The sequence below is a fragment of the Gavia stellata genome, chromosome 10, assembly GCF_030936135.1.
Source record: "Gavia stellata isolate bGavSte3 chromosome 10, bGavSte3.hap2, whole genome shotgun sequence".
NCBI lineage: Eukaryota > Metazoa > Chordata > Aves > Gaviiformes > Gaviidae > Gavia > Gavia stellata.
In genome coordinates, this window is record NC_082603.1 from 11,843,405 (window position 1) to 11,987,583 (window position 144,179).

The following is a 144,179-nucleotide window of genomic DNA, read 5'->3' on the forward strand; positions in this document are numbered from 1 at the left end:
CAAATGGGAAACTCATGACTAGAATAGGGCAGGAGAGGAGTACTCAAGCAGAACTACATGAGGCTTGGTGCCTACTTCCCACATTACACACTAAAGACACTGCACTGACCTTCCATGAGCACGGCTCGAAGACAGGTACCACAGCCAGCAACTTGAGGAATAAAGTCATGAGTAGCCCCGGACCAGGGAAACCTGACCAGAGCCTGCCAACATAATCTGCCAATTGACCAGGGTCCTCAGTGTCCACATGTACCCATCACACTAAGAGCATTTAATTTCTTATCTTCACCCTCAAAATATTAAGTCTTGCAGTGTTGACTATTATGTTTGTGGGGGTTATGTATTTTATAGGAATACAGGAATGGCCAGGAAGCAAGCCAGTGGATGGCCAAGACCAGGAGTTTTGGACCAAGTATACCAGCTGTGACAAAAATCCCACCATCTTGCAAGAATCTTATTTAAAAGGCAAAGAAAGAGCTGAGCTACAAAACAGCATGCCATTTGTTATGAAAATAGTCATTTTCTGAACAAAAAGTTCTCTTGGAGTCTCACATCCGTGGTGGTCTTCCAGATGAAGACATCAGATTGTAATCAAAAGAACTAAGTCAGCTTTCCATCTCATTCGGGCTTGGTAAAGTACTTAATCACTTTGTACCTAGCCTCATCCAAAAACTAAAGCAATATAACACTTGCTTTTACCTTCATGTCCTCAGATCATAAAAATCTGAGCTAATACTAATATTCACCATACATACTAATAGCTAGCAGAACAGGGACACAGATTGGTTTGGACATCTGGATGCTAGTTCTACACAACCAAAACCAACCAATAGGACAGTAGAGGCAGGCACACATCTCTTTCATGATGCAGCTTGCAAATAAATGGGTTGTTCTTTTAGGAACCTCTTCATGAATCTGCTACCAAGAACAGTTTAATTATATTTCTCAGAGGTTTGCAACATTTCGTCATATAAGATTCATCGTCTGCTTTCAGCAGCCCTTTAATGTGGTGCTGATAAAGATGATTGCTTTTAAAGAAAAGTGCTAAAACATTCTTCAAATATCAACAGTTATGGAAGTGTTCAAATCATTCCAAAACACATAATTTGGCACAGCTGAAGTTCTATAGTGCTGCAACTGAGCTCCAGCCCTAGAATCCTCACACAGGCAAAACTCCCACAGAGTCCAAGGTGTTTTCCCACAAAAAGATAAGGGAAGACAGTCTGCACAGGGTACCTTTTATAGTCTGAAAACTCCTGAGGCTGATCTATCCAAAATTCTCATTTTACAGAGTTCCAAATCCTGATTAGTTCAGTTTTTTAGCACATAACAATGTACTTTTTGCTGAGCTATTTTCCTTATACTGCGTGATGTTTGTAATATTATGCCATTAAACACACACACTGTAAACATATACTGCTGGTTAATGCATAATTTAATAGAACAACTTTTGATAACCCGTGTGTAGTACCATAGAGTTCATAAGGTAAAAGATACAAGCACAAGGAAACAAATGAAGCAGAACTATTTCGTTTAGAAACTAGTACATCCTTTAGAATAACTGCCAAATAAGATCACTGGAGTGAATAGCATAGCTGAAACTTACGTAAAAAGAGACTCTGCAGAAGCAAGTGATAAGAGGGGGAAAGCAAGCTTTGAGAAGTCCAGAGATAAAGTAATTAAGTGAGGCTGAGAAAAAAAAGCTTCTGTGTGTCAATTCTAATGCTATTAGAAGTCCAAATATACTGAGTGGGAGAAAGTCCTGATTTTCAGTGAATAATTGACATTATAACTCAGTCTTTTGGGTACAAATAGAGACAGTCTGGTCCTATACAGTTTTTTCTATCTCTCTGTGCTTGACATGCACATGGGGATCCCAAGGTGCCTCACAAGATCTGGGTATAATGCTCACTTTGTCCTACTACTTATTTAAAACGTAGTTGTTTGCAAACATGATCCTTTTCTTGCCATTTCACAACAGATTTCCATGCTCCTGAGCTTTACCTTCCACATAGTTTGCAGTAAATACAAGCACATTCTAGTTGCTTTTCAGGAATTTAGATTGCCCTCCCAGCTGCAATCTTGTACATACATATGGCTGCCTCCAGCTGGCAACCCTCCATTTCAAAAGAGCCGCATAATGAAAACAAGTTGTTTTCATTTCTCCCTGATGGTTCTAATGAGTTTGTCTTCTCTGAGATGTCTTCAATAAAAAAATAAAATCACACAATCCTAAAACATGCAAGACTTCCACTAGCTTCCATAGGAGGTCTGCATAAGAAGATCATGGGCTTGAGATACAAATGCTCAGAAACAGATCTACCCGTCAAGCTAGCTACACACACCATGCTCACACTCTTTACATGAGAATACAGATGATAAGTAGCCTTAAAAAGGCTACTTATCTTTACTGATATGTAATGAAGACTATTTTCTCTAAGATGCTTTTTGTATTGTTTAAAGAAATTACTACCTTTCCAAACCTATCCCCTGAAAGAAAAGAACATAAAGTTGGTGATCATTAGCCAGCTTTATTCTATTTACTGAGATAAGGTTTATAACTCTGATATGAGACAAAATTCTCTCAAGACAGCTCACGCTAACCTTTTAGCACAGAAAGTATCAAGATATTAAAGATGCTGTTCTGTCATGACAGCTGCTGCAGGATGGAGAGACTGACTTAATGCGGGATAGACAGACTGACTAAGTGAGCAAAAAGTAGCTGAACTGTGCTCTGTTGTGTCAGTTTATTGTCACTGGCCCACAGAATTCTCCTTTTGGCAGACAACTGTTTTGCAAGCAATAACAAGACATGAAGTTAAATCTGCTGCTTTACTTTAACCTGTCTTGCCCATATTTGTACAGGTCACATTCTGTGACTAAGTTTTTTTCATTTCTCACATACCTGAAAAATGGCAAAAAAAGGTCAGTTTATTAAACTTCAGATTTTTCCTTTCCTTCCCATCAGGCTAACATGTGAACACCTAAACAAGGTACTTTAAACTAGTAGATAAACAAGCCTTCCCACCTAGAGTCACCAGGAGAAAAATCTAATGACTTGCAAGCCAGTTTGAACACACAAAACTGTAGAGAGCTGCTCACCAGAGTTGTGAGCAAGGATCTCAAAAGCTCATCTGCCAGGCCATCTCATGATTACAAGCCGGAACGTGCCCATTAGGCTCAGAGCAAAATAAAAAATCATACTGTTGTACCAATACAGTGGGAAATGCTAAATTTCCTTGCATGGGTGCCAGCCAGCACAGCTGCTAGAACAAAAGTTAATGTTCAGAACAAAATCACCATGCTGTGACCTCATTCTGAACATAGCTGTTTCCGAGTTGAAGGGATAGACAGACAAGAAAAGAGAAAAGTAGCCATGAGGGCCTGCCCTGCTCCCACCTTTGCTCTGTGTGAAGCAAAACTGTGCCTGATAATCCAGGTTATAAAAATTAATGCCGCTACATGTATGAGCAAACTTTAAAACATATTTCCCTCAGCTAAACTTGCTTCCATAGAATTTCAGGAATAACAAACAAATGTCAGCAGAAATAACCCTTAGGAATCACCTATACACAGGCTTTTACCAGTTTAACTTGCTTAAATGGAAACCTTGGGAATTACTGGCATCAGAGGAGAGAAAAGTGCAACTACAAAAGCCTAGAGGCAAGAACAATTCTATTGGCACAGTTGCATTTTTGTTTGCTCCCAATAAGCCTTCCCCAATGTTTCTGTTTTTTCCTGTTGACTAATTGACATCACTTCCTCATAAGGGTGAATTTGTGCCTCTTTTTCTTTAGGAATCCAAGAAAGACAAGGAAGTCACTGGTTAGAGAAGTCTAGCAGACAGAATCACAGGCCTCCCCTCCCTGACTTAGCTTATACATAACTAAATTGTTGATAGCCTTGCTCACTGCTTCCCTTCCTATTACAAAGCTTTATGTGGTTTAATTAAATGTTTACCAAGCTGTTTGCAATCTTCAAATCAAGGCTCAAAGAGTATTACTCAGTGAACAACTCGAGATTGGGCATGACAAAGATTTGTCTCGGTTTACCGGTTTCAACCAAAAATCTGTTAGTGACAAGACAGATAAAGTTTTATTCACCTTCGTTTAATTACATTGGAATAAGGACCAACACATAAATACCACACATTTCTAAAGCATGGTTTCTAACTGCATGTTTTGCTGCACTTAAAGTAAAATAGACAATTCTGTGTTTCTGCAACAGCCCTTGCAACAGACTCTTAAATGTGAGGGATTTTCACTCAGATTCTCAGTTTTGATTATGTGCACAGGACTACCTAATGCTTAGTTCACAGCTGTGATGGTGCCTGAGAACAGCTCAGCTGCAGAGAATGAACCATAGACAATCACACCTATGAATAGCAGCTGCTACTTTTAACTAAAGCACACATTTCTGGCACTGTCAGTCACCAGGACCCAGCAGGACACACGCTATTCGATTGCACAAGACACCTACATATGCCCTCTGGAGCCAGAGTGGTGAAATCCCAGCAGAGAGAGAGATAACCACCATATGAAAACAGTAGCAGATTTAAATACCTGCATGCATAAGATGAGGCAGCTTTATCAGGGAAGATAGAGGTTTTGGCAGGACATCCCAGAGCGTACCACTCCCCCCCCCATTTAACTTTTGAATGCCCACCCTTTAAGGGCCTCAGTCAAAAATCACTGATGTCAATAAACATAGAGACACAGAATCACTTTTCCATGAAGGATCAAATCACACCAGATATTGAACCATCACGCATTTGCTGTTGGTTTTGTGCACACGAGGCAGTTACCATGGATTGTCACAGTTGCTTATTCCTGAGATGTAGTCATCAGAAATGAGAGTTTTGGCTTTTATTAAATGGTCTAGGATTCAAGATCTGTGCACAGAACTTAAGTTCCTGAGATGCAGCCCAACTAAATCAAGCTAAATCAGACTGCTCTTTCTATACTTAAAGCACTAGTCTGACACTGGCTCCTTTCACTGGGGCTCTTTCTAGCTTTCACTGTCTCCTCACAAGTTACTGAGAGCAAGTCTCCCTTTTCCCAGGCAGCAGCAGGCAATATTTACCCCCTGCAGCATAACCCTCTCAGCCTGTTCTTGCTACAGAGTGTGTGTGGATATAGATAATACAGCAAGCAAGCCTCATTGGAATAACAAAACAGATAAAATGCACAAGTTATTAACCAACAAAACATCTAAGATAGCTCTTTTCCATACCTTGGAATGGCACTAGTTGTTCAGACCATAGTAATATGATGTTAGGTTTTATTTTGGGGTCTTTCAACTTCTTCCCACCCTCCACATCAGATCAGTAAGCACTGAAAAACTTCATATTGGGTAGCCCTCTTTTCAATTTTTACCTCCTTAAATCTTCAGTTCTCATCTCTCGGCAAAATCCATTTAAACAGGACTCACAAGTTAATGGTTAAACTTGTTGTTTGTAGTACCATTAATATAGGTCAAGCAGCACAATAGTTACAACTGCTGAGAGGGAAGGTACATAAAGACACAGTAAGCAGTTCAGGACCTTGTTACAACACGTCTATCAAATGCAGGGGTACAAACAATGTGCCTGATTCATCAAAAAGATAACTTCTGCTGACAGTACACACTGTTCCCTGGAGTCTCTTAACACATGGCTCAAAAATTAAAATTGGAAATGTAGACTACACAGACGCATTCTTGCAAATGTGACTATGTTTCAGCACAGTGAGCATTTCTATGCAAAATACCAGATATAGGCGGTGGGATGAATTCAGCTCTCATTTGCATCACTGAACACTGAAGAAATCAGCAACAGCTATGACTTTACTCTGCATTCTCTCATGTAACCAAGTGAAGAATTTGTCCCACCAGGCCCAAGGACACACATTTTTCACTGTGTGATGCACATGCATAATGCCTACAAGAGGGATTACTTTATGCTTTCTTCAAGAATATTCAAAAGGACAGACCTTTATGCCTCAAAAAGTTAGTATTTCAGGAATACTGACAGTAAGTACTTTTTCAAAGCTAATGGCACCTTAAAGCTTCACAACATGGATTACTTATACTCAGTGCCAGTCATTCACTGTCTGCCAGTTCAAATAGACATCATTCCTGATTTGGCTCCCAAGCTCCCTGGCCAAGGTTCCCAAACTAAAGTAAATTCCCAGATACTCTGCTAGAGAGAAAGCAGAAAGAATAGCCAGGCCTCAAGACTGACAGAGCCTACCATGTGTGTCACTGAGACACCTTCCTCTTTGCAATTATTTGTATCACGACAGAATGTAGAAGCATCAATCAAGTTTGCCATGTGAAATGCATCCCCCACCTCCCCTCCCCACCCCCACCCGAACCAAACATGATAAAGCTGGCTTTTTTGACCAAGCATTTTGAAAGTATGAGTAGCATTTCAAACAGTTTCTCCCTTTTAAACTGAAATACTTCTAAAATCCTTTTCCCTCAGTCTATTCATTAGAAAACTCTATTCATGCCCAAGGTCTAGCAACCGTAATTCTGAGAGGACCAGTTTGACTATTGTTAATCTGGGGTGGAGGGATGAAGTTGAATTAAGCAGGATATTTTACTATGTATAACAAAATACAGAACCCATACCAGAAAAATGGAAGTCATTGCAGATTAAAATTATAATATGCCCAAGACTGTCTTTCAGAGTTCTGTGGTTTATCATTGGTAAAAATTGAAGACAGTTTTCTTCCCTTTATCTCACTGATATAATATTTTTACATTTCTTTCGTACCTGTTATCTCTTATTTCAATGCGCTTTATGAACCTTGGACCAGATCTTCAGCAAGTGTGAATGAGCATAGCTCAGTATTGACTTGAACAAAACTCTTTTGAATCACACTACCTGAAGAGTAACTAACTGATGTTGCACAGCCCAGTAGACAGAGAAGGGACATGTAACAATAACATGACATTAAAACACAGGTGTAATGCTACTAATATTTTATGAGATAAAAACATCCTGTGGAATCATGATTTTAAACACTGCTTAAAGCTCACTAAAAGCATTCTAACCACCTTGTGAACGTTATACATTGTTATGCATGCCTCATCTGGGGTGTTTTCCAGTAAAACAAATCATGTCACACAATTAAAAATGCGCTTTTGACACTTTTCAAATTAACTACAGTGCATGTTATATATACTACATAATAAAGACAGATCAACAGACTAATCTGCCTTCTCATTGTACTCATCCTGGTAGGGCAGCCCCTCATGACAGCTTGGATTATAAAATAGTTTGTTTCAACACAAATACTAACACGATAAAGGGATTTTTATGCATTCGTCTGGACATTTTTTCTACTCCATATTACAGGTCATCTCTAATAGCTTCATATATTGCACTTCCCTCACTAGCGTGAGATGCGCTCCACTTTTGCACAGATGTACAGGAAACATCACTACAGAATAGTTCCTCCCTATGAACAGACCTGAATCCTTTTTGCACAGAAACTTCTTATATTAATGAAAACAGCATTGCCTCACACTATTGTTTTTCCTGAACATCAGTAAAGATTTAATTTATTTGATAACTACAATGAAGAAGGAGAAATAAAGTAACACAAAGTTTAAAAAAAACTGTCCACAGAAAATTATGAATAAGAAATATAAGAGTCCATAGTACATGATGTAATTGCCTGTAAAAACACATGTGACATGGTGGGAGTAAGGCTGCTTCCTTAGGTACTGGAGGGACATCTCTGCCCAGTCATCCAGGAAGCACAAGGTGGAGTTGTGCCCTGCTGATGTTCAGATTTCTAAGGGAAAAATGAAAGGGCTTTGTCTTCTCCCACCCGCCACAACCGTTTCACCCTAAGAAGATACCTGTGCATTTCAGCTAATAACGCTTCAACACATTTAAAATGGGGAAATAACAACATACTTATAAACCCAGAAGAAACTGTAAGTCAGCCAAACCAGTTCTATTAGCCTCTCTAAAAACATTGTTCTTATTCTGAAGATGTGTGTTATATTTCAGTGCATTTCCCCTTCTGTTATTGTGACTGTCCTGTCTAAACACAGTTTTAGGATGGATACAACTAAAGCTGTGAAGTTGCTAAAGCACTTGTTAAACATTGGTAAAACAGTACAATTCCTCATTCAGATGTACTTCCATTGGGTTAGCCAGGATGGCAACAGTTCACCTGGTTTCTACTAAAATGTCAGTAGAAACACATCTGCCAACAATGCAGCCCTAATTTAACACCACACCTTTGTAAAACTGGTGCAAACTTCTGTGAAGACCATTAGGTCATAATACCATCATTAATGAAACCTAGTTCCTTTTACTAGGGAATCTATGTACCTACATATGAAGCAGGTGCGTGGTCCTGGAAATATGACACTTGCTGTGAAGAGATGTAGACTGTCTTAATGGTGCCTTTCCTAAAGGCATGTTCACGCTGTGTGGGAAGGGTACCAAGTAGGCTTCATCTCCAAGTTATGTACTTTATTAAGGATTCCCCTCCTGTGTGGCGTGCTTGAAACATGATAAACCATTCAGAAAACAAGTAGCAAACTCTCCTTTACAACACTTCAGTAACCTGGTAGGACAATAGGACCTTTGTGTTTTGGAGTGACTCTAGGACTGAATCATATCATCACAGTGATTCAAAATTGTCTAAATGACTTCTCAGAACAATGGTATAAAAGCAATTGAGGCTTAAGGAGAAGTACGAAGTACCATACATTGCAGACAGCTTTCAACATTGTGGGTAATGAAATCAAATAAGATAAAGTGAGTATCACCTCATTTGCTATCCGGTCACTTCAGTCTGTCTGCTTTAAAGATCATTCTTTTTATCTTCCATAAGCAGAAAGCTGCAGGCTTACAGGTCCAACCTGTGAAACTCTGCCAGGTCTCAGAGTTCCCCTGTGCACATAGAGGTCTTGCATGGAAGGCTTAGGTTTCTTGGAGGTTTCATTTTAGCATGTTTAATTTGTATTTTCTAGTCAGCTCATCTCGAAGATGGTTAGGCAGAATCAAAAACATAGCTGTGGAAATTCTGGGATGCTTATATTTTGGGCAGGTTGGTCAAACTGTAATATACTGAAGTGGGATCATAGTTGTTTTTATAGCAATCAAGACATAGAAGATTCTTCACAGATAAGATGTGATACCTTCTCTTAAAGATTGTATAGAATGTAGCTCAACAGACCCCTTCCAGATATGATAAATGTCTACTCACTTTTGATGTTATCAACACAGTTACCTCCCATGTATGAGGCAGTTAGACATATTGACACGGCTGTCTGAGCTGAAGCCTTTCTCAGCAAACAGCCTTTTGCAATAGGATGAGGATTAGCTTCAAATCCCATAAGAATATATTATAAAGCCCCAGAGCTAAAGCTTTTTAGCATTTGCTGTGGCATTTGGGGTTTCTTGTTTGGTTTTTAAAACAAGAACAGGGCCTTTTTATGTGGCAGAACCACTGAGGCTATAGCTTCACACTGTTCTGCTCAAAGAAAGCTCCCTGCAAGACAGGTTTTCCCTGTGCAGCTGCTTTCAGTATAGACCAGATCAGGAATGGGGTCCCAACAGCATCCAGTGTAGTCAGAAAGACTTGGGAACTGAAACAGCATTGTGGATTGCAGCTTTCCAGCAGAACAAAACCATGGGGATCCAAATGCCATGCTGCAATTGAGGCAAACACTGTCAAAAGAGGTGAAGAAATATAGTACAAGCTCAAAGGTTAAAAGCAATCCTTATTCTTCCAAAAACTACAGGGAAAGAGCACAGCCTTAGGCTACTAGTGTTGCCTGCTATTTTAATGTTGCATATATAGAATATTTAGTGTACCCCTTTTTATATGAAGGAATAATTTCTAGTAACAGCAGCAGTGCTGTTACTGCAAGCAGTGCAAAAGCCTAACTTGGGAACATCCTCAACATCTATATTTCAGAATGGTCTCAGTGCAGGTGCCAAGATAAGATTTCAGACATGTATAGAAAGCAGCAGCCAGAGGAAAGCTGTCCGCAACAGAAGACAGTAAAGGACCAAACAAAGAGAGAAAAATGAGATCTAAAGTCAAAGGGAGGGGGAATAAGATCAGACAGCAACAGAACAAAGCAGCAAGAGATAAAAATGTTTGTGTTTGAAGTAACAAAATGTGCTTTTATTCATGTTGTGGAAACATTTTAAGCTACAACAATTTCACTTGAATTCTGCTAGTTTCTTAAGTCCACTGATACTATAGGAGAAATGATACAGAAATGCTTGACTTCCTGCCAAAATCCTAGAGTCCGTTGCAAAATTACAGAACATTTTTCAAACTTGTGAAACTTCAAAACAATAAAGTCTCAGCTCTTGTCCCTTCCCAACATTTTATACAACTACAATATCCATGACTTGACTAAAACAGCTCTCACCAGCATAAGTTAGGAGAGGATCCTAGTTCATTATTTCTTTTTACAAAGAAAATGATAGAGCTGGTTGCAATCTCCACCAACTGAAGTCAGTGTCTCTCTACATTTGCCTGAACACTGATCTTGAGTTAGAAAGAACTTCCACCCCATTCCATCCCTCTTCTGTCATTCACCGTTTGTCATTTGTCTCAGTGTGCTTTGGGTAAATAATTGATCCAGTACATTTATTTATTTTAAGCTTAATGGATGTTTGTCCAAGACTGAAAATCATCACAAATTTGTGTATATTTTATAGTTTGTGAAACTCTGATGCCTTAATGAGAGAATTCTACACAGCTTCTTGAAATACAAGGTAAGGATCAAGGGAAGGCAAGACGACACTTCGTTTACAGATGAATAGGAATGTCTACACTGGCATCCTACCCTCACTATCAGATTCAGAACTTGCCATGCGTTAATATGAAATGAAAAATCAATAGTTATTGTTCAGTCATTATCTCCCATCTACTGATGCATGAGTGTCAAACATGGCAGCGAGTTAATGGTAATACAAGGCACAGGGGTTATTTTACAAAAACAGGTTCAAGTCGCATATTACACACATCCTAGCCCTAACTTCTCACCTAGATGAGCACTCTGACCCCTCTCGAGGCACTAGTGAGCAGCTGAGAAGGGCTGTGTGCCCACACAGCAATCACCTGGTTTAGAGCTGGTGCAAGCTTTTCACAAGCGAGATCTTGTGAAGGTCAGCGGTGCCCTGTCCAGACACCACCAAAGGGAAGGAGCATGTTCTTAGCTGCCCTTTGTTGTGAACTATATGAGCAAAATTGCTTCCCCTTTTATAAAAGAAAAAAATCCAAAATTATATATCTGCAGGGAGAATCCCAAGACAATCAGATTTCTATTTGAAAAGCCTCCACATTCTAACTGAAATGCCCCCATAAAGTCCCCAGCAAGTCCCTATGCTTCATTATAGAAGTAGTTATTGCCCATTCTTAGGAAGGGATGAGGAGAGCACCTACAAAAGCTGTCAGGGAACAGCAAGGGCCAGCCGCACCCTAAAAGAAGGCAGACCGGGAGCTAAGGTCAGCAACAACATAGACTGGGTGGGGAACTCACCGACAGAGTGCAGTCCCACAGCACAGGAGCTGGTCAAGGAGAGTAGTGGCAAGTCCTACCAATGCTCCAGTGGTCATTGGGTGAAAGCAATAAAATCAGGCAGGTCTGAGGTCAAGCCAAGAAATCCAAAGAATAATTCAGGAACAGACACCCTTCCAGCACAGCTCAGGGAAAGGGGTTGACTTTCCAGCTGGATCTTAAATGAACCCATGGCCCTGTGGGTGGGGTGGGTGTGAGTGGGGGGCCCAGGTGAAGCTGATCAGGGCCATTAAGGTCTATTAGTGACCTCGGGGCCTTGACAAAAGCTGCTTTTTTTATCATCTTACTATTGCTCTATTAAATATCTCTTACTGTGTATATATATGTATGTATTTGTAATACAGTATTTTCCAGAGGTCATGATCAGGTCTCCATGTTAATTGTACACACTCTTGTCTGGACCACTGAAAAGCATTTCAGTCTAATAGGAGGGCAGGCAGTGATGACCAGAGGAAAACAAGAGTAACAGTTTTAGTATGAGAATAATGAGAGTTTACAGTTAATAAGGGTACCTGAATATCTGTTCATATTTCCTGGTGTGGTAGAAGTACCCAGAAGCCCTAGCCTGAGACAAAGAACTTGGTCTAGGCACTACACAAACAGAATGGCTGAACAGGAGCTAAAGATTTGCATGCCACTGCAGATGCATTAACAGTCTGATTTAAAGTGGCTCCCTGAAAGCCAGGGCTCCTCAGAAATCCCAGGTGCTACTGCTCTCCCCAGAAATATAGGCACCCTAATTCCAGGGTCATCTGCATTTTTTACGGTGGTATAAGCACATAAAATAAAATACGTATCCCATCTAACAAACTGTGGGCACATTGTGTAAAAGGATACAAAAATGTTAATTAATATGTTATACTAATCTATTATTCATGTAACTGCACTAGGGAGACTATGTTCTTGAAGGAATGGAGTACTTCTCAGATCTTAAGTCTACTTGTTCTGTTTTTTAAGAACTGCAATATTTACCAAGAGTGGTGCCTAGATGACTTGGAAGACAATGAAAAAACTGTGTTTCTTCAGTGCTATATGTGCTTATGAAGTACATCCATTGGACAGAATATGTATTTTTTTTATTATGAAGCTTACATCTAAAATAGTTACTGTTGTTCAGATTTCAGCATATGCCTCCAGAAAACAACCACCTTAAATTTTAAATTGCCAAGAGAAAGACTAGTGTTCTGTTTAATTATTAGTGCCATAAACCAGAGCAATATTTACCTGCCTATAACAGAGCTTAGGAAAATCCACTTATCTTTCCTGCCAGGTGCTACATTTCTCACAGTTATTAATAAAATGATCAGAAATCCTTATTTCTGAATGGCCTTTACCCCACTTTTCTCTCCTGTCCAGTGTCCTTCCCAATGAAAGTCAGCTTCGAAATTGAAATAAATTCTGCATTTGCTCACTGGGAAGATAGCTAGAAGTGGAAGCACTCCTCTGCACCAGATCTGGCCCATTGCTTGAGCACTAAACCTTCAATCCTCCTCACTCCAGCTGTAAGGTTGTCCACTGATCATCGGTTACATGTGGTTCTGCAGTTCAACCGCCTCCAGACATCCTTATATTCCTGGTTCAATAAATGAGTTTCAGTAAGGAGACTCCCTCTGCTCAGACATGAAATGCCACTCTGAACTGCTTTCTTTTGCCAGTCTTTCACCTTCCATTATCATTCAGCTCAGGCTTACCCCATGGTCTGAAGCAAAGCTGGTCAGTGTGCAACATAGCACACATGCAGATTCCTTCAAGGGTAGAAATTAGTCAGAAACTCATCAGAGCACTCAGGGTCTTTCAGGATTTAGTTTCCTGAGGTAAGACTTGGTATTTCCATCCTGCCTCAAGCTAAGGTGTTGGGGATTTTTTGGGTTGGGGGTGCAGGGGTGGTAGCAGTGTCATCCCTGCACATATATATGTCTCTTGAAAAAACAGAGAAATTCAAAAGGTTTTAAGTTCCACTTATGATCCACTTCAAGACTCTTGCTCCTCTCTTTCTCCTCTCCTGCTTCCAAAGTGATATATTCCTGATATTTTATTAATAGTGCTCTAAGAAGAAACTGTTTTCTGCTCCTGAGTGCTATGCAAGGTGATGGATGAGTTCACAACACCTGTTGCTGCTACGTACGTGGAAGTAATTTCCCCCTACCTGTTTCACAGAAATCTGTTCTTTTCTCACAAAGTCAAACACTGTGCTCCTATTTCTAGTAAATATCTCCTAGATAAGCTTTGAAAAGGTTCCGTGAGTAACTAATTAATATAATTTCTCTTTGTACGCCAGTAAGTTAGAATATTGAAGAAAAGGAGGTGTGCAAGAAATTAAAATTGAAGCTTCTTACATAGATAGAGAGACAGGCAGATAAAACTTGCCTAGATAGCTCTTCTCACGCCAAGAAAAAGTTTTATTTCTCCAGTGCAGAGAGCTAGCACTAAATCTGTGTCCCTCCAAAGCTCATGCTACTCCTTCAGTTAAGGCCAAAAGAGGACATCTGTGATCCACAACTGTATGCTTCCTTCTGCACAGAACTGAGTTTTCCTCCTAAGCAGTGCTGAAGGTTTTCTGATCGCTCATTTAACCTAAGAAAGTACTTGGAAAAGTCTGCATTTACTTCCTCTTCTAGATATTAATTTATTAGCAGAAATATTTACTGAAATAATTTTTTGTAAGTAATTATTAGGGAAAAGTCACAGGAAGCAATTTGATAATTCCTACAATTCATTATTCATCTCCAAATACGGTTTCTATTAAATTGTATTCATACAAACAGAGAACAGAAACATATGAGAGACTAAAATATTCTGATTAATGTAATCAGGGAAAACAGTTCGCATTTTGAACACCCACAAAGAACTTACCATGCTTCTGCTCACCAGAGTTGCATTTGAAAATGCTGAAAATCACAAGTAAGGAGTAGCCTATGCTGAAATGTATTTCAATGCCATTACATTCTATTATTGGGGTGATAAACATAACATGTAAAATATATACACGTAAGAAAACAAAACTAACAAGACATTTAATAGTGCAGTCATACTGTAAGACCAAACAGGAATTGAGAATCAATTGATGGAAATAACTTAATAAATTAGATCTTTACATTTCAGTACTGTAACTACTTCACTGAAAAACCGAAAAGGTGAAGACCACCAGATATATCAGATTCTCTTAATTTCTTTTACAGAATACTGGGGAAAAGGCATAAAACTGTATTTTTAATGCCTTGGTTTTGCACATGTAAAATAATATAAAATTCATGAAGGTGGAGAAAATACACTGAAGCATCCAAAAGAATTTTAAATGTCTGTGATAGATCAGGAGGGATATTGGAATGACTGAAATGAAGAAAAGTTTTAAAAGAGAGATTTCTAGATCAAAGAACAGAGTTTGTAAATCTCTTTCCACCTAAGCAAACCTCCAGCTGAAACCAACTGGACTACTCTCAGGAACAGGCAGCTCATGCCTGCTAGGCGCCATGCCAGGGTCAATGCCACGTTTGCCCTGGACTTTCAGTAGAACGAGGATCATGTCCCTCATTTGATGTGTGCTGTGCTGAACACTTACTTTTTCTGAGATGTATTGATAATAAAGGCGACAATACCTTGAGACTGCATAGAAAGACCACAAGGAACGTCATGGATTCAGAAGAGCAACATCAAAAATGTTACAGAAAAATCACAAAATCCTGACTGGCCTCACTAAATATACACCACCATATACAAGTCAGGGATTAAAACTCTTTGAAAAGGTCGCTGTTCATTCACCAATCCATTTCCAGAGCTTGTTTCATAACATCCTTACGCAGCCAAATAAAATGCCACTTGTGAAAATGTCCATGAGAGGAGAAACTCCTTCTGACTCCATTTTCGTGGTTGCAAAATAATTTGATGTGCAAAAGTCAAAAGAGGGATTGTTGCCAAGCTTTTGAAATCAGGTACACTTCCTTTGAGTGACATTTGTCTGAGGGACAAACAAGGGACAATTTCATCATACAAGAACTGGCAAAAAAACCCACACACTAATTTTTTTTCAATTAATTATCTTCCTGAAAGACCTGAGACAGAAAAGCATGTGTGAAATAATAAAATTACCTTTCAAAAGCCTTGTCTCACCCTCTCAGGATGAAAAGAGGGGGAAAAAAAAGGGGGGGGGGGGGGGGGGGCGGGCCTGAAAAACTCCAAGATACAAAATGAGTTTGTTCTGTTTGAACCACAGTTAGGAACAGCTGCTCCCAGTAAGGTCAGTGGCTGCTTTACTGGTGACTTCCATGTGAAAAGCTACAGTTCAAAATTCCTGATCAAGCAAAGTATTCAGCCATAAACTCAGGCATTTAGCTTCAGTGGTACAACTTGTATGCCTCATTATGCACACCCCTATGTACTTTTTTCAGCTGGGGCCCAAAACATATCACTGCTAAACATATAGAGCTGCTGGATCACAGGCTCATCTAGATTGTCCTGGACTTTCCCTACGAGTTTCTTTTCCCCCACTGGACTAGGTATACAGAAAGTCAAAGAAAGTCTGTCTGGTTATGCACCTGGCATACATTCCTCTATCCATGGAGACAAAGTATCAGAAAGGAAAAAAAGAACATTTTTCAGTGACCCTGACATTTGATACTGATGCAAAAAAGGAAAGGAATGACAGCGTTTGAAGCCAAAAGCATGAAGTTTCTTTATATTTCCTACGATTTAGTATCTCTCTCCCCCACATAAGGCAGATTCCTTTATAGGGACTCTTGCATATGGGCCAACAGTGCTGCAGCAATGTCTCTGATGACACAGTGGGAAGTTTCTAACCGCAGTATCGTTTGCAGCATTTCTCGTTTATCAATCTCCAGTCCCCAAGACATGTTTTTTTCTGATGGAATAAATGATTGTTTTCATTTTTATGAATAGAATTGAAAATCTATTTGGTGACCAAATGAATTAGAATAGGCAGAGAATCAAATTCTTTAGGTTTGTATGAAATCTGTTGTAAAAGTTGGCTTCCAGCTTTCACTCAGTTAAACAGATAAAAAATACCAGTGACTCTGAAAACACCCTCATTGTACCTGTTTAACCAGACTTGTAAATTAACTTTTTTCCTGAAATAAATAGAAAGATACACTCACATAGCATGTTTTGCTTTTAAAGCATTTCATGCACATTGCAAGCCAATAATATTCATAGCATTGCTGTGAGGTAGCTTGGTGCAGTTTGCTCACTTTACCAGTATAATTACAAGTATAAAAAAGAGGAAGAGAAACTTGATTTCTGGAAGTTTTTGATGGTGCTTAAATCTATATGATTTCGCTTGCTGCATGTACCATAGACGAAATGAGTATTTACGATTGTGACTTACTAATTGGGTGAACAAATGTCTGATTTATACACTCCAGCATGGTAAATAAAGCATACAAAACACATATGCACTTGTTTAGTAAGAATTTGCAAAACCAGGCCTTCCCTCTACAGCCTGACATCCTCCCTATGAGGGGCTCTAGAGGGGGGCAGTACTGCACAGACCAAGTGATAATTCAGGGTTGCTGGCTGAAAGGCGCAATCACTGCACCGTTTGCCACATCAACCCCATTTTCAGACCTGCTTGCTAGCTCTCGTCCTGGCTGGGAGAAGCCTGAAAAGCAGTTCAGCTTGAGCGTGAACTAACCTGTCTGCCACTTTATCATCAAAGTCTAAGTGTCATGACAAAGTATATTAAAGACCATATGCTGCTTTTCAGCCCTCTGCAAATTTAAAGAGAAAAAACTCCCGCTGACTTCAAGAGACTTCAGATCTAGCCCACAGTGGAATAACTTCTCTCTGTTTTTCAAGAGACTTGAAATATCAAATATCATCTGATTATTCAGGCTTGAGTCTGATCTCACAAAGTGTATGCAGACTTAATCTATTGGGCTACAGCTGCAAAGGCTGCTGGTGGCACTGCAGTGTGAGGAGAAGCCACAATGCACTCAGGCTGATGTAAATGCAGCACGGTGTCACCCAGGGAGCCAGTGTGCCACTGCATTTCCTCTGGTGGGTGTGAAAGCAGAACCTGACTTACTCAGGTGAGCTGAGCTGAAAAATCACCCAGTCGTCTACACAGGTGCCCACCTTTATAATTTACAGCAAAACACTCGACAGCCATTTGACATGCTGTGCATAGTTATTGCACCTTGCAGCCTTAGAGGTGAGCGCAATACTGTCTATGCATCATAATCCTGGGATATCAATGTTTAACCATGCTGTAAAGCTCTTTACTGAGAAAATAGTGTATGCTTTCAACTAAACAGCTACAACCCGGAGCTAGTCTCCAGCCCAAAGACTGGGGCAATAAAATGGTTTTGTCTGACAAACCACCACCAGAGATTTGCTGGTGCTGTTACTCGGGGTGTAGAGTCCCAGGCGCATTCAGAAACCTCCTTTAAGGAATTAATGCTTGCTTGTTTTGCCATCCAAAGGGTGTTTACAGAAGCCAAAACAACCATGCTTGCTGTCCACTAAACAAAAAGATGATGACGTCAAGAACACCAGTTACAAGTCTGAGTTTATAGTCATTACACTTACGTTGGTATGGCTTTTCATCCACTCAGTATGATCTTATGACCCCACAACTTTACAACCTTCCACTCTCTGGGCTTCATAGCACCTCTCCACTCTAGGTTAATCATTTCTCTGCCATTATCTGCCAAGAGTTCTTATCTCTTTTGCTGTCACTTTATAACAGGGTCCTCTTATCAAGCTGTACAAAATCACGTGACGGTGCCAAACCTATCACAGGTTCCAATTCCTCTGATTAGAAACTATCATGAAATGGGATACATGGTTTACAGCAGGTCACTAATGCTGGAAAAAGTACAGAGTCCACTCAAAGACATGCTTGTTACTTTCTGAATTCTTGGATAATTTTTTTTGTTGTTGTTCATCACGCTGACTTTCACTGAAGGTTATTATAGCCTGGATCTCAAGGCCAGAAAAGTTTACAGGCTGCACCTCTTCTGTACTCAATGCCATATACCTTGCACCCAAGGGTACTGTATATTTACACCTAATAATGTCTTCTGGTTCCCACACAGCCATCATACAGGAATCTATAAAGCATGGACTTACATCAGTTGGTAAGTAACAGTTTTCTAACTGTTTTGAAGACTCCAAATAAATATATTAGACTCGGGGCTGTCCAAACTGAAAAAATCATTACAATTGGGCAAGCCAACAAAACTGATTAATTTGCATGTGTATTTAGGCAAAAAAAAACTTTACAATATAATATAAAAATGTAAGAAAAAAGTTGATGATTCAGTGAATAACACTTTTCTCCGGAGATAATGTGACTATCAAATATATAATCAGATAAATAATGGTGTCTTTATCCATTACAGTTGCTAATAACTGTGAAATTGTGTGTGTGTGCATGTATAAACACTTGCAAAAATTAGATTTAAATTGCTTCTGGCCTGACTATTCTTGTTGAAGAAAACCTCAGGAATGTTTTCAGGTCTTTTCTGTAATACATATGTCAAATGCAGATTCCTTTTTATAGCTAAAAATGCAGATATATCGTCATTCAGTGGGGGTGGGCTGGATGATAGAAGTCAGTTAAGACTTTGGAGCGACAAAGAAGTGAATACTTTCAGTTGCATATGGAAACAGTACCTGCTCCCCATCAGAAAGCCAGCAGGCACGGATTGCTCTGGCTTGCAGGCACGAGGGGCGTTGCATGCCCTGCTGCCCCGGGCTGCCAGGGCTGCGGTGGCTGTGGCCAAGCCCCAGTGGGTGCCTCTCCCCACCACCTCCCTGCCCTCCTCTTCACACTTTCTATTACTGGGTCATTCTGCCTCTCACCAGACCGGGAGCGAGGTCCCTTTCCTTTGGCGGAGCGATAGCATCCCCTGCCCCATCAGCCTGTGCCCAGGTCAGGGTCAGGGCCAGGGCCGAGCGGGGCTGGAGAAGGCTTGCTGAGGGAAACATCTCCTTGGCAGAGCGGAAAGCTCCTTGCAAGCCAGCCAAGCAGTGCTGCAGGTTCCACAGACCGGGGTTTTGCAAGGCTGTGCCTGAGTGCAGCAGTTTATGGCAAGGATAAAAGAAGGGAGCTCTGGCCTGCATGTGGGAACCAGGGCTCGCTCTCCTCCTCTTGCCACCAAACTGCGTCATCACATGGCAGGCGAGGCACTCACCCTGATGCTGGGTGTGATATGGGCACCTCACTGTCAAGGGAGGCTCTGGGGCCGTGGGGATGTAGGGTGCAGCAACAGCTGCAGGAAATAGACTCAAACATAGCTGAAACCTGATCTTGATCTCCTGGGTGGAGCTGCGGCTTCTGCTGGGGAAGGGAAGGGTGGCCGCGGGAGGGGGTCCCACCTCGGACCTGGCTGTGTCCCAGGCAGCTGGCCCCCAGGGGCTCCCTTCTCACCCTTTTCACCCGCCCTACACATCCCGCACAAGAACCGCAGCAAGGTTTGCTGGGCTGCAAGTGGATGGCTGGAGGAGTAATGCCCCATGGATCACACCACCAGGCTTGCAACTGCCTGCCTTCTGGCTGGCTGTGCCTGGTGCCAGACCCACTCTGGGGTGGGCTCTTGATGCCTCTCCTTGGAGGGAGCCATGTGGACCCTCCAGCAGTGCCATCAGGGTATCCCAGCAGCAGCAGCCAGAGGGCACAGGGTGGTCCCAGGCTGTTGGACATGGCTCTGGCCAGGGTCAGGCCATACCTGGCCAGGAGGGCTCATCCCAGCAAAGCCACAGAGAAGTCAAAGCCAGAGTCCCTCTGGTGTTTCTCTACAAGTGTGGGGTGCTCCTCCACATAGCTCTGTGCCAAGAAAGACATGGAAAAGGGGTGTGAGTCCAGCCTCCCAGCTGGGCCTCCCTTTCTTGGGCCTTGCTCTGATTTTTGCTCTTTTTGACTGCCAGGGAGGGAAAGGTGCTGGAGGACCCTCTGGTCCTCTCTCCTCAGCCTTCATCATGAGATAGTAAAATAATAATACCTCTCATGTATCTGAAGAGTGGTCACTCGGATAAGGTTGCTCAGGGTGAAAGGATACAACCCAAGGAGAAGGGAAAATAAGACACTTCTATCTGTGTGCCAACTAAGTGCCATTTTCATGGCTTCCAAAAGACTGGAAGGTCTGGGTGCCCTGAATCATGTGGATATGAGAAACAGGTTGGTGGGAGACATAAGTTAGGAGAGCACTGTTGTAACCATACCTCCAAAATGCACTCATATGTGTGTTGTATCACAGACACACCAGGACAGATTTGCAAAGCATGGCCCAGAAAAGGTAGGTCTAAATCCTGTGAAACTCTCCGAAATCCTGTATGCTCTGGGTCAGGGGGAGAATTCTGCCCTTGCGTGGCACTGCACAGTCAGATCCCATGGTGGCATCCCTGAAAAGCACATCTAACTCAGCGTTGTAAACTGTTCATTGCATACCCGTAAGGGTTAAATGTAACCGGCACCACCCTGCCAGCCTCTGCTTGGAGGTGGGGGAACCAAATAGGAAGGAGCTGGATTCTGTTCTTATTTGCTCTTGGAGAGTAATTCTTTGGAAGAAAAAGCTGTCCTCCCAGGGTATAAGAACAACCCGCAACAGGGCCAAGTGCTCTTAAGAGTAAATTCCAACCCTGGACTTTCACTTTTTATCCAGTTCTTCCCTTCGCTTTTTCCTCTCCAACCAGAGGCAGAGCGGGTGGGCTTGTGAGGGCCTGCCACAGCCTCCGCAGCCCCCCACCCCACCAGACTCTCAGGCCAGGGGCACTTGCTGCTTCCCACCACAGGGGCTGAGAGGTGCCCTGCTCAGGAGCACCTGCTTTGCAAAGATGCACCCAGTCCGTTCGTTCCCCCATCTAGGGACAAGTTAGTTTTTGCTGTAAATCAATGATGTGCCACAGCAAGAATGACCTAGCTTTCTCCCAGCAAGGAGGGCCTTATCCAGCTCCCATGAATGCAAATCAGACTCCACTGATTTAAATGGGAGTGGATCCGCCCTTTGCAGAGCAAACCTTTGCAGAGCAAACACAACCAGCCTGGAGCTGCAGTGTGAGTGGGCACTACCGGTTGTTGACACCCGCTTTTAGGGTTACTGTCATATAGTCAAAGAGGCAGCTGGAATTCACAGAATCTTAATAGTACATCCTGTCTTCCAGAGGAATAACATCATATGCACCATATGGACTCATGAAAATTTTTATGGAAGTGCCATGATTTTTTTTCTTCTATCAGATTCCGGCGCAATACAAAGCTACTTGAGTAGTTTTATTTTTCCTCTAATCAGCCTCTTGTCTTAGTGTCCTCAGGGACACTGCAATTTTTATAAGCATTAGCTATGATTATTTAACAGAAATAACTGTTTCATTAATCTGAAAAAATGGTTATATAAGAGGAAAAATAATCTACTTGTAGTTTCTTACTGTGAAATTTTTCAGCTTGTATAATACTTACTGCCATCTTAATTTTAATGTATGTCCTCAGGCAGTTTACAGTATTATAATTAGTGCTCTTTAGTTTGGCGAGGTTTATTTTTCTGTATTATTATTATTATTATTATTATTATTATGCATATATAATGACATTTCATATGATTAACAAAGACAGCAAATATTATCTTTAAAAGTTTAGATTAGGATTTTGGCCAGCAATGATGCAGGGAACACTTCCACAGCAGTGAACAGTTTGGACTGTGTGAGGACTGCAAGGCATGAGCCATAGGTGATTTTTTTTATAACACTGAACTTTTGCTGTTATTCTTTACTTTTGTCAATTTTCTTCCCATTAAATACTTTTCCTGTCGTTATACTGCAAATGAGCTATCTACAAAAGCGGCAGTATTTACATTTACACCCAATTTTTTCCAGTTAGTCTGATTTTAAATATCTAAATACATGAGGCAAAGTAACAATTATGATGCCTGTGGTCTCCAGAGGGAAACCTCCAATGCCGACAAAATGCCTTCAGCCACTCGTCCGTGTGGGTAATTTAAAGGTCAGCTCTCAAAGTTGTCTTTACATAGGGTGAAAGGGAAGAATTATCTGTAGCAGGAGCTGTGTTTGGCTGCAATGTGGGGAAAACCGTTACAACTTCTCACGCCAGATTATTATTAATGTCTAGAGTTTACTCACATATTACACGAGTACATTACATATATTACATAGATATGCAACCTTATATATTAATATATATTAATACATTCTTATATACAATGAACAGACATGCATATGTACACAATCCTTATCAAGATTTCTCAGTATAAACTATGCCTAGTTTATCTTCTCATGGGGTTTTTTATGATTCTATGCTTATGTGTGGAGAAATCTTATATGAGATAGATAGATAGATAGATAGATATATGAGCTTAAACTTTTTTCATGATAAAGATCAGCTATTAAATTATTTTTTAAATAAAGTTTTCCAAGCTTCAAAACATAATTATTGGGGGAGGGGGGGGGAAGAAGCAGACCTACACCATCTTTTTTTTTTCCGCCAACAGATCAAGGTCAGTTGTCTCAGCAAAAGAAATTTCATTTTTAAGCCTGTCTGTGCAGGATGGAAATCAATTATCTCTTATGATACAGCGACCGGCGCTCAGCCCTGACAGGAGCCTTGCTTTATATACAAATATATTTGGAGTTCTATTTCCAGACCAAGCTCTAGCTTTTTTAGCTAGATGTTCCACGCTCGGCTCCAAAAGGGCAGCACAGGCAGAAACAAAAGAGCCTCGTCAGAAAAGTAAATAATTATCAGTGTCGGAAAGGGGCGGTGGGTTGGCGGCGAAGGGGGGAGTGCCGGGACCGTCCGCGGCGACGCTTCGGCCTGGCCCCGCGGCGGCTCCCGCCGGCAGCGCTGCCGCCCGCGCCGCACCGCGGAGCACCGCGCCGGGCAGCGGCTCCGCTTCTGGGCGGGCCGGCGCGGAGAGGGGCCCCTGCTTTTCGATTCACCGCCTCGCCTCCGTTAGGGCGGGGAAGCCGCCACCCCCGCAGCGGGCAGGAGCACGTTTTCCCGTCGCGCCGTCAGCGGCAACAGGTCCAAGCAGTGCGGGACCAGAAAGCGCTTTCCCCTAACGCAAGTCAGGTAATTTATATTAAAAAAAAAAAAAAGCGCAGAGGTCCTGCTTGCAAAACTGGATCTTTAGGGGTCCTAATGGATAAAGACTGCCGTCTTAAAAAGGCTGCGGTTCGCTGCTGATGCTATTGATCCAGGGAACCCCTCCCGCGAGCTCTGGGCAGGGCTCGCCGCCTCCCGAAGGGCGCCCGGGGTGCCTCAGCTTTCGCACCCCCAGCCCTCCCGGGGCCTCAGCCCTTCCACGCCTTCCAGTTTGTTCAGCAGAATCTTCGTCGGAAAGCCGCCTTGCAGCAAGAAACGAGCAACCGCCCCTGCCCACACGCGAGCCGCCTTCGGGCGGACGGCCCCGCGGGAGGCAGCGGGCCCCGATGCGCAGGGGGGCACCGCGGCGCTCGCAGCCCCGACCCGGGCGGCCGGAGCAGACAGCGGCAGGACGGGGTGAAGTGTTACGACACCTCACTGATGAGTCACTTAGCAATAAAAGAAAGGCAATCGCAGTGACGCTTGCCATCCGCTTGGCCCGGCTCACTCCTCACGCCGGAGTCTCCTGTAGTTTTGCATCACGCTGCTGCCAGGTGTTTGTAAGGCAGCAGTGCATTCCAGCTTGCAGCAGTCAGCTTGACCGGGCTTGAAAAATAGCTTCTCGGTCAATAATTGACTGTTTGGAAACAGTTCTGTATTTCGGACCAGAGAGGATCGACATCTCCGTAAGGCAACAGTGAATGATTCGCAGCACAAAAAAGGCAATAGGCTTTGGAAAGCGATCCTCTGTCATGGGCGTTTTGCTACAGAAATATTTCAGCCTGAAGCACCCACTCTGTTTCGCTGACAGTGGATCAAAAAAAAAAAAAAAAAAAAAACAGGAAAAAAAGTGTAATTTTGGGTTTGGTTTTTTTCCCCCCAGTTCTCTAGAGGGAACAGTTTACTTTCTAAAGCCTGAGTTGGAGACACTAACAGCCTCCGCTCAAATGAATCCCTAGGAATTAAAAGCAGTATTTCCTCGGCAAAGTGATGAGAGGAGCCCGTTGGCTACGGGATTTGGAAGGTTTCGAGGTACTCTACCCTTCGTACTGTAGGGGTGATCTGTTTATGACAAGGAGCAGAGGGGAGAAGACATGAGATGAAAGGGAGAAGAAAGAGAAGAGAAGAGAGAGAGAAAAAGAAGAGAAGAGAAGAGAAGAGAAGAGAAGAGAAGAGAAAGAGAGAAGAGAAGAGAAGAGAAGAGAAGAGAAGAGAAGAGAAGAGAAGAGAAGAGAAGAGAAGAGAAGAGAAGAGAAGAGAAGAGAAGAGAGAGAAGAGAAGAGAAGAGAAGAGAAGAGAGAGAAGAGAGAGAAGAGAGAGAAGAGAAGAAGGGGGGTGAGGGAAAGAAAGGAAATAAAAGGAAAGGGGGGGAAAAGAGTAGAGCAGAGCCTGTATTGAAAACACTTTTCCTAGTGTAAACAGTCTCGTAAAGCTGGGCGTGAGAGGTGCATGAGGTGAAGCAGCAAACTTGCGTTATAAACTTTCCCAGCTGCAGAGAGGTCCTGTGCCTGCCGCACTGCCACAGCCTGCCTTCTCCGGGGCATCTCCCGGGGCTGTGCCGCTCGGTGCCCGGGGCCGCCCGGTCTGTGCCCAGGGCCGTGCCAGCCTGTGCCCGGGGCTGTGTCGTTGCGCGCCCGCGCCTGGCTGAAGCCGCCGGTGTCAGTGACTGATCGCTCAGAGCAGCTCTGGGCTGGCGGTGAACGGGAATGCTCAGGGGGAAAGGAAGGGGGGACAGGATGGCGGATTTCTCTCCTTCTGAATACTTCCCCCAAGTCTTTTTGATTGGCTTTGGATTTAGACTTCCCAGCAGAAAAGTTTAGGTCCTGCATTTATTTATTTATTTGTTTCATTTACTTCTGCGAAGTTCGTCTTGAACATTTCCCCCAAAAAGTTCTCTTTCGCTACAGTTTGCTTGCTGGGAAGACAAATCAAACCTTCTCTGGGACACTTTCCGACACAAAGCTAGAAGGGAGCGTGATCTTTGTTGCTCATCGAGCAGACCCTCCAAGTTGGAAATGTCTCTGCTGAGGAAAAAAGGCTTTGAAATTTGCCCAGGTTCTGTGGCCTCTTTGAAGCTGTAAGAAATTGGAGCTTGCCTTGAAATATCATCACACAGAACCCTCTACCTTGAAAACAAAGAGGTGGAAGAAGCTTCAGATTATTTGAAATTAAACCGTGTTTTTTTAATGTAAATGTACATACATTTAAATAGGGAAGTATAAAATATTCCAGGTCTTGCTCCTCTTACTAATCAAGGCTGCTGAGGCTCCCCGAGCCATCATCTTTTATAATTATAATTACACGCGTCAATCAAGACCTTCAGGCAAAGTCAGAACAAGGCAGGCAAACTCAGGAGAGAAATCACATTAAAAAAAAGTTTGGAGAACTTTGTAAGGAATGGAGAAGAGATTAGAAGAAAGGGTAATTAAGGTTGCTCAAGGCAATCGTGAGAGCTAGAACTCCATGTTAAATTAAATATAGCCACAAGGGACCAGGTATCATTTGTAATATGTACTGCCCTAAACTGTTACTTCGGAGAAAGGTGGATGTGTAATAACCGCTCCAAAAGTATTTTCATCCATAGCGGTAGCTCGCGGAGTGGTTTTGCGATGTACAGCTTGAACTCGCTCCAAACCTTTCCCCGGCGGAATGACGTTAAGCCCACGGGTAGGAGCGAAGAGTCCGGGACTGCTGCTAGGATCGTGCCCGAGGGAGAGTGTTGGCCGGGGAGAGTCGGCCCGGCCCGGGACAGCAGCCGGCGGGGACAGGCGGCCGTCCCGGCCGGGCTGCCCGCGGGGGCCGCAGCCCGCCTGGCCCCGGCTGCGCTCGGCCCGGTTTCGCCTGCCCTGTCCGGACGCGGGATTTCCTTCCCCGAATTTCGTCTAAAACGCGGGTGCCTTTCCCGGAGCAGCAATAACGAGAGCGGCGGCACGGAGCGCCCCGGTGGGGCGTCGCCAAGCGGCGTGACCCACCCGGCGCCGAGCGGGAGGGAAGGGACCGGCTCTTTGCCCGACGGAGCCCAGAGGGCTGCAGGAGCCAGCTCCGGCGGTGTCCTGCCGATGTGTATTAAACTTCCCTCGGTCTGCTGTGAACGCAGCAGGACTGCGCTCTGACAACGCTTCTCCCGCGGGGAAGGGCTGAGAGGAGGTGAAACTCCTCTGCGAGCCGCCGCCGGGGTCCTCTGGCCGCCCGTCGGGCCAGCAGCAGCTGAAGCGGCCCCGCTTGCAGGCGTGCAGGGCGGAGGGCCGCGGCCCCGCCGCGCTGCGGAGACCCCCGGCCCGCAGCCCCGACCCCCCTCCCGGCGGGCGCCCGGGGGAGCGGAGCGGAGCCGCCGCTGCGCTGTGGACGACGCCAGTGCTGAGCCGCCCGGGCTCAGCGCAGGGCGATGCTACACGGCCACGCCTGCGAGAGGGGTTGTTTGTAATTAATGTATCTGGGAACAACTTCCCAAGGGCCGGCACGGGGTCTGAGCCCGAGCTACTTCTGCTAGGACGGAGGGCATCCCCTCGGGATGGTTTTCGGCCATCCCGCCTTAGCCATCGAGCTGCCGCTCCCGCAGCTCGCCATGTTGCTGTGCTAAAACTTAGTCGCAGGCGAACTGCTAAACTGTGGAATTATAACTTGAAAAATAATGTGTTGATATAGATCAAGAGTTTGCCTTGCTCGCCCTCCCGCCCGAAGGGGAACGGAAAAAGGTGCGAATGGAAGGAGCCCGAGATGTCGAGCCTCTCTGCGCGTTGGGTCCACCCCAAAATGTCAAACCCTGCACAGAGAAGGAAAGAGCCATTTTCTGCTCCAGTGTGTGCTGGTGTTGGGTTGGCCCGCGATCTGCGCTGAATTAAGCAAAGGTCTCTTCTTCCAGTTACTGGATGCGAAAAGTTTAAACGGTCTAGGGAAGAGCACAGCCGAGTCCGCTCTCTGCACCTGGAGGGCTTGTCCCACCGCTGATCACCTTGCGATCATCACAAGTATTTAATAAGTTACAACACGGGTCAGTTTTCACAAACTCTCTCCCAGCCGATGGGAATGCTATTCACTGCGCTGGAGACAGTTCCGCGCCTCACTTTCAATCGGAAGCAATTTTCACCGCCAAATATTTTCAGCTCTTGATATACACAACCGAGACTGAAGTGTCAGAGGAGTACGGGCAGCCGAGCGCTTGGGCGGGGGGCTCGGATGCTTTCAAAGGTGCAAATATCGCTCATCCCACACCGCCAAACCTACGCGCCGCAGTGGGAGAGGCGCGGACCCCCCCGGACCCTCCCGGCGTGGGAGGGGCGGGAAGGGCATCAGGGGCGGGCAGACCCCCAGCCCCGGCCCGGCTCGCCGGGCGGCTCGGCACCCCGCCGCCCCCGGGCCCCCTTCTCGCCGCTAAGTCACCCGCTTGCTAGATACTAGTTCTTTGGGACAACTTGGAAACGAGTGCCGCTTGCTGCACCGTGAGCCGGGGAAGGGAGGCTCTTGCTCAAGCGATGGCTGTGTCAGGGCATTGGCTTTTGTGCAAACGATGCAACTGGCAACGACAGATTTCGCAAGAAGTTTAGGGGAGGGAGACCCAAAAAGCCAGAATAGGTACAGCGAGCTCAAGCGCCGCTCCCGCCCGCTTTTCTCAGGCGCCAGGGCTGCGCGGCGGCAACGTGGCCGCAAGGGTTGGGGTTCTCCAAGCGCAGGGTTCACCGCTGCCTACCCCCGCCCGCCCGGAGGGAAGGCGAGGGCCGGGGGTCCCGCAGCCGCAGCTGGCTGAGCGGGGGGATTGCCCCGCCAGCGCCCAAGGGAGCTGGAGCGGGGCTGCCCGCCGGCAAGAAGGCACACCGCGGGAGAGAGGGCAGGCGCAGCCCGGCTCGGCGGGGCTGGTGGCCCGTCGGGCTCCGCTAGGGCGGGGAGGGGTGGCTGCAGCCCAGGCCCCCGCCCCGCAGCCCGGTTTAATAACCGGGCAGGGGGTGAACGCGCTGGGCAAGTGTGTGTGCTCCTGTGCGTGTGTGTGCGGTGTGTGTGTGCGCGGGGGGTGTTGCTCATCCCGCCTCTGCCTCATTGGCTGCAAGGGCGGTGTCGGGGCCCCCCCTTCGCCGGAGCCCCCCGCGCCCTGCAGTCCCTGGGCTCCAGGAGCGCCTCCCCGCGGGCCCGGGGCTAGAGGTCCCGACTCCGCACCTCCGCACTTGTGGCGGGGGGAAGAGGGGGAGGAGAAGGAGGGAGGAAGGGAGGAGGGGGGCGGGGGTGGGAACCCTGTCCAGCAGCACCGGCGGTGGCAGAGCGCTCCTGTGCACTGTGCCGCTCCGCATGGATCGGGGCGCCGGGCTGCCGCCGCGCTAAGCCCCGGGCGGAGCTGCTGCGGGCTCCTGGGGTTTCCCCCTTCCTCCCCAGCACTCCCCGGTCTTCCTCCTCCTCCTCTCTTCTCCTCCCCCGCCGCCTGCAGCCCGACTACCGCTCCGCGGCTCCCCCAGCCGCAGGCACCCGGCGGCGCTTCCCAGCGGCCGGGGCCGCTCGGTGCTCCCGCTGCAGCAGGGCAAGGGCTGGCGTGGAGCAAAGGGAGGGAAGAGGAGGAGGAGGAGGAAGAGGCAACGGCCGCCGAGCGCCCCTTGCTCCAGCTAAATCTGTGCTGCCGTGCCCAGGTGCTGGTGTCGCGGACGGACACGGACCCCACAGCCCGGCCCGCAGCCGCCTTGTCATGCTGCCCAAAGTGGAGACGGAGGTCCTGGGACTTGCCCGGTCGAATGGGGAACAGGGGCAGATGCCGGAAAACATGCAAGGTAAGGGGGGAAAGACACGGCGCTCCCCCTCCGCGCGCGCTCGGGCCCCCCTCGGCAAACCGCCCCTTCGTCCTGCCAAAGAAGTTTACGGCTGCTGCCTGCGAGCTCCCCCGCCGCCGCCCGCTCCGCGCCCCGCCGAGCCCCTGCCTTCGCGGGCCAACTTGCAGCCTGGCTCGGGCGGGCACCGGGGCACCAGCGCCGAGGCGACGGTGAGCCGACGGCGAGGCCCCGGCCAGGAGGTGCAACCGCGGCCGGGGAACCGTCAATCTGGCCGGCGGGAGCCTTCCCTGGAGTGCAGGCGCCCCGCCGGTCACTGCCCGGGGCCACCGGCCCCGCTGCAGTTCCGGGGGGGGGGGGGGGGGGCGGTCTCGTTCCCGGTCCGCGCAAAACTGACTCTAAGTTTATGGCAGGGGGAGTTACGCGGGGAAGTCCTGCCGAGCACCCCGTGTGCCACACACCGTCCCGAAACGGCGCCCCGAGGGCTCTGCCCCGCCGGGGCGGCGCCCGCAGGCACAACGCAGGTGGCAGGGGCGGCGGTGCGAAACTTCGCCGCGGCGTCGGGGCTCTCTCCTGCGGATTTGCGCCCTTGCGGGGTACCCGCTAAGGCAGCGGGATGCCCGAGCTAGGATGGCGCTGGAAATGCCTCTGTGGGGCGGGACGGGGCCGTTCGCGGTGCCCTGCTCCTGGCCGGAGCGCTGCGCGGAGGGAGGCAGCGGAGACCCCGCCCGACGGCCGCCGCGGGGGGGGTCGGCTCCCTGCCTCGGAGCCGGCAGCCCGGTACGCGGACACTGCCCGCCCCGCCCTGCCCTGCGCGCCTCTCCCGGGGCAGAAACTCCCATCCCGGCTACTCTTTCGAAATTATCCCCTCTCCTCCCGGGTGCCTGCTGGGAAGCAGGGGCGGGGTGGGCCGGGGGCCTCGGAGGTGCTGGGGCGGCCCGCCCGCCCCTTTCCTCGCCGGCTGAGGAGGCTCCGTGCCAGGGCATGGCGCTCGGAAAACCCCTGCTTTCCCACTTGGTTTTTCCTGCGAGGAGGGGGAACTTCGTCCCAGCGCCGGGCCCTGGAGCCACAGCCGCGGGAGCAGAGGGGAGGGCCGGGCCCTCCTCCTCCTCCGCCCGCGGCCGCCCCGTGTCCGCCCCACGCCCTGGCAGGCGGCGATCCCCGGCCACCCCGAGGTGGCTCTGGAAACGTTTCCCCGGCGGTGTGCTGGCAGGTTAATGCCCCCCGCGCTCCTCGGCAGCTCCTCCGAGCGCCGGGGCGCAGCCCCCTTGCCCTGGCGGAGGGGCGCGCAGCTCCCGCGCTCCGAGTCCGGGGGCTTCGGGCGGACTCCGGCCGCCCCGGTGCCCCCGAACTGTGGCAGCCGCGAGGTTACCGGCGAAGAGGCGACATCCAAAGCGGTGCCGCTGCGATGCCCGGCGCCTCTCGCCTTGCTTAGGAGCCCTCCGCTGCCGCTGTGCTTGCCGAGCAGATCGGAGGTTTAGCAGCAGGGAAGGGGAAGGAAACCGGCCCCGCGGTGAGCGGCGGAGTTTCTTTTTGGGAATAACCGGAGCGGCTGACTGGGCTTTTTGTGGGGGGAGCTCTTCGTGAGTGACGGCGCTCTGTGCCTTCATTCAGCTTGCTTTACCCCCCCGCCCCCCCGTCCCCTCCTGACGGCCGGCTCCTCCCCGCCTTTTCCCGAGCGGCAAAAACTTCAGGCGGCCCCGGCGCGCAGTTTTCCCGCCAGCCCCCGGTACCAGGAGCCGCCGGCTGGGCAGACCCCGACCGCATCCCCCGAGGACGGCAGTCCCGGCCCGCTATCCCTCTGCCGACCCGCGGGGAGCCGCGCCGACGGGGGCTGAAGGCGTCTCCCCCGTCGCCGCGGGACCGCTGGCTGCGGAACGCGGGAGCTCTGGGCATGCAGCGCCCACCCCACGGGCTGGGGCAGGGCCAGAGAGCGAGCTGGCTCGGAGGGGCGGCCGTCACCCCGAGACAACGAGTTTGGGGGGCGCGGAGGACGTTGTTTTAAGCTGGTTTTGCAAGTAAGTAACTTGCATTTAACGCGGCGCAAAAGTGCTGGGTCTGTAAGATGCAAGTTTAGGCTCAGTAAACATTTGCAGGCTGATGTTGAAAGAACACTTTAAAGGAAACGAACTGAGTTACTTTAAATGCGCAAGTGACAATCTTTTCATTCTGCTTTTTTAAAGCTTGCCCCTGATAATTTTCGGATTTAAAAGAATTAATTTAGTTTGCGGTTCCATAAACTAAGGACTAGGTGAAGGGCACTCTGTAAATATAAATATTTAGAACATAAAACTGAGGAGCTGATGGTTTCTGTTCCACTTGCTAAGTATCATGCGGATTTGCTGTTGATGGGAAGTTGCATGTCTCAATGCAAGCTGTATTTTTAAAAATAAAACTTTTTTCCCCCCAATTTGCAGTGGTGTGTGTGTTTAAGTGGGCTTTCTCTCTAGATGAGAACAGTTGCAGAAAATTTGAGTTGTTAATGTAAATTCTAATTGAATGTGCTATTCCCTCCTTTCCCCAGTGTCCCAGTTTAAAATGGTGAATTACTCTTATGATGAAGACCTTGAGGAACTGTGTCCAGTCTGTGGAGATAAAGTGTCTGGGTACCATTATGGACTTCTCACCTGTGAAAGCTGCAAGGTTCTGTACTAATTACTTCATACAAACACAAGTACAGCAAAAAAAAGTTTCATATATAAGCAGAAAAAATGATAATTAAAACAGATGTGTAATAATTTGGCTTATTTCTGATATGTTTCTTGTTACATTCACATAAAAAAAATAACCACCAAAAAGCTTTAGGATTTAGAAGTCTCTTGGAGAGATCTCATCTGCACAAATGGAAACAACTTGGACTGTTTTGCATTGTAGTTTTATAATTGCTTTTAAGTATTTTGTTGTTGTGATGTAGTTCTAGAACAACTTTCATTCCTAACTGTCCTAAATATTGATTTTAGTTGATTTATATACATTCAGAGTATTTCTGTTCCTGGAGAATGAAGCAGAAAAAGTATCCTCAATACAGATCAGATTTGCAAGATCTAATGCAGCTTCAAGATGTTTCATCCTTCAATATTACAATGTAAATTTCTGTGACTATAATGACCATGCACTTTTTTATACAAATTATAACTGTCAGAGCTCACTTGACACACACAAGTCAAGCAAATAATGTATGATTTGCTTTAGATCATTCATTAATTTTGAGAATAAAATATTTGCAAGTGCAACTTATCATATTGGAAGATAAATGTATCTGCATGGCTCTATTATACTAAAGAGCTTAAATAGTTATGAATTTATGACATGTCAAATTTATAATGTAAATTTTTTTAAAGTTCTTTAAGGTTATGTAAGTAATGCACTGTAAAGGAAACTCATTTGCCAAAACAATGCAATTTAAAATATTTAGTTGCATGGAAAAATTAACTTAGCACATTATATTTTCATTAAAAAATAATCAATGAGAAATGAACAACAAGCACTTATTATGCCTCTAGCATGCACCACAGGGATGTACAGCAGCCAGAGGTATTCTGCATTTGTTATCTCTGCAACAGTGTCTCTACTTATTTAATGTAAAACTACTTTAAAAGGAAGACTTTAATCATTTTGCAATGATTAAAGAATACAGAAAGAACTAGTCAGCCTCACTATTTCTGCTACCCCTGTTAGGGGCACAGGAGACTGTAGCCAGTCTTACCAAGCTTTGACATAAGTCTATAAAACATAGCACTAACACAAGAAAACCTCCTCTGGAGTCTGGCGGTTTTCTCCTGGGTACATATCACTGTAATTTAAAATAAACTATGTAACTTCGTAAGTGCTTGAGTGGTGTCTGAAAAATATGTCACAATGATTTCCATAAAATAAAATGCTGAAACACGCTATTCAAGCAAAACAGGCTAACTTCTGTATCTATCATACAGGGATTCTTTAAGCGAACAGTCCAGAATAACAAAAGGTACACATGTATAGAAAATCAGAATTGCCAGATTGACAAAACACAGAGAAAACGATGCCCTTACTGTCGATTTCAAAAATGTCTAAGTGTTGGAATGAAATTGGAAGGTAAGAGCTATAGTCTTGCTGATATTGTCAACTATACTATAGATTAATTTCTGAAAATAATAGGATTACATATGTTATTATATGAAACATACTATTTTATTTTAAAAAATGCTACATATTTATCATGTTTTTGAAATTATTGTAAAAAGTGACTGTGTGCTCAATGAAATCATTGCTTTATAAAAAAATCTAATGAGTAAATGGTAAATCACTAACAACTAGTCAAAGCCATCCTTTTTTCATATATGTCTATAATCTGATATTTCAGTATTTTAGAGTTTGTGAATGAATGGATCTAGATAGAATAGTTTTGCAGCTTTTTAAAAGGACTTAATTTAGATTAAACATGAAATATGTAAGAAGTGTCCAGATTAGAAAAAAATAATTAGTCATTGCTATGGAGAGTGATCTGATTTTATTTAGTTTTTATTTATGTTTTATCTAGGGTTTTTAATATATATATATTCTTCTGACAATAAGGCAGAAAACAGGGAAACAGATAAAATAAGGGGTTTTGTCACACTGACTTGCCTTTGGGATTAAGGAACCAAGTAATCTAAAGTTGTGTCCTGTACTTTTGTGATGCTATACCTGAGATGCTATTAGAAACGAAACGGTATAAGGCATTTTGAAGTATACTTTTGGACTTCATTTCACTCTCTAATGTACAGAGAACGATGAAAAGTGTACAATACCCTTCGAGATAATTGAATGCAAAATTATCATCGACTCAAATTTGAGAATCATACACAGTTCATTCTAACTTTGATACATAAAATACTAAAATTCAGATTTCACAGCAAATGAAATTTCTGCTTGACCAAGGACAAGGTCCTAAATTCCTTATTCTTACAATTGTACTGTAACAGCATTCACCCTAGACGCTTAACCAGGAAAAATCAGGCCAAGGAGGGAAACCATAACCCATTAAGGGAACCATAAAGGATAAGACCCAATCACCTGAGTATGGCAAAGGAAATCTGTTGATATAACTGAAGATAAACAGAAAAATCAGCTTCTTGCAGTTTGATAGATTCAATACTATTCTATTTGCCCACAAGACTGAGCTAGCACTGACACACTGGACTAAATATTCTGAATCACTGCATATTCTTCCAAATTCAAATAGTACAATAACACGACATTTGGAATCCTTTTCTCATTGTCGGTGTTAAGAATAAGGGTAAAATACATTTATCTACTCCTACTTTTAACTCCTTTCAGTTGCTGACAATGATACAGGACCAAATTTTGTCTTCTGTGATTACATGCAGTTCACCTTAATTTCTATAGGAGTTATACAAAAGCATTTGCTAATCCAGTTTGGCTCACAGTTTTTAACTGTCGAATACCTGAAAGGGTACTATGTATACAGATTTAAAGTTAATTACGTTTACCAGCATGGTGATTTAAATATTTTAATTTCCTGCATTTTGCTCAAAATCAACATTCAAGAGCAACGTTAGCAGCAGCATTTTTACTACAAATTTAAGCAGTGCCTGTAGTTTTAAAGATACTCTAGAAAATGTACTTTACCTTCCTTATCTGCACATCCATACAATTTCTTTTCCTTTGTTTAGAAAATTGGAAGAACACGTGCTTCCATAATTGTAAATACTTGTGACATTTATATGTGTATTTCCCTGATAGTGATATGTATAGCCTTAAAGTCTAGTTCATAAATTACCATGGACCAAAAAAATCATTAAACGTTAAAGTCCTTATGATAATGTACAGTATTATGCGTATCTAGCATTCATAATAAATTTTTAATGTTCTACTAATCCCCAAGATAAAAAGCTCAAGAACTTAACCTCCAGCAATCTCAGCAGTCTCAACATGTCACCAGGCTGTCAAAGGTTCCTCTTTCAATCTAACTGCCGTTGGGCAAGGTGGGCTTGGTGAGGGCTCCTCGCTAGTCCATTACATATATACCATGGTGACAGACACTGCTGTGACAGAGACCACTAGTATGACTCCCAAGGCAGCTGTTGAGGTGTATTTGTTTTAATTATTTCTAATTCCAGAGATATTACAAGCCAGAACAGTGTCAATAGTTTCTGTTTCACTTCTACCTTCTGTGTGGAAAGCAGCAAGCTGACAGCTTTCTCTCTGCACATTCCAACTGCAGCTAAACATTTCTGTAGAGCTGTTCAGCTAACTAGACATCTAAAAGTTTTACACCAACCTGAACAGAATCACCAAAAGGAAATATTTCCTTTTTGCCAAGAAAAACGCATTCCCTTTTGTGACTACTGAACATTTCGCAATTTACGTTTCAGATGTTTTGCTGCGGTGGAAGGCAGTAATGGAATGATTATAATGAGACAATGTGGTCCGCTGGATACGTCTCAGACAAATTCTGGACATCAGCCCTTGTTTCTTAATGACATAATAGCTTGACATAAAACCAAATATACTTTGAGATCGCCACATGATCCCATAGCAGGTGTGAAATTCCTGTAGCCAACCATTGTGTTTGTCCCTGTGTCCTAATCAGTGTAAAGAGAAGTCCTTCTATGTTAGTAATATGTGCATGTGATATTTAAATTACAAGAAAAAAGTGACATTTGTTAAGTCAAAATAAATCTTTTTCTTTAGGAGTAAAAGTGCTACTTTGAATTTGAAAAAAAAGTAAAGGAGTTACATTTTTACATTTCTGCTCTGTCATAACGTATGTTTCAGTAAAGAATGTTGATTCCAAGTTTTAATTATGATTTACTTCCTCCTCTCCCCTGATAGCTGTGCGAGCTGACCGAATGCGTGGCGGTCGAAACAAGTTTGGACCAATGTACAAGAGAGACAGGGCATTGAAGCAGCAGAAGAAAGCTCTTATCCGAGCAAATGGACTTAAACTGGAAGCCATGACTCAGGTGATCCAAGCAATGCCGACTGACCTGACAATATCCTCTGCAATCCAGAACATCCATTCTGCCTCCAAAGGCCTACCTCTGAACCACACTGCCTTGCCTCCTACAGACTATGACAGAAGTCCCTTTGTAACCTCTCCAATTAGTATGACAATGCCGCCCCATGGCAGTTTGCAAGGTTACCAAACCTATGGCCATTTTCCAAGCCGTGCTATCAAGTCCGAGTACCCTGACCCTTACACTAGTTCACCAGAGTCAATAATGGGCTACTCATACATGGATAGTTATCAAACAAGCTCACCAGCAAGTATTCCACATCTGATACTGGAACTCCTGAAATGTGAGCCAGATGAGCCGCAAGTGCAAGCTAAGATCATGGCATATCTGCAGCAAGAGCAAGCCAACAGAAGCAAACATGAGAAGCTCAACACATTCGGGCTTATGTGTAAAATGGCTGACCAAACCCTCTTCTCCATTGTTGAGTGGGCTAGGAGTAGCATCTTTTTTAGAGAACTTAAGGTAGGTAACAATCTTACATTATATTATCATCTGATCAAGAAAAAAAAATACCATTTGTTACAATGTTGTACTTGAAGCAAGAAAGTATGGTTTATCTTTTTTTTTCCCCAAGCATCTCATTCTTAATTTCTTTGGCTTGAAGTAGGTAGACTATTACGAGGAGAAACTTGTAGTTGTCTTCCACCTGAGCCTGTAATTAGCTGTAGGAAAGTGATTCAAGTTTCAGTTCAGCTCTTCTGTACTTGACTGTTTATCACAACTGTTATTAACCTCCACAGGGCCTCATACGAATTTCACTCGTTCCCTATCAGCATTGCTCACTGTCTGGCTTGTATTCAGAGTTACACCATTCTACATTCATTTATGTAATTATTTTATTACCTCATTTAACACAAGGGGGAATGCTATTTCTGTCCATCTCTGTACATTCCTTATATAAGTCCATGTCTGGAATATTCACTTATTCACTTTCTCACTGGGATATTATTTTGTGCATTCTCATGTGTGTAGTTAACCATGAAGGCTGAATCCTAAGCAGGGTATACACAGAACAGAAAGTGAGGAGGAAGATACCTGAAGGACTTCTTTTGGTTCTCATTACCCACTGACACATGGGGGGATTCCTTTAATCTAGGCTGGCTACAATGACCTTTAGGTTCTTAATTTTGCTGAAGCACCCAATAAATCCTCACGCACAGCGCTCTAGTGGCCGGAAATTCACCCATTTACATTTCTCAGACTTTTTGTTAAGGCAGTTTTGTGATCTGTTGTGGTCAGGTCTGAAATTGTAAGCCAGAAATTTAGGATCAGACAATAGAGATAAACTATGGCTTTTAACCTCTCTCAATACAGAAATTAGCTCTGGAATGAATAAAAGATCTTCTGTCTCAAAAAAACCCTCAAGATGATGAACTCACATCACATCTGAATTTCCCTATTATATTGCTAGTTACTGAATCTGTCTGCTACAGAGACATTTTTGCCACAACTATTTGCTGCTGAAATGTGTAAAGTTTTGTGACCACCTATAATTTCTTGCTGACTACTGTCAAGCTAAGGGAAAATAATACAATATCCAAATACAACAATTACTGTAGAAGTTCACTGAGAATTGAATCTACATGAATCAAGAGCGCAGAAGGGAGATCCCATTAAAAAGCTGCAGTCAGGATGCTTGCCACAACAGTATTTCTGTCATAACCATAATGATGTGGGCACATGAAATAAAGCCTGATTACAAGAAAAGCAAGCTGTATATGTTGCACATACAATTCCAGCTTCTCTCCAATTTTTCATGAGAATCATTGCAGGAACCATTAAAAACTCAGTCTAGATAAGAAGAAAGAAGGGAGGAGGTTTACTCAGAGGGGAAAAAGAAAATGGACTAAAGAGGAAAAGATTGTCACATCTTTGCTTGCTAAGCTGTTTACAATTTTATAGTAAGCTATAAGCCATGCTACCCTTTTTAAAGAATTTAAAAATGAAAATTGCAAACATGTTACATTTCCAATAGACTATGTTCTAAATGTCAGGGACTACATACCTTAGTATTTGTACACTTTACATCTTAGAAACTTAGAGTTCAGACAGTTTCATACCTTCTGGCATATCCAGATCTTTTTTCTTTTTTTTTAGTTGGACAAGATCAACTAAACTGCACAGCATTCCAGAACAATAACAACACACTTGGAAAGCCATCCACATCCAATATTTAGGGACCAGATTACACACAATGCTAAGAACTTGAAGTTTCTCAACTTCAAAAAAGTGAGGTGCTCAGAACATGTTTAGATCAGACTATCTACATTGTTAACAGCACCAGGCAATGCCATCTCTCTTTGCAGCTGAGAGGAGATGATCAGAATTAAACAAAGGATTTTCAAACCTTTCCTGGCCACAGCTCTCTTCTGTCCACCCATGGTTTCAGCTCCTTCTGATCAAGGTAGCTAAAGCAACTATTTCAGATTGCTCCACAGAACATGAATACCTGTGAGAGAGGGGAAACAAAAAAAACACCTAAGGGTATGACAGAGATTTTAAATGCAGAAGGAAGGGAAAAGGCAACTGTGATAAAAATGCAGCTAGATTTTCAGAACAGCTAACTTTGTTCCCTACATATACACAGCTAAGAAGTATGTATTTGCTTGAGAAGATACTTTTCTATTATTCCTACTTGTCTAAACAACTGAATCTTGAGACGTCTTTCAGATTAGACAAGTGCATTAGCAGATCTCTGGGACTAAAATTTTAAATTACTCAAATAATTAAACAGTAAAAAAGTACAAATGCAGTTTGTATGAAATTCATTTTGATTTTGTCACGATAAGTGATGCCTTGCAAAACTGGCTGTGAGTTGCTAAACAGCATGTTTGCAATTCTTTACTATATCTTTTCACTTCATTCTAAATTTAGTCTTACACATTTGTCTCTTCAATTCATATAAAAGCGCAAACATTTTCCTTTCTGCTACACCTAGAGATTTGTCGTTAGCAGAGTTCAGGAGGGACTAAAAAGGAGGACATGATAAAAAATGCTGTCCCAGTCCATCAGTGGTTTAGGCCACATTTACCCTAGAGATAATAAAAAACACCACTAAACTACAGTTTTTAAGTTTCCTCTTTTTCTTTCTATTTAGCTGAAAATTTGATTTCTTAAAGAGATCTCAAGTGATAACAAACATGTTTTAAAATTTTATTTTATGAAGCTTTTATCAGCTTACGCTTATCACAATCTTCTCACTCGTTGCTCTACAAATTGTCAACATGTCTTTTGGAATGTGTTATACATGTAAGCATGTAAAAGGTAAAAATATTGACTGGGCGAAACTACCTACGGCATGCACTGCATTTTACAGGATTTGACCTGTGTATGAATTTAAGTATGTAATTTAAGGCTAATGCTCATACTTGCTAAGGAGCAGATCCTCTCATCTTCATGTTGGATATCAGAAATTAATGGAAATATTAATGAAGCAAACTAGTCAGAATTAATAATAATGTCAGAGTAAGATCCAAAGCAGCCAGTTGCAATCCAGTAACTTTGAATTTAACACCCGCTAAAATTCGCAATATACTTATCTGTCTCATGAAGTCAGAATACTTTGTAATTAGTCATTACATCACAAATTCTGGGTTTTGACATCACATATTAGTTCCTTATTCATAATGAGAAATGTTTCTGTATAGTTCTTTGAAGACAGATGAAATAAGAATACAGAGATAACCTCCCAGTAGACTCATGATGATACTAATAGTAATAGTAAAGAAGGCCTTTGTTTGCTATTCTGGAGTTGTTGAAAGCTCAGTAAATATAAAAGTAAGATATATCCATCTTATCCTCAGCTAAGAAAACTCGGGAATGCCTTGGGGATGCTAGATTTGTGGCCAGCTGTCTTAGTCAGGTGAAAGGTCTTTGTACAAAGCTAAAAAGAAAATATTGCAAGAGTTTCTAGAGTCCAAAGGTTAGCTGGCCCCGAGAAAGGATGCAGACAGTTCCACTGGACTGCTCTTTCCTCATCAGCCTGCATCAGGGAAAATTCAACAACTACTTCCAAAGCTAAGTACTCCTGAACCCATAAAAGAAAGCAGTCTCTGCTTGGGGCAGGAAGAAAAGAAGACCTGCACTGTAGAACTGTCCTCAGGATACTTTCTCCTGGCTGAGGATCAGAAAATTAACTAAATGTTGATAGTCACAAAACAGGCACTAAAGGACTTGTGACTCAAAATATTACCTTGACTTATTTGGCTATTTTAGTGAGGATGTCATAGGTCAAAGTACTATGTGAGCACAAATCCATTTAGTGAATGATTGCAGGAAGAGTCAGTGTACTTCATGTTAAAGAAGCTCATCCTAGAACTATTCACTGAGTTTGCAAATTTAGGCCAGTCATTGATGTCAGACTGTATCAGTTCTGGGACAGATTTCTTGCTATAAGTATAAATTTGTCCATACTTACACTAGCTGCAAATGTGGCGTTCAAAGAAACAATGGTTTAAGCACGTATCTCGAAATGACCCTATCTATAGAACTTGTACTGTACATGGTAACACAGATGTTTTGGCAGCTAGTAAGCTAAGAGAGGCCTAGTTTTGTATTACATATTTCCCGTAAGTACAACTATATTATCAGAGTTTCAAATTATGTCTTAAAGCAGCGCAAACGTAGTGTGAATAGGATTAACAGAACTCCTGGAGTCTCTTAATTTTTTCTGTAAAATGTATTTAGATAGATATAGCAATATAATACGCAATATATCAGCTTTAATTTCAAATTGCAGTCTCTATGTTACTAAGTATCAAGTAATGCATAAAAAATAAGGAATTACAGTACAGAAATCCAATTATTAAACTGAATTAACACAGAATAGGAAAAAAATAGGGTTGTGGGTTTTTGAGAAAAAATATCAGCAGTGGAATACCTTAGAAGTTCTTCAGGGTGATGAAAGGTTGATATATTATTTAGACTTAAGTAATCAAAGGCAATTTGATAACTTGAAGTGCTTTTGGACTTTGTAGCATGCGTTTATCAGGACAGGAAACGTAACTAACATAGCTGATGAAAGAGAAGTTCTGCAGTGTTCTTTTGATCAGGGAAGCTGCCAGAAACTGAGGTCCAGGACTTCCCTTAATGTCAGTAATCATCAGATTAGTTAAAATGTTGTCATGTGTGACTGTTGATTTTTAGTCTGGCTTAAGCGTATCTGGATCTGAAAAAAAATATTTCTCAAATACTTAAAAAATTTGGAGGTAAGGGAAAAGTATTTCTCTTACACAGCCAAGTAAGTCTTTGCTTTAGAATCATTAGTTTAATTCACAAACTGTAGAATCATTGCTATAGAAGGAAGCCTCAGCAGAGAAACCAGGGCTTAATGAAGCATGGGATTATACCTGCCACCTAGCTGAACCTTGTAGGGGAACGCTGTTAGAAGTTAACTTCATGATTTTCTTCTGCCTCTCCTCTGAACAAAGGATGAGAGTAAATGCTGTATTTCAGCATGCGGGCATGTAATTTTGCAGCCTTTCTAAACAGTTTGTTCAGTGCTAAGCCTCTGGTACTTTTTCTAGAGGTAAGGAGAAAGATGACATTCTCCTTTGTCCATTCATGTCAGAGCTGGATACTTTAGTTTCACTCTGCCATATAACGTTACCACCTCTGACAGCAGGAGACCGAGTTCAGTCACTCTGGATTTAGTCATTTTTCCATCCAAAACTGATGTTAAGCATCATGCTGAGACTAAGAGCTATGCTCCATGTAGGTGTTTTTTGAAGGGCTGCCACTTCTACACTTGAGTGGATCTGCAGTCCCAAGTTCACTGTAACAAGCTTACCCAGGTTCCCATGAATAGCCATGATGCAATAACAATGTTTTGTTACTGTTAGAGAAAATCTGAGCAAGTAACAATTCCAAAAGCTGTCCAGCCCATCCTAATGCTAGTGACAAGCAGAGATATAGTAGGCTGCAGTTTGGACATGGAGAATTACATAGCTACAGCCACTCCTGTCACATGGCCTGAAGCAGGCACTGCAGCCTTGATGGGACGGAAGAGCCACCCTTGCATGTTCATCTGTGAGTTGGAGGCTTTTTTTTTTTTTTTTTTTTTTTTTTTTTTTACACAAAACAGAAGTTTAATATTACAGTTTAATTTTTTTCTTCAAAGTGTGAGTTTCCAATTTAAGTTTGACAATTGTCAGCAGTGCCAGTAGAAAGATTACTTGGGTGCATTACCAAACATATATCACATTGCTGTAGGGCAACGTGAAAAAGTAGTGCTCTTTAGATTTTGCATGCTGCGGCTAGTCCAAAGTGATATGAAAGTGAATTCTAATAATGACTGCTCTGCTGGCTGAGAAACTGAACAGTGAATGCTCAGCCATGTTAACATAATCTATTGTATTTCCAGACCACAGTTTTTAACTGTTATTTTCTGCTGTGAGAATTTGATCTTTTTGACAAATAATGGAGAGAGCTTTGCACATTAAAAATTAAACAATTCTAGTCTCTTGGAAAATCAGATAAATTTCCTAGTTTTGCTTAAGAAAGTCACAGTTTTATTGGTAGAAAGACAGATCTTCACTTGCAAAGAACTCCATTTTTTGCAAGTTTTTGCCACAAAAAAGCCACCCCACCCCACCCCCACCCCCCGCAAATTATGACATTTCTTACAATCAGGCAGTAAATCTTACTACAGGAAGAGAACTTGTTTCATTCAGATCCAGTGTTTTTGTATGATATCTGTATCATTCAGATCCAGCACTTGCGTACAATACCTGTATGATATTTCTGTGTATGGGATGTTTCCCAGTTACAGTGAAAGTTTGCCTCTATAAATCTATCAAGGCTGTTCAGATTTAAGGATGTTCTTCTGTTAACCTGTAGCCTTTAGGATCACCTAAAGAATCATGAAGTCCTAGCCATGCTGAAGTCACTTACAGACTTCCTGTCAGCCCTGCTGAAGCCCTATAATATAAATGGATGTTCTTCTATACTTTCATATGTAGAGGTAAGCTGCTCCAGATCAAGGGATGACCATCTTTGTATATACAGCACTGTGGAGTCAATAGCTCACATAATCAGCTCTAGGGCTGAAAAATGCTGACAAATGACAAGAAAAGCAGAGGAAAGCGTGATTTATGAAGAAAGATTAAGAAATGTGAATATTCATAGCTTGATGAAGCAATGAATACAACCATACAGCAGTCAGGTAGAAGCACAACATCTGAACAAAACAAAGACCTTGGAGAGTGAGGAACAGTGTTCTACCTGTAGTAGAACCAATAAGATAGTTTCCACAACACTCAGTCATCAGACTCATTGGAGAAAAGTCCTGAGAACTGAGAGCTTTCAAATTGTGCTGTAAATTGTAAAATCACTTAGAACAGGTTGGACACACTATATAGCTATATAAGCACAGGAACATACTAGAGGACTTAAGTCTTCTCCATTTCCAATTTTGAAATTATTATAAAATGGAGTTTCAAATAGAGGGAGTAAAATCAAGAGGCAGACTGCACTTATCTATCTGGTATCTCTCTAGTTCCAAACTTTGGCCAGTATGCATTAACAAGTAGATTTTCGGACTTCTAAAATACAACAACCCATCTATTGCCAGGGAAACATGTCATTTTATGCTAGCCAAAAACTTAGCCATAGATTTAATTTTTTTTGTCATGCATTGAAGCTATCATGGCTTGCTGTATTTCATAGCCTCAAGTTACAAGACTGCTTGCAAAAGTAAGCAAAGAAAAACTTCATGTGCTGGAAATAAAATTCAGTTCCTTGTTCCCCCCAACCCCCATAAGCCAATATGCAAAAATAGCAACCTCAAGAAAGGGTGAGTTTTAGTACCAGAGGAAATAATATTTTAAAAATTAGTTCAAACCTGAGTGCAATTCAAGAAATATCCAAATAAATGATAAACATCTGGTTTGAGCGCCATTATAGCCAATGTGAAGAGAGTGGCAATGTCCAAAATCTGGTACTCTATTAAGTGAGTCCAGTACAGATCTTTTAGTAAAGTGACATATAAAGTAGCTATTTAATCCTTCCCACTTTTTCCCTATCTGGCTGGAAAGAGCAGTTAAAAGCAAACTGAAATATAACATCACTGTCTTTAAGACAGCCTTTAACTGTTTTCTGATTTTGGTTTTGTTTTTTTTTTCCTAACAAGAAACCTCTTAATCATCAAGTTTCATTTCAACTCTGAATAAAAAGCACAGTTTTTTTCAGAGTTAATGTTGGCTAAATCGCAACACACTGTCTTACCACATTATAAAATTGATTTGAAACATTCGCTCTCCACACGCCACAGAAACCACCAGGCGCTGCCGCCCCCACCTCCTCAGCCCTCTGAGGGGCACAGGCCTGCCGCCCCTGCGCCCAAACCAGGGCAGGCCCCAGGGGGGCAGGCCCCGGGGGGGCAGGCAGGACTGGCTCACCCCACCACCCTCACACGGGGCCTTGCGAGCCCCAGGGACGAGGTATGATTTGAAAGGACAAGGTAAGGGCACACACAGGCAGCACGAGAACCTTACCTGTGAGGCAGCTGAGGGAGGGCCAGGGCCTTGGCTGGAGCTTAAATGGCTCCGTGGGTGGGGGCCAGGTGGGGCCGTTAGGGCCTGCAGGTGCTCTCAAGGCCCTGTGTCAGGAAGAGGAGCTGTGCCCTGCACAGGACATCAGCAAATAACTCTGGCAGCTAACTCAAGGGCTGTGGCTCTGCCTCTCTCACACGTTCCTTCTCCCTGACCTGAGACTGACTCTTTGCTGTGTAAAAGGGCTACGGGTGGGCAGCTGAGGTGCCGCGTGAGGCTGAACACTGTCCCCTCGGCAGCCACTCTGCTGCCCGCGTTTCTGCACCTGCATGGCACTCAAACCCTGCTGCGGGGAAGGGCAAGGTGTGTGTCGGGGTCGGTGCCCAACCCTGGGCTCGAGGCGTGGACGGCCTGGGTGGGAGCAGGGCTGAGGGGCTCTAGCAGCCCCTCCCTGGGAAGGGGCCACCTCCTTCCCCATGTCACCATTAGGAGTGGGCTGCAACAGGCTGCTGTGCCCTTCACCTGTCCTGCTAGGCAACACTGCTTGGGTGTAAAAAGGAGATACGTAAACAGGCATCAGGGTGCCAGCACACTGAACAGGGCCGTAGCTGCCTGGGCTTGTCCTCCGCAGAGGTGCAGCACCCTTACTTCTGCCTGCACATCTCTGAGTGAACGGCAGCTACCAGGGAAGGAGAAAGGGTCTCTGCTGAAAGGCAAACCGCCAGTTAGTCTCACGCTTTGCTTTAACGTTTCCCCAAATCCATCTGCTTTCAGTAGAGTTGAAAGACACACACCAAATTTTTCCCTAAAATGTTCTTTATTTGCTGTTTTGAAACAGGGACTGAAAGTTGTTGCTATTGGCATCAGTACAGGCACATTTGTAGAGCAACTACAGAAGATATAAAAGGGCAAATTTAAGAAGGAATTGAGAAAAACTAAGAAAGAGATAAAATACAGTGCCAGTGGAAAAGTGAAGCTATAGTTTTAGATGGACATCCTCAATGTCTTTTTTCCACTCTTGTAACTGGTAGAAGTTCAGTTATAGGTGGTTAGGCAAACATCAGGGCAGTTTGGGCAAATAAATATTTAACACTGTGTCTTGGAAACACCCCAGTCATTAAAAGCAACCATTACAAACAAAAAAAAGATATGATAAATTAGTAAAATAACATACCAAATAATCATACTGTGGTGAAAAAAGAAATGTCATTTTGTCTAATTCTGGAATCATCTGTCATACCCATCACTTGGAGAGGGAAAGAAACTGAAATCTGTTTTCAGAAATTCAGAAATAGAAAAATGCTTTTTACATCTAAATACAGCTCTTCCATTTGTTGAAAGAAAAGGTACTTTGATATTTGTTGCTAAATAAAATCTTGGATCAAGTAAATTTAATTTAAAAAATTAGTGAAGGCAACAATAAACACAGGAAATATACATGAATAAAGTGTTCTAAAAGTCAGGCAACTCTTTTAAGACTATAAATATCACCTAAGCAAGGCCACTATAATTAGCAAAGGGTGAACAAAAGAAGACATCCAGAAATAGATGGGGAGGGGGGAGGTTGGGAGGGTGAAATGTCTTGGTTAACCTTATTCAACTGTTCTTTCCATAGCATAGGAAATGGTTCCAGCTAGCTCATGAGTTCTGTTGGTATATTAACTGATTTTTAAAAGGACACTTCCACGTTGTCTGTATGCCAAGGAAATTCTTTTACTGGCATGTTTGCTGAATACAGGAAACATCACCCTGGCTAAGTGACACTGGATGTGACGAAGAATTGTATCTTTATTCTGGTGTTACAGTCAGCACCGTCTGTCTGTTTCATCTGGATACCTTTTGGTATTTGCTGGGGAATACTTACTGCAGTCTCACAATTTGTCCTGAGTAATGAGCAAACACAGTGACTGGTGGTGCTGAGTCATAATCCCTCACCACTCGAGAAGCAGCTTGCTGCAGCCATTGTGCACCAGCCCTTTAGTCTGAGGGCTAATCCAGCACTTTAGGGGTGGTAGAGACAGGGCTGTCTAGTTATCCTCTAATCTACTTCATCCCTCTTCAAGGTATGGGGAGAAAAGAGACCAGAGTGCTGGGAACCATCCTTATCTCCATGCTATGGCCAGAATTCCCTGTACAAGGAAATAAATCTGTACCTGCAACTGCTTACTCTCCTAAATAGAGAGCTGAACAAGTCAGTCTGACATATAGTAATTTTCAGTGTAAGTCAGATTGTGCTTATGGGCCCAGTCTTTTACTGCTTATCAGAAGAAAATTTTACTGAAGGCAATGAGAATTTTGTCCGAATAAGAGTGCACGTTGAGATCTTGAATACTGTATTTCCAGTTTTACTCACAGCATGTCCCAGTTTCCTGTTTTCTTCTGTAAAGCTGCCTGTGTCGAGATTTTACCTTTCATTTGCTACGTGTTATTTCTAAGTGCCCTTTTTGTTACTTATTTCCTCTTCTTTTACTTTCTCTTTCTTGGGAATAATGTTAATACCACAGCTACTACATAGGAGGCAGTAACTACAGTTATTTGTGGCTCTGGGCTCCACTGACCTATCCCACAGAGATCTTCAACAACAATCTGTGTTTTTCAGTGCCAGCCCCTTAAACTCCTTGTGCACCGTTTTGGGAAAAGGTGGAAATCTTTGAGGAAAAAGGTTCAGAGTGGGTGGGTCAGACAGGCAAACAGTCTCCTTTCCATATTGCTACTCCTGGAGCTCAGTAAGAATCATGATAAAGCCACAAAGATAGTTAATCCAAACTAGTAACTTTCCTTCAGGTAACAGCAAAAACATAGGGAGAATAACAGGTGACAATTGCCTGAAGTCTCTGGTTCTACTCCCATTTGTCTGTGCAGTAGTTTTAGGGCATAACAGCCCTGACATTAGAAAGAATTGTTGGAGATGGCAGGGATGTAGTAGACAGGCTGCTGGGAGGCATGAGACTAAATTAGGTGGTGGTGCAAATCATCTAGTGTGCAAGTGGTAGCCAAGACTAATGTGTAGCTCATGCCCGGGTCACCATGGTATAAAATAGTTTCAGCTTCTTTTGTAACTACTCCACAATCACTGATATTCCATCTATCTACATATGGAGAGAAGAGAGGGTGATAGAAAGCAAGGTACTGACAAACAGATACTATTGGAGTATTGTTTGCATTAGTACATATATAAGTACATATTACACTCATGAAAAGCAAGATCAGGCAATTTTCTGCATTTGAGGCCAAGACCTAGAATCTCCCAACAGTATTTTGAATATTGGCAATATTGCTAAGATTCTACCCAGACTTTCTAGTCTGAGAAATCCAAAATCGCTGTAAGGAGTAGCATCAAAAAACTGTCTTTCTGATGCAGGACTTGGAAAACAATGGTCCTTGTTTATGACACAGTGAATAAACAGCAAGAATATTAACAACAGCAACAATAATAATAACAACTTTAAGTAGAAATAAACACGTGGCAACTACTTTACTTTGTTTTGGACCTGTCATTCACAAGATAGGTTCTCATTCTGCAAGCATGGTTGAGGACAATGCTCTCTCCTGACTAAGGATGAACTTTCAGAGGAATGTTCCCAGTAGGAAGGGTTACACCTCAAAGTCAATGTTTACATGGCTAGCTCATTTGGTAACGTTGAACAGCATATATTTTTAATTTGCATGCTTCTCCTTTAAGGTCTATCCTTCTCCGCTTGACTTCAGTGTAAGCTCCACATGTTTTGCCTTTGATTCCCTTGCATGCTGGCAACTCTAATTAGTTTTAATAGGATTTTCAGTGGAGTTTCTCTCTCTCCCTCTTTCTCTGTAAAAGAGGATAGTTTTCACTAGTTTATCCCAGCACTGGCTGTTGTATTTACAGATCAGGAGTTGGAGCTTAAGCAAACTGGCACATGGTGCCTATCGAGAATGTATCTTCATTTCTCCTCTGTCCCTGCCAAAGCGGAACTTTACCTTTTTCTCCAGGCTGAATAACAAATGGTGGCATAACTGTGAGAAAAAATTACATTGATCATTTTAACAAACTCCCCTCAGTTTTGAAAAGATTGCTTAGTATTGTCTTTGGGTCTTTTAACAGTAATAATTTTAGCTAGTTAACACAGCCTTTCCCTATAAGTTGCTATCATAGTAACTTGGTGCAATAAATATGAGTTACGAAAGATCAGTTCTTTCTTTGAGACTGACATTCTCTAGGGCTAAATCCTGCAACCCTCAGCCTGCTCTGTCCTATAGAAACTGCTTTGGTTTTCAGAGATATTTTTTATAGGGACACAATGCTACATACTGAGCAAGACAGGGAGAGTCTGGTCCTTTTTGGCAGTGCCGCTGGTTTTATTAAAAATAAACAACATCCCCACCCCCAAACCCTCACCATCAAACCTTGCATCTTGAAAACGGAAATACCGTTCCATTTTGAGATTTTCATCTCAGACTTGCATACCCACATGTACTGACAGACACAATGAACAGGAGCCGCTTTTCTCCTTCTTCTTAAGAACTATTGCATCTGGCTTTCTGTGCTAATATAACCCTCTTTCCAATATTTCAAAAGACACAGAAATTCCCAGCATGATGATAAAGTTTTCCTGTGTTCCAATAATAAAAGTTGAACGTACCAGTAATTTCCAGTTCCTCTGTGGTCGGGCAGCCTGTGAGGACTAAATCAGAAGTACCCAACCTGCAATATCAGTGTGGGAGTCGGAAACAGATGTTCACCGGACAATACAATTTGTTGTCACTGTCGATACTATATGGCACTTTTCCCAACAGAAATTGTCTGTAGCTGGAAAAGAATGTAAGGAATGATTCATGTCCCAAATTATTATTATTATTATTATTATTATTATTATTATTATTATTATTATTATTAAATGTTAAATACTCCTTGTTTTCTTTTGTTTTAAATGACTGAATCAGGGAGGCATAAGCACTCAAAAATACAATTAACTGGACTTGTAGCGTCTGTGTATTATGTCAACCAATTAATTTAAGGCTTTTTCCTCAAGACAAGATATTAAGTTATATTAAAACCAACAAGAGTCAAATTATCTTCTTTAGAATCAGGATGCTGTAACTTTTAATCTTATAAAATATTTGATGGTCAGTAGCTATTTACACAAAAAGCACATGGTGAGGGGTAAATGGGACAAATCTTTTCATGTGTATCTGAGTGTGTATTTATAAAGACTATAATTTATTATATTAAAATAATGGTATTTTTATACATATAATAACATTTTAAAGTAGTTTCTTTATGTCTTAGAAATTCTCATAGGCCATTTGGGCATTCAAAACTGATCAAACACTCAAATGAGCAAAATCCTCTATTAGAGTAACATATGATTTCCAAATTTCATGAATATTACAAAAGCAGATGCACTAGATCATACTTACTGTAAAAGGCAATGGATTGGCCTAGGTGCTCTTTAAATTAAATATTAATTTTTTTCAGGGATACATAAAATATTTAAAAAAAAAAAGGATGCAGAAAGCCTAAGTGAAATCAGGCCTAAATACAAATTAATATATTCAGTAGGAGTGTCAAAGAGAGCTAAAGATCTGACTGCCAGAACTCTTGGATATATCACCTACATTTTACATCAAAAAGTAACACTCTAGGTATTTTCAAAAATGAAGACATCTGGGATATGAATTGGAGTTCACTAAAATCAGTGACAAAACTCTCATGTAGTTGCTGACTGTTGTATCTCTGGCAGGCTTTCTTTAGAGATATTAAAAAGAGCAAAAGGTGTGTGTAATCACAGGGCCCGAACAAAAGCAAAATGTTTTAGCACTGTAAAATCAAACAACTGTCTTATTTTCACAGATGCATATGGTAACACTTCACAGTAATCTTTTTGTAATATTAATTTTACATTTACAGTGTTTACTGTTGCAGTGTTCCGCAAAAGAGTTGTTTAATGCTCTACGTCAAGCTTTAGTCAATGGGAAACATGAAATGATTTTCAGCTGTGCATTTCTTTATAACTACTGCATGATTTACCTTCAAGTCCTATCCATAGTTCAACTTTTTTTATGCTTTTAGATTTAGCAAATTTAGATATGTTTCTGCGGTTGAACACTATCCCTTCAGATGATTTTGGGTAAGAGCTTGAACTCTGTGCAAAATTTTCAAAGTCAGCATGTGATAAAACAGAATGAAATAGCTGATGAGACAGTGTTTTGCACACTTGTAAGCAATGTGCTGAATTTTTGTGTGTGTGTCTGCATATGTGTATTTTTATATACATTCATGGGTTAAATTGAGTTTTTCATCAACTAGGTGTTGGCAAGTGCCAAAGTGATTTAGGATTAGAACGGGATTTAGGCTGATCTAGCTACAGTTGTATTTCTCATTTCATCATCATGCCAGGGATACTGTGACAGTTGTGGGTTTTTTTTAATTTATGAAATAGACAAAATTAAATGTCCATACCAGACATACCATTAGGTTACAGGGAGTGAAAGAGAAACACCGCATTAGGCCTTATTCTTTTGTCTGCACCCAGCAGAGAAGTCTTGAATGTACAAAACAGCTGGGAAACTTCCTATGTAGCACACAGCTTGAAAAATGAATTCAAGAATTAAAAAAAAAAATCAATCTGATTAGGCTTTATTTCAAGTGACTGTTATTCTGGTTCTGTAGTATATCTCTTTGTAAAATACGAATTGGTAACAATGTGTGTTATCTGGGTGCATTACATCGTTTTTAATACTAACTCTACTCTTATTTTAACCGTTATGACAGTTGAATCCCAATAAATGTTTTAGACTTGGAAGACTTCTCATTGCAGTACCAGAGACTGCATGTGCTCATACAAAAGTTTTAGTATTACTTAGCATTTAGAAAATTACTGTATTAAAACAGACCCATTTGCAAAAGTGACTATTCCAGAATTTCCAATGAGACTGCTTTTTATGTGTTAATTTTTATCTGCTGAATGACATTTTGCTGTCTCTCCTTGTCAATTTAATTATCTTTTTTGAAAAAGAGAGGTGTCAGGAGGAGGCAAATTTTGATGTTCAGGTTACAGGAAAGATTTCCGAAGAGACGAGACAAAAAGAGATTACTGAAATTAGCAGGACCGCAGCCTGCCCGCTAGCGAGTGGAGCGAGCACTATTCGAAAGAGAGGAAACCCTTGGCCACCGCGGAGCGCGGCTGTGTACACCAGAGTTAGTTAGAGTGCTCTGAATCTCATCTTTTGATCTCAGGCGATATTTTTCTCTGTTATGTCACAGAGGTCACCTGGCTCATGTGTGACAAACTGCCTGCATAAGTCACAGTGCCAGTGGCAGAGATTTGTAACCATGTCCCTGGTCCATTGCCTTTGAATTATTTCGCAGGCCCTCTGCTTTACATTTACACTCTGTCGGAAGATGAACAGGGGAAGGGAGTAAAATCAAGGGCAGGGTCTCATCCTGAAGGACAAGGGGAAACAGGTGGAAGGTTAATGGCCCTGGAGCGTATCCACAAGCCTCTCAGGCTTGATATATGGGCCTCAGGCCTAAAACGGGCATTGGCTTTCAAAGATATATTATTTCATTTGAGGAGAGACATTCTGGAGTTCCTGCATTTGTCTGCTGATAGATGATCCTCTGTCCACAATTGGTTATGGCGTGTGAGTTTTCCTTGGGCCTGCTCCCGTACATAAAAATTTTGCTGAGCTCTCCAACCTTTCGCATGCCTGTGAGAATGGGACGTGTGCGGGCCTTTTGGCAGGCGGCTGGATTTTTGTTGCTGCTATTTTTGTAGTTCCTTTTGAAGCACCAGGCAAGTGGGGGATGAAAGGCACTTCTGTTCATTCATACGCAGTGGACAGGGGCAGCCTCACGGGGACAAAAATGGGGGAGAAGAAGATGTCAGGGATCCATTATGCATCTGTGTGTCTGCAGCCCAGGCGGAAGTCGCTCCAGCTAATCCCGTATATTATACTGGCACATACCCGCAGAAAGATAAAACCGGGGAAACAATTTACGTAATTTTTACGACCCCTCTTGTTTTATTGTATTTCAGCTTTGTTAGGGTTTTCACATGTGCTCCAGGTCGTGCAAAAAACCAAAAATAGTGACTCTGTATCTTAAGATTACATTTATTGGGGCCCTATGCAGAACAGTTAACTCAGGCACCTCGTAAAAATGAGGTGCTACTGCCCATGTCTCAGCAAAGTGCCAGAGGACCCAGAGCCAAATCATGCTTTCGTATGCATTAAAAATCTCTAAAGGGCTTAAATGAGTAGGGTTAGATGCAGAGGTCTAATTCTGCTAAGTGCAATAGGACTGTACTGCGGGCAGGGCAGACCGTTGGCAGGATCTGGCCCCTGCTCCCTCTGTTGTGCCTGGCTCGAGGAAGCACCTAGGCATGCACGGAGGAGCCCGGTGGCAAAGGCCTCAGTTCAGAGGGAGCAAGTCCTGGATTCACTGCCACGCTGGCATTCCCACAGCATCTTCTGTCATTGCATGACTGTCGTAAATCATGGGAAAATCTGTTTAAAAAACAAAGAGTTTAAAAAAGAAATAAACCCCCTTAACATATATCATGGTTTAACATAGCCTACATAACAGCTTGTTAAGTTTTTCTCTTGATTTTAAAAATATACTTGTAGTAATTGTTCTAGGATTGCGTTTCTAAGACCCATTACTCTATGACAGCATGATTTAAGGAAAGTGGGATGTATCTTTTTACTATATCGAGTATGTTCATTTAGATTTTCTTTAATAACAAATAACTGTTCAGTTTCAGTGGATAGATTTTGCTTGAAAGAATTCACATTAATTATACTTAAATATCTCCCAGTTCTACCTTTTTTGATGTTTCCTATACCACTAAAAAAGCAAAGTAAGCACAGTATATATGACATAAGTTTCAACGTAGTTTGTTTGCTTTGCTTTTGTTATAGTAAAATTTTTACTTATAGAAGTAAGTAGATGAGTAGGTTAGTAGATTAAATTTAAGCCTAACTCATGTCTCAGTCTGAAATTGTAATTGAAGTGTTATATCGGTACTGTGTTGTTTGAGTAATTGGGATCTGGTTTTGCTGTCAGTGAACTCAACTGCTAACCTCTCAGCACTCTAGTGTGAGCAGGATCGGGCTCATTCTACATTTCATTCAGTTCCTGTAGAAAACGGCTTGTTGTAATGTAATTATTCTCTCTTCCTTTAGTGTCCTGCAGAGTTTAAGTTAGACAAGTGAGCTAAAGACTTGAGAGACATATTTAGTGTCTCCTGCAGCAGTAGGAAGGAAATCTGAGGACTTGTTAAAAGGAAAGATTTAGAAGCAGAAATTCTACAGAGAGAACTGAACAGAGTGTTAGCAGGCAGGAGGATCTGCTTTTCCACTTGTTGCTTTGATAACGGATAAAAGGCTGTCATGAACTGCAGGCTACCAGCTGGGAGCATATAGAGTAATCCTGGCAGAGGGCTGGCCCCAAACTACACAGGCATTCTTTTAAATCTTTGAGACCGGAGGAAAGTCGGTTTTCTCCTACCATTGTCATCATTATTCATGATGATATTTTCCACCCCAGTTTAACATGTTGGTCCAGTAAATCTGCTTTACAATACTTTTCTGTTTGAAATATAAGCAAATATCATGTAGACAAAGATATTTCAGCTATTTCTTTCAACTGCCTAAAGATTCCCAAAATAAATTCTAGAGAATTGGATCAGGCATAAAGTACCACTGCCATAAGAAATCTCTGTAGTTTGATTGTAAGGGTATATTGCGCTCAACGCACAGATAATCATAGGAACAATTTGTAATGTATGTCTTGTCATCAACACACTTGATAAATTAAATCTAGGGGATATGTTACTTGTAAGAGAATAGCAACAGAATGTAATTTGTTAGAAAATGAGTCAAAGTGCCCCCTGCATGGTACAAACACATGCAAACACAATGACAGACAGAGCCCAGCAAACCCATGCACATCTAGCCTTACTAGTGAACATTGTGCCTCCAAGGTCATGTTACCAACATGCTTAGACACATGCAGGATTGGGCCAATAGCATTTGTTAGCACGTGTTCAGATGCTTGATGAGCTGTGTTGTTTCAACCTGCATTGTTGCAGAGAAAGAAAAAAAGTACTTAAAGCTGTGACTGTCATTCTATACTGTTCATTTTAATGATATATTTAGGGGCCTAGCTTACTTTGTATTCTTATGTGTAATTACCCATATTAAAAAACACCACTCATTAGTGTTCTGTTCCACTGACTTAATTATACCCCTTAATTAAATCTTGACTAACTGGGGGTCACAGCAGTGTCAGTGGGATTTGTCACTGTTTGTCAGCAGGTGTCTGGTCACATCTATTTCTGGTTTTGCTGTTGCTGTATTCTGTTTAAGAGCATGGTCTCTTCTAAATGCAAAGGACGATTATGCATTACCTTACTGTGTTTTGTGCCTCACAAATTAAATGAAAAACCAGTGAATCCGTTCTGTATAACTAGCACTCTCCAAATCTTTACGTACAGGAGGTGGGGAATAAAGCAAATATAAACCTTCTCAAAACACAGTTCATTACCTCACTTGTGCTCCTTCTCAAAGGCTTATTCTTCCTGCACTCAAAAGCCATGGTCTTATTAATTTACCCTATAATCTTGTGTTCAACAGGCGTAAAAATATATTGCAAATATCAATCTAGGGATACTTCTCCTTTCCCTTACCTCCTAAACATGAAATGAATTTGAAACATGACCAGCAAGAATGAGCTAAATCAATATTACATGCATAACAAATACAACATGGCATGTGCTGCTACTGCCGTGTTGCTCAGAGTCAGAAGACGGAGGCTCCCGATTCAGTGTTCCCTGAATAATTCAGTGGGAGTTCTGCATGTGCAATAAGTGCATAATAGTGCCATTTCTTTCTATTTCAAGTTTGCATGTTTTGGGTTTGTTATTTTAGAAAGTTACTTAGGGAAAATATAATTCCCATGTTTACGCATATAATAGGCACCTAATGCTCATCTGAATAATTGATTAGTCAAGTCAGGTTTTCATAATTAGCTGTTGGCTTTCCGGTAAAAGACTGCACTTGTCAATCTACAGATGTTTTTAATTTATTAATATATATGTTATCACAAGAGCTGCAGTAGTTACCTAGAAAACATTTATTATTTATTCTGTCGAGGCTGAGGAAGCATTTTGATTCTAGACGTGTATTGTCGATCTATTGTAACTTTCCCAGAAGATTATCTTTTTGTTCTGAAAGTTTTCATGAATGTTCTCTGCCTGTAAGTGTTTGCTTACAGTGGAAACTGGAAAGACCTTTTTTTTACAAAATATCCATTCATCCATTCCTGTGTTACACAGAAACTAGTGACATGTTTCATTGATTATAAAAGAATGTGTATCACTTATTTGTACTCAGATACCTAACAACCATCTAAATAGATGCCACTAGTAGATATCCCTGATGCAGCCATAGCTTCTGTGACCAGACAGATGCATCTGTTGATAGCATATGTGTGACAGTGATATTGCAGTTATGAGTTGTGGAAGTATGTGGTAAATTGCAGAATTATACGATAAGTTGTACTTATCATGAACTTCATGACATCATTTGAACTCTACCACTAATCCATTTTTGCTTCCTCATATTCCTGACCAGTTTTCAAGTAGCTGTTAAAGGGAAAAAAACCCCGCCTTAGTCGAGAAACTCTGCGTTCTGAGCCCATGATATGAAGTTCATAAAACATTTGATTGTGAAGTCCAGTATGAAAATTGTTCAATTCCTACTAGAAGTAAGTTGAAGATCGAACATCTGATAAAACAACAGGACTAGAAATTGTGTGGTTTATTCTATTGGGAAACAAACTTCACATTTCCATTGGGAGGCAGCACTTACTTCTAGCACTTGTTGAGCGTGAGACACTGAATTTAAAAAATATATTATTATTATTTATACAAAAGGTATTTTAGTTCTGTATATGCTATACATTTACTTACCCTTGCCCCTGTTCAGAAGAATCACCTTCGTTTTAGTGAAAGCGTATAAGCGTCTTCTTCCCACCAGTGAGATCAGGACAAATGTTTCAATAAACATGTAAAGCACTTTCCTGAATCAAAGTCCTTCTGGGGCCTGTACTATTGGATGTGTATTCAGTTCCTTGCTTTATTAGTGGAAAGTTACAAATATAATATCAGAATTCTAAAACCCTTTTAAATCTAAACCACTTCTATTACAGAATAGCTTTTAAGTTTGCTTGGAAAGAACATGATGTAAAATCCACATCATAGTGGTAGGAAAAAAGGTATGCCCATTTTGGTGATGTGATTTATTTAATTGTGGTTCACCGCTATGAGTTATGTGGTCTCACAAAATTCACACAAGTCCTTGAGCGATACTACAGCATCCTGCATACCATACACGTGTGTATTATGCGTATACTCTCTCTCAGTTTCTTCTTAAAGATAGAAGAAATATTAGAATTCTTCTCTTTAAAAGAAGTTTGATAACATACCTCCCGTTTAAAAATGCAAATACATTTCTAAGGGTGTCATTATAAAGTCTCTCCTCCACAATATGTATATCTTGTACTAATACCAAATTTCATTACCTATTTTTATATCTGTTGCATAATAATAGAAAATTCAGTGCTACATTGCAAAGAACACAGTATCTGTGCAGGACTCAGAGACAAGTTTGCGACTGCTGTTTTAATTTTCTATATAACATATTGTGCAGTGTTAAAATTTCAATCAGTGTTATACTAATGTAAGGATTTTCTATTGGGATATTTTTAAGCATAGCAGTTTCTGCCTGGAAAGTATTTATAATTTAGGCTGGTGAATGAAGGATTCAAGCTGTGCGAGCATTGAAATGTCCACATTCTCACTATTAACATACAAAGTTCTCACCAGTTCCCCTGTCTATTAACCTAAGAGTTCAGAAACATTTCCCAGTGGTATTGTATGGCTAGCTCGGTTCTTCCATTTAGACTTTGAAAGAGCATTGTTTTCAGAAGTACTTTACAACTGGAAATAGATGTATCTGCTAAACAGATTCATATTTTCATGATTAGACAGGTGATCTGATCACAAGGCGGAAGAGAGATCATATACATAAACAATGAATTAAAACCCTGAATAGAATTGCTAGGTCTGTTTTTCTAGGTTACTGCTAAATGAGAGCCATTATGTGGGCTTTCAGATAAACTCACAAAGCTCTTATCTGTATAAACCTGATAGATCTGCCATTATTCTTAGTGACTAACAGAAGTTATATCACTCAGTTTCATTAAAAATGCATTAATCCTTTTTTAGTAACCTTCTTCTAATTCATTGATTCAATTATACAATGAACAATAGAAATGTTTGGTATAATAAAAATACAGTATTAGAATGTGTTATATACATAAATATTTCATTGCAATGAAATGATTCAGGGTTTTAAAAATATTAGCAATATTAATATCATGCTCTGAGACAACAAAGTGTATGTTTTTTCAGCATCTCTGAAACTATATATCAAAAAGATTAGTCTTCAAATCGAGAGGCCTGAAATGGTGGCTTATAGTATTACTTGCGATCACTTCAGGTACAGACTTCCTGTAAAGTTGGTGACACTCACCAGCATAGGTGTGATTAAGGGACAGGAAAGTGTTATAGGATGTATGCATGTATTGCTCCTAAATATTGTGAAGCCAGGCTCCTCTGATCAGATCAATTCCCCCCAAAGTCGCTGGCCTTTAGCCTAAATGAAAACAGCCTAAGACTCCCAGGGTTGGACCTTGAGTTGATGCAAGTATTGGGAACATTTTGCCTGGCGGGCAGTATGCTCAGTACATGGCAGCATTGTGAGCAACTTTCACAGCAGTGGCAGCTACTGCGATCCGTCTTACACCAGCTAAATAATTCAGACCACCAGGACTCCCGTATAGCTCTCGATCTGGCAGTTCACGTAAACCAATTGGAGTAATTCACCTAAGACTTTAATCGATTTTGACACAGCTAGTACTTTTTATCATTTTGTATTCGGTTTCTTTTATTAATTTTTGTGTCAGGAGAGCAAAATATCATTGGTTCTATTATACGTGTTACCTCAAATGCCAATAGCCAGGCATGGCTGAGCAGGTTTCTACGCGAGACAGTCGATGTTGCTGGTTGCTGTGAAAAGCTGGCATGATTTCTGCAAGCATTCCAAGACTAGAGGAGAAGAAAGCCCTTCATATTTTCATTAGTCATCCCTTTACAGATTTACTTTTAATTCTTTCAGCAAAGCAGATTATTAAAAGCAATGACCTGAGGTCTTCATTCAGATATCAGACTTGCAATCCTGTATAATGTGCGCCGCAGGGCAGAGGTCACACTGACGAGTCTGTTAATGTAGTCACTCTGGGATAAGATCAATCTCCATACTTCACCATATTGATCTAATAGCTCATTGGCACTTCCCTCTTTGAATTGATTAGCTCATGTGTGAAAAGAGATTGATGGGTTTCTGACCCTGAGGAGTCTGTCAGGGGCACACCCATGGCAGGGGAAGTGGATGTTTTCGCTGCTTCATTTGGGTGGCTCATTATGTGGATGCCTCATGGGGAATAAAGGTCATAACATTGTTTTATGAATTATTTACAACAAAATATCAGGTTTTCACTTCATTTGATGCTCTGCCTGTACTGAATCCATTCTAAGCAGAGCATGAAGAAATGCACATGAATGGCCAAATGTACCAAATATTTGCATAAAGGGAACCACCACATATAAGTGACCTTAAAAAGCAATTTTACTAATATAAGGTAATCATAATAGATATGAGGGTAGGAATAGACTTCATGGGTCATCTAGTCCATTCCCCTTATGCAATGACAGAATATTGATTATATCTAGAAATGAATTACATTTTAATTGCATATTCTGGATAAGTACTCACAGTGAATCTAGTTCAGACTTCTCAGGGAACTTCATATGCACATTGCACTGTAGGCAATTTGCATGCAACATGTGAGCTAAAAAATAAACTATGCACATCTCTCAGTTGTTAAAAGTAACCTAAAAAACCTAGATTCAACTCCATTTATCAAATAGTCACATATTTGCAAAATGCATATATTTGACACAGTAGATTGGATTTTGGTGCTGTGTGTGCTCATGCAAGAGGAAATATAAAAGGAGCTGTCGCCAGAAGCTGAATTTAGAAGTTGGCTTATGTTAGGTTATACTTAAAAAATGTGTGCATTATCAGAGCCTTCACAGATATAAAGCAATAAAACTAAGGACCATCTCCTTGAAGTCTTTTGTTGAAGCCCAGGCATTTTTGTATTTCTGTCTGCATATGAATTGTAGAATCCGTCTCAAAGACATTTATAATGAAATAATTTCTTATCTACCATCCAAGCTCAGGATACTGTATAATACCATACCTAGGGTGGTGTTACATAGGATGTCAGGTTATATGGTTGTGCCACAGTACAATAAATATTGAGCAAAATATTCTCATGGTGTTGTTAAGCTGATGCTTATATTTATGTAAGGAGACTGTGCTTCACTAATAATATCTTGTTGTATTATTTAATTGGACATTCTGGGTTTGTTTTGGGGGCTGGCAGTTTAAATTGAAAGACAGATAATTTTGTTTACAGAGAAGTGTTCATGTATGCTCCATGCAGTCAGGCAACCCTTTTCTACTATTAGATTTATGGCAGCATAAACAGGTACTGCATAAAAAACATAGTAATAGGCAGTCCCTTCCCTAAAGACCTTATATTCTAAAAGAAAGAGACCCTCAGGCAGATTAGTTAAAAAAACGAAGAGAGACAAAGAGAGAATTCGATCCATTACCTCTCAGTGAAATGATACTCAATATTTGTATAATCTTGCATTCATTTATACTTCTAAATCATTCAGGCTATTTTATGTACCAGGAAAATTGCCCTGGTATAGACTTATGAAGGCATATTAAAAAACATTCTAATACTCCTCAGAAAAATTTACTAGAGGCAGAGTCACGATGCACTTTCCTTTGATAAGTCTGGGATAAATCTGGGATTAATCAATAAATCTTCTTATATTTGGATATTAAAATAATATTTTAGTCATGGTAAATCTTAAAAAAAAATCTCATATTAAACTTAATTATAAACCAAAGTAACCGGTACTCAGACCTAGATTAGTAGTAGATTGCCAGACACTTGAACACAAGCTATGCAAAAAATGATTTTTTGAAGAAAAAGTTGCCATTTCATTACAAGCTCTTGGCCATTGACTGAGTTTCTGCCAGTCTGATTAAAACAGCTCCCACAGTTGTGGTGTATGGCGCACTCGTGGGTGAATGGGAAGTACTCAGAGCAACCTGATATTGTTGTTCATCGCCCCGGCTGTCATTCAGAAATGAGCTAAGAAAAAACTAATAAATTAGATGTACAGACTGTCTCCCTTTTTCTTAAACTCACAGCTAATCTCCCTTTTTCCTAAACTCACAGCTAATCTTCTATTGCATACAGACATGTAGGAACCCAATTTAGAGACTCAAAATTTTGATACCTGTGTCCAGCTGTGACAGCAGAGAAAGTCAGAAGCTGGCTGAGCTGTGTCACAGTCCAGTCATTTTTACTTGTAAGGTTCCTGCTCATTCTGTGGTTTATATTGCAAAAGTTCCTCTCACCAACATAACAAGCAGCCCAAATAAAAACGGTTTCTTCAAGGATATTTTTAAACATTAATATTAATCCTAACTGCAGTGCTAATGTCTGTATGGGACCTGGGCAGAGTTGTGACAACCTTATTTTAATGGTATTTCAGAGATTTCCAAATTAGAATACAGGAAACAGGAAGTGGGAATAAATGAAACAAAGCCAAATGAAAGGATAAATGGAAAAAACATTTTAATACACACTTGCCTATTCGTTAAACATTCATTCAATCACTTCCTGTGATTTTTAATAGTGTGGCTCTGTCTGCTCTTTTACACTTGACTTTGTCAGGAAAGGAGCTAATTTTTTTGAAGATGATGTTTACAGTCAAAAGGATTTAGCTAGACGGTAGTAGCTTCATGCTAAGAGCCTCCTGCAATGCTTTTAAGATGTAAGAGAAGTACTAAGTCTTTTGGATCACTCCCATGTACAGTAGCTCGTTGGATCATGCATCACTGGTTCTCACTAGTTCTCCACAACCTTCTTGTATAACTTCAGCTTCCTTTAGTGGTGTTTTTAAGCAACTTTTTCTATCAGGTCAGATGGATACTGGTTTAATACATGACAATTCCCATTCATAATGCTGAATTTTCTTTCATTTTCTCCCTTATCATTGGGTCTTCTTTCTCATTTAATCTCTGCCCCAGTGACTTACTGTTACTGCTGCAGCCCTTGAGATGTAAGACAACCTTGCTGTATTTTTTCTGTATTTCATCAGTATACCATCTCTTTTCACATCTTGACTGAAGATACTGTTTCTCATGATTTCTTACTGCTTTTGCTGTGGCTTTTTTTGACTGTTCTATTGCAAAACAGAGGAAAACACAGTGGAATACATTTGTATGGCAAGTGCAGTGTTTTACGGTAACGCCAGCCTCTCTTGCCAAAGGTGTATTACAGATGACTTTCTGTCCTGTTTACCACACCATAGCTCCCAGTCTTGAGACTTCATATCCATATGTTTCAGTGATTCAAGTATGGGCAGAAGGAAATATCTGCCCTTACGTAGTTGGATTTTTGTCAAAAGTATTAAGAGGACTATTAAAATACAAAACAACATATTTTAATTTCTGAAAAAGATTGCAATGCTGTGCAATCAAAAGATAAAGAACATTTAAAATACAAAACTGCTGATTTGATAATAACTAGAAATGGTATAGAACATCCAATGTATTAGATTCTTCATGTGGTTTATCAGTGTCCAACCCTGGGTATCAGTAATACTTGACCTGGACAATTATTCTTCTCTCATTTACACTCCTGTAATGTTAAACTAACTCCTTTTTAGTCATGACATCAGAAGATTATTTGCATATTCCCATTGGTATGACTGAATACAGTCCCACGCTGTGTGCACAAACCAACCTTTGTATGTGTCACCTGTTAAAAGAGCAAGGTTATACTTCTCTTACGGCTTGCCCTTTTCCCATACTCCACACCCCCTTGAATAGCTGTACTGGAAATAAATGCAAACACTATTAAACAGAAGAGTAACCACATAGTGTGATTTAAACAAGAGCCAATTTAAGTAACTCTTGTGTTAATGTATGCAAAAAACAGTGTTCTGGGGCATGCAGCACTTGAAAGAACAGGACCATAAGTGTGTTGAGAGATTACTCTGCCTGCCTGTTACCATATTAAAGAGTCTTTCTGAAATTAGCATGTCTCTTGTGTCACAAGTTAAAAATATTTTCCATATTATACTTAGTTGATTGAGTTTTAATAGAATATTTATTTTGTGGAAAATAAATTTAGTTCTTACTAGGACTTTGTTTTTAACAGTCCACCCTGTATTGATATTGTTGTATTGATCTCTGTTGAAATTTGATGTTGCTGTTTTCTAAGAAATTTTACAAATAAAAGCTAATGTAGGAGGTAAAGTTTACCTATAGACTCTTAGAATAAATGTCAGCTGAAAAAATGGGGTAGCCGTAAGAAAAACAAAATCATAATCTATCCAATAAATCATCAGACAGGAAAGGAACATTACATATTAGAAAACCTTTCAGATAATACTAAAATATGTGTGACTTGGAGAAGACCACAGAGACTTTAATCAAAGGCTGCTGTACAACAGAATGAAACTGCTGATTCAATATATTGAGAATAAATTCACCAGCAGTACCATAAAATTTACGAGGCTCAGTCTTGTCTTCTGATTCCCTGGAGGAGATCATTGTGCATCCTAAAAAGCATATCAGACCCACAAGGCTAACGATGATTCGAGTGGGCCACGTTCTGATTTTGTTTATGCGGAAGTCAAAGGACTTAAGTTCATGCAAGTTAAGAGTTAAGAATATGGGCTAGCACATTTTTGCAGTTAGTTTGTTGACATCAGAAAAAACAGGTGTATTTCCAGAGTAATTAAAGGGAACAAAACATCTTTAGTACCAAAATTGCTACACAAACTACATAGCATTATCTATTTTTTTTAAAAATTTTAGACCCAACTATGCATAAACTTATGCTGTACTAACATCAGTAGAGACACTCAGAGGAGTAGGATTTTGAAGGTCAGTTCCATGGATCCAGTCCTGAAGAAGGCACCTCCTTCTTCACCCTGTGAAACAGAAGCTGAGAAGAACCACTTTTCCTCTTTCCTTATCTTTGCATTCACTTTGACAGGGAAGAAACACTGCGTTGTAAGCAAAATTTTCAGTTGGAACTAAAAAGAAATCCTTTTCTTATTTTCAGTTTAAAAAAAAGCAAGCACCCAAAAAAGAAACTAAGAAAAACACATATATAATTCATCAGAAATAATGCTGACTGTGAAATACTAAGTCATTTTCATGCAGTTTGCACAGAGATAAATGTGAGGAAAAGGAGAAAAAATAGGAGAGTTATATGTTGCATTTGATGCACTATGTAATATATATATATACACACACACAAAGTTTATTATAAGAGCCCTTTCATCTGATGTTTGAAGAACTCAGATTTGTCATTTTTCTTCTCCTTAATAGAGAGGAATACTCTCTAAATAGAGTCCAAAGATCCATAAAAGAAGAGAGGTCTTATTCTTTAGTTGGATCACCATCTGCTGCTTGCCCATACTCCCTTCAGCAATCTGAGGCCCCTAGACTTACACACCTTGTGTTATATTCCTGCAAGAAAATGGGATGAGTGTGAACTGATGCTCAAGGCTGCTTTTTACTAAAGTATTTTGACTCAATGGAAGATTAGCACTGAAACTGGGAAATGGCTGGTCACTGCTGCTTTGATACCCTCTTTCACAGTGATTTTACACATAGCTGTCCAAGGGCATGCAAGGGGAGAAGCTGTTGCAAAGCCATCACTCTCCCTGTGTGCATTTGCTAAGTAGGAAACACCATGCACCATTCAGAGCATGGGCACCGCGTATTCACTGCTACACATTTTGGACAGGTAACAGCATGGTATAATGTTGCTTTGTGCTATAAGTTCCTTATCTGTGTCCTTTAAAAAACTGGAAAGTGGCTTGATAGTCCAAATACTAATGGTTCCACGAGCAGGGAGTTAATGAAGCATTTTAATCCTCTCTTCCCCTCTTTCAGTTCTCTGCTGTTGAATAAAGGGTGAGCATATTAGCCTTTCTTTCAGCATGGTACCCAGCAGTTACTTTCCTGTATCTGGACACTGATTCACACAAGGCATATAGGAACTTAAAGTCTTGGATAGGCGAACTCCCTGTTGAAATAAGCTAACATTGACTGATGGATTCAGAAATTATTGAAGGAAGAAGTATATATACACACACACACACGTGCAGGCACACACCAAGTATAATTGCACCTTTATAACAGCCTCTTTACATGCTGTAGAGGAGCAGGAAAAGGCACACACTGAAGTATTTCTGTATTTCCTTTCATTTTTAAATCATGAAAAAATGTAAAATGCTACCAAACTTGGGCAGATTTCATACTCACTTCACACTAGAGCTAGACAGCAACAGGACAGTCGTGTAACCCAACATGGGCTTGTAAAGATGACTCCCTACCTTTACCTGGAAATTTTATATAGCACATAGGTTTCTAGTAAAGAGCTGGAACAATCATAGTTAATATTATTTTTTTCTTGACCTTTGTAGCATTTTATTACTGAGGTTATAGGTAGTAATCACATTTTATTAGGGCATTCACTGATTCTGAAAGTTATGTGCATTTACTTTTAAAACCACATTGGTGTTATGTGCTGCTTTTTGACAGCAACCTTGCACAGGAGGTTTCCCACTGTTAGCAGCGACCCATCTGGAGAGTCCAAATCCTTCTCTACCTATGTAACAATTTGGAAATCATGCATGCATTCAGGAGTAAAAATTAGCCTCTGGAGTGCACTTGTCTTATAAAACGTTGATTTGGGGCGATTTGCTTCACTATAGCATAAGAAAATGGAGTAACAACTCAAGTTATATGTCTGCAACGACTTGTGAGTGATCTCTACAAACTACATTTGAAAGAAAGTTCAACCATCCCTTGAACCTGTATGCTTCAGGCTGAACAATTCAGACAGATGTTTAATCACTTGATATTCACTAGGAAATGGCTATTCAATGGCCATAGAATTCAAAAGTGGCATTATGAGATGAATGCTTCATGTTATTTCTATATTGGCATTCCCTTTTAGAAGCATAAGTAAAAACAATTCAGCTGAATCCAACACGGTTTTATCACACAAATTTCAATCATCTTTTTTTTTTTTAATCATTAGATACCCTTTTAAATTTTTAGTAGCAGAAAAGCCCAAAGCTATAGTGCAAGTTGACGCAAATGAAAAGAGATGAAAAAGGATTCTCCAACTTCTCATAAAGGCAGGTGCAGACTGGGTAAAAGTTGAGTGCATTGCTTAACTGAATCTGCAGCAATAATAAGAAGGAAAATATTTAACTTAGAGCAACACAAAAAAACCATGACCCCGAAACTTTTAACAGGTAATTCATCAAGTGTCAGGCTGAGAAAACCTCTTCAGAAGAAAAATTGTAATAAATCTGTAGTTGTTGGTTACAGTATGCTAAATATTGTGAAACACTTTCCCAAAAGAAAGACACAGTGTAGTTTTGATAAGATTAAGGTGCATTTCAGCAAAGCATACACATTATTCTTCATTTTACTGTGTGGCAATTTCAATGTTCTTCTTCAGAGAAAACGAAAGTTTATAATGATTAACACTCTGCGCTGTGGGAAGCATACACTCTACAACAATACTACTCTTGTGTTGCACTAGCCTTCCTCATCTATAACATCAGCACAAACAGTTTTTCAGATGAGTAACCAGCATTTCTGAGATAAGTCCTTCCTTTAACTACAATTGATAATGCATGATTATGTATTGCAATGTGAACAGAGGCCTCAACAAGCCTGACAAACTTCCTCTGCGTCCCGTACCAAAAGCTCAGGGCCCGGCTGAGTGGGAGTCTGGGGTTTAGCAGAAAAATGTGACACTCCCATCCCCAACCCCAGACCACCTTTTTCTCCTGCCAAGAGACAGGGTGTCATCACAGTGCTCAGGATTAGACCTTTACATTTCAAATTGAGAGTCTATTTCCTCCACTCCTGGAAATACCCTACGTGGCTTGCATTATATTGGTAAGATGAGTTAAACAAACTAATAGTTTTGTCTAAAGGTATTATCATGCATGCCTGTTTTCTAATCCTTGTTAGCAGAGAACTCAGAAAAGTGATTTAAAGTCACCTTATAATTCCAGCTGCAAGTGGAGGAACTCAGGCATGCCACTAGGGAATTCTGTGTTCAGACCTGTATTCAGGTACCTAACAGTATGAAGTTCACTGTGCAGATAAGCAATACCACATGAATCTTTCATAGTGGACACAAAGTGTCACAGTTCCACCAGGATCCACGGTTCTATTAAACCCCCGGGAAAAAAGGCCAATGGACTTGGTGGAGGGGACACATCTCTTTGTCTCTCTCTTCTCACAAATCTGATTTTTTTAGTTTTAAATGGGGAACACTATTTTGTATTGAAATTGAAGAGTAAGCTAATGTAGGGAGCACAGTGACCCTCCCACGCTTGGGGCATAGACTCTCCCACTGCACTGTGACCCACCTTCATCCATTCCTATCCCAAGACACATGAACTCCGCCCGACCCAGCCATACAGCAGTTCTGCTCTGGTGCTTTACTGAGAAGAGCTGGGATGGCCAAAGGCTGGGACAACAAGGGGAGCACGCAGGCTGCAGCCAGCCCTTCCTTAGTGCTGCAGCAAATAGGCTGTGCAAGTAGTGATTCCCTATTGGGGCGAGGGAGAAGGAGAGCGAGCACCAAAGGTTTCTTTCACAGAGGTCACAATACTGAAATATTGTCAATTAATACTGATACTGTGCACATTTCTACCATGAAGTCACTGAAGATATTTTTCCAGGTCAACACAGGAAGGACAAAATCTTAAAACCTTATCAGAATACAGTGCATTGCATCCTGTCATCTGCCTGTACGCAAAACACCTGTCAGTGGATATCGTACAGGCAAACTGACTGCGCAGTGTCTCATTCACCATCTCTACCTGTTTACCTATTAACATTCCAGATGCTGGGAGACCTTTTTTGCATAATGAGTTATGCTCTTATGTTAGTTTATTCTGGCTTGCTTGGTAGTTAGTAGGCAGCATAGTGGGACGGTGCTGGGTGGTTGTGGCAATGATCATTTGTCTTCCAGCTTATGACTTAGGGAATATGCTACAAGTAGTCCAAACAGCATGAGATACTGTTATGGATGACTCCAAATTCTGACACACTTCCTTGTCCTCACTGTAAGCATAGGTAAACAGGATTTAGGTATAGGAAATAGGATTTACCTATTGCCATGTATTAATGCTATCAGAAAGCTATCCCTTGCTCCACCTTTGTATCCCTGCTGTTTGAGAGAGTAGACAATGCACATGTCCACTTTCACCTCTGGGACTTCTGCCTGTGCTGGCAACAACTGCCATCCTCTACTTCTCCAACACAAAGTACTTGCTCCTTCTCTGCCCCAGCAGATCACTTACTGTGACACAAACGCTTTAAGTCTGCATCTCATACAATCTCATCATCCTCACCTTCAAGGTTTTATCTGACATCCAGCTTCCCTTCTCACAGCACTGCCTCCCCATTCCCCTCCTTGAAAGCCTCCTCCTAAGCAGTCTCCTTGCTTCCCTTGTCACTTAGCAGCAGTTTTACAAATGTGATGTTTTATTCCTTTCATACTCATAACATTATTACTCTTTCATGCCACCCTGCGTGCTGGAAATGATCTCCTATTTCTTTTGAGTCACACACCCTCCTCTAGCTTCCTGCACATCTTTCCTTAAAAGCCATTTCTTCAGCAACAATTTCCAGTTATGCTATCCCCACTGGTGTGTCATCATCTGAATGCCACTGGCCAGAGAAGACCTACATTTAACCGTCTGGGCACAGTATTCACTCATGCTTTTGCTTAAGGCTGGGTAGCTGTGAAATGGGTATCTCATTTGACAACTTGCTTAGGGAAGACATGGGTTACATTATCCTTGTGTCAATGTTCTGTTATGGCAGGGAGCAGCTGCAAATTTCGGGAGCGTTCTTGCAGTAGCCAGTCGTTGGCCGTATGATGTTCAATTTTTATATATAAGCATTCCCAGTCGTAGGGACAAAGGACACTTTTTTTCTTGTTGTTGTTAAAGCATTGATAATACTCTTAAAGATCTCCACAAGCTGGAAAACCTCAAAGTTTATCCAGCAGTACAAGTTTATAAGCTTGTTTCTAATTCAATGTACACCATGATTGAAAATGATGTTGATTATAGGGAAGTCCCAGACCAGAGCTGTTATCTTGGTGACAGAATCTTATCTTTTCTCCTGCTTTGCCCTGTTAATGGTGGACTAGCATGCTTTGGCTTCGGAGTCAGAAGACTGAAGTCCACAAGGTGCTTTTTCTGCAGAGGACATTCCTTTTCAGGACTCATGCTTCACTTTGGCCACCAAAACTTAAGCCTCTTTGCATTCAGGATCAGTTTAAGACACATACTTGCTTTGGTGAAAGGCTGGTTTTTTTGTTTTGCCAAATAATATGCTTCTGCAACTCATTTATTGACATGCCACGGAAATACGAAAGTGTTTGCGTTCTGGCTGAAGTTACACACGTCAAAGTTTACCAGCTCATTCTAACATAAGAAGTGATGTGTTACCATTTTAGTTCAATGTGTTCTATGTTGTTTTCTATTTTTCATTTCGTATGCATTAGCAGAGATAAAGTATGTGTTTTTCCTCATCTACATGCCTTTCAGAGGTGGGCTGGAATTGATCACTTACCCTACATTTTAGTAATCCATGAACCTCCTTAAAGTCATCTCTGCTTCTTCCTAGTGCAAACTGGGAAGCATTCTGCTGTCCTACCAGCTTTCTTAAAATGGCAAAAGCAGCTGGATCCAATAGTCTACTGAAGGCAATACTGTGTTTCGGATGTGTATTGTGCTTTTTATGCTATCCATTTTATAGGCTTTCACTGGTTAATATACAGTGAATACGGAGGAGCACATTTTGTGAACGACTAGCAGATGTTCGCTGTTGCTAGTTTTATGAGTCTTGTAGAACAGCAGGAACAGACTATGTGCAAAACATTTTTTTTTTGTGATTTTGCCATCTCATACTGTTCTCACAGCATTGGCTCAGTAATGATACGATAAAGCTTGGGAGGTAAGCTTTGATTCCAGACTAGCTGCTGTTGGGGCCTTCAGAAAGCCAGACCTGTAAAGTGCAGTTTGTTTTCAAAAGGCTGTGACTGAGACAGATGGGTTAGCTGGAAATATGTCATTTATAATATAATCAAATGCTTGATCTCTTATTCAGATATTAGTTGTTATGACATGGATGCTGAATGTTTAAACTGTCTCGCAGTTCGTTTCACTCAGGTGTAAGCTGTGATAGCTTTGCGTGAAATGCTAATTTTGGATGAAATTATCATGTTAGCATGATTTATTTGATTTTTTTTAACACCTTGTTGTACCAAAGAGAAAATGATCACAAAACAGTTTCATGTAAATAGCAAGAGTACTAGAATCTGTAAATTTCAAACATTTTCTTCAAATAATACCTTATTTTAAACCTGGCCCAAGTTTTTGTACGGAATGTATCAATGTGGTAATTTACTGTCCTCTCTTGAGCTAACAAGTCACTTGGCTGAAATGGTTTTGTAGCCAAATACATGTTGTGGGCAGAGGAATAGATCTCTAATACAGAATCAGCCTTGCTCTGTGATCTGAACAGAAATGAATTATCATGGGCACAGACAGCATAGGGACGGAGCAAGGCTGAGTTTGTGATAGCACTAGTTTTACTTTGACTTAGTAATATATCCATCTACAAAGTCCACACCTCTTTCTTTCCTCCATCTCTATTGCCAATGGATCTGTAGCTTACAGGAGTTATCTGAGCATACATGTATTATCTGTGACTGTAGGCAGAACAGCAACTGTGATAAAAGATTGTTCTTAATACTGGAAAGCCAAAGCATGCAAAACATTTGAAACATCGGAACTAAGAGTGTTTGCACAATATTAATTCAGCCCTTTTGTGTCTATGCATTAAAATCCATTATAACAGAAACGCAGATTGAAGATAAAATATTAATAGGACAATCTTAATATGAGGATTAACTAATTCTGCAGTGCTTGATTTTGCAACCTTAAGATATTATTTTGGCACAGATATTTGGATACAGTTTTTGTTTTTTGTTTGTTTGGTGGTTGTTTTTTAAAGGGGGGGGGGATAAAAATAAAATTTAAAAAACCAAACCAAAACAAAAGCCCACGAAAATTGCATCATCCATCCTCTAGGTAAAGCAGTAGTGGAGGGAATGAGTTGTGCAGTTTTCCAGCACAGATACCTGCTGCAGACATGGAGCAGGCAAAAGCAAGAACTGAGGGCCCTAGTGCAGGCTGTGGGGGAGAATGTGATCTGCTGCACAAGGGTTCTTCTGCCCTTTTCTCCCCACTGGCTTTGTGCAAATCTGCTCGCTTTCCCTCCTGATTTCATTTGCTTGCACAGTCCAGCAAGAGAGAATAATTTGAGACAGATACCTAAGGGGGAGAAACTGGGACAAGAACAGTTGGAAGAAGACTGTGAGTGGGGAGAAGGGAAGTTAAGATGAATGAAGCAGGCAAACAGAGACTTTGATGTTTAAGATGTTAAAGTCTGAGATATATGGCAAGTGAATGGAAAGAGGAAGACAATACTAGGTAACTTTCACAGGTGACACTACAAAAATCTCTTAGTAACAAACATTACTTCCTTCTCTACCACACAACCAGAAAACAAGCTTGAAAGAATAAAGTTCAAAAATTCATTAGGTCATAGCTGATAAAATGTGAAAATATCTATTGCACTATCTAATTAAGTTCGTGCAAGATTGCTCCTTATAATGCAGTTCCCCGTGCATTATGAAATCTAGTTCTAAAGCGATTGAAATTAGAAACCCTGAAAAACAGTTTTAATAGTTCCATGTCTCAGAAATTCTAGGCATTTCTCCACTTTAAATATTCTCTTTGCTAATTTCTTTTTTACTTCTCCTAATTTATAGCATTTTTAATCTGTTCAGCAATTGCTACCTATGCAGGTTCAGTAAGAACAGGTCCAGAGGATATTGATGCTTACCATGACTTAAATTCATAGTCTGCCTTCCACTAATTTGTGAATTTTTTCCTCCTGTTTCCATGGAAATCTTAATTATTTTTCAGTCTTTAAAGTGGATAAAACTGAATGCAATCCAGTTGCAATAGGAGTCAGTTCAGTGATACACTTTGTTGTCCTGTAATATGTACATTCCAAATAACATTGCACAAAAACTTAATGTAGGTTGCTTGTGCTGAGCACTCGGTATGTTCCTTCTATTACCAAATGCAGTCAGTGATATGTCTCACTGATCACTACTGCCTTGTGCACAGCCCTTTCTTGTCCCACCGCTGACACCTGAAGCTGCTCAGCTTCTGTTTACGAAGAAGTTTTCTTCTTTTTTCATAGTACCACAACCATTCTTAGAAAGAGTGTTTACCTCTCTCTTCACTTTTTCCTTTGCAAGGGACCTATCTCTGAGTTGGGCATGTTGCAGCAATAATGCTCTTCAATCTGCAGATTCCTTACTATTTCCAGAAGATGAGGTTCAAGGATGGGGAGTATGGGAATGTTCACACCAGTATTATTTCTGCTAGTCTTGTTTTGGGTAAAAATAATATCCCATTTCCATGACCATTTCATAAATATACTATTATTATTATTATTATTATTTTGCATAACAATGCTGTAATTCTGCTTTCCTAGAATGTAATCAGTAGTAAATATTCTATAAATTTTATGGATAAGGGTTTCAGCAATGCCCTATTTATTCAGCTGAGAATAGCAATTTTGTGGATGAATAATTTCTGATAGCACTTCTGTTCTCATGACGTTAACCAGATGCTTGAAGAAGGACTGACTCCATAGTGTGACTTAGTTCCAAGAGTGATACCACCAATGTTCATGTTTGCTTTACAGGTTGATGACCAAATGAAGTTGCTTCAGAACTGCTGGAGTGAACTCTTAATTCTAGATCACATTTACCGGCAAGTGGTACATGGGAAAGAAGGCTCTATCCTCCTGGTTACCGGGCAACAAGTGAGTATGTGGGCTCAGAGAAGTATTGATGGCTTTTTAATAATCATTTTCAAAATAGCAGGAGTTTAACTAGGTCAGAAGCACTCCTGTGTTCTCAGAGATTCTCCACAAATAATGTAGATAAAATGACTTGTGCACTCTGTTCCTAGTCTGCTGATTACAGTTAAACTTATAAAAGCAGATATAATCATAAGCTCTTTGCTTTTCAAATATACTTGTATACTTCAGTGATTGAAAAATAGCAGATGAGAAGTGTTTCTCGAGAAGTTGTATTTCCTTGGGGCTAAAATGGTTTCTGACAGCAACAACAACAAAACTCCAAAACCTGATGCTTTAGGTCTAAGCAATTATAGCTTATTTTCCCTTCAGAATTGTGGTTTACTCAAAAGAATCACTAGCTGGGTCAGAAACCTAGAGAAGCTGCAGCTACTACTTCAGAAATATCTTGCTTTTAGAGAAGTATGTGCATGTGTGAGAAACTGGGCAGCTGAGACATCTAATCCCAGGAAAATTATTCAGTCCATAGGCTATAAATGCAGGTATTGTCTCAGGAGCTGTCTCAGGGCATGCATCCTGCAGTTTCTGCACAGCTTTCCAAGGGTTAATTTTCTTCAGGTGTCGGACGCATAGATCTCCCAAAATGCAAGAGCAATAATACGGCAAATATTAGGAAAAATGTGAGAAAACCCAAAGGAAATAGAAAGTTTTGTCTCCCTCATTCTTTCCAAAGCACAAAGAACTTGACAGTAAAATAAGAACCTTATTCCTAAGATTCTTATTCTGGTTTTAACAGAAAAAAAAAATTACAGTATCAAAGAGAAGCAAAGTATGCTTGTACATTATGTTCCTGATTCAAAGTGAAAACAAACGATGGCCCACTGGTATTTAAGTAGCTGCAAACTGAACTGCCTCAATTTATACACACATGGGAAAGAGCTCCTTTTTCTAAGATACATCATTTGTGTCTCCATGTTGTGCAATCTGCTTACAGCTTTAGTTATTTTTTTAAAACTGTAGCCATTTCTTAACACTAAGAACAAGTGTTTGTAAGAATCAGAAGGAGAAATAACTGTTTGCATTTATGATTAAATGGTGTGAAGTGGAAGGTAGAAGTGATCAACTTGTCCAAGAAAAGAAGTGGACAAATTCAAATTCTAGCTATGGAACTGACTCCTGCACCTTTGTGGAAAGTCACTAACCTATCTGAGATAAAGTTGTACTCCCTAATTATATGAGCAAAAATTAGTTTCATTAATCTTGATTTATATAGGTGCTATTGAGAAAATGACTGATCCCCTTTCCATTTCATCATCTGCAAAACATGGACAATTGTACCTGCAATTATTTTATTTACCACACTTTTTCCTTTGTTTATAAAGCTATGAGAATATTGTCAGTTTTCTGTTCCTGAGAGAACTGCTAAATTAGTGTCTCATTCATTATGTGATTAGCTAGTTTTTAAAGGTACTGAGTACCTAAGTCCCACTGAAATCATTAGAGACATCTAAATACCCTTAAATTCTAGCCATTGTCCCCATTTTTCCACAGTAATAATTCTTACCTCATTAGCCACTTTTATCTTTTCTTGCAAAAGATCTGTACATGATCTCAAGGCAAAGCAGAGCATTTCATCACTGTTGGAAAACAGGTAGCAGAATGCTTATTAAATGTACTGCTTGCAAATCATCAGCTGATTTTGGAAGTTGTCTATTTCCAGGCAGAATTACAGCCTCTAACTAAATTAAAACCTGGCTAAATTGAACTGATTGCATCCATTTTTGCCCCAGGTTTGTCAAACAGGCTTAATACTTCCTCCTTTCAAGACAATTTCACTTTCCTATGCCAAAATTTGTCATTTTGAAGTTGGTGCAAGCACCCACCGAGTCTCCCATCATCTTCCATACATTCTTCTTCACACTTAGGCTGCTTGGAGAGCAAGGAGCCATATTACAAGAACAGCAACCAAGAACACTTTCCTTATGGATGGACTCCTTCGTGTTTCATGTTTGCTAATGGCTGGAGAACATACCCCCATGTATGCACCACAGATTCTCCTTGAGAAACAGGGAGACACCAGACCTGAAGTAAATATGCAGTCCCTGGCTGCTGTTTTTGAAACTGGAACGAGTCTGAAATCTATGCGTAATGCCACTGTATTGTCCTGATCTCATTCAGCTCTGGTGACTGTCATCCTAGATTAAAAGCCAGATTGCTTACAGGAGTGGGTACAGCTGCACTGGCCGCGCCTGCTCTCGCTGGGCTGTGCATGGCACGCGTGCTCACAGAAAGGCCGCTGGTAGTTGAGGTATTGCAGAAATGCCACTACCATGCCAGTACGTGAGTTGTATGCAATTTTTCATTCAAAAGCATTTACTTTAAAACATCATCTATTTAAATTATTTTCATGGGTGAAAATAAGTCATTGAACAACCTCTTTTATTTGATGGACAAAGCTGGGTGAGTTAAGCAGAAGGTTTAAAATATCTAGAATTGCCAGAGCCAAAAATCTTAAAATCACAGAATAATCCAGGCTGGAAGGGATTTTAAGGTGTCTCTAATCCAACCCCCTGCTCAAACCAGGCTTCTCAGGGCTTTGTCCAGTTGGGCTTTGAAAACCCCCAAGGATGGAAACTGCACAACCTCCCTGCCCAGCCAGCACCACTGCCTGACCATCTTCATGGGGAGAAAGTTTTTCCTTAGTTCTGGTCTAAATCTCTTTTTTTCAACTTATACCCGATGCTGGTCACTCTCCTCTTCCTTGAGCCCTGCTGCAAAGCACAGAACCTGGGAGACCTTGTTAGTAAAGACTGAGGCAAAGGCGGCACTGAGTACTTCAGCCTGGTCTGTGTTTGCTGCCACTAAATCACCAGCTGAATCCAGCAGCAGTCCTACATTTTCCTTGTTCGTCCCCTAACTAGCCATTTGACATCCCTTGTAAGTCTCAACTCTAGCTGAACACTGGCTTTTTTAACATCATCTCTACATGCCTGAACAGTGCTTCTAAATTACTTGTTCTGAGCCATTCCTGGCTTCAGCTGCTGTATACTGCCTTTTTGCATTGTAGCTCCATTGTGAGTTACTTGTTTAGCCAAGCTGATCCCATACAACTGCTTCTTTTCCTAAGTGTCAAGATGGACCATCTTGGCAGCATCAACTCAAATCTGTTGTCGTTCTATGACACAACACCAGTTCAAATGTATTTATGAAGGGACAATTATGACTGTGTCTGTCTCTTCTGTTTTAACTGTAAAATAATTCTGGAAAGCCACACTTCTAGACCCAGGCATTATGAGTCTTTACTACTGCACTAAATGCTGCATACTTTCTGGTTGCTGCATACTTTCTGGTTGCTGCCCTGATCCTTTCAGTTTCTCCAGTAAAGAAAGGGAAATAACCATGCCACCATCTCATAAAAATTAATTAAGGCGTGAAAAGCGCTCTGACACTTCTGATGAAAAGTGCTGTAGATGTTTTTATTTACTGCTACCAGCAAAGCACTATGAGCAAAATTACAGTCAATCATCTGGCTTTCAAAGATATTAACTTTAAACTGAGGACCTGAGCTAGATAGCCTACTTTATTACCTGGGAGATCATGATTATTGTCACAAGTTAGCAAATTTAAGACCTCAGAAGCCTCACTCCTTGCTTTCCTTAATATATCCTTCCATAAAAGCTACTCATAAACACAGTCCTTTTTACAATCACAATCAAGGGGGAAGCTGTAAGGGGGGAACTTACCACCACTTAATTAGAACATACCTACTTTCTCCACTTAGGCTGCACAGCCTCTGTTCCTCAGACACAAAAGTCAAGCTTCATCCAGCTCCCCAGGGCCATACCACGGTCAGTTCTATACTAGATATCTAAAATGGGCTAGTAGTTAGAAGTACACTCGATAATTTTCAAATGCGTTGGCTCAAAACCCGTTACCTTAGGGTTTTCCTATAACATTTCCATACATCTGCATTTCCCTCAAGCCATTGGCTTATGAGTTTTACCCAGTGTCAATCCACTGTTCCCACTTTGATGGGAAAAAAGTGCAGTCAGCAACAAAGTAGTAAGCATTGGCCCCTGCACAAAAAAGACTATGTTTTATTTTATTTTGTTATTTATTTGGTTGGAGTTTCATAAATGAAGCTCTTTTGTGTGTATGTGTTTCAAGAAAGCACTTTTTTCAGATCATTACAATTCCTTAACAGTTCCTCAGAAATTAGTTCCTCCCTATGCTGCACACTTTGTTTTCTGCACTAAGTACTGCCCCTCAGCAGTAGCAATTACCATTTCAAAAGGAAATAAAGTAGCACAAATGCATTTTACAACTCTCCAAATTTCATAATAGAAAACAGCTAAGGAGTGATTTGCAATGTGGTGGTTAATTGTAAATCATTGCCAATATGGTCTCCACACGCCAGGTTTCATTGGCTTGCCATGTGGCATGTAATTTTAACAGACCATTTCTAATTATGGAACTCTAATTCCTCCAATTTGAACACTTTCCTTTTGTATCTTCTACACCAGCAACACACTGCCAGCTCCCAAGATCCAGCACACACCGAGTAGATACTAAAGCTCTGTACAGAATATCATTGTTCATACGTTTTCATGCAGCAGTCACACAACACGTGAATTGTAGCTTCGGCTGCCCAGACGCAAGCTGCTCATTTTGTTCATACCTACGCTCTATTCATTGTTGCCAAATCTTCCCTCTGCTGAGTTTGGTCAAAGCCTTTCAGATTAAAAAGACCATCCAAAAATGTGCCTAAATCTCAGACTTTTTTGAGATTGTTGAAACTACTGATTTAGTTAAAGTCATCACACAAATACATCTTTCCACCCGGATTTCTATTCTAAAGCATAGCACCAGAGAAGAGCATGAGAGATAACCAAGACCTTGAGAGTGTTGTGTTTTGAAGCAAATCAAAAATCTAACTTCAATTTAGATCAGAATTTTGTGGCTTGAACTTCTCCCTGGATGGGATATTTTGTAGATCTTTCAGCTGTACCTTATTGAAAGGTGGTAATGTGTGGCCTGGGGAATTTTCTGTGGCAATGTAATCTCTGTTAGATTTACTCTCTTGCAAAGAAGGCTTCTACTATCCCTATGTAGCTGTATTTGCTGAGGCCTTTGGAGAATCTCTTTGTCTAGGGAACAGACTTGCAAGTTCAAGGAAAGATCACCTTGCCACTGAAAAGGTTCTCAAGGGGCAGCTGAACTTTCAACCTGTGGGCTACAGATTACTGTATCACAAAGAAGATCACCCTTGCAGAAGTATCACTGTTGCACAAAAAGTTACAAGAGTGTTAGAGGAAGGAGTGTCTCTGAAGGACAAGAGAAAGGAGCTTGCAAAAAAAGTAGATAAGGAAACAGGCTTTTTTGTTCATCCTAAGAAATGACCAAAAATACATACACTAGTCATAGGTATAGAAAGCTAATGAATATCTAATGGAAAACTATTACTTCTTATGTTCTTGGAAATTAGCCTTTTTTTTCTTTTTTTTTTTTTTTCCCATTAGAGTTGTGGTTGCACTCAATGTGTCTTCATAGTTGTAGCTGACAGAAAAGAGGTATTGGCATTTGGGGGTCAAATCTAGAAGTCCTTACATAGGCAGACAAACACAGGATTTGATTCAAGTTGTATACAAATGAGGTCAAGCAATCATTATGTTGCTGTTCAGTGTAGTATTTGTTCTCTTATATACAAGCTTGCACAGTTCCTCACCCTAGTGGTTTCTGCCTAAAGGAGAAGACAACAAGGTTGTGCTAGTTGTTAGAAGTGCCTCACGCCTTATGAAGATACTATGCTAGCTGTTTTTTGGGGCTGAGCTAGATGTTCTCAGTTAAACTAGGTAAAACACATCAAAATTCAGTTATAATCAAGAAGTGCCCAGTTCAGGTTTGTCCAATTATTCATTAAATGCTTTGAGCTTTCCAAGTAGCTATGGACACACCTGTGAACAAGCTGATCCCAATTTACATTTGCTTTGCTATGTTATCATGAAACCATCATAGCACTATGGTTTTAAGTCTAAAATTCCAGTTCCAGTAAAAAGCCATGGAGAGGGCACCCAATATGAATCCTTGCACGCCAGAACTGTTCCATTTCCCACATAGTAATTCTGTTGTGTTCATAGGAAACACATTTCTTTTGTATTCTGTACACATTGCTCCCATAAAGAGAACAAAAGCTGTTTGCCTGGAATCTGGCACCATTTCTTCAAGGCTGCTAGTCTTCCATACAAGTCCCATACTAGTGAACTAATTTCTCCATATAAATTCATGTAAAGTCTCATATTTGATTTTAAGCTTGCCCAATATGAGAGACAAGTTGTTCAGAGACCCAACTCAAAGAAGAAAGCACCACTTCAGTTTGTCACAACTGCCTATCAGAGTAGTGATACTGACGGGATTCAAAGTGAGCACATCGTATTCCATGGATGGGAAAGGTTTTAAAACAGTAGAGTAGAAATTTGTGTAAGACATGAAGGTAATAAGGGGAAATGAACTTACATGGTTAAAAGCTCCTGAAGAAACAGTCTGAGCTAGCACAGCCCTTGTGATGTTACCTAAACATTCACAAAAAATTTCCAGTGACGGTCTGTCTTCCGATGAAGTTTATGCATATTCAGACTCAGCAGTGATTCTGTATCATCTCATCTCTATATAAAAAACACAAAGTGCATTGCAACACTGTGGTAAAGAAATGGATTCCATTGTACTCTAGGTTAGCTATGTTCTGCACATTACTTTAACGTCTTCATACAAATAATTTGAAGAACCTAATAGTCACCATTACTAGAGTGGAAAATTTAATGGTACTGATTAAAATAGCTATGTGCATGAAACTTAACAATACTTTTATTATTATGTGTTTTATAACGTAAATATATCTACTATAAATTAATCTATATATAATCAACTACAGGGCATAGAATTTTTCTGGTTTTGATGTACTAGTTTTTCTGAAACTAAGTTAGACAAAGTAAATTCATTATTTTGGAGTGTTACTCTTTGCATATTATAGCTAATTAGCAAGCACAATAACATCATCCTAGGGGAAAGGTCCACTGGCAACTTAATTCATTATCTTCTATTATTGTGTATCATGTTAAAATGACAAGCATCTTATGCTGTATAAGTCATCACAACTTTAATTAATCTATCCAAACCTGATATAAGTATATCTGCTGTTTTTGTCCATGCTGAGTCCTCCTCAATTTTTGTAGGTAGGTGCCTCTTCAAAGTGTTTTTTCCATATTCATTTGCTTAGAAATGTAACACAAATACTGCTTTAAATGTTTTTAATGAAAGTATTAATTATATGAAAAGCTCAAAATGAGTTTAATAACCACCATAGTTGCCACTGAAATATATATTTCAGGAAACAGTGGAAGAGTAATTATGGTTGTGATAGTAAATTAACTTGCTTGCTATATACTGTGCTGAACGCATCCTTCTGAGAGAAAGGCTTATCCACCCACATAGCCATACACTAGAGTCAACTTACAGGCTCTCAGCAGGGTCAGGACTTCAAAATCCAAGGCAGATTATTGCTGGCCACTCCCCAGGCTTTCAGTGCAGTCTGTAACCGAGGAGGGAGCGGTGGGGGAGCCGTCCCCCATCAGCAGCAACCAGCTGCCCTGGCCAGGGTTGCACGGAGCAGAGCATGAAGAGCGGGATGGTCCCTTTGCTGCACCCACTGCCTCCTTTGCCTTTGTGCCCCAAACACACAGTGATCTAACTTGTTGAATTAAATATGAAATCAATTTTTCACTAACTTGAACTACCTTAGTCTGCTAGAACATTTGTTCATTATACAGGTACTGTATCCAGCCACAGCAGGGGCTTTATTCCTTGCTTGCACAATTCCTGTTCTAACTGAAAGGAATGTCATTCAGTGATAGTCAGTACCTGGTAACAGCCATCAACAAGTAAAATCACTTTAATCCTATATTCTGGAGACTGTTGCAAGCTTGCTGATGCATTGAAAATGGATGGTACAGTTCCACACAGCATTTCCACATGCCATATGACCCCACTGTCATATCCTACAAATCAAACGCCATTTAATTTTAGAAGGAAGGAACCTGATTCCACCATTAAATGTTAGGTCCCATTTTGCGGGCATAGAGAGGAGTCGATACCAGAGGCTACCACCTGACTCCACCAGAAAGTTTCCATCTGAGCCCAGGGAAACCAGGGATTTGGCTTCAAGAATCATTCATTACCATGATAAATCATTTGCAAAACAAAAAAGCACAAGTGCTCCCTGCATTTCTGGCCTTCAGCCTCAGCATTTATTTAGCCCAGGGTACAGTTTCATGTTGTAAAAAAGGTTTGTCTTTTGTTCTGCCTTGAACAATATTTCACTGTGTTAAATGAGACCTTCACGTGAGAAAAAACCTGCCGAATCAGTCACTTCCATCTCTCTTACCTCTCTGTTTATCAGTTGAGAAATTATTTGATAGCTGAATATCTAAATGCTGCTGAACTCCAAGTACTTTACTGTGATATATTGTTTTAAAGTAGAATTACCATAAACATTCAGCACTGGCCTAACTTGCTTTTACTGACATTAAAGGGATTTGGACTTTTAAGTCACTCTCAACTGTATCAAGAAAGGATTTAGAAAAATACGCAGTATTGCTGTGTCTTTCTGCAGTCCCATTTAAGTTATGACCCTCTCACTAATACTATCAGCTGTTTTATTTCTTTTCCTTGGCTGTAGTGCCTCTGTACTGCCCTGCCCTCTCGCAGAGCCTGCAGCCTCATCCGCCCAGCCCTTACCTCTGCGACACAGGGAGCAGGGAAGGCCAGCAGCGAACTAGCTGGTAACTGTAAGAGGTAACCTTGAGAAATGCTGAGGAGAAAGATATGACGTGAATGCTGCCTGTCCAAGGGACTTATGCACATTTTTCTACTTGGGATTCCCAGCTGGAAGTTCCCTCCTAGAGCTAAGCACTAAGCAAACCCTTCTTCTCCAAACCAAGCCAAAGGTCCCCCTGTTTTCTGCCCAATACTCATGATCAGAAGATATCCACAAGATGTGCCAGATATACCTGAAGAAACTTGATATTTCTCACTTTCAGAAAGATGCCCCAATTGCCAGGCTATAGTCTTATTTCATGCACTCTTTGGATTGGAGTTTTGACCCCAGATTTCCCATATCTTGGTCACTCCAGCCACTGGCCTTCTACCAAATCCCATCTTTGGTATTTTTGCTGCCTTAGGTAGGTGAAAGCCTCGTAGTCCATGAATCTAAAAAGAGCTGTAGCATGAGCTGGACACACAGTTACTTACCGCTTGGGTAGTCCTGGCCATGCCTAGAGGTAGTCTGACATGCAAAGGGCTGGTGGAAGACAGAGGTGTGTGGACTTTAAGCACAAAGTTAGGTGGCAGCAGAGCAGAAGTTTTAAGTATCTAATTTTAGATTTAGGCACTTCAGTTAGCAAATGGTATACTACAGCACAGCCTGCAGTATAGCATACATAGAGATGTCCATACGAACCTTAAACATGCCTGTTTAAGCACCAGAACAGCAACAACAAGCAGCAGTGTAAACTATTCAGTGCTGTTCTGTCTGCATTGCTTTGGTACCAGGCTAACCCAATTAAGACTCTATCACTACTTCGTCATCGTTACTATATTCAACATGCAAGATAGCACTGTGTACTGGTACATGAGGAATTCACACCTCCATTTGTCTGCGCATTCGTAACTTTATTCCCAACATTTTACTTCTGAATTAGGTAATGTGGAAGTTTCACCAAAGCTTCTGGTTTTGTCAGTCAACATGCCATCTTCAACGTCAAAACCAACTATGAAACGTAATACTATTAATTGGGATGCAAGAATAATTTATTTCAATTGTGGATTTGATTTTACCGAATGACATTAATGGTAAAATATAAAGTAAATGCTAAGACTTATGCATGCAATTAAGCATTTTGCTCAAGGTCAGGCTGTTCTGATCTTTGCCTTTTAAAAGCATTTTTAATCACAAATTGGAAGGTAAAAGAATTAATACACCTTTTAGTATCAATATCTGCATACAGGACCAAGCAAGCAAGACAGCATACTCTTTAATGTAGCCACTTTTTCAGAACAGACATTAACGGAGGCTTTTTCATGCACAGTTGATTTTGTATAAACTGATTGACACCTTTGGGGGTCGTCTTTCCACTGACTCATAATTTTGCTCACTCTTGAAAAAAGCCTGCTGCACACCCAGTATTCTCTAGTTAAAGCCGAAAATTCAACTCATCATATTTACACAATAAAAAAAAAAAAATCCATTCTTCGTTGTTTTTAATTGCAAATCCTACTCAAGGGACCAATTCTCCTGCTTAGGAGGCAGCCCTGTGCCTTCTACCAGAGAACCAACTGCAGTCAATTATGGTAATGAAATGTCAATAAATATAAAAATTTAATACAGCCTGCTCTTGGTGAGTGGCAGATGAGGACTTGCTTCCCAGACAAATTTGCTGGTGCTGCAAATATTAAATGCACCTGAAAGAGTAGCAGGTTGCCTGAGAGCTCTCCAGTAGAGGGATGGTGGGAGATCCAGGTATCTACTGGGTTTTTCCATTATGGCATAATCGCTGCACTAAGGCCACTGATATTCTTGACATCCAGACATCTTAACTTCTTATTATGAAGTGAACAGCATATTTCCCCCACAAACTGGAACCTCAGTAAGGGATTTTGAGCTTTTTTTTCCCCCGACAATTACAAAAGGGAAATTAAATTGCGAAAGTTGATATTTATATGTGACCAGTTTCTCAATATGCAGTAGTTGAATCATGTCACTATACTAAACTGCTCTTCGAGTAAAAAGTATTTGAGGTATGTTACTTTCTTTATATACTTATATATAAAGAAATATGTATGTGTGTGTGTGTATATATATACATAGAGAGAGAGAGAGAAATAACAGATGAACTAGAAACTAGTTTATGAAAGATGGTTTGGCTGGGATTTCCAAAGACTAGATCCTAGTTTTGTCACAGATTTCTTTGGCCTTGAGTAAGTGATTTAATGTCACTACTCCAGTTTTCCCAAGTGTAAAAGAGAGCAATAAAACCTACCTCACAGGATACTTCAGCATAATCCATTGACTTAATTGAAACATAAGCACAACTTTAAATGCTTTATGGAGTTGGAGCAGTGTTATTCTTAACATCCATACAAAAAGTGTGACTTCATTTTTCTAGTACAGTTCCCTTCAATCAATGTCTTGGGAGCACTAAGAGTATGTATAAATAAAATGTCTTATTAAAAGTCAGTAACCTATTGGTTATATTAAGGTCATCACTAGGAGAAGTCATTTTTAGTTCCTTTCAATCATCTATCTATCTTTCCTGGCTGAAATTTTGTCAGGTTTAAGGTCTTCCAGTTTTTTTCTTGCTTTACTGTTGTTTATACTTGAGCAAAATCAATTTAACAGTTTTAAAATCAAAAAAACGTATTTCAAAATACATGTTCCTTAACAGTTATTAAAAAAACAGATTTTAAGGGATCAGTGCCTGGAAAAACAAAATTTTGCAGCATTGGTCTCTTTCCTCTGATGATACCTGGCCATTCTTTATTAACTACTTCATTATGGGAGACCTTAAAGATGGGATTAGAGCACTGATACCTTTAAACACATCATTAACCCAAAGTGTGCACTTACCATTGTTGCTTAGTCATAGTTTAGAGCCAGACTTCACTTACGTGTGCTTATGTGAAGTATGGTTAGCAATTTCCCTGTTGTTATGGAGGCTCCTAAAAGAGAAAGGTGTTTTTAATATTAGAACAGCCAGGCAAGAAAATAACTTTTTTAAATGCATCAATAACCCATTTAGACCTCAGCCAGTTATCCAGGAGCAGTTCAACACAAGAGCAAGCAACACACCTGGCCATTTTCATGGGACTGTGGCACTTGTATGGGATATGTAACATACTGATGAAAACAGGGCTGAGATGAAGGCTTTTCAACTGAAGCAGTTGCTCAGATCACCCCAGTTCCCAATACACCAGCTACACCCTGCTCCACGCTGCTGTCGCTGCACTGGAGCTGCCCGGTCTCACAGCCGCCAGCCCTGTCTCAGAGGAAGCTCACCCCGGCCCCAGCCCCTGTGCTTCACCTTCACATCACAGCATTCCCGTAGGCTGCAGTACCAGAGCATTTCTCCACTGGTCACCATCTCGTGACAAAGCATGCAAAAGTTAACAGCGCACATCTTCAGAGTGGCAGAGGCTGGTACAGCCATCTGCATGGAAGCATCCCCTTAATGGGACTGGCATCAGCCAGAAAAGTTTCAGCGTGCAAGCAGTGGGGAGGTTGCCCAAGATTCAAGGACCGCCCAGGGATGTGTCAACTATGACAGGCTTTAAGTATACTTTGCTTGTGAACATTACCTTTTTTAATATGTTGATGGTTGGACTTGATGATCTTACAGGTCTTTTCCAACCTTAGTGATTCTGTATTAATTCCAGGTTTCTGTTGGATCTCTATATACAAGTGTCACTTCAAGAGCTCATAGACAGGTCAGCCTCACCCAAGAACAAATGGGCAGCATGGCAAGGGCAGCAGACCCCCGGAGCAGTCCCACTTTTTTCTACGTCCTAGACAAAGTAGTTTTGTGCGCTGCAGTTGCTGCTCGGGACAATGCAAATGCAGCTGGCCTGTGTCACGCACCTGCCTGCTCCTCCTTTGCTAGCAGGGGAGGACTCACCAGAACAAGTCCGTTGGAACCAACTCCAACAAATACCAGTATTTTGTGTAGCTAAGGAGAACAGAAACTACCCACACAATACCTCTGTTTCCTGTGGGAATACTCCGACATTTCTGGGCTTGAATAGATGTTTCTGGCCAAGTTATAGACACAGGACCATTTCCCATGAATGCTGTTATGTCCCTCCGGACCAATACACCCAGTGTAGGCGCAAAGCTTACTTCATCCGTCTTTCTTTGCAAGATCATACAATTACAATGAGAACAAGAGGCACCAAATGAATAAAACAAACTGATACGGGGACAGCTACCAATGTCATAAGCAGTTCTCATATATAAAGCTTCTAAAAAAGCTAATACAAACCAGCGTTCCCACTGATGTGACATACCATTAAGATATACGGTTTAATAATATTTTCAATATATACCATTGTGCTAAAATAGGTTTATACATAAAATCCATCTCAACTTGATAACAACATTAAATTGAGAGTGATTCTTTTATCCAGGAGTATCCCGGTTGTATGTGATCGCTTGAAACATCCTAAAGTGGTTCTGTGGGCGTGACGACCAGACAGAAATACAATTCTCTTTTACAGGTGGATTATTCCGTAATAGCATCCCAAGCTGGAGCCACCCTCAACAATCTTATGAGCCATGCACAAGAACTAGTAGCAAAGCTTCGTTCCCTGCAGTTTGATCTACGAGAATTTGTATGTCTCAAATTCCTGGTGCTCTTTAGTTTAGGTAGGTACACTCTACTCTTCATACTTAATAGTGTTATTATTTTTTTCTAAAAACATTGAAAATATTTTACTGAAAAACATGATTATGAAATATATTTAATGACGTTCACAGTAATTTGAGAATTATTTTTTAATTACCACCTGCAGAAAAAATATATATAAGGATTAAAAGTGTGTTTCTATGGAAATGACTCCAAAAACCTATGGGATTTAATAGAATATTACAAGATTTCTGTATTTCTGTATGTGATTTCTGAATAGTCCAGAACGAGGGTAAAATTCTATTAGAAACTCTAGAGAACAGTGGAAAATACATATTGCCATATTTTCTATGATATTGAATATAGTTATGTAAAGCAGATGAAGTGGGGATATGGTTGAAATATCCCTCTTTCAAAGGCATCTGTGGTAAGTATAAACAATCTTTGCATATGATGGCTGTCACATCATAACTCATAAATCAGGAATGTATCTCATAGTTTTTAAAAAGTGAAAGGAACTCTTAAAGTGCAAATTAATGATAATAGCTTTATGACAGATCTGGTTAGGAAATAACCTTTAAAGGGAAGATTGTTTTGTATTAGTGGAGAGGACATAGAATGGGAAAGATACCTATGCAAGAAAAATTAGTTAAACCAATGACCTCCAATGAATCAGTCAAGAAAAATCACCGGTGCCAGGAATAAAAAAGGGCTTAGGGAGATGGATTCCTATTGACTTCATAGGAACAGATTTTTCTGCCTGTCCTCTGTTTCAGGTTTGCACTTCGTTGACTTAATAAATTTATTGGTCTAAATAAACTTTGGCCAAGTGAATTTTTATTTACTGGCAGACAGTTGGAAGGAGAGACTTAAAAACATAAGGTCAGACCCAGCCATACCTCCATAGCCAAAACTCCTGTTTTACTCAAAAAGTATTTTGTCTACAAAGAGAGAGAACAGTTTAGCCAAGCACAACAATGAAAGAAATATCAGCAGTGGTGACATATAGTAATGTTTTTCTTTAATTTTCAGTTTAAAAAAAAAAAAAAATCTTCTGTAAAGGAATAAAATTCTACAAATAAATTATTATAATACAATTGCAATTAGACTAAAAGGAACAGTTTTGGTTACACTGTAAAGCATCAATTAATGTCTTAAACATGTCTCTCCATGTGGCGTTCATAGAATTTGAACCTGCTTTGGAAAATTTTAGATTAAGTTCTTTTTAAATACAGGGAGCATAAAAAATCAATACTTCAGAGGTATAGGACACAGAACATGTAGAAAAAAAAAGAATTATTTTAAAAATTAGAACAATGCTAACAGAATTGACTGTTATGAAGTATGTACATTCTGAATCCTAGGAAGAGATGATGGATTTCCCTGGTGACTATTAACATTTTGTATTCAGGGCTTCGTTGCTTTCCACATCTTAGATTCAGAGAAGGAAAATCAAGCCATCTGTTGCAGAAATTATGTTTTATGAATTAATCTGTTGAATAACAAGAATTCGGATTTCCTAATTCCTAATAAGTAGGTTTTTCAGTCATTAGACAGTGGCACAGAAACACCTAAAGAGCCCGTATCTTTCCTTTGGTAAAATAGTTAGAGAATTCATCTCAGTTCAGTGACATTTTAAATTAGCTGAATAAGTGAAGTGAGTTGGAAAATTCTTGCATTTAGGCAGCCTTTTTGTTTGATCACTTTCATCAGCTCTTCTACTATTTTGCATTGTTAGGAATCATTCTTACACCTTTAGCTCTTCTAATTCTGCCAGGTAGTGTGCTCAACTTCTGAAGCAGGTGCGCAGGAACACCTTGCAAGCTTGTACTGAGCCAGGTTATCCAGTTTTTCTCTTATTTATGCTACTATAAAAAGAGTTAATTCTGCTGCTAATAGGAGCCTTGTAGTCACATCACTTGCATATAAAAATGATGTAGCTAAGAAAGGTTCAACACCTTTGAAACCGATTAGTTCATTACTTAGCATACTACATAATTCCATTTGCTAATAGTCAAGCTAGATGTTATTCTACAGAGAGTAAAATGTAAAGTTGTTACCACTTGAGCCACAGGACTGAGGCAAATATTTAATGAGAATGATGACAAAACTGAATTGAAAAACACAGATACCCTTTCCAGCTAAGTACTTAAGTCTGTGCCCTAAAATATGGGCACAACACAGATGAATGAGTTGTCTGGCTGAAGTTAAGATGCCTCACATCCTAAAAGTGAGTCAGGTTTTTGAAGACATTGGCATGCCTAACAACACTGGTAGGCATTCAGCAGGGCTGTCAAAACTAGCTAAGCATCAAATTCTACATAAATAACTAAGAGCAATTATTGTACCTAAGTATCTAGGTGCATTTGACGTGTATCTACATCTTTTACGCAACTCAACAGAAAACTGGTCTTAATGCCAAAAATATATCACTTAATCACAAAAATATTTAAAAAACTTCAGCTGACTCTTGTTGAAATCTGGCCCTGTAATATTTAATGTGTCCTTCAAGACATACTAGCCTTTTTACATTTCTAAGGATGTTCACGCCACAGTGTTAACCAAACCAATAAAACCTTATGCTATTGTTCTTTAGTATAGCGCTTGGTTGAAAAATAAATGTCTAATACAAAACCTCTCAGAGGCAACACAAAGTCAATAATCCACAGAATTAATTTATTGAGAAGAAGCTGTTTGTTTTTTATAACCATACATATACGAGGCTGCCTTGTAAAGCTGTTTGTTATTCATGGCTGGGCCATATTGTCTGTCTCTTCACAAGATGACAATCTCCTTCAGGGCAAAGAACTTTGTCTCTGCCTTTTTTTCTAACATTTGAGAAGTGATTATCTTAGAAAACTAACAGTAAAATAGTGTTCAAAACCCAAAGCACTTACAATAATTTTTCAAAATACAATTAAATCGTATCAGTTTTGATTGCTAGATTTTAAGTGACGTAATTGTTAGTTATCTATTTGTCAAAGGTGCCAAAGGGTTTATACAGGAAAATGCTTTTTATTGATGGTAGCATTAAAGAAGATGCTGTTGAAGCTTACATAGATGCATATTTATTGTAGCCTTTGCAGCTAGCAGCACACAAATCTTCCTGCAGTCAAACTGCATATACCCACTCCAGCGAGTGATACACCCAGGCACAGGAGCTCAGCTCCTTTCTCCACTGGGTCATCTAGTCTGTCTGGGCCCATCTGACCAACACTGTATGTAATGGTACAGTTGACTCAGCAATTATTCAATAAGCCAGAGCAGTTTGGTAACTAGTTTCTTAAAAAGATGTCACACTTAGTTTAGTTCTATATGGTATTAATATACGTAGAGTTACGTAACTTAAATTTCCTCTATCAGTTATAAAAAGCAAATGACTTTAAAGCCAGGTAGTTCTTACCTCTCTGTACATAAAAGTCTTCTTTCATGTCCACGGATCTTCATATTTCCGTGATTGTCTATCTGTCTACCCTCAGTGGTTCCTCATGCCATCCTTCAGTCCAGCCACTGCCAATCTCTCTCACACCTGGACTATTGTTCTCAGCAAATAACCAGTTCAGCTGAATCAGTCCTTCAGCTCTTGTGCTCCCACAGGTTAAAAAGTCAGAGAACAAATCAGTCCTTACAACCAGCACAATCATCGCAATCACACTGGAGATTACCATCTCACACATGGTTTGGACTCAGCTGTATTTTAGATTAACAAGAGCCTTGACTCATAAGGACGTTAAAGCACCAGCAGAGACCCCTTCCTTCACAGCTACACTGCACCATCAGTGGTCAGTCAATTACTCTGTCAAGACATAGGAGGTTTGGACTAAATTTAAATTCTATCACATTACTCTGATCCACTTACATGATCTACAGATATACTACACTAGCCTATCAGGGTTCCCTTAAAGAATCACAATCCTTCCATGAGCCGGTCCTCTGTGGCAATTCCCTCGCTGCGTACCTCCTCACTATACATAAACGAACATATGTTGCTTTCCTCTCTCACTGCACACCAGAACAGCATTACACAAATCAACCAGTCTAATTGATACCTGAGATCACAGTAAAGCAAATAGAAACAGGTCTTGGGATCAGAATTGCCCTTCACAGTTTTGGTTGTGTAGCCTGGTATAACTGCTAAGCCATCTTCTACTCACTTCTTCCCCTACTTGATCTCTAATGGACATGTCTGAATTCTGTACTAACATCTGTCTTTGCTGCAAATGATATACTAGATACTGATTGAATGTTTTATGTGACAATGAGATGGACTTCTGAAGCCAAAGCATTTTATTGCAAAGGCGCAATCCATCTACCAGCATGATTTATTTGAAAGAAGTCTTCTGTTTAGGTGGCCTAGAAATAGCAATTTCTGTTATCAATCTCTATTTCAATTATCTTGAGCTATTAGCTTGCTTTGAAGTAAATCAGGACACCAGTTCTGATTGCAGTTGTCCTTGCCAACCTTTCTTTGACTGAGGTTTACATCATATTTGCAAACCCCAAAACATGCCTGTTTTCTGGGGCATCATTCCTGTGTTTTCACATATAGAGGTATTCTCCCCTTAATTCCAACTAAGAGAGTGAAGATAATCAACATACCAAACCACAATTTAACTTAGGTATATCTGCCATATATTTTTTCCACAATCTGAAGGTATGTGGATTAAAAAAAAAATCAGTAGCTTAAGAGATATGCAAACCTGGATTTTCTTAACTACTTAGTTGCATTTAACAGGTTTCTTTCAAGCAAAAAGAACCAAGACAGAGCCATGACAATTCAGCAACTGTAATCACACAGTTGTGGAAAGTTAGTGGCCGAGCACCTGTTGCAAAACTGGGAAAGAATAAAGAAAACGTTGACAGACTTGAGTGTTAAACCTACTTTTAACACTACTTTATGAACTCATGTCCAAAACATGGAAAGAGCACATCTGAGAAAGATGCTGATCACATAGTTGTATAACTGTTTATCAGATTTACCACTAAATGAGAATAAACATAGCTGGTTTTCCCAAAGCTAGCCAAATTGAGGATAATGCAATTTCTTTACCCTAATCCCAGAGTAATAATACACCTAATTTTTCTATAGCATATAACCAGTATAGCCCACAGTACACATTATCAAAAAGTAGGCCTAAAAATACATACAAATAGTTTCTTTGTCTTTAATAATTGCTAGTTTGAATCGAGATACACTACAGATAGAAAAAGCAAATATGTCAGTTTATCAGACTCTTTAAATTTTCATTACCAAAGTTGACATTAGTTTGGAAACTCCCTTCTTTGTCGTAAATCAGAATTAGAAATCAGAAAAAAAAAAACAAAAACAAAAAACCCCCTCGCCCCACATGTGCTCTTGAATTGTCTAATTCTGGGGCTGAAATAGATTGGCATGCTCCGCTGGGGTGAAATCTTGGCCTCACTAAAGCCAAGGAGAATTTCATGCTATTTTTACTGGAGCCAAAATTTGTCTCCCTGTTTCTTTGATTTGCTTCCTGTCACAGAATAAAATTGAGATCAATTTTTCAGCAGTTAAATTCACTAAATGACTAAATTTAAATGATGTTTGAAGAACCAAATGAGTGCCTTACTCATCATGATACTTTCTATTATTTTCTGATGCAACAGATCTCTTCATTTTACCATCCGGTAGCTTTATAGACTGGTCACTTAATCTGAAATCAGCCATTGTTTTCTCTTTACCAAAACTTCCCATTTGTCCTGCTAGTTTTTATTATCTGAACTCAGCAAGGATGATTTGTCAAACCTCCCATCAGAGCAGTTTGTAAAGTGAAATGCCAATAGGAAGAAAGTTAGACATCATTTGACCTATGTCCAGGCACTTGTCTGCCTGTGGAGCTAAATGCTAGACTAGGCAGCAGCTGACTGGTACTGCTCCGTTATCACTGTCAGGATACAGATGAATGTACTTCATTTAAGAAATGAAGGCTTTATCAATGGACAAATAATTGCAGAGCCACTATTGATCTCACATCTCACTTAACATGAGACAAGAGGGTTCTGTAGAAATGGTAAACATTTAATCGCTGTGGATGGCAAACAATGGGCTCTTGCTTAAACTCAGTTTTCAAACAAACTACAGCCTTACTTAAGGATTCAGCAGAAATCCATCCGGATCTGCAACACTCCATTCCTGTTTCTGTTAAATAAGAGGAATATTAGCAAATTAGTATTTCCTTGCTTTTAGTCTCCCTAAAGTGGCAGAGCTGAGAGGTATTGGAGGAGGTATTGGAGGTACCATTTGCACTTCTGGAAAAGAAGCATGCCTGTTAAGACCTTCATGCAGATGAAACAGGCTGAAATGAAGCATTTTTGAGGCAGACCCTACCCTCACAACTCACAGGACTAGAAGGAGCTTCCTGCAAACATGCACCCAAGGAGCAGCAGCACAAAAGCCTGCCTGTGCTCCCTTTCACCTGGTTCCTGTAACTCACATCGATGTAGTTATGCAACATTCTGGAGCTGAAAAAAAATTATTTTTTTAAAATTAGCTATTGCACTTTTTAATATACTTTATGTAACATCATTAGTCTATTAGATTTATGGACTAGCCAGACTCTCTGCCTCAGTGAGCTTGTAATCTAAATATACAGAAAACACAAGAAAAAATGCAGCAGCAAACAATGATGAAACATGGGGCTTTACATATTTTCACTTCCGTAGTTTTTGCTGAGGGTTTGATTCGGGGTATCATGTATGCAGATAGGAAAATAAGTGTATAAGCATCAACTGGAAGTAATATAACAAGTAATATTGATTAATTTTTTCTAGTACTTATGATGCTTAAGGGCACACAAACAAAAAGAATAGGAGAATGTAATGAAGGAATTAGTGAGGCAGGAGGTTTTATCAGACCAAAAGGAAAACAGGAAACAAGACTGGAAAATTAGACAAGAACCAATTCATGCAAGATTATAGACACCTAAGTGTAATACAGACATAAAGGTATAACCTATCTGAGCATGTAGATCTTTATTGCAGCCTTCCTAATAATCAGGTTATTCTTTCAACAAATATAGATTTGCCTTTTACAGTCTCTGTTTAATAAGACTGCACTAGCTTTTCAAAGCACAGTCCACAAAACATGGGAACTTGCTAAGAACAAGAATTAGCCAAAAAGCTGCTTCTTCCTCCCATCATTCTGATATTTTAGTATCAGAACAAAACTAATTAAACTAGCAGGTGACTGGCTCACAATGCAAGAATTCATTCTTCAACACAGCATATTATCCATCTCTGGCACTCCTTGCTCCATGATGTAGGGGATGCTAAAGGTTTTTGTGGTTACCAAAGTCACCTGGAGAAATTAACGGAAAGAAAGTCCATTGAAAGCTATGAAACACAAAAACCGCTACTTCTGGCTGTTGCTAACCTTCAGCTGCTGGAGCCTGAGCGACTGCTCCTGGGCAGTATTGCTCCATGCTTTCTTTCTTCTTACACTGTTCCCTAGTGCATCTGCTCCCAGCCACTGTCAAAGATGGAACAGTGGTCTAGATGATCCAGAGTGCCAGCATGGCCATTCTTGTGCTCTTATTGGGTAGGTGTGAGCCGTTTGCAGTTTTCAGTGACTCTGTTCTCCTTCCTGTAAAATGGACTTGGTAGTTCTCTGACAGGATACCAAGCAGCTCACAAATAACACTACTTTGTCTTCACAAAGCACCTTCAGCCCCAGGATCTGAAATAAGTGCTGTGAATCTTAAATGAAATGTATCGCACGACAGTCTTCCCTGGCAAGCCAATGCAAGCCTGTAATGGGGCACTTACCCAGGGACAGACTTGTCATCACAAATGTGTTCACTTCTTACTTGCAGTGACAAACAGTACCTAGGGTTTAATGCAGTCACCTTCAAAATGGTCACTCTGGCTGTTTTTACTTTTGGTAGTTTGTAAATATAGAACTACTTCTACACCTGTTTTTTTATATATATGTTACTTATAATACACATTTATAACTGAGCTGTTATTATGAGGTGGTTGTATTAAATCCATTGGCAGTTTTCTTATATCCATCCATTCTGTTACCCAAGGGTACTTGTAAGATTGCCCCTGGTAAACACTAGTAAGCAAGGAGTAGAGGGATTCTCTATGATTAGCATTCAGCCAGGGCTTTCAGGCTTCCCCACATTACATCTGAATTTAGAAAAATACTGCACACTTGTCAAATTCAGGCTCAACCCTAATGTCCAACTACAGTAGGTATCAGAGGGTAATACTCGCAAAGAAACATTTCCTAAACTTTATGTAGTCATTTGGAATTCAGGAAGGACCGATTAGTATTCAGGAGACGTGACTGCTCAATATTTATACCATAGAGACTTGGCAGAAGCAAATAATGGTACATAAAGCTGATGCTTGTCTTAATTAAATGCAGTATAATAGGTGTTGAGGATTTTTTTTCTTAGTGAAGAGAGCAGTTTAGCAATGACCAGATATAACTCATTCTGAAGTTCAGAGTTTAAAACTAATCAATATGTATTTATAACAAGGGAGGGACTGAATATAATTTATTATTAGCTGACAGCTGACTAATAGATAAAAACAAGATTTGTTTAAGTACGTTTTCCCACATACCAATTTCTGACAAAATATTTGCCCCTTTTGATTCTTGATTATTTTTTGCTGTACTAACAGTATTTCAAATATACTTTTTGAGATTAACGTCTCATCTGCAGATAGACTGGGAATGAAATCAGAGACCATAGAATAAGACATCTAGCTAGGACGGTATTTTCACTGTGACAAACTTATTAATAGTAACATTTCCTAATTTTATGATTAGAAATCCTTAATGGCAGGGGATATTTTAAAATGCTCCTTTAAAGTATACAATCTGCATATGATGATGAACAGGTGTTGACTGGCAGACAATGCACAGATGACAGGCACAATTCCAACATACCTACAGCCCAGGCTTGTCTCAAATGTCACAGCAAAAAGTTTTGAGACGGAATGTGAAGAAGGTGGATAAAGAGATCTGGCATATTAAGCATGAGCGTCAGAGCTGAGAAAGCAGAAAAGTACTTGGTCTGGAAAGGTGGCGAGTGGGAAGTGGAGATGGCATTGCGGGCAAGTCAGAGGCAGGAGATGACCTCCTGACACTGAATGACTGATGATAGGTCGGAAGGAACAGCTACAAGACCTTGAAAGTGAACACAGTTTATGTCTGATGTAGCAGGGAAAGGGGAAGATGCAAAAAGATAGGGAAGCAATAAGCTCAGAAGGGTATCTTGGCAGCACCATTTGCCAAGGTTAAAGGAAGAAATGCTGTGGTAATTGAGATTTAATATTATGAGGCAACATGGTATTTGTTAAAAGTTTAATCTAGTAAACAATGGCTCCTGTGCACATCCCATGGAAGTCAATGAGAACACATTTGCAGGATTAGTTATGTAATATTAGTTTGGGATTAATTATATTAGAAATAGAGAAATTTAAAGGTGAAGATCACTGTCTTTTGGAAGACCTTATCTCTGGGTATAATGGAAGCTCTGTTTCTTGAAATCTGAAATCAAGATGACTGCTTCTCTACATTATTATGATACAGCTCAATCAAAAGTTATAGACTTGATGTCCAACTGCTGGATGAAGACCTATGGCTTGCACTAAGCAAAGGCTGAAGGAGGTAATGATGATGATTATTCTTGTCCCCAAACCAGTGAAAGTAAATTTCACAGGCAAGAAGTTTAATTTATCATGAGTGTCCTAATTTCACAGTTTTTACAAACTTCTCTCCATTTTAATAGCTTGAATTTGGTAGTAATTTGGTAATGGTCATTTGGTAATATGAGCAATTGTTAGCAATCTTACATAGTTCCTCACTGCTGCATGTCCCCCATTGCCTTGGAAACTAGGGATAAATCTCTTATTAGAGATGATGAAGGCCAGGAGAACAGTTAAATAGCCAGTCTGCTCCTGGAATATTTAACTCTTCTCTGGGTCTCAAGCAAAGCAGACACTCTGCCACTAGAAGAGCTATTCCACTTTTCTTCTTTAATCTTCTGGGAAAGTAAAGTAAATGAACATGGACAAAACTTCATTTCAGAATCATCTCATGAGGGATGTTCCCCTTTCATGGAGACACCATTGCCCAACAGAGAAATCAAGCCTCTTGTCTCTAATTCTGCTTCTGACTCCATTACTCACTATGGAGCTGTGAAGTCTCTTAAACGATATCTCAACTACCCTATCTGGTAAATGAAAACAATAGCTATCTATCTTTGTAAATAGTGGTGAAATCCAGAGTATTAAAGATACTATGTAAGGTACAAATTGACACAATGTTGTTTGAAATATCTACAGATACCATAACAAAGACCATTGTGAAAAGGAATCTGATTTAAAATAGCTTGAATAGATTTTGAGAAAATTTTATCCTTTCCTTTATAAATTACTCAACATGAAAGTAGTCCCTTGCTGTATTTTCATATTAGGGTCTAAAACTTTGCAAAAAAATTTGAAAACTCATCTTTTGAGAGACTATTTTTAGAAGTGATTTTAGCATTTTAGCACATGCACGACAAAATGAATTTTCTTTTGCCCTGTTCTTTCATTTCTTTGATTTCTTTATAGAGAAACAAAAGCAAAGACATATTCTCTTCACTTTATCTGTCAAAACCTGTAGCAAAGCCAAACAATTAAAAATCAGTCTTTAAATTTCCTATAGATGCTAAATGATGATGTATGGAGTGACGACTTTGATAAACAACCATTTGCTCCTGAGAACACTTTTTCAGTGAGCTGACAGGTTTTAGTCCAGCCTCCCATGCAGGTTCCATACATTGTGCAGGCAGTATGAAAGAAAGTAGGACGGTGTCTATCTTACAGGTATCTATCTTAACGAAATCTTCAATCAATAATTTTTGTGAAAACAACACATAATGTAGAAGGAATAAAATACAAGTGCTGGGGTTATAAGGTATAGTTGAGAATTAAGCCCGTATTTTTAATAAATAAATAAATCTTTAATCATTCATCTCAACCCTGGGTGTAGGAGTTGTGAATGATAAAATTCTTGCAGGAATTCCAGAGATAGCCTTCTGTTTCATGGCTGATTGAGTTTTTTGAATAAACTACACTAAATTATAAAGGAAATTTCATAATCACTGTTGATTTGTCCTGATTTTATTTCATAAAATGCAATGAATGTTGCAAATTCATCTCTCATGTAACTGTTGAGTACAATGGCATTCGAGGCATGAATTTGATGCAGTCTGATCATTACTGGTTTATGTTGTCTGGTTGTCTGACAGCTACAAGCCATGGAAAAAAAAGATTAACCGTCTTCAGCAAGTACTTTTTCTTTTCATGTTGTTTTTTTCTAAAATGCATATTTTACAAGGTTTTGAAATAACAATAGGATTAGATGCTTGAGAGAAAATTAGGTCATATATTTGTTAGATACAAATCTCTCAAGTAATTAGAAACACCGGTATCAAGCAATATTTGTATTCTGTACTGCTGCCTTTGTGCGGAGACAGTGGGGATTTCAGAATAACCCAATCAGTGTGCTCTGCACTTTTTCCCTCTCTAATATGTTTATAGAATACTAGTAAGTATGGCTTTTAAACAGCTCCTGTAACGGGGAAAAATTACCTGCGCATAACCCACATTTACACATGTCTCTACTTTTGGAATGCTTTTACAATTTCTGTCCCATTTTTAATATATATTTTAGATGTTTAAGGTGCAAGTTTGAATGTATTATATATGTAACAGAGGAAGTATGGGATTATATGGAATCTTTTTAGCTGCTATTGGCAGAAGTGTTTAACATCAGTGGCTAGATTTGTTAGCAAAGTTTCCCAGCATAACATATTAAGATATAGGTAAGTGAATTAATATCCTTAATCTTGGAGCCAGTAAGACCACCCTATAGTCTTAATGTGAACATGTGCTTAAATGCTTCACTGAATGAGGAAGATGCTAAAGGAATCTAATGGCTAAATTCTCTTTGCAGTTGTAACAAGCAACCTATTAAATACTTTTAAAACCAGAATGTATAGACTAAAAACTGCTCCTGAAAACAAGCAGCAGGAGAATTAAACAGGAGGCCAAGGGGAAAGAAAGGATCTGCAAGAGTGTTGGGAGAAGAGTGGCAGAGAACAGGATACCTGGGTAAAGCAGGAGCCAGGAGTGGTTGATGAAAACGAGGGACAGCAGTAATGTGGATCAGAGGAACAGAGACAGACTGGAGGGCTTGAGATAGGAAAGGAGTCAAGAAAACAGGGGGAAAAGGCCAGGAAGGAAAGAGAAACCATGGAACTGTGATCAAAGCCAAGCCAGAGGTGGACAGGGAAGAAGCAAACAGGAAAGAAACAATGAAGGAAAATTCAGAAACAGACTTTATGGCCCAGCCTTGAACACAACTGTGATCATGAATTGGGAGGCAGAAGGGGACTGTGCAGAAACGATCTTCCCCAAGCTCGTGGCTTGGAGTGTGTCGCAATGACTTCTGCTGGCAGGAAAGGGGAGGGGGGTGAAAACTGCAACTCCTTAGGCTCCGGCAATGCTGCTACCGAGATTGGATGAACCTCTCAGAGCAGGGGTTCCCTGTACTGCTCTGGTCCTGTGCAGAGCCATCGAGCATGGGACAAACGGAAAGAGCAAGCCCCAAAACAGTCCATGTAGCTTGCAAAAGTTTAATCTGCATATGGCCATCATCCTAAGAATATTTTAGGAATTCTTCTTTATAAAATTATTCAAAGATTAATAAGGAAAATCCTACATTTAACATCATCTCCAGTACTGGGAGGGTTTGATGTGTATTATAAACATATTGCACAACATCCCTGCTTGCCAGGTGAAGGAAAGTCTCATCTCAAGAAAGAGAAAGATTTCGACATCAAAATAGGGAATGACACTACAACAGCATCTTTCCTCTCTCCCAACACCAAAAATTGTAATAGATGTCAGTGAACTGCTCAGGACAAGACAGATGATGCTATCCAGTCTTTCACTGGGGGAAAACCCATAGTCTAAACAGAATAAATGATACAGACTGTTCTTCAAGCCCAATCTGAGGCAGGCTGGATGGGTGGTAGCTTGAGAAAGTCCTTTCCTCTTGTTTAAGTCCATCTCTTCTGGGAGACATTTGGCTTTAGAGAATGGAGTCACCAGCAAGGCTGAAAAGGACAGGTATCCGACTCACATCCTCTAAAGAGCTGGAAAACAACATTGCACACTGAAAATATTCTTTCAGAGAGGACCACTGCTAAGAGGTTACTGTGGGAGCAGTGTCATTCAGACTGCACACTGTGCTCCAGCTGGCCAGCTCTTACCTGCGTTTCTTCTTCTCTTTCTGTTTTGAGACAGGGAAAAAAGACCCTTACAATTAATTAAAACCATAGATGAAACTACCAGAGATGAGCCAGGGAGTAAAGAGGGAACAAAGCAATTAAGAACATTCCTGCTAAAAATTCACTAAGCATACTGTAAAATTCAGAGATTGTTGTGCCCCTCAAACGTGTGCCAGAGAGAAGCAGACACTTAAAAGAGCTTTCAATTACTTACATGCCTTTGGCTCCTTTTCAGGATGCCATGGAACTGGAAACAGCCATGGTAAGTGTATTTTCTCTGCATTTGCCTTTTTTGACAAAACAGCTCCAATATTTTGATCTCAAGAATAATCAGCTCTTTTGTGTTTCCTTTTCAACTAACTGCACGCTTTGGCAAGTTAAAAATTAATGACAACTTCTCTTCCTTTTTTTTTTTTTTTTTAAACAAAAACGTTCTGTGCTCTTTTCTGAAAAAAAAAAAAATTCTTTTTCCTACAACATTTAAGTATTAGTCTAAATAGCATTCAAACCACTCCTTCTCCCTCCTTCTGCAGGAACACAAAACAAATTCCACCACAACAAAACAACCTGGCTTTTGGAAACCATTATTTTGAAGATGAAACATTGTGTTGTGTCCTTTACCACTATTACAGGCAGTCAGTCTGTTAGAACATATTGGGCGATTATAGGCTAGTCTTTTCAGAGAAAGCCATGGGTTTCAAGTTAGCAGTAACCATCTATCAATAATTGAGATTATACCATGATTTACTATCACAGCATCATGTATTCTCTGATTTTCTGCCTCCTGTGAAACATTGTGCTTTCCTTTTCTATTGATGTATCAACTATAATAGTTACAAGCAGCTACAGAAAAATCAATAGCGAACTTTCATTACTGTGCACATAAAGAGTACCATGCTGTGAGAGCACCTAGCTGTTAGATAGTCACCAGCAGTAAGGTGCACTATAAATGTCTGTTATTTTGGTCTAAATGAAGAATGTCTGAATTTGAAACATCAAATATCTAGGATTTTTGACACCACTGGATTATATGTCAAGTTTTTCCAGTATGTGGGGTTTTTTTCAGGTGTCAGGCTTGATTTGTCTTTTCTGTGCTGGGATCTGTGTATTTTTTTAAACCTGAAGCTGACACAGGAAATTAATATCAAAATAAATAAAGTATTGCTGGGCTGTGCTTAACTGTAAGCACATTAGGTTTGGTTGGAAATGGTAAGAATTGTGGTAATATTTGTTGAACTGGTCTGTATCTTACTAGTCAAAGTAAGCTGACTTTGATTAAGGTGAACAGACCAATAATCTCTGTGTTAAACACACAGATAGAATAAAAGTGAAAGAGATACTACAGTGTTACTGCAGACTCAGAAGTGCTCCTAGGACTGTGCACTAGGAAAAACACTGAGTTGCTCTTCAATGCACAGTTTGGAAAAAAATAGTATAATTTTTGGTTTAAATATATTTATCTGCCTCTGGGAACACATTAACTTCCAATTAGTGCATGTAAACGAAGAATGGCAAGAACAGCGTTGTGTACAGTGTGGGTGTACTGCCTGGAACACGTCCAGGACATTTGGCATTTCAGGGCATCTCTCCAGCAATCGGGTAGGAGTCCCTGTGGGGCAGACAGGCAGTTCTGCTGCAGGAGTTAGTGGTTACTTTGGCATTTTGAGACTACGGTGATTTACAGCTATAAATACACTGTTTATTGCAGAATACCTTGGATTTGAAAGCCTGTGCATTTCCATGAGACTAAAGCACGAGGATGCACATGTTACTTACATGAATTGTACCCTGCCAAATGCACATCCCGCTGACTGCTGTGCCGCAAGGTTTCAGGAAGCACTGTTTCTTGGCCTGGATGTAACTTTCAGGAAAATTAACCTTTAAAGAAATTCAAATTGCTTTTATAATTTTCATATTACTAACTCATATAACTTCTACCAACAAATGAAAACCAGAACAATAATTTCATTCCAAATGGCAATTCACAGTCCTGCCCATAAAAAAACACGTACAGGTGGGGAAACGCCCCTGCTTTGAAGAGTACAGTGAGATTTAGCTAGAACTGACCTTAATCCAATGAGTGTTGATTTAGGTGAAGGTGGATCTAGAATTAAAAATCCTTCCAGATCCTAGGCAATAGAGGCAAAATCCACAGTCTAATTCAATAAAGCATCGAGGGACTTGGCAGATCGTCGCTGGGATCCTGAGGGCACGTATGTCACTGGTGGGGTGAGCCTGGCCAGGGCAGGAAAAGTGCAAACCTCAGTTTGCAGGAGGCTGAGCTCCCTCATGTTCCTGAGCCCCTCTGCAGAGGATCGCAGCAGGCACTGTGCGGTGCCAGTGGCACACCCACTTCCTTCATCTGGCATGTGGCATCAGGGGACCAAAGAGTACCTCTGCCCTTGTGCAGGGAACATGAGGTTTTCTGGCACCATGTTAGGGGCGGCTCCAGCCAGAGACTAATGGAGCTCTGGAGCTCCTTAATTTGTGCTCCCCACGTTAAACCTGTGACTATGTTGTCCATGGAAACATCTCATCCATACCTGACCAAACATTTGAGTCTGAGCTGAGTAGTGAGCACAAGTCTGGAGCTTACCTGTCTTATTTCTGCTGTTCTTTACTAAGCAATTGAAATATTAAAATGTGCTGAGGCACTATCTTACCTGGGAGCCTCCAGTCCTTTCTGATCTGGGCCTCTTGTCAAGAAATCAGAGGTAGCTGAGAGATAAAACTCTCTTCTACGAGCCTTATATTTGAAATGTAGGTGTAAGAGTATTTCCTCTATTCCACACCTCTCTACCCTATCTAACTGATGAGTAACCATGTTGCCAGAGGGACTTTCAGGTGGACTTTTCTTTAGCTCTCATATTTATATGTTTAAAAGTGTAAGCAATGTAGATGAAGAACAGTTTGTATACATATTGAAGTCGTTGGGAAAAGAGTCCAAAGGCTGATACGCATCTGAGTACCTCTCCAATGTTTCCTGCATGCCAGCACTGACACTTGCAGAGTGCCAGTGTAGGTGCAGACGTCCCTGCTTGGGCTTCTGTCGCTCTTGTTTGCCAAACCACTCCCACAACTAAGCACAGACATTGTCATAGTAAAAAAAGAAATCTGCAACTTCCACTCAGATCAATAGGCAGTGTCAGAAACAATATGCTTTGAAATACTGCAGCAGAAAATTATTTACCTTAATTGTGTTTGCTATCCATGCAAGCTAGACTGAGAGCACAGGTGAACGAAGTGGGTTTTTTTTCCACCTAGCAGGAGGCAAGGAGGCCAGGGCTGGCCAGGGGGCAGGGGCAACAGTGTGAGACCCCTGTCTCAGGGCCACCGGCTCTGCTGTCACTACGTGAGGAGCACCAGTATGCAGTGTGTTGCATTTAAGCAAATGCATGGGCTGTCGCAGTCAGGGATGGTAATGATCCGGTGACTGATACGCACATGTATATGACAGGACCAAACTCATCAGCGCTTTTCATCTAAGCCAGCAAAGTTTTTGTCAACACTAATTTGATATGGAATTGAAACAGCGTCTTAGAGACAATGGCTTCAGTGTGCCATCAATGATCTCGTGAGTTGTCTGCAGTTACATTTACATAGTAAATAATTTTAAATGCCCAAAGTAGAGTCTAGCTCTTCTAAACAATAATAGTAAAATCCAAATGTTTGCCTAATAGGAGTCACATATTTGTTTCTACTGTAGTTCTACTGCCGTGCTTTCAGCACTGAGCAATTAAATGAATGCATTTTGCTTTATATTATTTCAATACAGGCATATAAGAAAATAGTTCTTTTACTGATTTCTACTTCCCATATCTTACACAGGCAGAGGTGATTATCTTTTTCATGTTCTTTCTAAACTAGCATCAGCTTTCATTGATACAAGTTTTTTGAAATCAATATGTCTGAAAAAGATGATTGGTTGATTGTCTCACACTAAGTCTTGTCTCAAAATAGTGCAAAAGACTTAAAACTCTAAATTATTTGTCAGTTACATTGACAGAAAGTCATAGTAGAGTCTTGTACCTCTCAGATCAGCATATCACTAAAACACCTTTGCTTAACTACATTTCCTTCTTTTAAAGAGAATATATATTGTAATAATTTTTGCTCCTGTGGGACTTTGGATCTAAATAAAAGGATAAAGCCAAACAAAATTCACCAAGTAATAAAAAAGTGGTGTGAAGTTCTACTGTTATTTGGAAACCACTATAATGATATAATTGGCTGGTCTAATATTTTTAACCAAGTTCAAAAAAGTTTGAAATATAACAATTAAATGCAAATACAGTCCTGATCCCAAAGACCAGAAGAATGCCTTTAAGCTAGTATTTATAACAAGAGCTATTCGACTGAGCTCTCTTGTAAATTTTATCATACCTGAGGCAGTTTTCCTCAGTCGATTAGCTGGAAAGCTGAATATATCCTGAGGCAAACCAGACATCTAGTACAGGCTAAATTCAACTACTGGAGCTTAAATTTGGCTTAATATATCCCCACTTGGATCTGCCTGTTTAATTCTCTTTCATATGATAACGTTGGTTTATTCATAGTCTGGACTTGCCACCTGAACAAACTGTACCTCATATCTTATTCTAATGGAATAAGAAAACTTTGCAAAACCCACAAAAGTTCCTGACTGAAAATCAAATGCAAATTTGGGATTAAAACCTGTTTTGTAAAGTGACTACAAGATTAGTACAGAGAGATTTTTCCCCTAAGGAGCACTGCTTTTTATGATCATGCATTTTTTATACTCTGCAGAGACAGATGGTCTTTATAAAAGGATACAGCCTGCTACTCAAAAGGGTTTCAGTGGCAGCTGGACTTCTGTGTTTTAACCACAGTAGAAATTTATATTGGATATTTTTCCAGAAAATATTTATATTTCTTCTTTTAGGGCTATATCACCCCTTGCTGTAGTTCCAGTGGCAGCAGTAGAAATACCTCTGAGATTAATCTGGTCCATTATTCCTGTTTTAAACAGTACTTGAGTAGTAGGAGAGGGATAGAAAGGGAAAGGATAGATAATGTACAAGCTTCTCATGAGTGCAGTAAATCCAATAATTCAGAAAAGTTGCAAATGTCTAAGCAAAAGCAGAACAAATATTTTCTAGAAGAAAGTGAATCTTTCTAAAATTTTTATTCCTTTTTTCCTAAACATTCAGCTTCTTCACAGCTAAATAATAGATTGTTTCTTGCTCCTCTCTACATTATACTGTAATGTCTATTATTGCAAGTTGCATATAACACCCTTTCTGCCTCAGTTCATAACTTCAAGGATTTTGTATGATGTCCCTATCACCATTCCCAGGAACTTCATAAATATTTATGACATTCGCACACTACAAATTGTAGGCATTGACAGCCGGTTCCTTTAAAACACCAACAATCCCGTATTGTTCATGTGCTATTGAAAATTAAAATGATGTTTCAGAAATTAACTAAGGAAACAATTTGGTTCAATAAATTACTATTTATTCTAATTTTTTTAACTCTTGTCAGAAGCCTAGTTTCTGCTTTCATCAGATGTGGTACTTTTTTTCTTGTCACTGTAAGTGTGATATAAACGAATGCTATGGCTGTAGATTTGCCTGCATTTAAACATACATATACATATAAGCCTGCTGATACTGTGGTAATTAACACACTAGTTTTCTTATCCATGCTTATTCCAACTGAATATTGGAAGACAAAGATTTCCAGCCCAGGCATATACTATGGACCTGGGATTAGGTGAGGAGTCAGAACATGAGTCAAAACTAATTTTTCCTTTCTCAGTTTATCTGTGAGACCATTGCTAAACCACCTCTGCCCCAGTTTATCAATATGTACTGGCATACAAATATGACCATGGCTTCACAGGATAGTGGTTAGGCAATTTTTCCCTGGAAAAGAGAGACTTAGACTGAGACATTTTTTTCTAGGATGTATCTGTATTTTACCTTAAGCGGTCACTAGGTCAAATATACAAACCTGGAAGCGGGAACCAGAAGCCCATGTCAGCCCAGGTGGTTTCCCTCACCACCAGCCTACGAATTCAGAATATAAATTTGGGCTTAAATCACCTTGTGTTATTTTTCCGTGTGCAGCAGCAGAGCTTCAACCCAAAGACTGGAGCACACCTTCACTGAGAACAGCCTGTAGCTAGCAATAGCTAAGACCACCCCCTGATGAGGTGGGAAACTCCTGTTGTTGGGGGAATTTCCTTGAAGACTCCACAGAGCAACAGTGCTATTCAAATTCCTGTTCCTCTGTCATGTCTTCAAAGAAAGCAGCAGCCACTCTCTTATGTGGAACCTAATCCTATCAGTGAATGCTCAACATGGATTAAAATACCTACAGAATAAGCCTTCAGGCAACAGACAGCTGCCCTCCATCCCAGATGAGCAAAGCGAGACAAGCAACACGTTGCATCGCTCACCTAAAGCAAGGACAAGTCTGGGACACCAGCAGTGGCATAACTCCAGGCATGGAGGAAGCTGTAGAAAGTAAAAGAGAGGTGATGCTGCAGTTTAGGCGTGGCTAAGAGGAAGTGCCAGCAGTGGAACCACTGCCTGGGACTTGGTGGCTGTGGTCTGTCCCGGCATCTTCTGGGCTGGGCCATAGTTTCATCAACCAGCTATCCCAACTGGTTCTCCACACCCCTGGCTGTGTTGTTGTACCTGGCCATGCTTTTCCCTCATGAGTCTCAGTGAGAAACACTGGACTTTGTATTTAAGGGTGTAGCTGGCTGTGGACTTTGGGCCAGGACTTGTGAGCAGCTCTTTCTCCAAAAGAGGCCTGGCAGAATCTTGTTTTATTGTGTTTCAATGACCACCATATCACATATGCCTCATTTGCAAGTAATAAGGATGTTAGTTCCTGGGGTGCCAGGATGAGAAGCGGGTGGAGATTTTGTTTGTTTGTTTAGCTTTCATGTCAGTAAATTCAGCCTGAGCTGTTGAAAGTCAAGCTGTTTTATTTTCCTGAGTGATGACTCAGTAATTACACCAGTCATAAAGATTCAAAATAGCAAATTAGGCTTTGCCCTTTGTCTTTACTGGGACTGCAAGAAAAGAATAAACTGAAATTCAGTAACATAATTTCACAGTTGTGCAAGGAGAGGAATCTAGCTTATTTCCCCATGTCTCCCTTTCCATTGCAGAGCTAAGAGTAGCAAAAGCAATATATATGCTTCACAAAAGTCAATAAGCACGATTCTTAATAGACATCAGGAGCGGATATTCTCAGTAAGAATCTAACATTTTACCATCTTTTTGGAATAGAAAAATATGCTTCAATATTTTAAATAGCACTAGAAAGAAACCTACCACTATAAAACAACACCAAAACATGTTTTAGTTGAGTCTGAGTTGTTCTGAAACAAACCAAATGTCTATCAAGACTGAATACTGAGGGGATGAAATAGAATTCAGACTAAGAATTACAGCTTGTTCTCTCATAAGCATCTTATTCTCACTTTAAAAATAATTTTGCCCAATACTTAGGCATGAATGAAATACATTGCTATACAAGAATTTAATCAAGATTTTCAAAACAATGTGCCCATTATCTGATGTTATACTCAACTGAAAATGAAAATTACTTTATGACCCTAATAAACAGTCAGAGATCGATCGTTGCACTGTAACAGATAGCTTAACCACTGCCAAAAAAAGAATCCTTCTAAAGACAGGAAAAGTTTTCTATGCATTCAGTTTGAACTTGGGCGTCTTAAGAAAATAAAAGTGCTTTCTGTTGTTATAATGTAAAAGTTTTTCAAGGTTTGGAAAGTGCTAAATACAGCACCCTTGCCACTGATTAACAAACACTTCTGTCAAGAATTGTTTCCCATGACTTCTAAGTGAATTACTATTCAGCACAACCCTGCTGTAATAAAATTGAGGGGAATTCTGCAGTAAGGAGCTTATCTTTACCATAATTTTTCCTTCATTATAGCATTTTGTCTGTCAAGAAGGCTTAGCTATAGAATGGCATACACCTGCCTTCGTGACAGATATGCTATATGGAAGCGTTGTTCTTGCCATTAGTTTCAATGAAGGAGAATTGTGGGCAAATTTCAGAGATTGGCACTTTATCAACCGTTACTACTCCTGCCCTAAAAACATTTTTTATCACATGTCAAAAATCTACCTGTGTTTTAAGTCCTGTAACCCACAGGGTTTGCAGGGCTAGCAGAAAGTGGGCAAAAAAATTAGGAAAAAGCTGTGTTTAGACAGAGGAAGGTTTTGTAATGTCACCTCAGTCCTGGGTAATGCTCCTTCTTTGAACTACTCTGGGGGAAAAACCTTCATCAGAATTAACATATTCCATCTCCAAGGTCAAATGGGAATCGGCCTCACACCAAAGCCCCTGATGGGAACCCCAACTTTGGGCTGAGGAGGCACGTTGTGTCTTTCCCTGATGAAACACCATGTTTCTAAGCAGAAGCAATGCTGCTTATTAGGCCAAGCAGGCTGGTTGGAAAGAATAGACAAACCTCCCAGTGGGTGAGCCTGAAGGCCATCCTGGCCAAAATACCATCACTAGAGTTTGGAAGACATCATATTTTACCTACACATTTGAAAGTCATTCCAAAGAGCTGCTGAGCTTTGGGGCCAGTTGGGTTTCAATAAAGTCCTTAAATGATGGGGCTCATCAGCCCATTCAGGGTGAGGAACCTTGACCCTGGGCTGGTATCGAGTCCTATTGCCTGGAGTATCTGTAAGACTGTTTCCAGCCTCGTGAAAGTGAGAAATTCCTCCCCACAGAGAAGCCTAAACACAACCTTATTTTGCCCTTGCAATGGTGTAAAATGCAGAGAGGCAGCCAAGCTCTCTGTGCACGCACCTCTGCATTGCTTAATGTGGAAAGGGTGTCTGATAAAAGATGCGAGCAGTAAAATTTAACGGGCTTTCTTTGGGAAATGTTTACACTGCTCCTAAGGAGTTACTATTTTTCAGATTTAAATCTCTCATTCTCTTTCATTTTTCTTTTCAAAATTCCCAGACCAAGGGAAGCTCTCTACAGATTAGTACACCACCAAATTTTCAGTATTTCATGTTCGGAATATGAGAGGGAGAAAAATCTCTCTGAAACCTAAATATTTTCCTCCTCTAAAGACCAGACCCATTTTTGGGGAAAATATGCAAAAGTGTTCTCCTCGGGCTGAATGCTCTATGCAGCTTCAGCTTAATGCACAGCTTTATAGCAGATGTAGAAAATAATCTAAATGGGGGGATTTCTGGGAATACTGGCAGATCTTCACAGTGACTGCAGAGCAGATCCTGACACACTATAATACTGGTTTTGTCTTAATCGTCAAAAGTAAGCTATAGAGAACAAAAATTCTTTGTTTGACAGAAAAGCAATTGCTATTTCTTGTAAAACATATAATATATTCCAGAAGACCTAAGGGTTTACTTTCCAATAAGGAAAGAAAAAGATGTGTGCCCCACTGTGAGCTCACAGTAAGGCTGTTTCATGTAAAAAAGTTGGTAATTAGTCCCTGAGTGAATAAAGTAGAAGAGATAAGAGACTGATACTTACTGTAGCAACACAAAACACTTTTTCTAGCTGCTAGGATTTAAAGGGTGTGTGGGTGGGAGGGGGGACCTATTCCTACTCATTTAATTTACAAGCGTCTAAACCTCAGAAAATTATTTCTTGTATTAAGCTTAAACATGTGTACTTTAAATCGTTACTAACTGATGTAAAGATTGATAAGAGACATTCCAATTCTAAAAAGCAGAGAGGGATAAAGAATCACATGAAAGTGTAAAAGACTTGTGCTGTACACATCAGTAGCGGATTTCATGCTTATTGTACACCACTGCCTTCAGCACACTTACACCAGCATTGCTTGATGTTTCACCAAGTTAACTCATTAGCGTTCAAAGGATCTTTATCAAAAAGGAAATACTTGGAAAACTAAATCACATACTTTTAGTCAGAGTCATATAGTAAATAACAAGAACAAAAACAAACCCAAAGCACAGGAAAACCATCTACTTACAAACCAAAGTTGTTATTAAATAACATTTGTATCATTATCAGCTAAATACCAGAAGTGAAAACTGTATAGCATTTCTTGTTCTACCTGCAGAATTTGCAGCTACTGGAAATAACTTAATATTCAGATGTTTTCCTTTGTTATTATTCATCTTTATTAGAGCTACAGTTTGTGATTCTCTGTCAAAAATAACTACGTAATTTGTATTGCAACTATGTGTTCGGCAAATCTCTTTTTTAACAATACACAAAATATCATATGAGAGCTTGAGACATGACAATGGAGCTTTACACTTTGCTCTCAGCATAGATCCTTCGACTTCTCTCTCTCTGTGTCCAACTTGTCTTGTTTGCTTTACTGCAGCATTTATTGTTAATGTACGTGAGATGAGAGCACTTACTAAAAGCCATATCCAAAAATCTTGGTTACTTCATGAAGACTCACTCCAAAAGACATAACTGGTCATCAGGTTGCTTCTACACCCCCACTATTAATGGTTGCAGTCCCAGAGAGATCTACACACAGATGAATTGTGTAGTGATGTCCTAAACTCTAATCATCTGGACTACGAGTATCTGATTCAGTATAGAAACAGTCAGAAAAATTCTACATATTTTCACTGCTTAACTAATAACATCCTGTTTACAAGCACTGAGCATCACCACAAATATCAAGAATTTGTGTAGAGGAAATACATTCAAAGTATTTCCTCGGGCTGGATGTGGTATAGGAGCCCCAGAACTACTTTTTGCTTACTGTTAGTGTTAATTGTACTTGTTGTTACATCTGACTTCAGTGCTTATGTTGTCACACATGAGTATTTAAAGAACTGTCCACTGAGATGAGGAAAGAAAAACCAACATAGACCTCCTTCCCCTGTAGTTCTGCAACTTCCATGCAATGCAGCCAGACCACGTAGCTGATGAGTGCATAGGAACACCTATACAACACACAGGTACACCTACTGCCAGAAGCCACCGATCCTTTATGTGGGGGTAATATAGATAAAATATTATGCTTCCTTCTGACTTGGAGTATGATATCAATACAGCTGAAGACAGAATGTGTGTCTATAAAACATACATTGAATTCACCACTTTTGCAGGAAAACACAGAAAATTTGCAGTTCTCAGATTTTGTTACTTCTTGATCTTTGTAAAAAGTGATTTTGTGATGTTGCCAACATTTAGAAAGAAAGCAAAAATGAGAACGAACCTGGTTTTCCAAGAAGTCAGCACAATTTAATCTCACAGTATGATTCAAAGCAGACAGAGAGCAACAGAAAGATGCCCTTTGAATTTAAAGGGGGTTGAATGAGCTAACAGTTTCTAAAACTTCCTGATGTTTAAAGTTCTTTTTAACAGGGGAAAAAAGTTTGAAATACTGATTCTGAAATCATTATACATTTTATCTTGCTGTTTAACAAAGTTTAATCTCCAGCATAGTCCCTGTTTTCTGTGGGAATTTCTCATGTTCTAACAATTCATTCATGATTGCATTTTGCATCTGAAAGCAACCTATTTAAAATAATTGTGATAGTTGATACTGTTCCTTTCTTAACTTTATAAAAATATGCTTAGAACACCCAATTTTTAAACCAGGTTACACTCACTACAAAATACCTTGGGAGTTTTATGTAGGTATGTAAAAAAATAAACATCTATATTTTGTGTGAGAAAATGTCCAGTGTAATACATGAAAACACAATTATCCAAAGATCTCCAGAGACACTGGCAAAAAGACTTCAGATAAATGAGTTTGAATAGCTAAGGGACCATGCATAGCAGCTTTGAAGTTTCCAGTTCTCCTCATTCTAGATAATGCAAAATTCAGATGATTCTTGTTGGACAGCTGTCGTAATTTAAGTATTGCTAGCAAGTTCCTTAAGCCAGCTAGCAAAATTTGGACAGAGGTCATGTCCCCAGTTCCCAAGCAAGCAGCACAAATCCAGGAGCCACTTGCTTCATTTCCACAGTGAAACTGGGACAGGAAAGAGACAGGCAGTAACGACCACAGCAGGAAACACTCACCCCAGCTCCTGCAAAAGTTAACCTGAAGCGCAGCCGGCAGCCAGCACGCTCCAGAGAGGCTCCTGCTCAAAGCCTATAAACTCAGGCCCTGGATGCTGTGCGTGCTACCCTGGGCTGCCACTGGGATCCTTGCCATCCTTCCTATCCTCTTGTCCTGAAGAAAATGTTTGCCTCCTCCAACCATTTCCCTCATGTTCCAGCACAGAGTTCTGTGCAGGAACCAATATTTGCTCTATTTAAAGCACTTCTAGGAAAAGCTGCAGTGAGACCCAATTTACACAGCCTCCCAGGCTGCTGATGGATTGGGGGACCAACGCATGTTCCTGTTTTGCAAAGGAAAACACTCATTTCCCCTCCAATCAAAGGCTGGCATTTACAATGCCAAATTCCCCGTCTCCTGTGCTCCAGGAACATCCATAGAGGAGCAGATTTGTCTTTACTCAAAGTGAATTAGCAGCACAGTTATGCTCAGTATCGCCGTGCTTTAGCATGTGTTACAGTACTCTACTGATGGTATAAATGATCAAACACCAACCAAAACAAGTTCTCGCAGCAGGAGCACTTTGATCACTTCACTCTTCCTGCATTATAGCAGCACCCTAATTTGCAAGCTTTAGAATAACTTCTGCATTCTCCAGACATGCCAAAAGATGATGCCATCAGAGTAATTTTTACAATCAAGTAATGAGGAGTCAATATACTGGCATTTATCTCTGAACAGCATTTTCAGAACTTGAACTTGCTGTATAGGACCAGAAGATAATCAAACAGGCAGAGTGAACAAACTGTACCTGCCTTACTGATGTTAATGCCCCTGTTGTCCAATAAAAAAAAAAATAAAAATCAGTGTTGGATTTCAGAAACCATATTCAGGTTAAAGGGCACCATTCTTATCTGGTATTCCACCCAAAGGACAATGATTTCATTTTATAAAGATCATTAGTCAGTGAAATATATATTTTAGAGAGTTTCTAGTAGGGAAGATTATTTTGGCAGTCACTGGAGTGTACCAGATGGTTCATTAACATAGGCTAGACAAGTCAAAGGCTTTCAGAATCATTTAGAAAATGTCAAACAGAAACAAGAACCCTGTCACTTTTTATTAGAATTAACTACATCATACCCTGGACACAGATTTCACCTTGGGTCAGAAAAATTAATACAGAATTATATGAATTGTGCAACATACTAGGTTAAAGATAGGGCTTCCTCTTGGGACTCATTTGCTAGCAATATATTATGGTCTTCTACTTTAGGAATCCTCAACCTTTCTTTTTGTAAGCTATGAAAAGAGCTGACCTTGCTCAGACTCCATTGCTGTCTAATTGATTTGAGGTATATGCAGAATTTCAACAAGACACTCCGCTAAAGCTCTTTTGTGATCATTTTCCCAGGAAAGTTGGCAAAAGGATTCACTGAATATTCAGCAGCTTGTAAAGTATGCTTTTGTCAGGAGGAAAAAAAAATACACGCATTTAGTGAAACACTGCCTTCGTAAACAGGAATTAAAATGCAACTGAATTGTTGTTACTTTTTTTTTTTATTATTCAGATGTCAAAAATCTTGAGAACTTCCAGCTTGTGGAAGGTGTTCAGGAACAAGTGAATGCTGCTCTGCTGGACTACACAATGTGTAATTACCCACAGCAAACAGACAAATTTGGGCAGCTTCTCCTGCGACTACCAGAAATCCGGGCCATCAGTATGCAGGCCGAAGAATACCTCTACTACAAACACCTGAACGGGGATGTGCCATGTAATAACCTTCTCATTGAAATGCTGCATGCAAAGAGAGCATAAATTATACCCATTAGAGCTTCTGCTTTCAAGGAAAAAAAAAAAATATATTCTGAACTGCTCCAAGCAACACTAATTAAAATGTGGTTTTAAGACTTTGCAAAATGGTATAATAATCAAATACTAAGAGTAAATAAGTGATGTATCAGGGTATTTGTATTGCAAACTGTGAATCATATGCTACACATCCCCAAAGGAATCTATGTAGGACTTTATACTCGAGTGAAGTGAACTTACCAAGTGGATACCCTCACCAATGTCAACAAGAAAAAGAACAGAATGATTCTCGTATATTTAACTCCGCTGATTGCCAATATGAAGAAACTTAGGAGAAAAAAAACTGATCCGTATCATCGAACTAAGATAGTGGGGAATTTGAGTGCACTAAATTCCTTCACTGTATAGCAGGACTTCTAAAACAGTTATAATAGATGCAAAACTGCATCTACAGCATCTTCTGTCATCCTTCCAAGGACCCAACACTTACTACTTCTGTGATAAATGATGTGGCATCCATTCAACAATCTGTAAGAGAGAGCTGGCGTAGGCCACATGCTATGTAGTATCGCCACCAAATCCTAAGAGGCTGGTTTTGACTGTCAGTCGCTCAGGCCTGCAAATCGCCAATATGAAGTCTGTTATGCAGTTAGCTTGACATTCTTACTATGTTCTGAAGTTTGTTTTGTCACGTGTTCATGTTGTTCTATCAGGCAGTATCCCTCTTCTACTACTGTTATTGGATAACTAATAAACAGCTAAGATAAATATTCCGAAACAAATTAGCCAGTTCAGTTATATACTTAACTCGCGCAGTGGCTAAAATATGGCTCTGCTATATATTCATGGCCATTTCCAAATAAAGGAAATGGAGATATTTTAGCCCTCACAAACAATAGCTTCTTTGACACACACAAAAGATATTTTCTAGGACATCAAATACTGATGTTAAAAAACCTAAAAGTAAAAATAAAATTTAAAAAAATGCATTTAGTGATGCAAGAATAGACAAATGAATCAAATGACCTGATGATGCCATGGAGCTTATTAAGAAATTATCTTTAAAATTGCCAGTAATTAAGAAACTAAATTTCATCTCAAACATCCAATATCTAATGCGACTTTTTCTTTTTAAAGTTAACTAATACACATCTTTTACGCAAAGAAAGAAGAGCGATACTGCTATGTCTGTGTAGGCCAAAGTCTGCTGCAGAACAAATATTAGAGAAGAACAAACAATTCTCTCTCTGTCCAAATGAAGATATCAGTATTAACATGTAGTGCCACAGTTATAAGTCTTGCCTTATTTCATTATCCTTAAAGGTAACTGTGCAGGTGTGGATCAACATATGTTTAAAATAAAGTATTAATCTCTAACATTAACAAAAACATAGTGTTTACATTCTTTAGGTCCTGTGGGGAAAAAACTGTGATAAAATTGCAGAGCAGTGATTTCCTTATTATTTCTTTTAAATTGGTAATTATTTTACCAGTACTTAATTACTGTATGTCGTGAGACACTAAAATCAATAGGGGTATTTCATTTTGACTTTAATTTTTGAGATTATCGGCTGCACAATCACTTGTAGAAACTGTATAAAATCCTAATCCTTTAATTTTTTTCATTAAGATTGCTGGCTTTCGAATAGTTTATTTATATTGTATATGATAGTTTCCACTGTAGACAATTATGATGCTAATTTATTGTTCTTTGGTTTCATCTTTATATAAGATATAGCCAGAATGAAGAAGCCAAATATATGTGTTTACTGTAGCATGTCTTCAAGTTAGTGGAACATAGTTCAGGGACACACAAGGGTCTTTACAAATTTAAATCATTCACTTGATTAAATGTCTGTAAATCTTCATAATCCTAAGTGTAGTTTATTTAAATCTATTGTAAATTATGTGAGTTATAACTTTTTCTGTTTCATGTGAACTTGAAAAGGTGCATTTCTCTTATTTTTTTCCAACCATTCATACATTGTATACCAAAGACATCAGTTATTACATCTGCATTAGTACAAAGCACACTATTTTAATCACCCATATTAATCAGCTCTAATATTCTGTCCATGCGTAGGGTACAAACACAGCAAAGCCTAGTGTCTGTGACTCCTAGATGCCTGTCTTATATCACAGAACACATGTACCGTCATATGGACCAAAAGCAAACCAAGCACAGCTCCCTTAGTCATCCCACAGAGCAGACATGCAAGCATGATTTAAATAACAGCGTTCTCCCTCAAACAAACTCAATAAACAGAAAGTAAGATGTGGGTGGCAATTGACGGTGCATGTGAAATACATACACCCACATGTACAAGATAAGTATGGTCATTCCTTCCTTCTTTAAAGAAAAACAAAGCATATCTCAAGTGTTTGCATTGTGTATTTTCTCTTTTTTTTCCTGTTGAAATGCTACAGTGAATCTCACTGAATATTAAAAAAAAAGCTTAAAAAAATGTTGCTTACGGTATTCACAGCACCTTTATCTATATACAGAACAAAAGAATTAAAATAAGGTCATAGAAGAAAAGAAGAATTTTTCATACAGTTTAATGAAAACAATTTCAGATAAACTAACATATATTTGCCCACATGTGTGATTCCAAGAATCCCACCAGAATGCCCAAAGTACGGGAACAAAAAAAAAAAAAAAAAAACCCACAACCAAACCACCACCAAAAAACCTCCCTCGTGTTAATTGTTAACTACGTTGTAACCAGACATTTACTTCTGACTGCCTTATTGATTACAGGACATATTAGTAAAAGCAGACTAAAATGCAAAGGGTTTTGCTTTGGCTGGTTTATTATAGTTGTTCTGTGTTTGTAAACAGACAATCTGTAAAGTCTGACTATTTGTATTACAGATGTTCTGCAGCTGCCTTGGATTTAAATCCTTGCAACTCTTAGAATGTGCAGTGAGTTACTTGTTGAAGTTGAAGTTCTCCTACTGTATCGGTGAAATACATATTGTCATGTCAGTTCTTGCCAGGAGTTTCACATCACCAATGGAATTATTTTTTTTTTTCAGTATTTCAATAAATATTGATATGCCTGTGCTGATTACTTTATAATTGTCTTTGTAATAACATCATTCCACTGAAATGAAGCACCAGTCAAAAATCAGTTACTTAGAAGAGGAGAGTAAAATGCAGGAGAAATAAGAGCGCCAAAGAGAATTTGATGTAGAGCGGAAGACACAAATGTGGAGAGTGTCACCTTCAAAAGCTCAGAAAGCGATGATGAAATTGCCTAGGCTGAGGCAAAATAAATACAGCTAAACAGATCAGAAAAGCTGAATCTCCAATCCAAAAGGAATTTACCAGTTAATACTTACAAATTAATACATCTCATCTCATACTGCATACTTAATTTTCGCTTTACATGTTACCCATAAAGAGTTAAGCATCCAAAGCATCAGAGGGTGAAAATGACAGAACAAAAGAAAGTCAGGTAACAGGATCCAGCGGAGCTCAGGATAACCTCTCAGCTATGTAAATACGCGGCAGGGCCAGGGGCAAACCCACAGTTTCCAACACAACCGCCAGCGGAGGCTGCCAAGGAGGCAGATGTTACTGCTACTAGAGAAAAATATTTTCCTGAAGTTGCCCTCTGGCTCATCTGATTGCCATTTCGAGAGCAGGAGGTGAAGTGGTCCAAGAGAGCACGTCAGCAGTACCCTACTCTTTTGAGACCAAGTCCACCGCCTCCCCTGAACTGTCTGGTAGTTGAAAAGGGGCTGCTCTCTGCACTGCTAAACGTTAATGCTTCAAGGGGGAAAACCAGGGCTATAATTAGTTATTTACAAATCCTGCGCTTGAACAAAACAAAGCTGGTTCAGTGTTGCAATAAAAACAGAGTAAAACAAATGGGATTAGGTGGCTTACAAGTGAGGAAGGATTATTTTAACTTTTAGGAACCGTAACTGAAAACCACAATTTTGCATAAGACCCAGGGGAGATTTCAGGTTGATAGGTAGTTTTTCTTACGAGATAGATATTTTTGGGTGATATATTTAGTATATACACTATGCATTTAAATTACGAGGGGATTTATTTTTAGCTTGAGTTTGACACTGATTCTGGAACAATCTGTTGTATGTTTTTATTGGAAACATGGAAAGAGTGAGTTCAATGTAACACAGGTCAAGTCAGTACAATACTTAGTGATCTTGACAATTTCCTGGAATACTAAACAACACTTTTTATTAACCCCTAATTTGAAGCCCGTAGTCTAGATACATCACAAAAGTTCTAACAATATTTCTACCTTCTCCAATATAGTTGCAGTTGTTTTCCAGGGAAATTCTATACAGGTGCATCTGCTGCACTCTGGCATTTGGAATGGCGGACCAAGAGCATTAAATTAATGGCAAGCCAAAAAAATTACAGATGAAGTTTTAGGGGCACCAGATCCTAGAGCTATATAACCCTGTGATGCTGGCATGAGCCCAAATACTTCTGTGCCAGCCCAGCAATCTCAGTTGTGTGTAAGCCTGTAGAGAAAAGTTTCATTCTCTAAGGGCAATTTGCCAACGATATGAAAAACCTTTGCTAAACGATAAAGGCAGAAGAGGGCCTGACCCTCAGATGGAGCACAGACATGCCTACCCTGATGTCAGTAGACCTGAGCTGAAGAGAGCAACACGAAAAGCTACTTGATAGATACAGTCTGGTCCAGCACACATCAGTGGGACAAGACAAAGCTTCCCTTCAGCAAACATGCTTTCCAAACCCCTTATTTTTGCTCCTCTGCAGAACAAAACCCTCTCCAATTTATTCACAGTCTTGAAGTCTGGCATGCAAGCTTGGACTTGCAATACTAGGTGAGTTTTCACCATTGCCCCGAGAAGGTCCTGACCGTTATTTCCTATTCATTTAATGTCCTTTAGTCCTAGATTAACTATCAGGCTTATGGCAGTTTCAGCTATGTATGTCCTGTGCACACCCAAATGGATAATTGAGATGCAAGGTAAAGCAAGCTGCTGGTGGAATGTAGACTCCTGACACTGTCTGGATTAATGATGGCTCAGCTCTAGTGTCCTGCTCAGAACACTGGTGCTCTACCTCGGTAAGGACTACAGGTTTTAACATTAGTTAATAATAAAACACAGGGTGAAACAAACAGCAGAAAAACCTAGTGTTGGAGTCATAATTTTGTTCACTCACATCTTGCTCTTCCTATGTTTCAGGATCAGTAAATTCCCTGTAAAAGGGGAAAATGACTCTCTGTTTGAGATGCAGGATGTTTGGACGATTCCAGTAACACCAATTTTCTATCATGCTGCTGCAAACCAAAACCTTCACAGAGCAAGAGTCTCCCTGTGCGGCATTCACGTCAATCGCCCTGCAACTGATGCTGCTGAATGTTTGCTGGATGCTACCAATCCAGGCTGTCAGCTGCAATTATATAGTAAAACGGGGACTCTGCACTAGAGGGAATAAAGTGTGTTTGTGGGAAGGACCCCAAACAAGTCGCTGTTTGTACAACAGAAAGTGCTGACGGCCATTTGGTAGCTGCTGGCAGGTTTACAGACTCATGCAGACACACCACGTGCCGCCTATGGGAATTCCTAAAGCACATTCAAACATCCAGTGCTTCTGTTCCTATACAAAATATTTCATGAGGTACTGCTCTCTGGGGGACACCAAGCTTCAGTCATCTACACGGCTCGATTCCTGTTTCACAGTGGTGTCCTTCCACTTGTGTAAGCAGAAGAGTGTTGGTGCAGAGTAACAGAAAAGTGAGACAGGCCTTTCTAATCAATACTGTGGTGTTTATATCTTGTTCTACATCTCTATAGCTGTCCTGCTCTTTACAACTTGATCCCAACCTACATGCGTCAAAGAAGGGAAGTTCTTCAAAGTGCTCCGCTTCCTATAGCAAAGCAGCACATTACAGCTGTATGTTAAGAGAAGGTCTGTAGGACTGCCTGTGCTTGAATTCCACAGTAAGAAATATGGACTATTGTAAATGTCTGTTATGATCATTCCATAAACTACAGTAGAAAGCAAGAGAGATAGCAGGGGAGGAGTATCTCCAAAAGAAAATATAATAAAAAGGAAGCATATGGACATGGAAGAGACATGAGGATATTTATGTTTCATAAATATTTAATCTTGATTCACTTTTAATCTAAAGGAAAAAAAATAAATAAAATATGCCAGGTTATTATCATTGCTTTGAAGTATTAACAAGGCCTGAATAAATTATCATTTATGTATTTTAGAGACCTGCCGCAGTAAGTGATATTGGGTTTAATTTTCATTTAATAAACATAGTTTTATTTTACAATGTGTATAAATTTCAGATAAAAAACATGGCATGGAATAATTGATTGAATATGTTTCATCAATTCATTCAACTCATGCTGTGAAAACAGAAGCTTATTATTGGAGTATGGCTTTATTTAAAATCAAACACTATAGCTGCCTCACAAACTATGTCAAATTGTTATTTCTCTTAGAAAATTCAGTTGACATATTCTACAGCAATGTCCTACTCTTCCTATAGAAGACCTTCCTATGAGTTCCACAACACTTGGATTTGCAGTTGCAATCTCCCCCCAGGTCCTGCATGTCTTTGGATACAGAACCTCAGATGCTGAAGCGAGCGAGGCACTGACCCCGAGAAGGTGCGGCTGGGGCACGTCACAGGATTTTTGTTTCTTTTTTTATGTTAGTCTCCCTCCTCTGCTCTCTTATGTTACTGAAAACCCAGCTGATCCTCCCCACTGCCTCCCACTGACAGCCCTTGTTCTTCACATGAGCCTCTTGCTGCCTTTCCACTACTTCTGTACCACTCAGATTCCCACAGCCTAATTCAAGCTACCCATTTCTACTTTAATTTTCCTTTTCTTTGTATCACAAACAAAACTCACAAGTCAACTTTACCCAATGCATCAAGATTTTCAGGAGAGTTACCTGTATGTTGGGGAGGGGAGAAGGTCAAGGACACAATATTGTCTGCATGTTTCAAAGCAGCAAAGTGACCACAAATGTCAAAACAGGAAAGCGACTGCTGGACCTGGTCAGACCAGGCTGAAGAAACCCCAGCCAAAAGCAAGACAAGGTCACCAGTCATCCCACTACGTCCTGGCTTACAATGACCAGCTCTGCAGACCTAAATAATCAACAATTCTTACCAAACATTGTTTTCAGAGGGAAAATAGGAAACATCCAAGAATTTTAGTTCAAGAACAGCACATAAATATTAATAGTGGAATCTAAACAGAGGAGCAGCTTCAGTACTAGGATTAAATTATTTTAAGGCTGACTTTTTTTTGCTCCAACAACATGCCTAGCAATATTCAATATAACCAAGAAAACAGCCTTTGCCAAAAAGAGTAAAGGGAACAAAATTTTTCTTTCTTTTTTTTTTTTCCTTGCTTTTTATATATCCAACTTTGACACAACTTTACCCCTTGGGCATCCTGCAAGGAAAAAAGAAAACTAAAAAAAACCCACTGTGCTTTCTGGGGTGACAGATTTAAGACACCTTTCCTTGCTGTCAGAAAAACTGGCTGGTACCTCACCTGGTGTGACAGGGTCCTGAGGAAAACTGGCGGAGCAGCATCAACAGTGTCTTCATAACGTTTTGTTCAGGACAGAGCAACAACTCCAAGCAGGCAACAGGGGCACTGGCCAAGATGCTGCAGGCGAGCACTGCACAGCCTGACTGCTCCGTGCGTGGTGGTACAGCACACTGGTGTCAGGGGTTGCCAGCCTGTGAATAGATGGAGGAGGTAGATTTAGCGAGATTATCTGCTGCTCTAGAACTACGTTTTCCCATTTATATACTTGGAAGTAATTAATAATGCAGACTCATTGTCCATTTATTGAGTGGGGGCGTTGTGAAGAAAATAGCAGAATTATAATAACAGATATTTTCAAATATTTAAACTATAACTGATTTATTAAAGGATCACTGTACTGATGCTATAAGCTTCACCCCAACTTATCTCTCACCTAATTTGTTAAATTTACATTTTGGCACTGTTTGGAGGTTGATTTCATGAGAACAACTACACAAAGAAATAATATACACAAAACAAGAAAAAAGCTCCAGAAAGGAAGTGATCACTTTAGGGTGATAAAATCGAGGCCAAGGACACTAGAAAAACCCCAGTTTTCTTCCTGGTAGTTACTTTGTAGTCCTGCTTTGTTTCAATGCCTTCTCATGAAAGCCGTAAGTAATACAATACAAACTAATTTAGCCAGGAAGAAAATGATAATTTGTTTGTAGCTTAAAGAACTATTTTAGAAAAAAGTGTATGTACAGACATACTTGACGTGTTCCAGGAGACAGATAAAAGAGCAAAGAGTCTCACTCCGCTTTTTTCTTTTTAAAAAAAAGAATTCTGTTCTATTTCGATAGGTCTGTTAGTCATGAGGTATTTGAGGCTCAGGTCTGCAGTACAGCTTGTATGAGAGGTGCCTCCTGCAGATCCAGAGCAGACAACCCAGGAATCCCTAATTTGCTTCAGTCACAAACTCCTCTGTAATCCCAGAAAATCACCAGGATGCGCTGCCTCGATCTTCCCACCTGTAACACATAGCCAAGGCTGACCTACATCCTATGCTGTTCCAGAAACATGATTACTTGTCACAATAACATTTAAAGCCTGTAAGAAACATGAGCAAGAGTTGATAAGTGCCATCAGGACATGAGGTGTTACTGGTGTATCCACCCTGGAAGGAGGCTGGCTGCCTGGAGAGCACCCAGGCTGCTCCGGAGGGGCGGCCTTGAGAGGTTGGATTTACCAGGCAGAAGGCAGTTTTTGTGCACATCTCCTGGCATTCACACATAAAGCCTGGCTTTGGGGATGGTGTCTTATTGACAGACTCCCCCTGTCCCAAGGTACTAAGGAAGGAAAGAGAAAGAACCAAAGAATGAGGCAAGCTCTCCTGGGAGAAAACACAAATGAGGACAAATTCCCTCTTTCCGTTTCAAAGGATTTTTCTTCAAGTTATTTGATATCATTTCAATCAAATGTAAGCAGAGATTTCAACACATTTCTTCTGAGAGTATTAGCCTCCCTAACAACTCTCTCGGTCTCTCTCTCCGCCCTGATTTCCCCAAACACACGATGTGCAGTCATCGGCACGCTAAGTTAAGTGTTCCTCCCTTAGGTCATTATTTCCACTCTTTAATTGTTCTTTCAGCCTTCTGTAGTATTATTGTTATCCAGATTGTGTTAGTGCTGCTTTCCAAACACAGATGAGTAACAGTTCCTGCCCTTAAGAGTGTATATTCTCGAAATAAATCTTTCAAATTCTCCACCCAAGACAAAACACACCAATTACAGCTGTAACAGTCTTCAAAGGTTTCTCAAACCCTCTGAATTCCTATTTCTGACACAAAGCCAAATACACATCTTTTATTAACATAAAACTAAGTGGGGCCTTTTCCAAGAAACTGAGCTGGCATTACAAAACTGATCTTAAAGATCTGAACTTCCCCAGAAATAAAAATCTTGAGCTTTAGACCTTTGCCATGCCTCATTCCCATAGGCACCATATACCTCAGAAACTACAAAATGATCTCTGTGCCCCAACCCAGGTTTGTTTACAAGCAGCACTTAACATGGCACATGTACGATGGGTACAACCAGCCAGACATTGCTGATGGAAATCCTCCTCATTTTACAGGCTGAGCTGTTAAAAGGCAGTCAGCAGACCTGTTGCACAGATAAGTTAGAATGGAAAAGTTAAAAGGCAAGGCTTTAGGAGAAGACATCAGAAATGCAAACAAAGTAATTCATTCCAATTAGAGCAAAGAAAGAAGACTGAAAATTACTCAGGGCAGTCAATTCACTTTATTACACAAAAGTTTATTTCCACAGCCCATTCAGATAACACAGTTTATTTGGTTTCTGGTCACTCTAACACACTGAAAAATGTAAACTCCACAAGTTAATCAATCCCAGAGTGTGTTTTTCTGCAAGAGCTAGGAGAGAGAAAGATTGCATGGAGTCATTTAAAAAAAAAAAAAAAAAAAAAAAAAAAAAAGCAGCCCAGCTAGAACTGCGTTTAAGAGAACATTCACCTCTAAATGCAAAACTTAGCAGTTAGTTTAGGAATGGGTCTCATTCTGTATTTGCTGTTGAAGTTCTGAGCACAGAGATGTGCTTGGTGATATCAACACACTGTAAAACAACTCTCTTGAGCACACTGATCTTTGATTATTACCTGTAGGTTTGTGGCCTGATTTGCTTTGCTACTGTGTAATTTCTTCTAAGCTACGCTAAAAAAAATGCCTACTCGAGTCATGGGAGAACATTTTCACAGCACTTGATGCACAGAAAGTTTTACTGCTGAGCTTTCGGAGGCACTTAGCTCACCATGCGGATACTCAGTCTATTGGGTCGCTGAACTGTAATAAAAGACATCGTTAAGTGAAACATTTGATGGAGGTACTTGGCTCATTGGGTCAGCGGTTATAGTTATAAGGAACTCCTTGTGAAGCTAATAGATAAAAAAATGAGCTCTTTTGATTTCCAAGACCAGCCTCTCTTTTTAGAGAGGAATACATGGCAGTTTCTAGTAATACACATAATAACTTAAGACATTTTCAGGAAGACCACACGCTGCCACTGTCAGACCTGCAACAATATTCAGGTCATTGGCATGTACAACCAGCCGATCAACAAACATCAATAAAGTTACGTTACAAAACCTGCTGGGACCCCGCATCGTACTATTATGATGAAAGTGCTGAGAGTTTCACCGATTTTTAAGAATTCGCTCTCCAAATCCACTGCAACCTTGCAGTGAAGCCAGACAAATCCACTGAAACATGCCAGTTACACAATTTCTTTCCAAAAGCGAGACAATATCGCCTATAAAGTCACCAGAAGTTTGTGCTTCTCACTCTTCCTCTAACCTTCATCTTACTCATTCCCCACCTATCTGCACCTCCAACCCTCAAGCCTAGCTCAGGCCTAACTCAGTGGCCAACACCACCAATTTGGTTTGATTTTCAAGCTTTAAATGGAGCATAGCCAGCACTAGAAAATTTGGCATTAGCTGGTCAACGCGCAAGCCCCAGTGCAGCTGCTGACTAGCTATTTTATTACTAGAGGTACATCTCCAAGTAAGCAGTCACCGAGGTGTGGTGGGTTGACCCTGGCTGGACGCCAGGTGCCACCAAGCTGCTTTATCACTCCCCTCCTCAGCTGGACGGGGGGGAGAAAATAAGATGGGAAAAAAACCTCACGGGTCAAGATACAGGCAGTTTAATATAGCAAAAGCAAAGGCCATGACCAGAAGCAAAGGAAAACAAAAGATTTATTCCCTACTTCCCATCAGCAGCCGATGTCCAGCTACTTCCCAGGAAGCAGGGCTTCAGTACGCATAGCAGTTGCTCCAGAAGACAAACGTTGTAAGTAACGAGTGCCCCCCTCTTCCTCCTCCTTTCTTTTAGCTTTTATTGCTTAGCAGATGTCATATGATATGGAATATCCCTTTGGTCAGTTTGGGTCAGCTGTCCTGGCTATGTCCCCTCCCAAGATCTTGCCCACCCCCAGCCTACTGGTGAGGGGGGGAGTGTTGGAGAGACAGCCTTGATGCCGTGTGAGCACTGCTCAGCAGTAGCCAAAATACTGGAGTATTATCAACACCTTTCTAGCTACCAGTACAAAGCACAGCACTATGAGGGCTGCTATGGGGAAAATTAACTCCATCTCAGCCAAACCCAATACACAGAGGCCACCAGCCTCTTCCCCCTGCCCCACCTCCTCCGCTCTGAAACGTCCCCTCTGGAGACCATCTGGCTGTCCCTCACCAGCGCTGGTTGGGACAGCGAGTGGAACGTGACTGTGCCCAGCTGCAGCCGAAGGCCATGGGTGGGAAAGAAGTCATCACACAGCAAACATTTTAGAAACATTAAGCCTGTGAAACCAGAGTAAAAGGTAATGGATTGTTTTACAATATTAAAGCAAATGTGTTGACAATGTAGTAACTAAATCCAGCTGTAGGAGAAGAGATAGGGTTCTGGAACACAACTTCCAATTTTCCTTTCAGAAAGAAGACTAATCCGGAAATATATCCCTAAGAAAATTCTGCTTTGGACCTCCTAGTTCAACTGCAGGTAAGAACGAGTGTCTTTTTCTTCTTTGAGATTACCAAGGGTTTCCTGATAAACTACGCTGTGGGTGACAGAGCAAACTACAGAACTCCCGGGGAGGGTCCCCACGTGCTTCACGTTCATGGCTTCCTCAGAGAGGAACCTCAGTTTCAGAGGGACACCTGACATTTAAAATACAGCTGTATGGGCTGGATCGACCTGTGACTGGTGGCATATAATTTAGTAAAGGGTAAAGCAACAGAGCATAGCTCTTAGAGCTCATTATTATTATTTTTTTTTCTTCAAAATAATGAATTTCAAACATTGAGAATAGTGCGCTCACAGTCCATCTCTGGCTCATGCAGCACATAGTAAGTACATTAAGAGTGAAGAAGCAACATGTAAGGTCGAACCTTTTCCATGAGTTTTTCTATCACCTTGCCTTAGCAGTGAATGTTTTTGTGTTCAGAGAGGTTGAAATAGAGCATGTCTACAACTGGGAGGTACTGCTCTCTAATAATATCACTGATATTATCTCTGTGATAGGGTTTTTTAAAAAAAAACTATCAAATTTCACCCATTGTGCAGGAAGCTGCATGTTTATCACTAGCATGACAAAGCCCGGACCTGGCTGAGTACCTAGGTACCACCACAACATGCATTTGAAAAAGTTTAATGCTTAATAAAGGAATAGCAAACAAGAGACGGCACTGCTCTCATACTTCTCTACTACTACCCATATGAAACTGTTCGGTTGCTTTGTTGCCTCTCTATTTTTCAGGCTCTGCTACTTTCATTCTTATACCACCTCCTGCCTTAATTTCAATCAGCAAAAACTAGATAATAATCACAAAACAAAAAACCACAGTTTTCTGAGAATCCATTTACCTATCTGCTCCAAGTCTGGTGTCACATCACTAAACTGTCATTACAATAATTGCCTCTAATAGCAGGTTATAAATTACTCCCCAATCAAAGACTACAGCTACTTGTATAAAACACACTGCTATATATGAGAAACACAAGCTTTGTTTCTGAAATAATTCATTTGCTACTTATGATATGTCAATTCCATAAATAACACAACTTTAAGGGGGGGAAATCTACCCAGGATATTTTAATCAGCACATTTCTGGAAGAAGGGGATTGTGGTTCTACTATTGATCTCATCCTGCTGTATCACCAAGCACAAATGGTTTTTCACAGCCCTTTTTTACACAGACATCCCAAAAGAAACAGGATCAGTTGGTGGAAGCGAACATCTATTATCATAGGATGGTTCGGGTCGGAAGGGACCTTTAAAGAAGGTCTAGGGCATCAGTGATGAGATGTCGAGTTCCCACGTCACGCAGGCTGCCACCTTGGTCCCAGAGGTAGTCACGTGAAATCAGTCGACATCAAGCTCTGAAACAGAAACGACACAGACGCAGCAGCAGACTCGCCCAAGCATGCAGAGACCAGCATGGCAACATCTGTTAGGTCTATGAACTGCTTCTTGTCACAAAATATGCCAAACTGTTAAATTGCCTGTGACCTGTCACAGCAACCACTGCTACACTACTTGAGTTGCTATCAAAGCCAACAAGACACACAGAAGGCATCATGACTGAAGAAACCATTGGAAAAGGTTTGGGGTTTGCTTCTTATCTCACTTCCGTATCAGTAACAGTGTGACAAACCTAGCAGCAAAAACCTCTCCTAGGACTTTCACCCAACGAAACGCCCCTCCAGTATTGTACAGGTTAGCAGAAAACACCTATTGTTTCCCAAACTAAATATAAACAAGCCTGTGTTTCGGCCACTAAGAAACCTAAACATAAATTCCCTTTCTGCTTAAGGGAAGAGGGCATGAGGCCCATGTACCTGCCAGAGCACAGTCCTAGTCCTAAGGCTGGAGCACACAGCTGGAATCCCAATTTCAAAAATATCAGAAGAGTAACATATGAAAAAAAAATTAGAAACATAACTTACATATAACTTTCCTCATCATATTTTTTTCCAGAGAAATTACTTCTCACAACCAACTTCCCAAGATTTTCTTCAAGCTCTCTGTCTCGGCTTTTGTAGATAAGACAAAAGTGTTACATAAAGCCAAGGTCATACCAGCACTATTAAAGGACAGCAATATGACTTTCTAATATCAGCTTTAATGTTGCAGAACACTGTTCTGTTGGCCTGAAAAGGATGTAAACCTATACACACAGATCTGTTTTAACATCCCTGGTTGGTAATGCCAACTATAACTGCTTCTTATTATAAGAGAAGCCTGGAATACCCACTAACATCATAATTTCCAGTAATTATAAGCAAGAGTGGTGACAGGGTCAGGAGAACTTAACCATGGCAATAACTATTACAGAGATTGTCAGAATACCAAAAAAACCCCAAGACAAAAAGTAGTCTGCTAAGCACTGTGAATGCACTAAAACACAGTAGCTGGCAAGTCCATGCACCAGTGTCTTCCACGGGTTATGTCTGGGGTTGCTGCAGGTGCAATCTCAGCCATGCACAGTCAGTTGAAAACTGTCCAGTAGTAGGAATCTGCCGTGTAGGTTGGGTCAACATTTCTACAGTGACTGTGCAGTAATCAGTGAAGACCTCCTGAAAATTCAGCACTTGGTACACTCTTAACTCTGGGTACTTGAGGATTTTCTCATCTGTTTGGGCTTCTTGAATGGCAGGAAGGAAGATGGAGGCCATTGAAGGGAGGAGGTTTGAGCATCCTCCATCTGCTCCCCACTTACACTAACAATGTCAATGCCATCTAGTGGTCAAGATACCGGGATGTAAAACAGTGGGTAAAGTGACACAAATATTGCTTGGGGTGAAACCCGCGAAATGCAACTTTTTATACTGGATATTTTATGCCTCTCATCATGAAGAACAAAAGAGCAATTTTTACTGGAAACGTTTTTCAATACCTGGAAATGTTCTGAACTTCCCTCTCAATGGGTTCAGCAAAGAATGGTATTTTACATCTGCCTCTGCATCCTTTTGTTTCTAAACATGGTAGAGGAAAAAAATATATCAATAATGGGCAATCTTTGTACCCAGCTCTATGAATAGCAAAAAAGAGATTAATTAGATTAAACACCAATATTTAAATTTAGTAAATATGTACCATTGCAATACCAGAGCATTTGTGAGCTGGATTTTCAACAAAACCAAGCAAAAAAATACAGTCCATTCAAGGGCATACACACAGTCAATAACATCCATAACATCCACTAGATTACAGTGCATTTAAAGAAGGCAAGAAATAGAAAGTTCATGAGGATAAACGCACACTTAACACCTAACGTCTTTTTGTTAGAGAACAAGGACATGAGTATTTAACATCATCATCATCATCAGTATTTAACATGTTTTGTAATACCTTTTATCCAAGTTTGATATCCAGTTCAGGGTGAAGGGGATTTTTCAGTTTGCTTCACAATGCTTCTCCAAAGCTTGTCCAGAACTGGATATATCTGGAAATGTGGTAAAAACAAACCTTGTTGAAAGACGGTCACTGCTTACCAGAACTTACTCTACTTTCGTTTTTGAAACCAGAAATGGCTGACATACACAACAAAAAATTAACAAACAAAAGCCAAGGCAAAATAGCTTTTATGTCTGCATAAAACCTCTTCAACCTAATTTTCCCATAAAATATGATAGCAAATTGCAAGGTGTAAGGCAAATTGCAAAAAGTACCCTGAAAAAAAAGATCACGTCAAGACATTCAGAAAAATGCTGAACTTGTTCATGTACTATAGCATATATCACGTTACTCTTTCAAACTGAATGGAAACTTGCCATTGGTTCCAATAAAGACAGTTTCTCCTCCCCTCCCCATATTTTCTGTACATTCAGACAGAGATTTTGCAAGCACACAGCTCCAGCCTCAGTTTTGGTCCCACCCAGCTCAACCCTCTCTTCAGAAGCCCCTGGTTTTCAGATCTTCCTAACTTGTTGTTGCACATGCAAGATTTTAAGTTTCACTGTAATTTTATGTATAGAAACACTACTTCATACACACAGGTGCTTATGTGCTAACCCAACCAGTTGGTAATGTTTTGAGTAATGCATCATAAGAGCAATGGCACCTTAACGATGTATTACGTTAATACATCATCAAAGCTATGACACTCTTATGATATATTAGTTTAATACATCATAGCAGTGCCATATCTTGGACAATGTATTACTCCAAAACACAGCAACAGCCAGAAAGCTCTCAATATAAGTTTTGTGAGGTTTTCAACTTATTTACGTTATATGAGTTTGGGTTATTTTTATTCTTTTTAATTTCTCAGAAAGAACAGTGTTCACTAGGGACAGAAGACTGTAGTTATCTACTGATAAATATCGATATTCCTAAGAAGCTATTTCACAGTCCACCACCTAATACACCCTAATCCACAGCATGGATTATTGTGCCACGGTACACATAGTTGGGGAGGAGGGGAGTGCTGGTGCGTACCCGCTTTCTGATCATCCACTCTGCAGTCACATCAAAATGCCGCACACAACCAGCTCCTCCTCAAAACGGCCAGCAAAGGCTCCGTAAAATGAAGGGTTTCTTAAAGACAACCTTCCTCAAAAAGGGCTGCTGGAGAAGAGATGGAATTTATTTAAAAAAAAAATCCCTACTTTTAAACACTCTGCTCACATTTGCAGTGACGTATCAAAAACCCCACTAAAACAGTGAGATGCATACTCATCATATTACTCATGCACCCCACACACCCCCCAGTCTCTCCCCTCTGCTGGCATCTCTGGAGAATCATAGATTGCAGAAAGACAGGGGGGAAAAGACTGTCTTAAAAAGAGAGATCTTCTACCCTGTTTCAATTCCTTTAAGAAAAACTTTAACTGATCATCCTTATTGCATGTCTTTCCATAATATTATGAGACTTTAGTCAGTGCAGATAGTAACACCAATCACCTGGCAATACAGGCAATGTTTGTACAAATCAATCACTCTTTCATTCCTCTGATATAAAAGAATCGCATTCCACTATTCACACAGAATATGTGGTCTCCTCTAGATGTTTTCTTGCGTGATTGCCAAAACCATGCCAAAAACAGTCTGACCAATGAGTCTGCATGTCTACAAATAAATCAGGTTATGTAGACATGCTTGTTTTGGGAAGGGATATTTTGCAAAAATTCGAAGTTCAAAACCAGAATACACACTGGAATATAACAAAAGAGAAAGTAGAAAAGTTAAAACAAAGTACCTGCAGCAAAATGAAGACAGAAAAGAGAAAACAAAATTATCATCTGGAAACAAACAGAAAAGAAAAAAAACCAGAAAGGAAAAAAAATGCTCACAAATAAAAATAAACTAAAAGAAAATGAGAAGAAAGTGCCTTCCTCAAAAACCTTTCAGAAAAACTAAACCCAAGCAACATCAACAATGGAAAATTTCAGACCCGTGATTCTTTGTTGCTGTCACTCCTCTAGCATTAGCAAAAGCAGAAACTAGAGCATGGATAGGGAGCTCTTAGAAGCATCAGTAATGGTGACCGTTGTACCTGAAGCTCCCTCTCGCAGGTTAGGTCTTACAAGCTTTCAAGTATTTTGATATTTGCTTGCCTCTATCGTGAGGGCCAAACAAACCCTTTTTTTCCTCCCTCTCTCCTAATGGACCTTGCGAGCCATCAAGACTGTCACAGGAGGCAGCGTAGCAGAAGCCCGAGAGCACTTGTCTCCCAGCCTCAAAGACGGGTGGTAGAAGGGAATTCCGCACAGGGGCTGAATGAGGAAAGGTGCCCGTCACTCCACGGACTAGTGCCCCACACCCTGACAAACAACTGACCATGCAAATTACATGGTAAAAGGGAAATAAAAATTAATGAAAGCCGCTTGCTTGTTCTTTGGGACTACAGAGCCTGACATACAAAGGTGAAAGTTTAAAAGCTTAATCCAAAATTATTTTTATGGCCACAATGTAAATCTTTCCTCCTCTTATTTACTCATAAATTATTCATTAATTTCACCTAAAGCACTTCAAACACAATTATGCAGGTGCTTCAATTATTGCAGAAAACAATAGTAACGTATACAAAGCCTTCAGCTGCATTCCCCTTCCTCAGCCCCATGCTCAATGGGCTCCTCCTTTTCTGGCACCAGAGAAGTTAGCTTAGACACAAGCGCTCTACATTCAAAGAGTTGCCCGTTTCCTAAGGGCACAGCTCTTCCCAGACAGGAAACAAGAACACATTTCATTTTAAAGCACTTGGCTGAAGTTCCCATGAGCATCTCCAGGGTTGAGCCAAGCCCCCTCCTCAGGGACCTTCCCCCCACCTGCTCAACACTGTGGCATGTCCAAGGCAGCACGTTTCTCCCACCAGAGAAGACATGGCCTATTTCTACATACATACTGTTCTCCATGAACTCCAGGCTCTTTTTGCCCTCCTTCCCCGTGCTCCTGTAGCTCCTGCTGTTGAGATGTGGCTGCATTTGGCACTCAGGTCACCGCCGCTCGGCAGCTCTCTCTGGTCCTTCCCATTACCTGTGTGGTGTGTGCTGATGGTGCTGGGATCTCTTGCAGCCTCTCTGGGTGTCCTTCGTCCCTGCTCGGGGCAGTGGAAGCTACGCTGGGCCACAAAGCCATTGTGAAAATGGTAAGAGCCCAACGTTGCTGGTGTTGGCAGTCCTCAACTCGGTGGCTCCTGGAGTGCCTCCACCTTCAGACAGTCTTGTGGAAGTCAGCGTCACGTTCTGACATTAGGGTCCACCTCCATGGGCAGGTGAGCAGACATGAGACAACACAAGGGGAGCAAGAACTGCCGAGGAGGGAGGGGGAAAGCAAGAGGGACAAGGTAGGGAGGGCAGAAAATACAAACAGGAGACAAGGAGATAATGCAGAGGCCTCCAACAGAAATCGGTGCTTACGGTTTCCTGAGTGTTTGGAGTTAACTGCATCCCCAGTTCAAAGCTTATCCCTTGGATGAGTCTGGCTGAAGACAAAAACACTCAACTCCTATAAAGAAATCCATTTATATATAAATAAGCCCATTTTATGAATGCTGACTTGTTTTTTCTGGTCTTATCTCTAAGATTCCCTACATTAATAATTTCCAATGGTCTAATGTAACCCATAAGAGACACTGTTTTCCCTGCCTAACACATCAACTCTATTTCTGAAGAAAAAACACATTTTTTATTGTTCGCATGCAGGACAAAGTATGTCATTACTAAGCTACAGTTAAGTTACTCTCCATTAAATTACACTTGTACACATTCTAATAATTTACAGGCAAATGTGAGTCTGGATTCAATTTTTATTTCCCTTCATTTGAATACATTAATATTCTTCTATTTCTTTGGTACACAGCATTCCATATTTTCCCACAGTGCTGAATCCTTCAGAAGCATAAAATATAAGTAGTCATAACATTACTGAATAGGGGGATAAATGCTACATACACATTTGAAAATCACAAGCCTTTGCAGAGAAGGAAAAAAATAACACACATTAGCAGAGTAACAGATTCATGAGAAAATGTAGCCAAGAAAACAAAAAGGGGTGCTCAATTTTCAAAGGGTGGAAAAGGCCTCATAAAAATAACTTTGCTTATGTATAAAATCAACTGCCATATAACAGATCTGAAAAAAAAGCTGTTCTTTGCATATATACAGTCCCTTTCCCTGGTAGGTCCAAGAAATATTTCACCTAGGTGAATCCCCACTTTACAGATACGGGGCTGGGTGTGGGGGGAACAAAACCTAACCAACCTGAGTGACCTTGGAGAAAGCTACAGAGCAATTTTGGGAGTGCAGAACAGAAATGGAAAACAAAGTATTTTCATCTCCTACCTTGTTCAGTTGCTTAGCGCTCAGTATTCAATGTGCATCACGGGGCTAGGTGATCCATAGGGCCCTGCCCTTCCAGCTACACTGGAGAGCAGAGCTGGAGGGAAGGCAGAAGGGCAGCAGTCGAGACCTGCACTGTCCACCCATCAGTGGGCAACAGAGTCCTGTCCTCCGTACCCCTTTCCTGGGTCCATCCCCAGCTCAGAAGATGCTTTTTGCTTCATGAGCCACCTTGGCTTGCTGACATCGCTAAAGTATCACTCTCTCCAGGGTGATGACTTTTGAAACCTGCTAACCAGCTCCATGTCCTAATCTTTACACAAATACACTCTATCAATCAGAATAAGTACTAATGGAAACATCATCAAGACACACCTGTGTGAAGGAAATGTAGAACAGATCAGATGCTGAAATACTAACAAATTACAGTATCTTAGTAGCAACAGGTACTGTGCAAAGATCTAGTGCCTGGCATACATACTGGGCAAATTAAAATTATATTAAAATGTATTTTAATTATAAGATACTAATTATAAAATACCAGCACCTAAACCATTGCTGGACTGTCTTTCTGAAGGTACTGACAGGAGAGGTTATAGAGAAAATAACCATTTCACTTGAAGAACTATATTTCAAAACGGATTTCCCCCCCTGCTTAAAATATATTGTACAATATACAGAACCCACAAATTTAATAGGTAAACAAAAAGATTTCAATTTAGTTTTTAGAATAAAAGATGACCTACAAAGAAAACCTAAACATTAACCCAAGCACAGAAATAAGTTCTACACACCAAGGGTGAGTGCAGAAATAACCTCTGGAAAAGAGGGAATTTATAGCTCCTGCAGAATCCTCTCACCAGTTTTGGGTTCGTACTTGACACTTTGAGTGCATCACTCCAGGACATAGCCATTGCACTGAGGCAGCGCATAAAGCAAATAGAGATTTGCCTGGTTTTTCATCCATAGGACAGCAATGAAGATGATAATAAAAAGGAACTTTTAAAAGCTGTGTGCCATACCAGAAAATGTGCAATTCTTACTGGCGACCCTCTGGGACATTTCAGTACATTAAGGAATATTCAGGTGTCTTTGGTGTCAACAGCAAACACTGAACTACAGAACTTTATTGGAGCTATAAAGAATGTTTTCCAGAGGGTTTTAGATTTATGCACTGAATTCTCCCCTCTCATACTGCCCAGCTAGCAAGGGAGCACAAAGCTCATTTTTCAGTGTGTTAGATCCATACGGAAGTAGGCATTCTTGGTTATCTTTAATAGGATACTGCCCCATGCCACAAAACCTGTGGCCAAAACTTGTCCTTACGTTCTCAACAAACTATATTTTGTGATTTTGAATTCAAAAGAAAATTCTACACCTTTTCATGAAGTCACGTGACACAAACACATCAGCTAATGATAAGACGACTTTTACAATATCCTATATCTGCAACATCATTTGATAATGCTAACCTGAGAATTAGATTAAACATAGTGCCTTACTTGCATTAAATTCTATTCTTAGTGCATTTGGGAGGAACATAGCACACACTTTCCTGAAAAACTGTATGGAACCACTGTCACACTACAGGCAAGGCTGGAATTTAATGAAATCCTCATCTTAACTCATGGCACTCCTAGCCCAAAGCCCACCGAAGGCAGTGTAAGTCTGTAAAGGTGGGATTGATGATGTTTTGGGGTGGGGTTTTTTTGCAAAGGAGATAATCAAGCTAAAGAGAGGCAAAGAGAACGAATCAATGCTTCAGTAGCGGGGTCAGGGACCAAACCCAGGTTTTGAACCCTTGTGCTGTTCCCTCCATCTGAGCAGAGCTGCACCGAGTTCTGGCGTTCAGCGTGGACAGCAAAAACAGGCAACACACCTGCCAGCACTGGAGGAAAGAAGAATATGCCTCCTGCTGCTGAAAGGGAAATAAGGACAGCCAGGCACAGACTTCCCAGGTGCAGCCCCCCTTCCCACTGGAGGTCCTCAGGACCCCCACTTACACGACACCGTTGCAAGGTACAGTTGCGCAGCCCCCAGAAGGGAGCTGTGCCCACCCTAGAGGCAGCCCCTCTTCAGTGGGAACGGTCACCTTACATGCAATAAACATCCTGTTCCTCTGCAGTCCGCAAGCTCAGGGAACAAAGTTAAGCCATGAAAAGGTTCTGCTGCTCGTGAAAAATTCATGTCCTGAGGGACAACTCCTGAGACTGACCTGGCGAGTCTTAAGCCCATGACTCTGGCCCGCAGCCACGAGCACGGCATCAGCGATGTGCCACACAAGGCTTCCCCCACCAGTGGTCAGGGCTCCCAGACCAGCACAGAAGAAGGGATGGAGCCTAGGAACAGCCTCCAAGCTCTTGGAGGAGCTACCGAGGCTTTCTGCAGAGGCGTTTTCTGTATTGTAAGCCAGGAGGACATCTGTAACTGATGTGCCATTGATTCTGCATTTTGTCCAGCCAATTTTTAAACATCATCTAACTTGTACTGCAACCAGCTCAGGGAACTAATTAGACAGCTGTGCCCCAAACTTGGTTAAAAACTGTAGCACAGCTGGAGCCTCACCTGATTTGAATGCATTCATGCAATGTCAGTCAACTATTTCAGGGGAAAACAGGCAAAAAATGAAGCTATTTACTCACACGTAAATCCGAGGTTTCCTTTTTTGGGGGAGTGATTCAACTATTTTTCTGAGATCTGTTGCCTACTAAAGCAGTTATGTGCAAGTCACCTGTGAAACAAAACCAAAACATAGGCAAGGAGAGCCATATAATCTTATAAATATCATAATCTGAAGTCCAATGTTCAAAATTATTAACTAGAAAGTTTCAAGTCCTCGTTACTCTCCATATAATTCAATACGTATTTAAATTCCTCTGGTGTCAGCTCTCCCCACTAAGTCTTGTTCAGATCACCGCAGGAATTTATTGCAAATTTTGCAAAGCTTTTGACCTGTATCATCTTATTAAACTTTTATGAAAAATCAATGGAGTTCAATCGTGTTATCAGCTGTTCTTCACACACGTGTCAGTGGCAAATGGAGAAGTCTATTTATCCCAAAGTCTAGAGTGAAGATGTTGAATTGGATACAAGTCTCCAATCATATGTCCATTGTGCTGATGAACTTACAGTAAAGATTTAAGAAAATAAAAGATATGCAACTTCGGAAAAAAATATGAGACAGAGAACTTGGAATCAATGTTTTTGAAGGAGGGGTGGGTTACAAGTTACATATACGCAAATTAAGTCATTGCATCAAAAAATGTTTCAATAGACACCCTAAGGAACTATATTTTGATTCAAGGGGAAATGGGCAACTTGATCATATAATCATGTCACTAGGAGAAAGAGAAAAGAAGATGGAAGCATACTTTCCCCTTTTCTTTTTTACTAAGGTCATTTTTAACAGCACGAGCAGGGTCGTGAGCTGTTGGTGCCCTTGTCTGGGCTGGTACACTCAAAGGAAGGTGCTGCCCTGGCACACACTGCAATTCCGCTTGGGAGCAGGAGCACAGGATAGTCCAAGCACCTCAGGAAAGACTTGACAGCAGAGTGAAAGAGACCTCACACTTTGAGGGTATGATGAACACACGTGTCCAGACGACCTGACATCACCTGTGCCTGCCTGGCAAGTCCCTTAAATGCCAGCATCTGCAGGGGTATGAGAAAAATAAAGTAACAAATAGACCACCTCTCCATATAAACTATCACACCTTGAATATGGACCCTGGGCTGCAAGGCTACTGTTGCTGGCTTACTGCTTTTTTACCCATTTTATGGGCACACAGACAGGACTAGTAGTTCAACACTATATTTCAGTTGCAGACACTGAAATAACTAGGAGCCAAATTCTGCAGAAACTCCTGGGGAAGTGTCAATACTTTAAGCTCCAGTATATTGAATAACCAATGCACAACACATTAAGCTTTAACAAAAAAGATAGTGTCTCTTGTTTGTTCTATTTCTTTATTTTTCCTACCTATTGTTTTGTTTTTAATTTCCGTGAGTAAGCAGTATTGGTATCCTGCTGGCTTCCTGCTAGCTACAGGAGAAGGAAGGGGAATTTTTGCAATAATTTAAAAATACACTGAAAGTATGGAAAGGTTAAGAATTAAAAAAAAAAAAAACAAAAAACCAAAACCCGCTAAACAAAGGCAAAGCAACCCGACAAAATTAGCCTTTATCAAATAATCAGAGCAGATGAGAATTCTACAAAGAATAGGCTGGTAAAACTGGGTCCTTAGTAAAAATATGCCTACGATATTTTAAAACAAAGCTGTGAACATAGCTTGTTTTGTTTGCCTTGGTTTTGTTTGTTTGGTTTTTAAAGTAAAATTTTGAGTGGTCTCCAGCAAGCCATCCCAAGGTGCATAAAAGTGAGATTACCGTTCACATTCCTCAACTAGAGGCATAATGCAATATTCCAGTGCAAATGGAAGAGAAATCTTTTGAAATTAATGACAACCTTTCTGTTTATCATCTTGCCAAATCCACAGCCTATTTGCTTTTATGCCAGCCAGTTTTTTTTTCCAGGAAAAGGCAGCTGATATGCTTCTTGTAGGCAAAATGGTGTTTCCTATAAATAAAAGAAAAAAAAAAATAGTGAAAAGCATAGGAGGAAAACAAATACCATGTTTTAAAATTTTCAGACACAAATATTTCACACCAACTCTTTCACCTCCTAAATAAAGGAAGGCATTAGGCTCAGTTGATATTAGTTACATTAACTAAAACATCTGGAAAAGCTATTTACATGCATACTACATTTAATTAGAGCCTGAGACCTTTCACGCTGCAAGCATACCTTAGCAAAGACCTGCAGGTATACCCAGCTAGAGCGGACAAGGGTCGATAGGCTGGCTTCAACCAGCAACAAGTCTGAACCTAAGAAGCTTTATGCACAGCAACGCATTTTTGCTAAATTAATCTGCAGTTTTGTACTTTTTACCTTGGCTGCCTTTGCTATAAGAAACTGAAGTCACACTACAATATGTTGCAAAAAGGAACTAGTAGCAGGGCTTAGTCTTGAACAAATGCTGAGTTCATTTTGTTGCTGCATCCTCTGAAGCGAATGCTGTTTTGCTGTCTTCAGCCTTGATTACTGTGGGGAAAAGCCCTAAATGGGATATTCTTTTGGCCTGATAGACAAAACATGTGTGTTGATGCATCTCACAATGTGAACACAATCATCAAGGGAATTGCTGCTTAACCATTCTAAAGGTAACTTGGGTACTGCAGAGTGTTTTCATGATCTTATGTGTACTGAAAAAGACAATTGAGGAAAAAAGGTTTAAAATGCTATTTTCTGCAATTTACATCAAGTACATCTATAATGTAAGAAGCAAACAACAAATGATGATAAAAATAGAAAATTATAGTCAAACAATACTCACTCAAGATATAAATACTCTCATCAGCTGTTATTTAACAAAATTTTTCAAGACAACAGGGAATGTCTGGAAGGAGACTCTGACCACCCTTTTGACTTCAAATAACATAGGAAACAAACTTGATTGCATTTAATGATTAGTTTAACATCTATTAAAACCAAATTTCCAAACCTCAGCTCTACTCTATCATTAAATATAATCATCCCTTGGGAGAAAAAGAATTCATTCAGTTGTGTATATGAATGATATTTTTCTCTAATGACTTTTCCAAAGCTGACTTGTGGCATGGGGTAGTTTGTTTGGGTTTTTTGTTTGCTTTGGGTTTTCTTTTTGTTGGGGAGGGAAGGAGTTTTGAACAGGTACAAAGTTCAGAACACAGGTATCAGGCATGAATCTTTGGTACTTAAGTTTGTAGGATGAGTGGCTGAGCCCTCCTCAGAGTTGGGACTGGAAAAACCAAGGGCTTAAGACATGTCTCAAACAGTCTTACACTAAGTTACACAAATCACTACACAGAGTTGCTCAGTTTCAGTCTGTAAAATGGGAACAATGAGATTTTTCTGCCTCATAGTGGTATCACTAAATTAAAACCCATTAATCCTTGGCAAGTATTTAGATACCATACCAATATAAACCATATTAATAAGCAAAGATAGCACTACCAAGTTTAATGGAGTTTTTCACAAACTAGGAATAAGTGATCAAAGGAAGAATGTCTTGATTTTCATTATAGGTGCTTAGATATTTTTGTCAAAGTCTTTATCAGTATCTCACAGGTTTTAATCTTTGATAGTGTAAAGGGCAAAAGGGCCATTAACTTTAAAACTAGGCCAATTGACCCCAGCTGAAGATCATGTCCAATCCTGCACCTATTGAGAACAGTGAAAACATAACTCCTCCTAATTTGGTCAAATTTGCAGAAAAGCTGTAAAATGCTCTTTTTTTTTTTTCCTTGCAATTATGCTGGTTCAACATACTTTTTATTACACACTTACTCTGCTCATGCCATATATCAGTTATTTTATGGGAAAGTCTACTGTTAGATTAATAAAATCCCTTCCAACTTCATTCTGGTGCTTTTATATAAAGCAGTGTAGCATGTGTTAAAGATCTAATTTCTAATTACATTAAAGCAACAAAAGAGGTGGAGGGAGGAATAGTTCATTGTCAGTCATTTTATCAAATAGCATCCACATTTGCTTGGAAGTAAGGCTTAATTAGCCATCTCCTTCCTCAGTAACTACCCTCCTTTAGCTTTTAAGCCAGGCATGTAGGTAATTAACAGAAGCTCTTTGCTACCTTATAAGAAAGTCCATTAAATTTAGTAAAACTTTAGCTTTAAAGAAAGGCATGACAGCCAATGCGGAACTCCTCTGACAGGACTAACCTGGCTATAATCAGAATTAGTTCTCACTGTGCTCCAAATTTAAGGGGAAAGGACAAAGCACAGTGAACTGTCAGGTATGTTTGGTTTTCAGTTCACTTTATTGGATGAGGGATTAAAAAAGAACACAAACAACCAAACCATGACTACTTGGTAAATATACTGCTGAATAACAAGAAATCCTAACAATCTCTGTCCATGGAGGAACTTCATAAACATACCAAGCAAACCGCTCCACTAAGAATGTTCCTTTATGGTGCAAACATGGTTAATTAATCTTATGACAGATGGAAAAATGTAAATGTGTAATATACAAAAAGCCTATTTTTAAATTTTAAATACTAGACCAGGTTTTAATTGCTGATAACCTCAGGTCAGATATACAATAGGCCAGGCCTCTGTGAAGCAGTAAACTTGGCATCAGTTCTCTACATTCAGGCATAGTCTGATCAGATTTTGTTTTGCAAAGGTCATTTAATTAGTAGTATCAGTAACTCTTACTACCTTAACATTATCTTCCTTTAGCTAATGATACCGTTTGCATGTGCTAAGTAAAACAGGAATTAACAAAATTCCAATGGCTTACTTAAACGATAAATAACAAGCCATTTTAAGGAAGAAATCTCCTAGGGAGTGCGGAAAAACCTGCAGCTGAAGGCGAGCGAGTCAGGATGTGTAACTCTGCACAGGCATAAACAGGAAACGGAGCAGCTTGCGTTTGGATTGACAATCTGGCTCCAAATGGCTCATCTACAGCGGGCACAATGCTTGACCCCTGTCAAACATGAGAACCGTGGTTTTGGAAGAGTTTTCTGTCCTGATATCTCTCAGGGCTCCCTTAGGTAAAGTAAAATCTTTCTTTCTCTATCATTCTGCATGGTCAAGAAAGGTCTTGCTTAGTGAAATACTTAAAATTAATGATGTCACCTTTACTGTAAAACATTTCCTCATGCATCCACTTCCTATAGTTTTGGCAATAAACCCTCTGGAATGGAAACATCAGAGATTAATCATTTTGTAATGCAGAATAATATTTGGTTCTTTTATTGTCATGTTCCAACATAACACAGGAACTAGCTGGACCTTCTAGAAAAGAAGTCTCAAAAGCCTATCAGTGTCACCAGGGTTTAACCCTACTTCTTCTATATATTTCATATGTTTCTGATGCACTGACCCCATAAGAATTAAACATTGTGCAAGTTCATTGTGCAAAACCTTTCCCTGGTGTTTCTAGAGCATGCGTCCTGCAAGGAAAGTTCACCATAATGCTAGGAGCTGATGTCTGTGCAGAGCAGTGCTGTATACCTGCTGGGTTCAAGGATTCAGGGGACAGGAAAATGACAGAAAAAAACTCAGGACAATAAGGTGATTCATAGACCTTTCATGACAGAGATGTATCAGACCCCTTCCATTACCTTCCACAGATAAAGATGCCTGTAAGGAGCCATTTCATCTCTGAAAACAATGTGGGCATTGCAGAACTCAAAGGAAATTACTAGCAGTAACTTTATTCCTAAGGATGTTTGCCAAGCCAAGGATTTGGTCTTTGTACAACAGACACAGCACTAAGGAAAGGAGATTTAGCCATGCAACAAAAAAATAATAGCGAGAAGAGCATGAAAAACCTGTGAGTTCGTTCTGGTTCTCTGCAATATTTTAGGGGGAAAAAAAAAAAGCCCACAAACAAGATTTTTAAATCAATAGCCTAAAGTTAATTATTTTATTAAAGCTCAGTATGAAATGGAACCAACTTGAAAAAAGTTATCCATACCAAATTTGGATCTGGGAACCTCATGTTCAAAGCTTCTGCAAGCAGGAATTGGTCTTGTATTCAACATAATCATTATCAGCTAGAACACATGAGGAAAAATGCACTATTTGCCATATCACCTTCGCAACTAATAGTGAAACCAGATATTAAAATTTAATAATTTTATCTTACACTATGATCACATACTGTTGTCAGAAAGGAAAATAGCTCTGTAAAACATTACATTTTATTACAAGCACCTCTATTTTGTAAGTTTTTTAAAAACACCAAGCAAGATTGAGACACCTTCAATCATTCATTCATACATTTAAAGACAGTTAAAATCACACTTATAAAGTAACAAATCACATGGTATTTCTCAATACTAAAAGTCTTGTAGTATCCAAACTCTTGTATTCAACATTGTAACTAACAGGCTTAGAGAGTAACAACTACTATTTGTAAACAAGCAAAAAAAATTTGTGTATTATGTATTATAAAATTACCATCCTTTTTTAATATTAATAGCTTATTAAAGAAACCTCCTAAATTCAGAATGGTAATTTCCCTAACCACTTTGTAAATGCACTAACTTTGAAAATTACAATATTTCTTCAAAAATCTTCTCCATGGTATAAACATCTTAAAAAGAACATTGATAGCATACTCCACATAGACCTTCAGAACATGTTTACAGTAGCCCTGTTTTGAAGCTGCAGAGCTCTATTTATTCAAAACCTATAAAGTGTGACAGGATTTATCTCTCAAAGAAATATGTACATCTTTGTCCATTTTGTGAAAGTTAGTGCTATCACTAACAAGCAGCTGAATGACATATGCTGGGTTAAATACAACTGGTATTATAAAGAAATAGTGAACACCAATCTTAGATTCTTATGGTTTAAAAATGTTTTTCAAGCACCCTCCTTTTCCATTTTATTATTTGTACCATGGTGACCAGTAATACCTAGGTCTACAGGGCACAAACCAAAAGAAAAAAAGTCCCTACCTGAAAAGGCTAAAGGTCTACTTTGATCTTCTCTAAGACCTTAACAGTCTGATGTTTGTGGGGAGGAGGGAGGGATGGTTAGGTTTCATTTTAAAATTAATTGAAAAAACAGTTGATTTGTATTTTGCAAACAAATACTCTGCAGATGGATAACAGCTTGCATGTGATCTTTCACTCATATTTGAAAGAATATTATATCTCTCAATTCTTTAAATCAGTGCACTTAAGGGGTTTTTTTAGTGCTTCAAGCACTTTTGGTCATTCTTTCAAGAATGGTATACAATTAACCAGAAACCATACTTGCAAAATACAGCACTGTTTTGGAAAGATTTCCTCATTCACAGTCTTCCTAAGAATTCCATTGCAGCTTCATGAAAAACAATAGACTGAGCTAAGCTTATGTCCCACCATTTTTTTTAGTGAGTATAAGGCAGGGATCTGGACTTTCAGTAAAGTGGACACCAGGAACAAGGGTCAGAGGAAGGAGATGTAAAATGTCCATTTGTCATTTACACACCTTAATCACTAATAAGACAGCAGTAGATATCTCAGTCTTCCAGGGAAGAAAGCAAACTACGCCACGCACAAGCATCCCCATCGGACGGCCAGCGAGCACTGGCGGCACTAAGGCAGCAAGGCGGCGTGGTCCAGTCCGGCAGCCATCGACAATGTGCCCGAGAGGAGCCGGCACGGCGTGGTACATGCTCAACGTGTGTTTGGTGGGGGAGGTGCTGGAAGGAGGCTACACTGGGGGAAAAGCAAGGGGAAATTAGATGGGACAATCAATTACAATATTTGAAAGCATGTGATTAGCATACAATGACCAATTTCCTATTTACAAAAAAAAAAAACGTTCAGTGGCATGTATTTAAGGCATATTCAGAATGTTATTTTAACACATAAGCAACAATAGTTTAGAAATCCCTGATATGAACTGAGGATGGAGCTAAGCACCCCAGTAGTGACACAATATAAACTTCAGCACATGAAATACTGGAAGCTGATGTAAACAGCTTTTAATAGCAGTGAACATTTGTTAGCTTTGTTTAGACCATCTGGATGTTCCATTGTGTTCAGTTCAACACCGACCGCCGTCGGGTGACAGTTGATATATGT

General features: G+C 40.4%; 1 protein-coding gene across 1 annotated transcript; it reads left to right on the plus strand.

Moving 5' to 3' along the window:
* The first annotated feature begins 31,867 nt into the window (after positions 1 to 31,867).
* On the plus strand, positions 31,868 to 113,656 carry NR5A2 (nuclear receptor subfamily 5 group A member 2). Its single transcript, XM_059821935.1, has 6 exons — positions 31,868 to 31,986; positions 33,276 to 33,417; positions 36,160 to 36,806; positions 72,950 to 73,069; positions 86,387 to 86,534; positions 113,409 to 113,656. The coding sequence occupies exons 1-6, from the start codon at positions 31,882 to 31,884 to the stop codon at positions 113,654 to 113,656; spliced, it is 1,410 nt and encodes a 469-aa protein (XP_059677918.1). The 5' UTR covers positions 31,868 to 31,881.
* Positions 113,657 to 144,179: the final 30,523 nt, after the last annotated feature.

Bases quoted from the DNA above. Each gene is read 5' to 3' on its own strand.
- NR5A2 (XM_059821935.1), top strand. From the start codon at position 31,882: ATGGTGAATTACTCTTATGATGAAGACCTTGAGGAACTGTGTCCAGTC. The intron at 33,418-36,159 runs GTAAGAGCTATA...CTCCCCTGATAG, and splicing joins TGTTGGAATGAAATTGGAAG to CTGTGCGAGCTGACCGAATG. The intron at 36,807-72,949 runs GTAGGTAACAAT...TTTGCTTTACAG, and splicing joins TCTTTTTTAGAGAACTTAAG to GTTGATGACCAAATGAAGTT.